This window comes from Erigeron canadensis, chromosome 3, assembly GCF_010389155.1.
Source record: "Erigeron canadensis isolate Cc75 chromosome 3, C_canadensis_v1, whole genome shotgun sequence".
Lineage (NCBI taxonomy): Eukaryota > Viridiplantae > Streptophyta > Magnoliopsida > Asterales > Asteraceae > Erigeron > Erigeron canadensis.
In genome coordinates, this window is record NC_057763.1 from 12,347,306 (window position 1) to 12,491,484 (window position 144,179).

Genomic DNA, 144,179 nt, shown 5'->3' on the forward strand with positions numbered 1-144,179 from the left:
TTACGTGAGGACAAGCAAAGCTTAAGTGTGGGGAGATTTGATATGTCATATTTTATAACAATTTCCCACAATGTATTTAGTTGCTTTTGTATGAAATTTGAGTCGTTATCGTATACATTTGGTGCGTTTATGGTATGTGTAAGTGATTTCAGGTTATAGCACGCGAGACAGATAATAATGGACAAAAAACGACTTAAAGAAGGATCAAGTGGAGTTCATGGATGAACCGGGTGAAAGATATAGTAAAAAAGGATGTTAAAATGAAGAAATTGTGATGAAATGAGCTTAACACCCATTACATGATTTAACTGCCATTACGGGCTTGCCATGGCCATGATTGTGTTACCCACTGTAACGGCCATTAGAGAAGTTAACGGCCATTAAGACCTAAAGGACTGATGGTGTCATGATAGAAGCTGACGGGCGTTAGTTACTTAACAGGCATTAGACGGGATGCAACTTCTTCACGCTGGATGATGTTCCCTCCTTCGTGACCCCAACATCATGTTGGTTGCCAACACTGCCTATAGCAGAGTTGTTAAAACTTAAAAATGGGTCAGTTCCGGTTATGTATAATCAATAACGTACCAAACCGGTCAAAATAATTAGAAAGTTGGCTAAAAATGGAACATGTCAAATGGATCCAACGTGTTCCGCGTAGAGTGCAAGTGCAAATGTTATCTTAAAACTGAAATTATATAGTTTTTGTCAGACATACTAATTATTTATCAAGTAAAAAATAATAACTATTTCATGTCAACCATGGACATGTATTAACCTATACCAAAAAACCCACTTTGACTCATTATCCAATCCACCTAACCCGTCAATTTGCCACCTCTAGTCATTATAAAAAACACCCGATGTGCATGTTAAGTGTAACAACCGCTTTACGAATATTCTAATTAAGTTCCTAGATCGAACTTTCGCCATCTGAACGGCTAGACAGTCCAAACTATTTAAGTTCTTGACGTACTTTAGACTTAAAATATGTGCTTATTTGGAGGTCAATTTGATCTTAAATCTTGATTTACGTGACGGATTATGAATTAATTCTATAAAATATGAAGGTTCGGTTCATAAATATTCATGTTCATAATTGTTCTAGTGCAAAATGTTCACAAATAGTCCCTTGGAAATACCTAGTGCATTCATTTGGAAAAGGTATAAATAGAATGTTGTAGTGTGAGAAAATTCACTATTCATTCATCACCTCCATTTCTCACTCTCTCTCTAAAAACACATAGTCAGGAACATCTCCACCACCATTTTTCACACACTAAAATCACCACTTTGATTTTGGGTTGTTTGAGTGAAATCATTTGTACTTTTAGGTTCCTTGTGACGATCAAAACACGTTTCCAACAACAAATCACAGGTAATAACAACCTCTTTTGAGAATTTGATCAAAACAAAAGTGTACTTTTTATGTTCTTGTTCTTGATGATTTGGTCCGATTTTTGTTAAGAAGTCGTGTTAATAAGTAATGGGTTTGTGTCTAGATATGTTCAACAACATTTTGGTGAACAAATTTGAGTCATAACATGATTAAATTACAAAACCCATTTTTCAAAAATGAACATAACTTGTTTTTGAAGTTCAAAGTGTTCATGTGCTTGAACTGCCACTTTTGTTACTCGATGTTGTTTTATGTATGGTGGGGTCTGATGTTGATTCACAGTCTGGGTAACTAATCATATGATCGGTTTCGCTCAAATGTTGAATTGAATCAGTCGAATGGGTGATAGTGTTTGGAGTGTAAAGAAACGATCTCTTCTGCTTTATCATGAAACGATCTAAATGATCAGATCATGAAGAACGACCTCTTTAATGAAACTAAAACGACCTCTTTTGAAGAAGAAGTCTAAAACGATCTAAACAGAATGAAGCGTAAAACGATCTGTTGGCCAAGAACTTGTAGAACGATCTAAAAAGGCTGTCTAATGAAACGATCTAAACTAACCTAAGGCTAAGACGATCTAAATGATGAAGCAGTGAAACAATCTAAATGAACCTAAACCCAGAACGATCTCTTCCTGCTTATAAATTATAAAACGATCCTTTCCATTTAAAAGTTGGAACGATCTCTTTTGAAGCATTAGGACGATCTCTTGCTACGGACTTTGAAACGATCTTGACTGATTCATTGTCTAAAACGATCTGAATTCATAAACCCATGAAACGATCCAATTTCTGAATCATGAAACGATCTTATTTAAACTTGCTTAGTACTAAACAATCTAAACATGGCAGGACTAGAACGATCCTTTTTTTTGATGAGTACCAAAACGACCTAAATAGAAGATTATAAAACGGTTCTTCATCCATAATTACAAAACTATCTGTTTGGAAATATAAATTGATCTCCTTGCTTATCCTGGGAAACAATCTATTCTTACTCGAGTATGGAAGTGACCCGTTTGAATTGGATATCAAGACGATTACCTGAGTATCTTCAAGACGACCTAATCTGCTTAAGAGTCAAGATGATCTAAATAACCGAAACCCACCTATCCTTTTATTTGATCAGATAATCGACCTAGCTTTGTACATAACTCATGAACAGACCCTTGCTTGCAAGATTCTTTGATTAAGAACAATCAAGACTACTCATAGACTTCAGAACTAATTCTTAAAATGGTCCAAGACAATGTTCATTTTACAAAACCCTAATCAAGTTCACTAATAAAGGATGTACAGTTAATTAATGATATAATTAGGTTGTGTGTGTTCAAAGATGTACAAGTTGAGTTCAGTTCGAGTACTTGAGTACATTTAAAGTCCATTTTGTGTCAAAACATTCTAAGTTCGTTAAGGGCCAAATCATCGGATCATTAAGAACATTTCTGTGATTAATTAATCACCAAGTCTAATATAAGTACCTATTATGTGACCTACAATATGTACTTAGGCTTCTGTCAAGGCATGCTTGAATTTGATAGATAAAACCTATCTATCTCGGTGCTTGTTCTATGTGCTCAATAACTGTGCGCGTACTAGATCACTGTGAGTTCACTTATCCCCTTTTCGTACATGTTGTTCAAAGTTCTTTATCGGGGACTGAAAAGCATGAAAACTATTTTTATACTTATATATATATACGTTCTTGAACCGTTCTACGTACTATTTTACGATCGTATAAATTACTTATGAAATGATTATGAATTATCTTCTAAAGTTTATTTAGATCTTGAATGAGCAGGGTCTTGAATACATTTATAATGCTATACATACTCTCTGTTGTGTATTTAGGTCTTGAATGGGCAGGACCTGAATATACTCATATTACTATATATGTTCACTATTATGTACTTATTGTTCTATGTATGAGTTCTATGTTTATGCTATCAATTCAATTCCCACAGTTCAGGGAATGAACCGTAGGTAATTATGGACAGCGCTATTAGGGTAGGCCCACCCTCATTCTCTACAGTTCAGGAGGATGCATATTATCTGTACTTGTGCTGATCTAGATCATACATATAGCTTACTTGATTATGTGAACTCACTGGTTCATTATAGTTCATCTATGGCCAATCGGGTTAGCAGTAATTATATGCTTACATACTAAGTACATTTACTTGTTCTTAAACTGTTCTTCTATTACAAAGTACTTTTGATACACGTACTAAACTTATGATCTGTTCTTACCATACATACTAGTACTATGTACAACTATTAAGTACTAGATGTGAATCTCACCAACTACTTTCGTAGTTGACTCTTTTGAACTTACATGCTTTTCAGGCTAGACTATTAGATCCTTTAGCATAGGAGTCTTCCTTCTCTCAGCTCATTCCTTTGGTGATTATTCGTACGTTCAAGATTCGTAGCTGTGAAGACTTCCTGTTGCTTGTCCATGTTCAGAGTTCAAGATCATTTAAGACAATTGTTCTATCTTTTGAATATTATCTTATTCATGGTGTAACAACCGCCTTACGAATATTCTAATTAAGTTCTTAGATCATACTTTCGCCATTGGAACAGCTAGACAGTCCAATCTACTTAAGTTCTTGACGTACTTTAGACTCAAAATATGTGCTTATTTGAAGGTCAATTAGATCTTAAATCCTGATTTATGTGACGGATTATGAACTAATTCGATAAAATATGAAGGTTCGGTTCATAAATGTTCGTGTCCATAAGTGTTCTAGTGCAAACTGTTCACAAATAGAATGTTGTAGTGTGAGAAAATTCACTATTCATTCATCACCTCCATTTCTCACTCTCTCTCTAGAAACACATAGTTCAGACACCTTCCACCTCCATTTTCACACACTAAAATTAACCCTTTTTATTTTGGGTTGATTTTGAGAAATCGTTTGTACTTCCGGGTTTCTCGTGACGATCAAAACACGTTTCCATAATCGAATCACAGGTAACAACAACGATTCTTGTGAAATTGAGCAATTTAAATTTGTACTTTTTCATGTTCATGTTCTTGATGATTTGGTCCGATTTTTGTTAAGAAATCATGTTAATAATCAATGGGTTTGTGTCTAGATGTGTTTAACATCATTCTGGTGAACAAAATTGAGTCATAACATGATTAAATTACAAAATCTATTTTGAAAGTGAAGGTAGCTTGACTTGGAAGAAACAAACTGTTCTTGTGCTTTGATGATTCTAAAATCTGTTTTTACATAATAGAATGATGTTATTGACCTTATATATACTGTAACTATGTCCACTAATCCTAGAAGTCATACAAATCGACATGGAAATTAGGAAGAAAGAGCTACTTGATTCGTGTTTGGCTCGTTGGTGTTCATGAGCTAACGTAACTTGTTTTGAATTGTACATACTCTGTTCTAGCTAATCGTGGTGGTTTGTGTTGATTTGATATGGATTCGTTCATGGGTAACTGATCAAGTGATCGGTTTAGCTCAAATGGAATCCTGATTCGAATCATGGCATGAGTCTGATGTGTTAATCGATCAGAACCTAGTTGCTGACTATGTGGTTTTGAAACGATCTTAATCAGATCGTTTTACTTCCCTCGAGTTCCTAAAACTATCTGTTTTGAATAAACCAGTGAAACGATCTAAAGCTCAGAACCTTAGAACGACCTTGAGCGACCATGAATGTGAAACGATCTAAATAATGAACCAGAGGGACGATCTAAATGATGTGACACTAGAATGATTAGTTTGAATAATTAACTCTTGGACGATTTGTTTTGGTCACACATTAATCAGGGACGATCTTGAGCCTATATGTATAACTTGAACGATTGGAATCTAATACTCTAAAACGATCTAAACAGGAGAGGATAGAACAATCTGTTTTGCTAGAGGCTTGAAACGATCTAATTGACTAGAACTCTGAAACGATCTACTTGGCTAGAACCTTGAGACGACCTATTTTGACTAAAACTCTGGGACGATCTGCCTTGCCAAATAAGACGATCTGTGCAATAAACTCCAAGACGACCTGTGCATTTAACTAGCTAGAACGACCTCGCCTTGGTGTATCTAACACGACTTTATTTCAGGATGTAACTAATACAACTTAATTACCCTAAAACGAACTAACTTGCTTTATTCCTTGTAGCCTTGAAACGACCTATTCGATAAAACCCTAAACGATCTTGTATTGCCTTGTGACACTCATAATTAGTAACATGACGAGATCGTGTGCATGATCATCTAATGTGCTTCTAGTCTCCTTACATCATTATGACACACCAGAGATTATATAAACTTGCCGAGACTAGTTCCAACTTGAGTTCTAGTTGAACCGTTACCCGTTGACCAAGTATAATAATTTTGTGACTTACCAGGATATTTTAAGTGCGAGTCCTATGAACCATCAGACAAGAGTTTAAGACTAGAGTTCACTAATAAAGTCGTGTGCAACTAATTAATGGTATAAATATGTTGTGTGTGTTCAAAAACGTTCAGTTCGAGTCCAGTTCATGTACTTAAGGTTCATTCAAAATTGTTTTAAGAGTCAAAACGTTCTAAGTTCATCGAGGACCAAATCATCGGATCATCAAGAACATTTTCGTGATTAATTAATCACCGAGTCTAATATATGTACATATCATGTGTACAACAATGTGTACTTAGGCTTCTGTCAAGTCGCGCTTGGATTTCTATAGATATAACATTATCTATCTCTGGGCTTGTTCTCTGTGCTCAATAACCGTACTGTACCAGATCACTGTGAGTTCACTTATCCCCTTTTCGTACATTTTGTTCAAAGTTCTTTATCGGGGACTGAAAAGCATGAAAACTATTTTGTACTTATATATATATATGTAAATATATATGCATATGTTCTTGAACTGTTCTACTATGATCGTATGAAACACTTATAAAATGAATCTGAATTATCTTCTGATGTGTATTTAGATCTTGAATGGGCAGGATCTTGAATACATGAATACTGTTATACATACTCTCTGATGTGTATTTAGATCTTGAATGGGCAGGATCTTGAATACATGAATACCGTTATACATACTTTCTGATGTATATTTTGGTCTTGAATGGGCAGGACCTGAATATACTTATATTGATATATTGTTCTCTATTATGTACTTACCGTTCTATATATGAGTTCTATCTTTACTGCTATCAATTCATATCCCACAGTTCAGGGAATGAACCGTAGGTAATTATGGACAGCGTTGTTAGGGTAGGCCCACCCTCATTCTCTATAGTTCAGGAGGATGCATATTATCTGTACTTGTTCTGATCTAGATCATATATATATAGATTACTTGATTATGTGAGCTTACTGGTTCGTTATTGTTCATCTTTGGCCAACCGGGTTAGCAGTACTTATATACATATATATTAAGTGCATACTTGTTCTTAAAACTGTTCTTATTTTTACAAAGTACTTTTAATGAACGTACTTATCTTATGACTTGTTCTTATTATACATATTATTATTATGTATAACTAATAAGTACTTTATGTGAATCTCACCAACTACTTTCGTAGTTGACCCCTTTGAACTTACTTGCTTTTCAGGCTAGGCTAGTAGATCCTTGCATAGGAGTCTTCATCCTTTGAGCTCATTCCTTTGGCGATTGTTCGTGCGTGCAAGATCAGTAGCTGTGAAGACTTCCTTTTGCTCAATTCAGTTCAAGACTTGTTTCTGTAAAGACAATTAATCTGTCTTTCTTGATTTTAACTATTCTGGGTATATCCCATGTTCTGTAATAACTTAGGAACTTCTTCTCTTTTAATGTTATTGGCTGTGTTCGAACTTGTACTGTGCGTGCTTGTGCTTATCTGTGCATCCCGTGTATTCCGCTTTAGCGGGTTGTTACAGTTGGTATCAGAGCCCATGGTTATAGTGAACACCGAGCTTTTTCCTAAGGAAAACTCGAGCAATAACTTGAATCCACTCTGAGGTGATTCTTTGATGACCGGTTTGAGTAGTAGGTACTCTTATCATAATTAGATGTAACCTGATCAACTACATATAATTACGATAAAAGCACCTAGGACCTCAAGGTGTGTCATTGAAGTGTCATCTATTTCTTAGAGCTCAATTAGGTACTTCGTGCGATCTCGTTCGTGATCATATCAGCTCTAGTTCATGTTTTAGCCTGTTTGTTCTCTTGTAGTTCCTTCATTCTTGAAAGACATACGTGATGGTGCTTCGACTATAGGTCTTAGAGCTTATATGACTTTAGGTCCTTATCGTACGACCGACGACTGTTCTTGCTCATGTACTGTGCTAAAGACGATCTTTTATTAACGTACTACGTGCTTGGAGCTATAGACTTGTTCAAAACGTAATCGAGTTCATATTTTCGTCTTATCAGGAGTTATAAGGAAGGATGCCTGCTACACGGGGAAGAAAGCCTAGAGTTGCACCTACGGGTGAACCTGTTGTTGAACCCGCGGAACCTGAGCCTAATACTACTGTCAATTTCACCCTAGAAGATGTAGCGAATCTTATCACTGACCGCATGAATGAGATGGTACCAAACATCGCTACACAAGTTGCTCAGATGCTGGAAATTCCATTAACTGAAGGTACTAAGACTACTCGAGCGACTCAGAACAAGAGAACTCAAGGAGAACTTGAAGAGAATCATGACGTGAACAGTGACTCGGACGGAGCTAGTCAGATCAACACTCGGGCTACTGCTGAAGGCAGAATTAGCCAAGGCAGAGGGTGTTCATTTAGGACCTTTACTCAGTGCAAACCCCCAGTCTACACAGGGGAGAAGGGAGCGGCAGAGTTGTTGATGTGGTTTGAGAACATGGAGGAGGTCCTATACCATACTGAGACTGCTAAAGAGAAGATGGTAGAGCACGCGACTAGCCAATTTGACGGAGCTGCTAGATCATGGTGGACTGGCATCGTCACTACTGATGGCAGAAAGTCTGCCTATGCTCACACCTGGGAGGAACTCCAGAAAATGATGAGAGCAGAGTTCTGTACCAAAGATGCCTTACAAGATTTGGAACAAGAGTTTTGGGACTTGAAGATGAAGGGAGTGGAGATTGAGAAGTATATTTTGAGGTTTAATGAGCTTGTCAGGCTTGTACCACACTTGGCTTCGACTGAAGAAAAGAAGATCGACCGTTTTATATGGGGCTTGATCTCGGAAGTCCGCCGTGCTCTTACTAGCAAAGGCCCTAAGACTATGTCAAGAGCCACTGTACTGGCTGACTAAAGATATTATCAGATCAGGAGGATTGACCGAGAATGTTGAGAAAGGGAAAAGGAAGGCTGAGGAAGTGGCGGAAAGGAGAGTAGAGCCCCCAAGTAAGAAGGGGAAGATCTTGAAGAACTATGCGGTGACCGCAGTGCCTGAACCTACTAGATATTCTGGAGCTTACCCAAAGTGCACCCGCTGTAATCTTCATCACACTGGTGATTTCCCTGTTTGCTTTAAGTGCCAAGGAATTGGGCACATGGCCAAGTACTGTAGTGCTACTCTAATGAATCCGCCCAGGAATAACCCACCACCAGTCAACAGAAATCCTCCAGCCAGGAACACTCGACTTCCACTACCACCAGCTGCTCCAGTTCAAAGGAACCAGAACCAGAACGCCTAAGTTCAGCGTGTGGCTTATCCACGCGGGCCCAGAAACCAGAACCAGCAGAACAACCAGCAGCAGCAAAACTAACAAGGCCAAGCGAACGCTCGTGTTTTTGCTGTGAAAGCTGAGGAAGCTCATCAGAACCCTCGGGTTGTGACAGGTACTTTTCTTCTGAACGATCATTATGCATCTGTGCTATTTGACTCCGGTGCTAAGCTTAGCTTTGTTGCGTTAGACTTTAAAGCTAGAACTAAAATGATAACTGATAGACTAGAAGATAAATACGTGGTAGAATATGCTAATGGCCAGCAGTACGGTACCAACGAAATTGCTCTAGAATGTCCTATGACTTTAGTAGACAAGAACTTTACTATCGACCTAATCCCGGTTGAGATTAGTAATTTCGACATTATCGTGGGAATGGATTGGCTATCCAAACACCACGCGACTATTTGCTGCCATGAGAAATCAGTTCATATACCGCTTCCGAACGGGGAGATCTTAATTGTACAAGGCGACAAATCTATGAACGAACTCAAGATCGTCACAGCTATGAAATTTCGTAAATACTTGGACAAGAAAGATCATTTAGTGTACTTAGCTCACGTCATCGATAAAAGTGCTAAAGAGAAGAAAGTGCAAGACATCCCCATTGTTCGGGACTTTCCTGATGTCTTTCCTGACGACTTACCAGGCATTCCATCTGCTAGACAAGTCGAGTTCAATATTGATCTAATTCCCGGTGCAGCACCTGTCGCTAAAGCACCGTATCGTTTAGCTCCTCCCGAAATGCAAGAACTGTCCAATCAATTACAAGAACTTTTGAGCAAAGGCTTTATCCGTCCTAGTTCATCCCCTTGGGGAGCACCTATTCTATTTGTCAAAAAGAAAGACGGTTCCATGAGAATGTGCATAGACTACCGTGAATTGAACAAACTAACCATTAAGAACCGGTATCCCCTACCTCGCATAGACGATCTATTCGATCAATTGCAAGGTACTTCATACTTTTCTAAGATCGATCTACGTTCGGGTTATCACCAGATTCGTGTTCAAGATGGTGACGTCCCAAAGACAGCTTGATGAACCGTGTCTGTCGTCCGTTCTTAGACAAGTTCGTTATAGTGTTCATAGACGACATACTTGTGTACTCCCGGAACAAGACTGATCATGAACAACATCTCCGATCTATTCTTCAACTCCTTCGCGACGAACAGATGTACGCTAAATTCTCTAAGTGCGAGTTCTGGCTTCGCCAAGTACAGTTCCTCGGCCACGTCGTGAACGAACAAGGCATCCATGTAGATCCGGCCAAAATCGAAGCAATCAAAAAGTGGGAGGCTCCGAAAGCTCCTACTGAAGTTCGTAGTTTTCTTGGGCTGACAGGCTATTATCGCCATTTTATCGAGAACTTCTCCAAAATTGCACTGCCGTTGACTCAATTGACTCAGAAAACCAAAGACTTCATTTGGGTGAACAACAAGAGCAAGCGTTTCAGACCTTAAAGGACAGGTTGTGTGAAGCACCTGTTCTGACCTTGCCTGAAGGCACTGAAGACTTCGTTGTGTACTGTGATGCATCCCATCAAGGACTAGGCTGTATACTGATGCAAAGAGGCAAACTGATCGCCTACGCATCCCGATAACTCAAAGTACATGAAAAGAACTACACTACTCACGATCTAGAACTTGGAGCTGTCGTTTTTGCCTTAAAGATCTGGAGACATTACTTGTACGGAACTAAGTATACCATCTTCACTGATCATAAAAGCTTGCAACATGTGTACAATCAGAAAGAGCTGAACATGAGACAAAGGCGTTGGGTAGAGTTGCTGAGTGATTACGATTGTGACATCAAGTAGCATCCTGGAAAGGCGAATGTGGTAGCCGAAGCGCTGAGTAGGAAAGAACGAATCAAGATCCTATCGATCAAGGAAGCAGATCGTATAGATTTAAGACAGCGCGTGATCGCGGGTCAATAAATCGGATTGGAGTAAGAAGAACACCGGAAAGCAGAACGGTTAGGCCCAATTGCTCAAGAACTCGAAGTTGACGATAAAGGAGTCAGAAAGTTCAAGAACCGAGTTTGGATCCCTGCAGCTAATGGTGTTAGAGAAATCATCATGCAGGAAGCTCATAGTTCAAAGTACTGAGTCCATCCCAGTGCAGACAAGATGTACAAGAACTTGAAACTAGACTATTGGTGGCCTGGAATGAAAAGAGAAATCTACGAGTACGTCAGCAGATGCCTGACATGCTCAAAAGTTAAGATCGAACATCAGAAACCTTCAGGATTGTTGAAGCAATTAGAAGTCCCGGTGTGGAAGTGGGAAGCTATTACCATGGATTTTATCATGAAATTACCTCGTACAAAGAACAACCATAACTCCATCTGGGTGATAGTAGACCGGCTGACGAAATCAGCTCGTTTCCTTCCAATTCGTGATGACTATCCATTGGAGAGGCTTGCAGAAATCTACATAGAAGACATTGTGACCAAGTACGGTGTCCCTTTGTCAATCGTATCAGATCGAGACCCTCGCTTCACTTCTAACATTTGGCAGTCACTTCAAGAAGCATTAGGTACTAGACTAAACTTGAGCACCGCCTATCACCCACAGACGGATGGACAGAGCGAACGTACCATTAAGATGTTGGAGGACATGCTTCGTGCCTGTGCATTAGAGTTCAGAGGGAGTTGGGACAAACACCTCCCGTTGATCGAGTTCTCGTACAACAACAGCTATCATGCGAGCATTCAGTGCGCGCCATTTGAGGCTTTATATGGACGCAAGTGCAGATCACCACTTTGTTGGCTTGACGCCGGTGAGAGAAGTTGGTTAGAACTTCCGGTCGTACAGTACACTACTGACAAGATCGCTATTATCAAAGAGAAGCTTAAAGCTGCTCAAGACAGACAGAAATCATACACTGATAAACGCCGCAAACCCTTAGAGTTCCAGGTGGGCAATAAAGTTCTGTTGAAAATTTCGCCTTGGAAAGGTACTGCCCATTTTGGCAAGAAAGGCAAACTGGCGCCTCGGTACATTAGACCTTATAAAATCATCAAACGTGTCGGGCCAGTTGCATATAAACTGGAACTACCGATAGAACTTCGCAATGTTCATGACACTTTTCACGTGTCCAACTTGAAGAAGTGCTTGGCTGACAACCCGACCGTCATCCCTGTTAAGAACGTTCACATCGATGAAGGGCTCGAGTTCACTGAAGAGCCCATTGAGATCATTGACAAAGATGCTAAACGAACTAGACAAAGTAGAGTACCGTTAGTACGTGTTCGATGGAGTGCTAGACAAAGTACAGTAAGGTTCGATTCATAAATGTTCGTGTCCATAAGTGTTCTAGTGCAAACTGTTCACAAATAGTCCCTTGGAAATACCTAGTGCATTCATTTGGAAAAGGTATAAATAGAATGTTGTAGTGTGAGAAAATTCACTATTCATTCATCACCTCTATTTCTCACTCTCTCACTAGAAACACATAGTTCAGACACCTTCCACCTCCATTTTCACACACTAAAATTAACCCTTTTTATTTTGGGTTGATTTTAAGAAATCGTTTGTACTTCTAGGTTTCTCGTAACGATCGAAACACGTTTCTATAATCGAATCATAGGTAACAACAACGATTCTTGTGAAATTGAGCAATTTAAATTTGTACTTTTTCATGTTCATGTTCTTGATGATTTGGTCCGATTTTTGTTAAGAAATCATGTTAATAATCAATAGGTTTGTGTCTAGATGTGTTTAACATCATTCTGGTGAACAAAATTGAGTCAAACATGATTAAATTACAAAATCTATTTTGAAAGTGAAGGTAGCTTGACTTGGAAGAAACAAACTGTTCTTGTGCTTTGATGATTCTAAAATCTGTTTTTACATAATAGAATGATGTTATTGACCTTATATATACTGTAACTATGTCCACTAATCCTAGAAGTCATACAAATCGACATGGAAATTAGGAAGAAAGAGCTACTTGATTCGTGTTTGGCTCGTTGGTGTTCATGAGCTAACGTAACTTGTTTTGAATTGTACATACTCTGTTCTAGCTAATCGTGGTGGTTTGTGTTGATTTGATATGGATTCGCTCATGGGTAACTGATCAAGTGATCGGTTTAGCTCAAATGGAATCCTGATTCGAATCATGGCATGAGTCTAATGTGTTAATCGATCAGAACCTAGTTGCTGACTATGTGGTTTTGAAATGATCTTAATTAGATCGTTTTACTTCCCTCGAGTTCCTAAAACGATCTGTTTTGAATAAACCAGTGAAACAATCAAAAGCTCAGAACCTTAGAACGACCTTGAGCGACCATGAATGTGAAACGATCTAAATAATGAACCAGAGGGACGATCTAAATGATGTGACACTAGAACGATTAGTTTGAATAATTAAATCTTGGACGATTTGTTTTGGTCACACATTAATCAGGGACGATCTTGAGCCTATATGTATAACTTGAACGATTGGAATCTAATACTCTAAAGCGATCTAAACAGGAGCGGATAGAACGATCTGTTTTGCTAGAGGCTTGAAACTATCTAATTGACTAGAACTCTAAAACGATCTACTCGGCTAGAACCTTGAGACGACCTATTTTGACTAAAACTCTGGGACAATCTGCCTTGCCAAATAAGACGATCTGTGCAATAAACTCCAAGACGACCTGTGCATTTAACTAGCTAGAACGACCTCGCCTTGGTGTATCTAACACGACTTTATTTCAGGATGTAACTAATACAACTTAATTACCCTAAAACGAACTAACTTGCTTTATTCCTTGTAGCCTTGAAACGACCTATTCGATAAAATCCTAAACGATCTTGTATTGCCTTGTGACACTCATAATTAGTAACATGACGAGATCTTGTGCATGATCATCTAATGTGCTTCTAGTCTCCTTACATCATTATGACACACCAGAGATTATATAAACTTGCCGAGACTAGTTCCAACTTGAGTTCTAGTTGAACCGTTACCCGTTGACCAAGTATAATAATTTTGTGACTTACCAGGATATTTTAAGTGCGAGTCCTATGAACCATCAGACAAGAGTTTAAGACTAGAGTTCACTAATAAAGTCGTGTGCAACTAATTAATGGTATAATTATGTTGTGTATGTTCAAAAACGCTCAGTTCGAGTCCAGTTCATGTACTTAAGGTTCATTCAAAATTGTTTTAAGAGTCAAAACGTTCTAAGTTCATCGAGGACCAAATCATCGGATCATCAGGAACATTTTCGTGATTAATTAATCACCGAGTCTAATATATGTACATATCATGTGTACAACAATGTGTACTTAGGCTTCTGTCAAGTCGCGCTTGGATTTCTATAGATATAACATTATCTATCTCTGGGCTTGTTCTCTGTGCTCAATAACCGTACTGTACCAGATCACTGTGAGTTCACTTATCCCCTTTTCGTACATTTTGTTTAAAGTTCTTTATCGGGGACTGAAAAGCATCAAAACTATTTTGTACTTATATATATATATATGTAAATATATATGCATATGTTCTTGAACTGTTCTACTATGATCGTATGAAACACTTATAAAATGAATCTGAATTATCTTCTGATGTGTATTTAGATCTTGAATGGGCAGGATCTTGAATATATGAATACTGTTATACATACTCTCTGATGTGTATTTAGATCTTGAATGGACAGGATCTTGAATACATGAATACCGTTATACATACTCTCTGATGTATATTTAGGTCTTGAATGGGCAGGACCTGAATATACTTATATTGATATACTGTTCTCTATTATGTACTTACCGTTCTATATATGAGTTCTACCTTTACTGCTATCAATTCATATCCCACAGTTCAGGGAATGAACCGTAGGTAATTTTGGATAGCGCTGTTAGGGTAGGCCCACCCTCATTCTCTACAGTTCAGGAGGATGCATAATCTCTGTAATTGTTTTGATCTAGATCATATATATATAGCTTACTTGATTATGTGAGCTTACTGGTTCGTTATTGTTCATCTTTGGCCAACCGGGTTAGCAGTACTTATATACATATATATTTAGTGCATACTTGTTCCTAAAACTGTTCGTATTATTACAAAGTACTTTTAATAAACGTACTAATCTTATGACTTGTTCTTATTATACATATTATTATTATGTATAACTAATAAGTACTTTATGTGAATCTCACCAACTACTTTCGTAGTTGACCCCTTTGAACTTACATGCTTTTCAGGCTAGGCTAGTAGATCCTTTAGCATAGGAGTCTTCATCCTTTGAGCTCATTCCTTTGGCGATTGTTCGTGCGTGCAAGATCAGTAGCTGTGAAGACTTCCTTTTGCTCAATTTAGTTCAAGACTTGTTTCTGTAAAGACAATTAATCTGTCTTTCTTGATTTTGACTATTCTGGGTATATCTCATGTTCTGTAATAACTTAGGAACTTCTTCTCTGTTAATGTTATTGGCTGTGTTCGAACTTGTACTGTGCGTGCTTGTGCTTATCTGTGCATCCCGTGTATTCCGAGCTTTTTCCTAAGGAAAACTCGAGCAATAACTTGAATCCACTCTGAGGTGATTCTTTGATGACCGGTTTGAGTAGTAGGTACTCTTATCATAATGTTGTAAACAATTCCATGAAAAATCATTGAACTCAGTTTTGAATCAAAGAGTGCTTCATATTCAGCTATTAACTCTCCATGTAGTTCCTTTTGGTCTTTAGTAAACAATACCAAATACGTTCCTTTAGTAATGTATTCTGCTTCCTAAAAAGAAAGCTAAGAACCCATCGTACTATAATATCATACATACCAAATGCTCATTTCTTCGACCACTTATCGAATTAAGAACTGCATTCAGAACGGCATCAGGGTTGCTACTGATCTTAGCAATAGCTCGTACCCATCCTTGTATTGGGTGCTTGCAGCAGGGCTTGCATTAGAGGTTTACCTATAAACGGGCATGTAGTACTTGATCACATCGTACTTTGTTGCTTTTATCCAGGCCCTTTAAGAAAGAATTTCTTGGATTTATAACAACATATCATCTATTTGATATAAATTATCTTAAACACCACCATAGTTAGACGCTTGTTACACATAAACTTTTTGGTTTTGAGATATGTACTCTTACTCGGCTATATTGGACTAAAGGCGTTCTGATCTACCCTACCTGGTCCACCCGTTACCTAACTCACCTGCTCACCCATTTAAAACCATTTGGTATATATTAAACCCATGAAACCCAGTTAAAGAAACAAAAGGTTTCAAACCTTTTCCATATAGAACAGTTTTCTTTCATTTTCATGATTTAAAAGTCGTAAACCTAAGATGGATTGAGTGTATGCGGTTTTCCATGTTTCTTTACATCTAGTGACTAATTAACTCGACTACTGAGGCCAGCTTGTATTATAGCCAACCTATTTATTCTCATTACCCAACCCACCTGTTATGTCAACACAAACTATCCAAAAGGCCTAATTGTTCGTAAGTATACGTACCACAAAATGATATGATAAAATAAGTTAAAAAGACAAATTACCTTAGAAAGTTGCATAGTTGTGACTTTCAGCAAAGCAACGAAAAGGAAACGAACCTCGAAATAAATAAAATCCAAACATTAACTCCGAATTTAAGCTCCTTCTACAACTCTCATCCCTTTGAAAACCTAATGCAGGATCATATACACAAATAAAACTCAGAACCGTTTAGATGATAAATTCCGAGTTAACCAAAATAAAAACAAACACACAAATATCCACTTCATCTAACAATGTATAACAAAATGAACAAAACTTGAAATAATTATAAAAAGATCAAAGAAACTAATCGCGGATGATATAGCCGAAGTCACTCTTTTATTAGGTATATAGCATTATAGCCCCAACAATCAGAAAAATGGTTCTTAAGTTTTAGTTTTCATCCAAGTATAAAAAGGTACACAACCATTGTTTTGGAAATTAAAATAGGTGGAGTGAAAAATCCCATTAAAAAATGCAACTAACCTCTTAGATTAATATTGAACAGACACATAATAACATAGTAAATAAGCTGATAGCCAAAGAATTAACGAAAACTATACAATTAATAATAATTAATTTCAAACCTAACGCTTACTACCTTTTACTTAATAAAAAAAGGCTAGCGAGACGCTGATTAGATGAGAACACCATCTTAGTGTTGAATAATTGGATGAAACACCTTTTTTTAATGGTTTACTGCAAATTGTTTCACCAAAATTAGAAAATCATAACAATTTTGGTGAATAACAGACCTGGATTTTGCATAATATGATTCCGGAACTATAATCAATCAGACGAAATATTATAATATAAGCCCACGAAAAAGATCTCTATTGAATTATGAATCAAATCCATTTAAAATTTACCCACATTCAAACTACAAAAAGCTAAAAAGAAATCTCATCTTTAAGTAAAACCAACAAATTGATTACAATCTTAATTAAGATTGATTACCTTTACCTGAAGATTTGTGATTCTTGGAGACTAATTCAACCGATGCAAATGTTGTTCCCACCATGTATCTTTAAAGATAAAGAATGTTGGGTAAATTCTAAAATAATAGCTTGATTCTTTGTTAATCATGTATACCCTACTATTGAGTGAGAGAAAAAAATTCAAGGATATAAATAGATTCTGCAATAATCAAGGTAAAAATATAAATTCATCAAGAACTGGAATGAACCTGTGAACGAAGCTATGAATAATGATTCAATCGTCCACAAGAAAGAGGGGAGGGGAAGCTTTTCGGTTGGGTTGGTGCAATAAAATTAATAGGAAAAGAGTAGATAAAAGCTCTAACCTTTGCAATTCTCAGGAGACTCTTTATGGGGGCACAAATGAAGAGTTAATTAAATGCCCAAGCAAATGAAAAAATTACGGTTAATGCTAAATCAACCATGCATTAGTGCTAAATCAACATATTAATATTAATGCATATCTTATCATTTTCAATATAGATTAACACAAATGAGAGAATGCATTAAACATAACATCAAATACGTATTAATTATCCTAAAGAAAACTAATTAAAATTATTAAGTACACATTGATAAAGCGTCAAGAATGCGCTAATTTTTCCATCACCATCATAGAACTTTTAGATATATATAGATTATACTTCTATACGAAAAGTTAGACTAAAGTAAAAAAAAACTCAAAAGTTAAGTGTTAAATATAGAAAACTCTAATAGTATACAAACTTATATTTGTATACAAAAAGTTAGACTAAAGTTAAGAACTCAAAACTTAAGTGGTAAAAATAAGAAACTTTAAAAGTATACAATCCTAGAAAAAAAAAAGAAAAAAAATAAATTTTAATAAGACAAAAAAATGACATCAACGAAAAAAATAATAAAAAACTTAAAAGAATAAAAGAATCTGGCACACGAATTCGTACCTTTAGATTTCATATAGTATAATATTATAAAAATATTATAGAGTTAAAATATAGAGTTAAAACTTTATAGATTTAAAAATATCATTTACATGTCTATTAAAAGCCATAAAAATATCTATAAAAAATATTATAGAGTTAAAACACTCTAGAAAATTCTACAAATTAGTATAAATAGATGACTTGATCATTTTCAAAATGGTCCATAAAAAATATTTATAATGAACACTATAGAGTTAGAACACTCATAGAAAGTTAAAATACCACTAAAGATGCTACTTTATGAAAAGTTAAAAAAAAAATGAATATATTAAATAAATGCAACTAATAAACAAGAATTGTGTTAGACGAGTTCACATTGGACGTTTCCGTATAAGAAAAAATCTATAAAAAAATAACTTTTTTACTTAAATTCCTAATAAGGGGAACTTATTTACATCTCGTCTAATAAAAGGATTTCATTTTTCTAAAATTTTCCAAATAAATGTAATATCGTTAGCTTTTATCATCAATCACCCGTTAACTGCCAACGTGATATGCCACATCATTTTAAAACCCACATGGACATCTGATGTGGGATTGGATAAGGGTACATTGGTCCTTTCATATCTTATTCCCCAATCCATTTATAAAATTTAGGAAAATGATTTTAAAGTAATTTGGAAATTTTTTTTGAAAGACGAAAACCTTCCATTATTTCATCCAACTCTCAATTAAATCAAATTACCAAAAATATTAAATCATTTATATACATAATCAAGATAGTCAAAAAACATATGTCAAATTAGTACAGAAAAAAAATTATAAGAAACGACCACCGTCACTCCCATATGGTAACCCCATCTCTTTTGTTCCACTATTTTCACCCCATCACTGATCCGTGATCATTCATTTCACTATTAACAACAATCAATATAGGGGGAACAAAGATTCAAGATGGTGGTGGTTGTTGGAGATGACGATAGTCATCATTTTCCGAAAACTGATTCGATGCAGTATGTTGATTACGTTTGTTGTTGTATTTTTAAGGCTTGATTTCATGGCAGAGTGATGTTGGTGGTGGGATCTGATGGCAGATTTGAGAATGGCAGTGAGTGCAAAAGGTATGGTGGTGGTAATGGGACGCGGTAGTAATTGTGGTTAACCGTTGTGGTGGCATGTGAGATTTTTGTTGCTAGGCTAGCTGGTGGTTGTGGCTCGATTGATAAAGGTAATAGGCCGATTCCAAACGGTAAATAGGCTAGAAGGTACCACGTAATAATAAATAAATATAACATACCACGTAATTGTAATTAACACGATTTTCTCAACCGAATTCACATCAACAATGGCATTTGGTTAGTGTATGTGTTCTTGGTGTTTGTGTGTGTTTTTGAGAGATAATTGGGATCAAGAGTGTGATGTTCAGTTTTAATGGTATGCATAAAATGTGTTGTTAATGTGCCAAGTTATAATTCCTAAAGGAATTGAGGGCTATTTATAGTCCAAACTATCTAACTATGCTAATTAACACTATTATCCCCTCAACCTTAGAAATTATCAACTCATGACTTAACAACAAGTAAGTCCATAACTTAAATTACAATGTATCACTATTTTTGGATTTCTAACATTCTCCCCCTTAGTGATATATTGTAAGGTCTTGAAGTACGTGTTGATTTGTCTTGTAGGAATGAATTTGATGAGCCCGGTGATGAAGACAATTTGTGTGTGAAAACAAGTCTTCAAAGCTTTCTCATTGTCTTTGGAGAACTTGATTCAATCTTGGTCTTGGACTTCTTGAAGTTAGATCATATGTTGTTTTTCAATGTTCTTTGTGAACAGAGAATGATGAGTGTGTGTATTAAATCTTCTAATATTGTTGAATTATGAATCAGAGTTGTCTTTTGAGGTGCGGAAGGTATGAATTTGTCTTGAATTCTTCAATATTCGAATCTTGAAGTCATTTCTTTGAGATCTTGGAATGAATTTTCAGAAATATGTACTCTCCCCCTTGATGTGTGCAATGTAGCTTTAGATAAAGTGTTTGTTGTATGACGTGAAGATCTTTAATTTGACGAAGATTCTTTTTGAAGCTTTTCTTCTTTGTCTCGAATCTTTGATCTTTTTCACATCGTCTTGAACACATTTGAGAGTAAATATTTCAATAAGGTTTTGGAAAGTCTCTTATGAAGTAATCATTCTCCTCATTAATCCATGAGTAATCACAATCTCTTTGATTTTTGAAGCTGAATGATAGTATCTCTGAAAGTAAAACCAAACACAAACTTTTCTTCTTGTCCCTATCAATCATTCAATCATATTATTTTCTCCCCCTCATAATGACAAAATTGGAAACCAATGTCATTATGCAAACATTGATTGATTTGAATATTTAGAAGAAATAATCATGATTAAAATTTAGACATTATGCACATGAAGATTTATCAATAAACAAAACATCAATCTAATCACATAATCCAACCCAATTGTTCCTATGGATGACTAAAATGTAAGATTGAAGTTGTTTGGATAACCGTTGTATCATGGTGTTGGTGTTTTCTATGTTCGGGTGATGGGAAAAAAAAACTGGATAAGAATGATCCGTTTGCATTCAAAAATCGAAAGGATTAATGAAATGACCGAAGGAAATGTATTATCATTTATCGGATTTCCTATGTATCATTGAGACATGCTCAAAGCAAACCTCTAACATAGTTTGTTCTTTTGGCTTTGCAACCTCAAGATTGCTTCAAAGAATGTAAATCATGGTCAGTGTCACCTAAGCGTTCGATAACCATGTTCTACTATCCTTAAAGACTTTTAGGAAAAAAAATCCAAGGTCACAATAGACTTCTTGTTAACTCAATAAATACACAAATGCAATTATGAGACCTACGTTCAATGCTGAAAATGATGTTAGCAATGGTAGGATTTCCATTTGATCATCGTGAAATATCATCTAAGATATCACTACAAATGTTCCGGCTATATCACAAAGATAAGCATGTATATCACGAAGATATGACGCAAATGTGTCCTAAAGAATGAATAATGATCAAATTAATGATCAATGATAAGAGCTCTAGACACAAAGTGATCAAATGAAGTCTGGGACCGGAGCAGAATGTCGCCCTTATTCAATATCCACATCTTCCAAATGAAGAGTCAATAGAAATGTGAAAATCTCCGTGAGAAATGAAACAAGTATTTGTTAAGAAACACTTGAGTGGTTAGGTAAAGATGTGCATTGCTTCATTGGGTCCATGAAGTCTTTACCAAGATATCAACAAATGACATCCGATAGAAATGTGTTGTACCCGGCGATTTGAGAGTTTTAGGGAAGGGTATCATTTCTTTTAACCTTTTTCTCACAACATATCACCATAACCTCTCACTTTTCAACTTTACTCCCTCCATCCTATTTGCACGAAACCATCATCACTCAAAATACCCTCACTATCTAATGAAGGAAGTGAATACTCCGGGGTTAGAATTCTTCGGCAAAGATGAAATTCATGAAGTATATTTTTGAGAAAAACCTAGTCGCTCATTGTGCAAACTAAACACCGAACTTCCTTTGAAGCAAATGTTTTGAAAAAAAATCATCAAATGTGAAAGAAAATGTTAAAACACATTTGAAGTTTGAAAGAGATTTGAAATCACAAACTCCCCCTAAATCTATGCAAAGATAGATCCAAAAGATTTACATAGAAAAGGTGGAGCAAAAATGATTTGTGTGAAATCAAAACAGGTTTTATGAAAAAGTGAACTCAATCAATTGTTCAAGATAAGATAACTCAGGAGTACACAAAGGCGTTCAATCCTTTGCTTCTCATATCAACAATTCAGAGTCTTTGAAACAGGTGTAACAAAATTACAATCAACATCTTGTATTACACATATACATTCATATAAGACTACTTGGAAGTACACAAAGGCGTTCAATTCCGCGTTATCTTATATCAATTTATATGTATAACAACATGAAATAATTCCAACTTTGAAGCATAAAAAATTTCTTTTGAAGACCGGGTTGCAAACAAAGTATATGCAAGCCATTTTGAAATAAATAACACAAATAAGCTCGGGTTATACACTGAGTGTGCATAAGCCACGAAATAATAAATACATCTTTTAAGCACGGGTTACATACAGAGTATATGTAAACCATTTTGAAATAAATAATTTAAGAAAATCTTTTTGTTATTTTTCAAAATTTTATATTTTTGTATTTGATCTTTGGTTTTTTTTTTTTTTTAATTTTTGAAAAATGAATCAAGAATTCCTTCCATGTTAAAGTGAATCAAGGATCAAGATTTAGCATACCAAGTTTAGAGATTAAGAAATTAAACCTCTTTTCGACCAGTGGTTTAGTGAACAAATCAGCCAGTTGATTGTCAGTTCCCACGAAATAAAGTTCGATGTCACCTTTCTCAACATGATTTTTGTAAAAATGATATCTCACATCAATGTGCTTTGAACGTGAGTGGTTGACTGAGTTGACAGCAATTGCGATGGCACTTTGAGAATCACAATAGATAGGAACACAATCATATTTCAGACCATAATCGGTAAGTTGTGTTTTCATCCATAACACTTGAGCACAGCAACTAGCAGCAGCCACATATTCAGCCTCCGCTGTTGACAGTGATACACAATTTTGCTTCTTGGATGACCAACTTACAATCTTATCCCCTAAGAATTGTGAAGTACCAGATGTGCTCTTGCGATCAAGTTTACAACCTGCATGATCTACATCTGAATAGGCAGTTAAATTGAATCCAGTATCCCTTGGATACCAGAGACCAAGATTGGGTGTACCCTTCAGATAACGAAAAATTCGTTTCACAGCTTGGTAATGTAAATCAGTCGGAGCGGCTTGATACCTAGCACACATACATGTTGCAAACATTATATCTGGGCGAGATGCTGTAAGATACAACAACGAACCAATCATGCTTCTATACCTCTTTTGGTCAAATGGTTTCCCATTTTTATCAGCATTTATGTTTGTACGAGCAGCCATTGGGGTTGAAATTGAAGAACAGTTAGTCATTTCAAACTTTTTCAACATATCTTTTATGTACTTACCTTGTGATATAAAAATACCAGTTGGTAGTTGTTTGATTTGTAGACCCAAAAAGTAATTCATTTCCCCAATCATGCTCATTTCAAAATGATTGACCATTAGAGATGAAAAATTTCGGCAAAAAGTTTGACTGGTTGACTCAAAAATAATGTCATCAACATATATTTGGACAAGTAACACATGTTTACCTTGCTTACAAATAAACAGGGTAGGGTCAATTGTACCTTTGGTAAAGCCTCCTTTGAGTAGGAAAGTAGATAAGGAATCATACCATGCTCGAGGTGCCTGCTTCAAACCATAGAGAGCTTTGTCTAACCTGTAGACATGATTTGGCTTTTTAGGATCAACAAAACCTTCAGGTTGCTCCACGTAAACTTCTTCATTGAGTTCTCCATTCAAGAATGCTGTTTTGACATCCATTTGAAACACTGTGAAGTTTCTGAATGCAGCATAAGCTAAGAAGATACGAATGGCCTTCATTCTTGCAACAGGAGCAAAAGTTTCGTTGAAATCCACACCAGGTTGTTGGCAGTAACCCTTTGCAACCAATCTAGCTTTGTTCCTTACTACAACTCCATTTTCATCCTTCTTGTTCTTGAAAATCCACTTGGTGCGAATTGGTTCTTCTTTTCTTGGATTTGGAACCAATCTCCATACCTTCAGCCTCTCAAACTGAGCTAATTCATCTTGCATTGCTTTAACCCACTCTGGATCACTAAGCGCTTCAGAGACTGTTTTGGGTTCAATGTTACTCAGTGAAAGTGCAACAAGACACTCATTGACTGTAGTACGGGTAGAAACACCAGCTTGTGGATCTCCGATGATTTGTTCTGTAGGATGATCTTTGCATATACGTGACCACTTGTTGTCATGAGGAAGAGGATCTTGTTGATGAAGGTCAACATTATCATCATTAAATCCAGAGTTCTGTTGAGCAATGGAATCATAGCTTGGAAGAACTCTTTCCTCAAAATTTGGATGATCAAAATCCAGTGGTACATACACATTTGGAGTATTTGATGGATTTGTTGTTTGGGTGATTTCAGAAGGTTGTTCTTGATCATTCTTTTGAGAATAAATATCAGTTGAAGATGATTCTTCTTGCTCTGTAGAATTTGAAGATGATTCATGATTGTTGTCTGAAACTGATTCATTTGTTTGAATGGGGTTATTGTCTGGAATTGGTTCATTGATGACTTGAGATTCCTTTTCTTGAATCGGTTTTGAGTTGTAGAATTCTTCGAAAAGAATATCTAGCTCTTCACTTGTTGGAGTTGGATATTTCTTGAATTTTGAAGCTAAGGTAGACGTCCTTGAGGAAGCACTTAAAGTACTTGGATCACTAGTTGTTGGTCGCAAACTTTCTTGTTCAAATATCATACCAGGCATCTCGTCAAACCAAACATTCATGGTTTCATGAATCGTATTTGTTCGACGATTAAAGATGCGATATGCAATTGATGTCTTTGAGTAACCAACAAAGTAACCTTCGTCACCTTTCCTTTCAAACTTTCCAACATTTTCCCGATCATTCAAGGTATAACAAACACACCCAAAAATATGGAAGTAATTGATGTTGGGTTTGCGTTTGTTAATAACCTCATAAGGAGTCTTCTCATGACGCTGATTGATGATGGACCGATTTTGAGTATGACAAGCTGTGTCAACAGCTTCAGCCCACATGTTTGATGGTAACTTGGAATAAGCAAGCATTGTTCTTGCTGCTTCCACCAGCGTACGGTTTCTCCTTTCAACAACACCATTTTGTTGCGGGGTACGAACAGCAGAGAATTGGTGAGTAATGCCTTTTGATTTGCAAAAGTCATTGAAGATGGCATTTTTAAACTCAGTACCATTATCTGAACGGATATAACGGACTGGAAGTTGAAGATTCACTTGAGTGGAAGTGATGAAATCGATCAGAATTTGAGTTGTTTCATCTTTTGAAGCAAGAAACTTGACCCAAGTGTATCTAGAATAATCATCAGTGATAACCAGAATATATCTCTTCCCGTTTCTGCTTTGTACTTTCATAGGCCCACAAAGATCCATGTGAAGCAAATGAAGAGGTGCCAAAGTGTGTGGAGTTTTCTTTGGTTTATGAGAAGTTCTCTTGATCTTCCCAACTGCACAAGAAGGACAGACATGCTCACTTTCATATTTGTAGTCAGGCAAACCTTCAACAAGTTGCTTGTTGACTAAAGCATTGATGGTTTGATAATTCAAGTGAGAAAGCCTTCTGTGCCACAACCAAGAATTTTTCGAAGTAGCTTTTGAAACAAGACATATATTATCAGTTGGTTGGTTATCATCAAGATTAACTGTGAAAAGATTGTCTTCACGATCTCCGCATAGGATATCAACTCCATCTAGAGTTTGGACTTTGCACAGAGATTGTCGAAAAAGTACTTGAAGATTGTTGTCACAGAACTGTCCAACACTGAACAAGTTATGACTCAGGCCTTCAACATAATGAACCTTTTTGATGACAATTCCGTTTCTTTCAATCTCTCCATAACCTAGAATTGGAGCAAAATTGTTGTTTCCGAAACGAACAGTTCCCATGAATCTTTCAACAAAATTCTTGAGCAATGATTTATTGCCAGTCATGTGTTTTGAACACCCTGAATTGAGTATCCATACACAGATGGTTATTACCTGCAAACAAAAATTTAACCAACTTTAGGTACCCACTTAAAGACGGGTCCTTTGTGGTTAGTTAAAACAGGCAGGGAGTATAACTTAGGAGATGCATACAAACATGCTTTTATGTCAATATACTTGTTGACAAGCACATTATCAATAAGCACATTTGGATTGAACAATCGAATATTAACGCATGAATCAAAAGTGACATGTTTACCAACATTCAAACCATGTATATGAGAACAAGAATTATCATTGTTTACAACATCACAAGGCCTAGCCTTGGCACCATTAACATTGTTTAACTCAGAGGAATTAAAAGATAAATTGTTTGACTCAACAAAAACATGCTTCTTCTTTCTACCATCTTTTCTTCTTCGCCTTTTCTTCTTTTTATCAACATTAGTGATCTTAGGTACTAATGACTTAGCTACCCATTTAGACTCACTAATCAAGCTCTTTCCACCTGTTGGATTGACATTAAGAAGATTAGAATGAGAGTTTTGAAGCACTTTTATCTTTTCAGACTCTTTTGGAGGTGCGGAAACTTCTTGTTTGTTAGATTTATCATGAGAAAACCAGCCATATCTATCCCTATACCTAGTTGCACCATTTGAAGCATCCCTAGTTAGCAAAACTGAGCTAGACTTAGACACTTTAGAATTTGAACTAGAATGAGAGCTAGACGAAGAAACATTTGAATTGATTTTCAGAAGTTTCACTTTGTTGTATTTGATTTTGGGATTGGTCTCATCTTGTTTGGTTTTAACATGCTTTTCTGGGGTAGAACACTTTGTATTTAACTTATTGATTCTTGGTTTGGTGACAGTCTTTGGTTCAGTCTTGATGGGTTTGGAAGTAACCTGTTTCTTTGAATAATATGAAGTTGGAGCTTTGAAAAATGATTTTGGAGATTCCTCTTTTGATTCAACTTTGATTTTGGTATATTCAATCTTTTTCTCAGTTTCAGAATCAAAAACATATTCTCCCTCCATGAATTTATGAAAATCAGATTTGTGGAATGGTGAAACCGGAGAGAATTTTGAAAAATCAGGAGTTTTGTTTTCCTACTTCACACTATTGGTTGTCTCAGAAATAAAATTAACTTGAACTGACACTTCTTTGGTTTCACTAGAAAATTGAGTAGAAGTATCAACACCTATACTAACACAAGGCTTAGGGTGAACAACTAACTCTTCAGGAAACTCACAAGTGAAAAACCTAACGTAGTACCATATCAAAACTAAACTATGCGCAAGTTTGTCATTGATCGATAAATCAGATTGCACATAATCATCAGCTATGCCAGTAGCAGTATTTCGACATGAATACTCAAAAGAATCAGTCAAGGTTTGGGTGGAGGTAGGATTAGATGAAACATAAGTAGTCTGAGTTGAATGATCTACTGAGAGACTGAAATCTGTTTGTGTAGAAACATTCACACTGACTTTCTTGATATCAACAACAATTGATTCATTCTTTGAATTCGGACTTTGAGACTTTAGATCATTGATAAAGTTTTGTTGAGATTCCACCTTTTGTTGTAAACCTTCTATTTGTTTTTCCAAAATTGTGGATGGAACATACACTTTAGTTGGTTTAGGTGGGAAAACGACAGATTCTTGGTTTTGAAAATTAGACGCAATCTCTTCTAATTCAAAAATTGAAGACTTTTTCATTTCGTAAGAAGTGTTGATGGCATCATAATTAACCAAAAATTTATTGTTTTGAATTTTCTCAACTTCATCAGTCTCAAATTCGTCATCCAATGGACGTATGAATTGTTGAACCATACCAAGTCTTAAAAACTTTTCATCATACAAGGGTTTGATTTTTTCTTTGGCTTTTTGCAATGGAGTGATATTCTCAAATCCCAACCCAAGAAGAAGTTCTGATCTATCAATCTTTGACTTATTGAAATAGGCAGTGAAATCCAAAAGAGGGTTTTGTTCAACTTTGTACAAATTTTCTTGATAGAAAAGTATATTCTTTTTATGTTCCTCAATTTGGCTTCCAAGATTTTCAATCTCAATGCCTTTTAAAAAACAGTTATGATTTAAATCAGAAACTTTTCTTTCAAGTTCAATTGTTTTTGGTGTAGCCTCTTGAAGCTTTTTATTCAGAATATCAACATCCATTTGTCTCGCATTGGCACGAAGCCATTCATTGGTCTTTTGAATTTCAAGATCTTGATTGGCCTTTTCAAGATCAAGAATGGTCTTTTCAAAATTATGACACTTTTCCAATAACTTAGAGTCAGGGGACGCATTCATTTCACATTCTTTGACCAACATTTTTTCTTTCTAGTTTTGAAATTCTTGTTTCATAGCATCATATTCAAAAAGAAGTTTAGAATTTTCTTCAAGAAGTTTTGTGTATTCCCTTTTTGAAAATATAATGCTATTTTTCAATTTCTTGTTTTTGTTGGCTAAAGAAGTGTAATGATTTGTCAGATTTGATAAGACAATTCTACAAGACTCTTTATCCTTAATTGAAGAAAAAGTAGAGTCGAGATTTACCTCATCATCGAGATATTCCTCGTCAGTGTTGTCAGCCTCCAGCATCTTATCTTTGCTCAACCTTGCCATGAAACATACATTGGCAGACAGATCTTCATCTTCATCATCAGTAAGCAAGAGCCACTTGTCATCTTCAGCAATCAAGGCTTGACCGGCTTCAACTTGCTTTGCCAGGAGCATCTTCTGCTTGTAGTATGCATAATCCTTTTTGCGAGGCTGTTTGCAATCCACAGCAAAATGACCAGGAAATCCACAGTTGTAACACTTTTTGTCAGATGTCTTTTCTTTCTCCATGATTTGTTTCTCATTTTCTGCTTTCTTGTCTCTTTGCTTGGAGACAGTTGTTTCACCTTGTTCAAAACTCTTGTGATGATATTGTTCCTTCTTTGGAAATGCACTTGTTGATGAAGTTCGAAGATTGTTGTTAGTTGGCCTCGCTTTGAAATATTTCTTCTTGAAATGCTTGGTAACAACGGCAAGAGCTTGGTAGAATTCATCAGGAACACCATCTCTTGGAGCCAAGTAATCTTCTCCTTCTTCATCAGACGAACAAACAATAGTCATTTGTCTTTTAAGAGCCTCAGAAACCTTTCGTTCAACAACCAATGCCAAAGGATCAGTAGATACAACTTCTGGCACTTTGTTGAATGAATTTTTGCTTAGAACTTTGCTCTCATTCAACTTGAAAGATTCATAAAGAGTATGAATGGTGAATTTGGTCAGATCTTGATGTTGTTTGATTTGGGTTCCATATTCTTCCCAATCGGAACCAAGTGCTTTGATAAACTTGATGTTCAACTCAGTCTCATCTTTCTTGACCTTGTTCTTTCTCAGTTCATTGATCACATTGCAGAATCGGTAGTAGACGGACTCAAGAGATTCATTTGGAGATTTCTGAAAATTGTCAAATTCGGTTAAGACATTAGTTAGTCGAATTGTTGAAGTTACATCAGAACCTTCCATTTGTCTAGCAACTTCATCCCAAATCTCCTTTGCTGTGTCGTAAGAATCAACTGAGCCATAGATCTCATCAGGAAGTGCTTGGTACAAACATGACCTAGCTCTGTTGTCAGCAGCAGTACGATCTCTTTGTTCAGCGTTTAAAAGATCAGGAGTCAAAATGGTATGGGTAGTAGGATGACGATGCATAGCAAGTCCATTGATGATTGAGTCCTTAAGCATGTAACCATTTGTCTGACGTTCAATGTAATCCATGAACCTTTTCTTCCAAAGTCCATAATTACCACGATAAAGAACTGGTGGTCTTGTATCAGTATCCAGAGACAATGCTCCACGAGTAGTCATTTGAAATTGATTTGAATTGAGAATTGAATTGAAAATGAGGAAAATATGCAACGATCTAATTTGTAATGAAACTGAAACGATCTGAATTTGATGTGAAAATGAAACGATCTAAAATGAAGAATGAAACAATTTGTTTTGGAGTATGAATGAGACGATCTGAATTGGAGTGAAAATGAAACGATCTGAACTGGGATTTAAAGTGAAACGATCTAAATTGTATGAAGAATGAAACGATTTAATTTGGAGTAAGAATGAAACGATCTAATTTTGGGATTAAAAATGAAACGATCTGTTTATGAATTAAAATTGAAACAATCTAAATTGAATGATTTTCTGAAGAATGAAAATTCTAAGTGTTCTGAAATGATTTGAGCAGAGTTTTGGTATGAATTGTAATGAAATGAATTGAGCAAAACCAATCACAAAGATCAGTTACCCAAATGTAGCATGATTTCCAATCACAACTCTGCAGAAATTACTCAAACCAGAAAAAATTCAAGTGAAACTTGAAACGATCTAAAAGAGATCGTTCTCGTTTCTAAGAGAACTGAAACGATCTAAAATAGATCGTTTTGGTTCCTCTTCAGAATTTCTCAATAACTTGTATAATTTTCAATAACTGAATTGACCAAAACCAATCCAAATGATCAGTTAGCCACAATCAGTTATTCACAACACAACACTTGTCAAAACGATCAAAATTTGAATCGTTTGACAAACCACAACACTGATATGAAAATATGAAGGAAAGAAAACTGAAACGATCTAAATTAAGATCGTTTTACCAGTCGTCTTCAACCTCTGAACATGAACAACTCCATTGACGAAATTTAAAACTTCAATATCTTTTGATTTTCTGAGAATTGGAACATGACACCACTTGCAAACAGTTTGTTTTCACCTCAGCAATGATCCGATTAACAAAACTTAGCTTATAACACAACAGAATCAAATCCCAAATTTTAGCGCCAAAAACTCAAAATCTGAACTTTTGATCCAGATTGAATTAGAACATGAAACTTGAGAGGATTATGTTATTAACTATGAGGAATCGAACGGTGAACAAACATTTGTGATTTTATGTGATTTGAGAGGTTAATTTTTTTGATTTTCAGAACGAACAAAAATGACGAACAGAAGCAGAAATAAAACAGAATTAAAGGTGATTTATGATGAGAAGTGATTAAATTCAGTTATGGATCGAGATCAGAACGATGTTTGCTCTGATACCAAATTCACATCAACAATGGCGTTTGGTTAGTGTGTGTGTTCTTGGTGTTTGTGTGTGTTTTTGAGAGATAATTGGGATCAAGAGTGTGATGTTCAGGTTTAATGGTATGAATAAAATGTGTTGTTAATGTGCCAAGTTATAATTTCTAAAGGAATTGAGGGCTATTTATAGTCCAAACTATCTAACTATGCTAATTAACACTATTAGCCCCTCAACCTTAGAAATTATCAACTCATGACTTAACAACAAGTAAGTCCATAACTTAAATTACAATGTATCACTATTTTTGGATTTCTAACAGTAATAATAAATAAATAAAATTAAATAAATTAAATAGAAAAATGTTAGAGTAAGATTTTTGGTTTTTATATAGATAGAGTAAATAATTCGAGCAATTTAACTACGCCCTTGGTACAAAATTTTAATATGTGGAATGTGTTTTTACTGATTAAGATGGCAATCCCTTATGGATTAATAACATTGCTATCATGCTTATAGCACCAAAACACCCAAATTGTGAGATATTATTGATTCATTGCTAGATATGATAGGTGTTACGGTTTTGGAACTATTAGCCTTGTAAATTTGTCCCTCTCTTAGGCTTTTGGATTTATCCGGAAGTAAGGGTCTCTTTTTGAGCTCTGAACTATGATGTGCGAGTTTGAGGTTGATTTTCCATTTCCGAGTTATTTCATTTGCTATGAGTATGCCGGTGATAGCGTTGATTCTAGAACTTGTCCTGGTGATCGTTCCGTGGTTTTCTAGATGAAGAAGAGGCAAATTTAGGATAAAACCTTTGTACTTTGTATGTTCACCCTTGTTTCATAAAAATATGTTATGTGTATGTTTTGTAATGTGCTTAGTAGCTAACTACACTGGTTAGTGAACCACCCGTTTAAAACCCTTATGTTGCACTCACTTTTAGTGCAAGAAACATTAGAAAACATGTTGTTATTAGCCTGTTCTTTGTTAAATCCACCTATATATAAACCTTTCCTCGCCATACCGATAGTCGAAATCCTGGTGGGTCATTGGTTGCCTATGCTAGTAGATGGTTTGGGTTTGGTTTTGTTATGTCGGGTTTGGATATTCTCATTTAATGGGGGTAGTTTGATTTCGTCATGATCTTGGATCGAGTCTGAATTGTTCATCTTAGCATTTTTATCAAAAGATTTGTCACTGTTTCAATATATTAAGAGAATACCAATTAGTCAGAGTAAAAGTAGCTCACAAAAAAAATGAATAAAAAGAATAATAGATTTGAAAGGAAAAAAATAATATAAAAAATCGAAAAAAGAAGCTTGGGCTGTCAGTTGGTATTTCTCATTTTTGGTCAAATCATTTTTGTAAGTTGGTTAATCATTTACACCAACAAAACCTTCATGGTATCTACATTTTATTGAGTTGAGTTGGTACATCTTTATAACCAACAAAAGGATTGTGTAATGTTATATTCTTTGGTATCATTATGAGGTTGGCAAGTTTGTTTAAGTCAACGTTGGTTAGATTTGGTTGATAAGTTGTTTGATTGTCATACACCACAATGGTGTCGGTTTGTTATCGTTCTATTGGGGTTATGGTCAGGAGAACTTCTTGGGGTGTGAACAGTTGGCAACTAATGACATGGGTTTGTTTGGACTAGACTATATGTAAAAACTTTGTTCAATGTTGTGTTAGTTCTTTGTTAACACTAATTGTTTACCCAAATTTCCATACCCTTGTTTAAATGCCTTGTTTGGCCTTATGTTACAACCCTTAAAGTCCTCTTCTGATAGACGTTACAGGGTGTTGCACCTTGGCGATGTAGGAACAAACCTAGTACAAGCCTATGGTTAAAAGAGTATGCATCACGACTTGGCTATTGAGTGATTATTCAAATATTCAACCCCAAGAGTAAGTTAGTTGGAGTAGGATAGGCGAGATATCACTTATTCGTTTCATTTGTGCTTAGTCGTGTTATTAAGGCTTCTGTATCAGTCAAATATTGTCAAACATTCCGGTTTTCATTTAAGATTAAAACTGCCTAACCATTCGTTCTCATTTCTTGATTATATATGGTTGAGCTTCTTTTTGATTACTGAAATGTGGTTCCATAATGTGCCAAGGTATTTTAAGATTTTCAGCTTGGAATTGCTTGAGGACAAGCAAAGCTTAAGTGTGGGAGGATTTGATGTGACTAAATATATACATATTTCCCACATGGTTTTTAGGTCGTTTTATGCACGTTTGTTAGTTATTTGTATGTATATTCGATGCTTTATGGTATGTGCGAGTGCTTTCAGGTTTATGACGTGTAAAACGGATGAAAATGGCCAAAAGCGACTTTAGAAACGATGAAATGATGTTCGTGGAAAATGAGTGAAGGAAGTGTGGAAAAAGGGTGTTAAAATGAAGAATGGATGAGTTTCAGATCTTAACTCCCGATACACAAACCTTAACTGCCGTTAAAAGGGATTTGGAAATACATGTGCTCACTAACTGGCGTTAGAACAAACCTTAACTGCCGTTAGTAACTGAAGAACTGATGGTGTAACAAAATCCTAACGGGAGTTACAAACATCCTAACGGGCATTAGAAAAAAGGACCAAAAGTGCACAGATCTGCTGTTAGCCCGTGTAACAGCCGTTACACTTCACTAACGGTCGTTAGTCGCTGATTTCATATATATATCATCTATGATTGCTTATGGACGGGAAGGATTCACTTTTTAGCACTTAAAAACCCTAAAAACGCAAGGAACGAATAGGAGGCTCTAGTAGGTCGATTTCCTATCATCTATTTGTTCAAGAATATCAATTTTTATTCAAGGATTCATTATTGCTTGTCGAATTCATCAAGATTATCGGTACAATATGATTTCTTTTAATATTATTTTTGTTTCCTTGGTTATTATAAGTGGCTAAATCTTATTAGCACCCTCTTGGGTAGTGAACATGTCATAGGGTCGTTGTGAATGTTACTTGCAAACGTTGAACAAGGTTTTTACGTTTAATCGAAGATCCATATTTATTTGAGTTTAAATATTGTTTTTATCTTTTATATTTATTAATTGATAATTGTAATTAGAAGTTCGGAAGAAATCTATGTCATTGTCAATTGGTTTATGAAAAGGTTGATCGGTCTATAATTAACCTAGAGTCGGTGGAGTTCGGAAGAAACCAACGATAAAGATTTTAAACAATTAAATTCACTTTGAATGTGTAAACACTTATGATAGAGGAATCTGATTAGGTTAATAAGCAGTTCGGAAGAAAGCTTTATAGGTTGAATCGTGAAAATCAACTCAGGATCTTAATGCTTAATTGTTTTGGATAGAAATTAAACGCGGAAGCGATAACTATATTTGGAGCAATTAAAGTGTCAAGTATAACAGAAGTTCGTCTTGTCTATCTTTTGAGTCGTTCAACAAATGCAAGTAATGTTTAGACCCGATGATTGGCATGTGAGCTGATCCAAGTAGGTGTCCTTTTAAATTATTGTTCGAAATTCAACAACAAATATTCTCTTGCGATTAATCCTACGGGATTACTGACTTTTCTTACTAACTCTTGCAAAGTGGCAATTCGGCCACAAACCCCCTTTTAATCTGAATCACTTTCTTGTAACAATTGCTTAATAAGTCCTTGTGTTCGACCTCGTACTTACCAAGTCACTATATTGCATACGAACGGGTTCACTGCCCGTAAGTGTGTAGTAGTCAATAGCTAGGTATTTCGTGTTTATAATTTTAAGACTAGAAAATACACATCAGAGCTTAATTTGGATGTTATTGTTCAGGGGGAGAATTACAATCTGAGTATTGGATTTGTTAATTGTCATTAGGATACAGAGATTTTGCAGTTTGAAGATCAGTGTGCAGCGCATAAAGATCAAGTCTTACCAAAAGAAGACATAATATTATTAGTTAACGAAAATTTGTTGATTGCAGATTTTTTAACTAATGATTGTCATTAGTGATAGCAATAGTCAAGGAGTGCTTGATTGGGCATTTCTGTTACTATTTCCATGCATTACAAGTGAAGACTTTGAAGATCGATGAAAACTTCTAAATGCTGATGTCAAGGGGGAGTCTGTTGGTGCATTTCCGGGTGACAACATCATTATAGAAGTTTATCTTGAGTCTATTCAATATGTACTTGTAATAAACGTTAAGTTTCCGCGTATAATAAAGTCAACCTCGAATTAGTCAACACGTTGACTTGGTCGAGCTCGACCTGGTGAAGCTCGAATTGGTCAACACGTTGACTTGGTCGAGCTCGACCTAGTCAAGGTCAAGTTGGGATCGGTCCATGAAATTCAAGGTCCGTCAAGTCCATTAAGTTTTAGTATAAATAGAGATTAAACCTTATGTTTAAGGTTAATCTTCCAGTCGTTTTGTTTTTCATATTTTCGTATTCCGAACCTGGTGTGTTACTTGTAATTGCAATTACCGAAGTAATATACGGTTCCAGTTTAATCATATTCGTGTTCGTGTTGTTGATTGCTTTTGTATAAGATTTTCTGCACTTATTTAGTTACTTAATCTCGTGTGATCCGGTGGCAAAAGGACTTTCAAGAAGAAAATGAAAAATGTAGTTCTAGATTAAATCGTTACTATTATCTATTATGGTAATGAAATAATAAGGAATAACATTATCATTTTTATCTCTTTGTTTGTATTTTTGAGCTTGGTTGTGCAGGTTTTAGCACAAAGAAGCTTAATATTTTGAAAATATAGAGACAATTTTTTTTTTTTTGAAACAAGATTATCCATGTTCCTGAAGTTTGAGCTTCAAATCTTAAAGTTTCTAGTTTTCATGATAGTCAACTAGTACAGGATTGATTGTTGAAAATTCAACTCTTCTATCACATGCCGGTTATGTAAGGCGAGCGGGGACTCGAGATATGCTTAATACAGAGAGATTTATCGTTGAGGGGGAGGACTACAACAAGCTTTGGTGGATTAGTTGATTGTTATGACGATACAGAGAGTTTGAAGTTTGTTATTTAAATTTGGAGTTTCAGGATATCAAGTTTCGGGTATGGCAATTAATTTGTTGTCTCGAAATGTTTTTTGTTCAATCTATTTGCAGAAAATTCAATCCACAGGAAGGAGTTTTGAGCACAAGACTAAAGATTTAAAACAAGGCTAAGATCATCATGTTATTAAAAGTATTATGCTATGATACAGTTTTTAACAAGATGATTATAGGAATGTTTAATATGTATATTAGTTGAAGATCTTAGATATAGAAATTTTAATTTGAATATAAAAGATTATCAACATAATTCTTATAGAAATTCTTAGACATAGACGTAGTATGAATGCGGTAGGTTAAGGAAAACCTTAGCATCGATACTAAGTAAATATGAAATGATTTATATTGTTAAATGCTATCCTTAGATATAGACAGTTTATGAATGTAGAAGATTATTTAAAATCTTAGACATAGACATACTGTGAATATAAAAGGTTATCTTAAAATCCTTAGACATCGACATAATGTAAATGTAGAAGGTTAGGTAAACCTTTGAAATAGACATAATGTGAATGTAGAGGTTATGTAAAGCCTAGATATAGACTTAATGTCAATGTCATAAAAACATTAAGTGAATATGAAAGGAATTACATGATTATAAATAGCCTTAGACATAGAAACATAATGTTTAAATGTGATTGGCTGAATATTTTATTCATACCTTAGACATAGATATATCATTTGAACTTAAAAGGTTTTTAAGTATGCAGACCTTAGAAATAAAAATGAATATATGAATGTGAAAGGTTAAATGCTTTAGACATAAGAATTATCTTTAATTATGAAAAGTTTTATGTGTCTTTAAAACTTTAGATATCGAAATATAATTGTATATGTTAAAAGTGTAAAATATTGATTATTCAGGTCATATAGTTATGAAATTATTTTCATAAGAATATGAAGTTATAATCAATATGATAAAATGTATGAAATTTATATAATATAAAGAGATTTTATATTATAAGAATTTCTACATAATTGTGAAATGTGTTATATATTGTCATATTTCATAATAAAGTGTTTTACTTTGCTAATATGAAACGAGACAGTAGGTAATCAATACTGTTTGAAATTTATATAATATAAAGAGATTTTATATTATAAGAATTTTCGTTTTATAAATGTATATTGTTCTGATAATTAATCATAGATATGTATTGAGGGGGAGTACATAAGAATGATTAATTATTCTTATATAACATCAAAGTTATGTATCTCAGTCATGAATTGAGGAGGAGTACATAAGAATGATGGTAGTTATATTGATTGATCATAGTTATACTCCTAGTCATGAAATTGAGGGGGAGTGTAAGAATGAAGAATCAATTTTATAACTATATTTGTATATTGTGAAATTGTATGAATACGTTTGCAAGTAGATTATTCACAAGTGGTACAGATTAAGTTCACAAGTGGTACAGAATGGGAAAGCTCGTTTCGAGATTGTTTAAGAAAGATTGATCGTGGAAAAGTTAAAGAATTTTTGTGTAAGTTTATTAACTTTTCAGGTTTAAGACGAAGATCAGGGAAAAGATGAATATTCGATGGCTACAGGTTTGGTCATTTTAATTTTTCATATTTCCAGGAAGTTCGTAGTAAACGTTGATCAATTATTCAAAAACTTTGACGAAAATTGAAGTTTAAAGTGTGCAGGAGGTGAGATTACGACCTTGTAAATGAAGAAGGCAGAATACGACCTCGCAATTGGTCGATTGGGCCTTGCATCAATACGACCTCGTAATTGGTGGGCCGGGTTGACCCAGACTCATTCGGGTCAAGTGGGTATATAAACCAAATAACCCTAATGACGACCTCACATATTAAAATCAATTTCAAAGCAAATACGACCCCGAAAAACCACTTTGCTACCCCGTTTGAGATTTGATAAATACAATTAGATCGAGTGTTTTTGAGTGATATATTCGTTATCCTCGTGAAATACTGAATCTAGGTATATAATCTAATCGTCCAATATTTAACCATGCAACAAGAAAATCAAGAAAATAGGGTTCGAAATTTTCGAACAAGTTTTTCCTAAGTTCTCCGATTTTGATGTTTTCTGGGTAAAACTAAGGGTTGGGGTATGTTTATCACTGGAATATGAACGTATAGATACAATTTTACAAGTTTTGGTTGGGGAAATCACAATTTCGTGTTATGGAAGATGAACAGTGCGACGACCTCGTATTTAGGGGTTTGCTAGCCCGGAAATACGACCTCGCATTTGTCAATTTATTTTGACTAGTTTGGCTTTCGGAGTACAATGTTGATTTACGACCTGGACAAATACGTGGCCAAATTGGAAAATACGACCTCGTATTTTAGAGTTTGGTTGACCATATTTTGACCATGAAATACGACCTCGTACAAAGCTACGACCTCGTATTTGACTTAACAGATTTTCAAAATTTTATTTTTATAAAATATTTGAAAATGGGTTATTTATCATTTTAATTTAATTACATGGATAATTTAAGTTAAATTTAACAAATTTTCAAAAGATTATCGTAATAAAGATTTGAAAATGAGTTAAATTTGGTATAAATAAATTAACAGGATAATTTATTTATGTGTTGATTATAAATTACCGAGATAATTTATGGTTGTTTAATTACATAGATAATTAAAGTTAATGATGTTAACTAAATTACAGAGATAATTTATGTTAATTGTTTATTGATATAAATTATAGGGATAATTTATATGTTTGACTAGATTACAGAGATAATGCTAGTTGTATATTATGCGTGTGAATTTTTATGTCGATTTAGGTAATTAATCATTTGTTATTGATTACAGAAATGGCAAGAAATTCCATCGGTGCGCATAATTACGTGATGAACTTTGATGATAATCAGGAAGGCACAGAGTACTATCACGAGATATTTGCTTTCTTCTGAAGATCAAGAGTTCATCATGCTTTAACTCATTCGCCCATCACTTATCTCGATTATTTGAGAGATTTCTGGGCAAATGCTAATGTTGTTCGTGCTGGAGATGAACATATCATTCATACCACTGTTGTCGGGTAGCTGATATAGTTCACAGTTGTTGATCTCTTTGGTATACTTCGATTGGGCACAGTTGAACCAGAAGGTGGTGCGACTGGTCTCACCAAGTTCTGACACGAAGTTATTCAAGGTGTTTTCCAAAGGTTGGGGTTTGCAGGTGATTTAGCCAGTAGAACTCTGTTCAAGAAGGGTTATGGCAGGTAGAGGTATCCAACTCATGTGCTGAATGTTGGTTTAAACAACAAGAAGTCTGGTTTCAATACATTGAACCAAGAAGCACAAGCACAGATGCTGGGCTTGGTATTTAACAAGCCATATAGTTTCTCGAAGTTCTTCTACAATGAGATGAGAAAACAGATCACAGCTGTGGGTAAGAGGAGGTTTTTGTTGTTTCCTCGACTTGTGATGATGATAATCAATGCTAGACTTCCGAATCTACCTGCTGGAAGGGAAGTGAAGCAAGTGAGTATGATCATCAGACGTGGTTATGATGAGTTTTTGTCTGGATATCCTAATGATCCAAATGCACAAGATGTTGCATTGTTCGGTGCTATTATCAATGCCAACTACATTGCACCAGCTGATGAGGTCATATCAGCATATGAAGGGCCTCAGCCAGAAGATGGTGAAGCTGTTAAGGATGTTGAGCTTCCAGAGCAGTTGCATGATGTTGTTGTTGAAGGTGATGTGTCAAATGAGCCTGAAGTGGTTTTACAAGCTACAAATGATGTGATTGACCAAGCTGGAGCCAATCCTGAGATTGTAGATGATTTATTGGAACAATTGGCCGATCTAGAGGGAGACATTACTCAAGTGCAGAGGTATAATCCCAATGATGATGATCTAGTGGATGTGGACCTGAACCAAGATATAGATGATTATGTAGCTGGAACTGCAGTTAGTTCTGAAGCAGCTGGAGCTAGTGGGTCAGGTGCTGGTGAAGCTAGTGGGTCAGGCATTGGTCAGGCTAGTGGGTCAGGTGGTGATACTGGAGATAGAAGAAAGACTGATGTTGATGTTGAAGCAGATAGAGAGCCTTTGGTGCATTCTGATGATGAGTCCAGCAGTAACGGTGATGATGATCCTTACAGATCTCATGCATTTGTTAGAGTTGGATCCAGAATAGTTCCTAAATCTCCAGTGGCCACTCAAGGAAGAAGAAGAAGAATAAGAGAAGATGATGAAGATTGGGAGCTGGAGCAGCCACAACTTAAGAGAATAAGACTTGTCAGGGAACAAGAAACTTTTCTGCTGGTGTCTCACAAACCGTACCTGTTGTTGTACAAGAGACAAGACAACCACAGACATCGGAAGAAGCTACTCAAGATGTTGTTAGTCTGCAGAGACAACCGTCTGAGCAGAAAGAGCAGTATGACAGAGACATGTCAGAAATGAGAAGCTTGATCCATGGATTGTCCAAGAACTTCAAGAATGAAGCTGCCAAGAATGTAGAGCTTGTTGATAAGCTGAACAAGGCAGAGGTTGTAGTGTCTAATATGTACGAGAAGTATTTGGCTCTAGATAAGAAGGTTGTTAGGATGGCAGATGCATTGAAGAAGGGAGTGAAGATCTCCGAAGAAAAACTACATGATCTCATCAACAACTATCTCAAGGTTAGAGCTGAGAGAGATAGTTTAGAATGCAAAGGTGATGAGCTAGCTAAGGCAAGGCATGATGATGATCAAAATGAAGATCCCGATGCTGCTAGAGCTACTCAAGAGCTATGAGGGAGTTCTATCTTCAGAACAAGGACTCATGGAGAGTCTAGCCAGGCTGGTGTTGCTGGCAAGGCTACCTCAGAACCTCCACAGACTCAAGAACTGGTTGTCACAGAGCTGAATATGTTAGTTGAGTCTGAGGTACCTCAAACAAAATTCCTTACAGAAGATATTGACACTGATAGATTGGGTAAGGGTTTGGTAGGGCAATCTGAAGCTGGTAGATGATGCAATTGCTAGTGCTCAGGATAATGAGTCGACCAAGACCGATTCTACTACCAATGCTTCTACAAAGTCAGATTTGCACCCAGTGATCGTGCATAGACTAGAGAAGAGATTGGGTTATGATCTACAGGCTCATATAAGAGCTAGAGTAGAGATCGCGGATTATTATTATGATCCAGGATCTATGTGGGATCAAGAGAAGGAAAGGTTAGGGTTAACTTATACTAAGGTCAGGGTCAGATTCAGATTTTGAGAATGAGACTAAGACTAAGGGGGAGCATAGCAAGAGCAAGAAGAAGTAGAAGAAGTAGATTGATGACAAATACAAAACGAAGACTTTTATTTTAACGTCTAGAAGCTATTGTCAAGGGGAGTCTGTAAGTGCACGTCTATGTCAATAGCAGTCTAGATTGTTTGGGCTTATATTGTAATATGTCTTTATCATGTGATTGTCATTAATGAACTTTGTATTATACATAGAATACTAGATTAAGTTGAAGTATTGAATGTGTAATAGTATTCTGCTAAGCGAAATACGACCTCGTAATTGCAGGGTCAATTACGAGGCAACATATAGGGAATACGACCTCGTATTTGCAGGGTCAAATACGAGGCAAAGACACAATTACGACCTCGTAAAGGTGTCGAGTTGGGTCTGAAATACGAATTCGACATAAATACGACCTCGCTGAAGCCCATGTCGAGTTTCCTATAAATACCAGAACCCTAACAGAGATTAGGGTTGAACATTTGTCGAATTATCAAGCATATTTGTGCAGGTTAATAGGTAAAAGGTTGTTCCTTTAGCCCGAAGAAGATCTGCGAGGCAGCAGGTGATCTAGGGGCTTTCGTTGTGAATCACCACGTTATAGAGATGGATTCCGCACCTCTGGATAACGGGATCAAACTATTAATGATCTCCTTCAAGGGGACTTACACGAATAAAATTAACAGTATGATTCGAGCAACCATCAATATCACCGATATCACAACTTAATCAATACGAAAGCTAAAGAAGAAACATATAAAAATTAACTCCATATAAATATTGATTACAATTTACCCTTTTTCTTTCAACTTTAGTTAAATAAGAAGTTTGCAAATTTTTTATATCTAAACTTACTACAAACACAAAAAACAATTTTATACTAAACAAATTAGAGGTTCAACAAGAAGATAAACAAAAAAAATGTAAAGTATATAATTTGAAAAATACATACCAATTCATCAACAGAGACCATCTCAAACGTTTTGATTTTCTTCGGGTTGTTTCACTCCGAAACAGTCCATACATGCACAACACGGAGTCGCAGATGATGGTTAACATGTGTTGGCTTAAGATCTTCAAGATGAACTAATGTGTTCTATTTTTTGTTGTTGAAGAAGAAGTCATAATGAACCTATAATGGACAACGAAATAAACTAAAAGATATAATAATAACAATAACATAAGTATTCAATGTTAAATAATAATAATAATAATAATAATATGATTAAATATGAAGAAAGTATATATAAATAAAAAAACCCTGTTGGTAGTTGAGCGTATTTTTTTTTTTGCCGTATTGTTTTTTTATTTTTTTGGTTTATAATATGTGAGGGTTTTTTCTAGGTTTTATATATATAGATAATAAAATAATAATAATTTTTAATAGTTTTTTTTTTTGTTAATAATAATGGAAAGACCTGCCTTAATAAATATAACTATTAAATAAATATTAAGAAAATGGATGATTAATAAGCAGAAAGAATTAGACTCAAAGAGCAGGATTAGGGGTATCAAGTGTACTCAACCTTCTCTTTTAGTTATAGTATATAAATATTTCATGTTACTTATAACATTTATTGCATTTTTCTAAAAAGTGTTACCATCACTCGATAGAAAATCAACAATAATAATTTTAATTAAAAAAAAAATTACATGTTTGGATATAATGAGATGTTCCTAGACATGATGTAGAATTTGTCAAAGGAGAACAAATTCTGCCACCACAGTCATCCCAAACATGGGTTTTGATTATTTGAAAACTAAATTTTTCGTGAAAATTAGAAATTGCCAAAACACATTGTGTTCTGAATTTAACACAATGTATTTTTAATATGTTTTTCAAAAACACATTGTGTTAAGTTTTTATCACAGTGTGTTTGAACAAATTTCTGATTTACAACGCTATCAAAAACACACCGTGATTTAAAACTTAACACAACGTATTTTAGATCAAAACAATAATACACATTGTGTTTTATAAAAACACAATTAAAACACATTGTATTAAATTTAGATCACAATATATTTTTATAATTTTCTAATTTTTATAAAAAATTTAATTTTCAAATGAGTATTTCCCTCCCAAAACATATTCCTTTTCGCTTCCCCGGGCCATTTTTTAGTAATTTTACAGCGAGGAGAGGAATTTGAAAACACGCGTGCACTTTATTTACACCAACATTGTGGACTTACCCAATGAGCCAATGATGAATATCTTAAAAAAGACTAATTACTATCTCATGAGAATTACCCAAAAACTGTCCCATTTCTCAGCCCAATTTTAATATATAGTGAAATGTTTATTTAAAAATTAAAATTTTTGTGAAAAAAAACTATGCAAAACACATTATGATCTGAACTTAACATAATGTGTTTTTATTGTGTTTTCTAACAACACATTGTGTTATGTTTTAAATCACAGTGTCTTTTCGATTGCGCGTGAAATCAGAAAATTATTTAAACACATTGTGATATGAAATTAATACAATGTGTTTAATAAAAACACATTAAAAACACATTGTGTTAAATTTAGATCACAATGTGTTTTATAAAAACACATTAAAAACACATTGTATTAAATTCAGATCACAGTGTGTTTTGACAGTTTTCTAAATTTTACAAAAATCGTAGTTTTCAGATAATTACAACCCTTAATATAAAGATCGATATAGAAAAAGATGTTCAGTTCACAAATATGCACTTCACAACTACAAACATTCTATCAACTAGCTTTTTCTAACCTTTCAAAAAAAAAAAAAAAATTAATTTTATAAATTTGATGTTCAGTTCACAAATATACACTTCACAATCTACAAACATTCTATCAACTAGTTTAAAGATATTTACTAGAATCCGTAGCGTATTGATTTGAACTATATTTTTCGTTTTTAAATTCGATTTTCATATTGTAAACCATTCATCATTTTCCTTTCCTATTCCAATTCCATCATTCTTAAGTCCCTTGTCAAAGCACACCCCAAAAGTTATGTAAATAAAATGGATCCACATGATTTCATTTTCTTGTTTGTCACCTTTAAAGTTATTAGCATAACAAAAAAAAGAGTTTAACTTAATCCATGAGTTTGTGAGGAGGGATGATTTAATATTTACACATGTGATATTTATGGGGAAGGGGGAAGTTTGTGAGAGGAAACATAAAAGATCCATGCTTCTAGCATCATATTAGTTTTTTAAAAAAAATATATGATAATTAGGATTCCTTTAAAATCACCCAAAAATTGTCCCATTTTACAGCCTCCTTTTGGTAATTAGAGAGAGAAAGGAATCCTCTACTCAAAAAGGTGGTGGGCAAAAAAGTTGTTTTTGTACACAATGTCTATGGTGGTGGTGGTGATGATGACCATGATTGATGCTTCTTTACAACAATTTTTTACTCAACCAACACCAACAACAAAAATAGAATCCTTTCTCCCTCTCTCTCTTTCATATCCAACAACTTAAACTAAAAGGAATCCCACCATTTGTGAATTTTATTCGACATTTCTTTGAATGAAAAACACCCACATGAAGAAACACCAATTTTAAGAAAATCTATCTTTTTGTTCACATCCATTCAAGATTTCTTGAATTATAAACATCAGCATGCATGAAATAACATTAAAGGGAGACTTTCTTAACATATCTTTCTTTTTGTACATATCATGTCAACATTTCTTGAATTGTACACTGCAAAGGAAGACTTTATAATCAAGTAAATATTTCTTTTATTCATTCAATATATTGCTTGCTTGAATTATAAACTAGCACTTGAAAGAAGATCACAGGTTATTAGCTAACCAAATCATTGTTTTTGTTCTTATAAAGATTTCTTGAATCATGAACACCCACATGAAAGAACATTAAAAGTAGCATATATTATTTTTAGTAAGAAAAAAAGAAGTCCTTTTTCTAAAGAATATATTAAAGGGTTATGGAAAAGAAGTGTGGGTGTTGGTCAGTTTTAAGAAGAAGTTTGAGCACTGGTTCTTGTAAGCCTTCTGTTGAATCAAGAAGAAACTCAGCCACTTCTTTCCCAAGAACCAGCCTTGTTTATGATGCAGGTAATTTCCATTTTTTTTAGTTTTAATTTCAGCAAAAGGTTTAGATCGACGATGAAAGCTAAACTCGAGTTTTAGTTATTTTTTCAGATTTAATGTTACCGAGCTGTTTTTCTGTTGTTGATTTACTTGTCTTTGTCCTTGTTGTTCTGCCTAAGCCGTTTTTCACTATATGTAATCTTTCTGGATCTCGTCTTTAACGAAATTGGGTATTGTTGTTTGTTGTCCTTGTTCTGTCTCTCTCTGTTTTGTGTGTAATTTTAGTCCGAAAAGTTGATTGATATGTAGAATGTAACGATAGATGGACTTAAATACCCTTTATGAATTGACAAACAAGGTGTTTAGTACATCAAAATAGTAATATCACTTGTCATTGTTAATAACAGGACAATGAACAAACAAATAATTTGTGTATAAAGATGAAAGAATGCATTAAGTGGGACGTCTAGAAGCAAAAGTATTACTCGCATGATTTTTATGATTTAGACAGCTAATTACTTTATGGTAATATAATATGAAATGACGATAACACCCTTGAGTGTCGGGCAATGATGAAAAGTTCAACCAAAATCGCCTATCTCAATGCCGTGATCATGCAGATACAAGAAATTTTGGCCTGAGTTTCAGGTTGCGGACGTGCTAAAAGAACTCGTTCTAAGTCTCAAAATTAGATAGATATTAGTCTCGTCTTTTCGATGTGTTTGGTTGTTTTTTTAAGATAAAGACTAATTGTTAGACTTAACTTGATATCATTGGAACAAATGACTATTGAATGATCATGTAGAACTGTTAAAGTATAATATGGTCTGATTTTCTTAAAAGCCAATATTTATATGATATGATGTTAGCTAAATGCTTAAATTTGTTTAATTAGCAACGGAGACCCGTTACTTGAATGCTAGCAACAGAGAGATGTGTGCTCCCAACGAAGCACAAAATTCTTCGGATTTAAATCTGAATCCAAGTCATGAGTTTTATCAGTCGGATAAGAAGCCATGTCAACTTCTTCAGTTCAGTTTTCATGAGTTGAAGTCAGCTACCGGAAATTTCAGACCAGATAGCATATTGGGTGAAGGGGGATTTGGGTTTGTGTTCAAAGGATGGATTGAAGAAAATGGCACAGCTGCTGCTAAACCCGGGTCTGGTATCACGGTTGCAGTCAAGAGCTTGAAGCCTGATGGTCTTCAAGGCCATAGAGAATGGGTGGTTAGTATATTTTTTTGGTATATTAGGAATTAGATCTACCGATACGGATTGCCCATTTCAATTGTTGTGCTTTCTTAAATTGCATATCATAATGCATTTATACCGATATTCCATAAGCCAAAATGAAAAAAATTTGGGTTAAATATCTGGAAGTGTAAGTAACTTTTACATTTTTCCTATTGTGTGAATGTAACTTTCATCTGGTTCATTGTATGTAACTAACCTGCTAAATTTGAACGATTAATGTAAAATTTTTACGTTGACCAATCAAAAACTTCTACGTGGCAGCTCATATGGTATGCCACGTATACACTTTTACATTAATCGTTCAATTTAGCGAGTTAGTTAGATACAATGAACAAAATGAAAGTTACATTCACACAATAGAAAAAGTGTAAAAATTACTTATACCCCCAGATACTAAACCCAAAAATTTAAGCTGGACTCATCTTTAGCTTTACCAATATTTTTGGATTGTGGGGGGTTCTTGCAGGCAGAGGTTGATTTTCTTGGTCAACTTCATCATCCCAACCTTGTTAAGCTCATCGGATATTGTATTGAAGATGATCAACGACTACTCGTTTACGAGTTCATGACTCGTGGAAGCCTCGAAAATCATCTCTTTAGAAGTAAGTCTACTATGATATGCAAATCACGGTTTTCTTTATTCTAAGCCATTTTGTGTTTTTTAAGCTAAAAAACCATATTTATACTCTGTATCTATCTACAAAACTTAAAACGAACGTTACTAGATAACATATCCTCCTTTTGAAGGAACCATACCTCTTCCATGGTCTAACCGGATCAAAATAGCAACGGGTGCAGCAAAAGGGCTTGCGTTTCTTCATGGTGGAACCGAGCCCATTATATATAGGGATTTCAAGACGTCAAATATCTTGCTTGACACCGTAAGCAGATTTAATATACTGTGTTTTGCTAACAGAAACTTCAATTTATATGATCGTAACGAAGATTTTTGGTACTTTTCCCCCTTTTGAATGTGCTAGGAATATAACTCGAAGCTTTCGGATTTTGGTCTAGCAAAGGCAGGGCCTCAAGGAGATAAAACTCATGTATCTACGAGGGTCGTTGGAACTTATGGCTATGCCGCCCCGGAATATGTCATGACGGGTACTTTATTCATGCTTGGTGTAAATGATTTGAAGTAACTTCCCAGTTTCTCATTGATTACAATGTGTCAATAAAAAATAACTACTGTTTGGTTTGTTTTTTCTTAGGACACCTGACATCAAAGAGTGATGTTTATAGCTTTGGGGTTGTACTTTTGGAGATCTTGACAGGTCGGAGATCAATGGACAAGAAACGCCCTAGCGGAGAGCAAAACCTTGTTATGTGGGCCCGCCCATATTTAGCCGACAAGAGAAAAGTTTATCAGTTAGTTGATCCTCGGTTGGAACTAAACTACTCGGTGAAAGGAGTCCAAAAGGTCGCTCAAATAGCATACAATTGTCTAAGCCGGGATTCAAAGGCACGCCCCTCTATGGACGAAGTTGTTAAGGCCTTGATACCGTTACAGGACCTGAACGACATCGCCATTCTTTCTTACCATGCCCGTATGTCGCAACAAGGTAGGCGCAAAAAGAAACAACCCGAAGGGACTCAAAATGTTACACGTAATCAAACCAAGTGGTTTAACGAGTCTCCAAAGAGCTCGGGTAAACAACAATGTAAATAGAAAATGTTGGTTTCGTTTTAATTTGACGAGCATACCTGTTCGAACATAAGAACTTTGTGGTGTAATTTTTGGGGTGCCAAATATATAGCAAAGCTAATGATGGATTAGTGACTTACATTTTGTATTTAGGTTTCTACATTATCATTTAATACTATCTTATAAAGCATTTTTTATTTTATTTTTTAAAAAAAAAAGATAATTTAAACTACTTATTCCTTATCCACTAATTTAAAATCTCTACCTAATATAGCTATAATAATCTTGAATCTCAACCACTCAATTTTTTTTTATCTTTTCTCAAATCTCAACCACTCAATTTTTTCTCTCTTTCATAAATCATTTTATTCCTCTAATTCATTTAAAATCTTTTATTTTAAAAACCGTATATCGATAAATTATAAAAATTGGATGGGTACTCTTAAAATTTCGTGCTCTTTCATTAGAGATCTCATTCGATATACTTCGACGAATTTTTAAATCCAAAGGCAGAGCCCGTATGGCTAAAGGATTTGTCTATCACACTCTATTACTTATCACCTCCTATGACCTATCACTCCACCATCTCACTGCCACAACACGCGGGCACTATCTCTATTCAAACAATAGTTTTTTCTAAAGCTGAAATAACACATGTTAATTAGAATTAACATGAATCATAAATGGTCAGGACGCATGTGTTGTTAATCAAGCATTCAAGCATGAGTAATCAAATAGAGAATTTAAAAGTTCAAAAAAAATTTCTCATTAAGTAAAACAAAATTGAATGGGTAGTGAATGAAAGAAACATCCTAATTATATTGGTTTTAAAATTCTGATTTGAAATTGTTTCTTGACTAAACCAAAATTGTCTTGTCAATCATGCAAAGTTGTCTTGCCATGAACCTGTTTCAAACAAAAACAACATTAATTAGACCATAGACTCATTGTGATTCTATACTATAGATCACCAAACCAAATATGTACCAAATACTGCAAGTTTACCTTCTGCCGAAAACTAGCATTGTGGTTACATATTACAACCCTCTGATTTTGCAGAAGGCGTAGATACATGATCCAAGAAACCCAAGAGATTGTCCCACCACGTTTAACTAATAAAAATCGGCAAACTAAACATGAGATAGAGTATAGTAATATATATCTATCAAAAGTGAGCTCGTTGGTCTCATGCATTCAATGTTGTTACATGTTGAAACTCGAAATAGGGTATAGTAATATATATGTGTACCAGATCAAATGGAAGACCTCCAAAGATAATCCATCCAAGTCCGATCGTGAAAAGGTCCTACATTAATCAATATTATAGATAGATGTTAGATAGCTTTACATGGAATAAGTTACTAACTGTGACCTGTCTCGAAAAGTGTGGAAGTTGGAAATGATAACGAATCACGGTTGTATGAAGCCAGGCAGACTTTCTTACTGCACAAATATAGGTATAAAATTTGACCATCCAAAGTTTAAATTTTGACTTCAAGAAGTCAAACCATAAAGCTGATACTTTGGGGGAGGTAACAGGCTGTGTTAGATACTGTAGGAGGTAACAACGGAGAAATCATAACCCCGTGGTCCTCTGAACCCAAATTGCCCTCGACAAGAGCTAGGCCAGCCAATGTTTAGGTGTCTTTGGGTACCACCATGTGAAATGGGAACGGATTCAGACTCGTGATGATATATTTTCCGTAGTAACCCCACACATCATTTACATTGGAAGAATGTGATCCTACTAGTGCTGAAGCCCTATGGTATCATTGTAGACAATATTTGAAATTTCATCACGAACTCAATTAAGTTAGAACTTTTGTGCACCTTTAAGTTCCCGCAAATGGTTTGTGTAAGAGCCGAGTTTAGAGTAGTGTTCAAGAAAACTGCATAGTTTAATAAGAAAGCCAAGATACATGACAGAAGCATCACAGCCTGCATAAAAAATGTCAATAAGATTATCTTAGCAAACCGAAAATTCATATGTACTCAAAACGTTCTTATGGTTTTACCTAAACAGTGGATTTACTTATACAAATTCAAACCTGGAATCCAAGTGATGATAAGTAAGAGAAGTTTGCCGTGACTTCAAGATCACCGCTGATCCATGTCCAGAGTAACAAAATTGGAGTACATATTAAACCTATGAAATGATCAAACATAGAGTTCGCATAGAGAAAATCATGTTTCTAGCTCAAAATATTTAGATAGAAGAAGAATAAGCTAGCTGTGGATACTAAAGAGTAAATTTTCACTTTTGAAATATAACAACCCAAATGAACTAAACTCTTACATTTCATGAAACAATTTTTGTGATGTTTGATAACCAAATCAAGCTACATATAACAATGTACATAAAGAAAACAAATAGAACAATGTTTGTGGTAACCATGAATAACTCAAAAGATATATGTTACTCGTATTTCTTTAGAGAGGGGGGTTCTTACCATTGCACCACATAAGGCCAAAGCTATTCAAGCCGCTAGATTTTCCTGAAAAAAAAAAAACAAATACTTGAATATCATTGAAGTACCCCACGAACGAGAGGGTAGATAATGAAAATGTAGCAATACCTATTCGAGAAATTGAAGCAAGATATATCGCGGTACAGATGTTTGCTGAGAAAACTATAGTGTATGCATATGAATCAAATGATAGATCTCGAGCTCCAGCTATAAATGCACCAAATATAACTATCCCTACACTGAAATCAAGTTGTTTCATAAGCAACCTAGAAAGTTTCGGTTGTCTGGTTTGTACATTCTTGGGGCCTCAACATTAGAAAATATGTGACAAGAAAAAGAAGAGTTACGAGGCCCAAAGAGACATATGTTGCGTGATCCCCAAGGATGAATGGTAAATTGTAGAGTACAGAGGAAATTGTTCTGTTTGTTCTAAGGATGTGTCTGTGCCTGCCATGTGAAACACATAATTTACCTGCCAATGACGTAAAATGAATATCTTTGGCGGGCCAAAACATACTCCACAAGCATTGTAAATGCCACAGTCGTCCGTCTTAGTGTTGTGTACATGGGCACACTCACCCCACGAACAGATTCCATTGAAACCAACTTTTACAAACATATTAAGCAAAAGACGTCAGATAACCTAACAGCAAGAATTAAAGGTAGAAAGGATTCAAATTTTCTGATAAATATATGGAGTACCATGTAAAGCAAGTAGGAGATGGCTAGAGGAAGAGTCGTGATTAATGTATTTAATGGTATGAAAATCCCAGGGAAGTTTTTGCTACTCTGATGGTTTTCACTATTTGCTCTAAAAGAGATGATTTTTCGGCATTTCAATGTATAAAGAAGGACCGATGAACACACCATCTACAAAAGCAAAAACCATAAATATACACTTGATTTCGAAAACCTCATGGAGCTTATCTATATATACACCACCAGTTTTTGACGATACACCATCAAATATGTTTTATTGATTTATAGAGTACAACACTATAAAACACAGTTAATGGTATATTGTCAAAAAAATAGTGGTGTATAGATCGCTTCCATTTTTTTTATTTCAAAATTCAGAATGATTAATGGGTGAAACCTGGAAAAGCGTAATGACGTTGGCACATGGAAATTTGTATGAAGAAAGAGCAGCTTTGTTGAACAATATCAACAGGACTGCAAATTTAACATAAAAACAATATGGATGATATTAGTCCATCATATGTCAGGTTTCATGGTTTAATAGTTAAATGTACTAGCATTTTCTTCATCACATTTCATTTGACATGACATAATGTGTAAACATATTCCAACATAAGTTTATTAAGAGGGTGTTTAGATTGCGTTGTAAGTTGATTATCTGATTTTTACGTTTGCATAACGCAAATATAAAAAAAAATGTTTGACAAAAAAAATTGATTATCAACATTTTGATAGAGACAAAATGCAGTTTTGAAAAAGTCGGTTGAGACATGATTTTTTTCAAGCAGTTTTTAAAAACAATATTTTACAAATGCAAACCCAAACACCGCTTCAAACATGAAACTTGTCAAAAAGTGATATCACTATGTCCACCTTGTATTAACATATACAGTTCCCTATATCCACCAATTTATAGGCTAGTTTAGTTTAAATACACAATAACGAGTCGAGATTAACTCGAACTCAACTAGATGCTATTAAGTATATCTTGAACCAAATTTGATAGCTCAACTAGATGCTATAATTCCTTTAAATTATAATGATGTTTTTCATGTTGAGATATGCTTTTTTTCAAGCAGTTTTTAAAAGCAATATTTTACAAATGCAATCCTAAAGAGCGATTCAAACATGAAACTTGTCAAAAAGTGATATCACTATGTCCATCTTGTATTAACATATACATCTCCCCATATCCACCAATTTATAGGCTAGTTTAGTTTAAATACACAATAAACGAGTAGAAATTAACTCGAGCTCAATTACATGCTATTAAGTATGTCTTGAACCAAAATTGATAGCACAACTAGATGCTATAATTCCTTTAAATTATAATGATGTTTTTTTATGTTGATACATGACCAACATCATCTGTTATTGTCATTTGTCAAGCTATCACTACAGTTGAACAAAATTTGAGACATTATCACGCAAATTAAAAATAATTATTTGCAAATTGTCATGTATTTTATTTGGTTCAAATGCATCCGTTTCTACGTAGGGTAGAGATCTCCTCAAGTTAAGGGTAACTTGAGGGGTAAAGTTAGAGGATTATTGACCTTTGGATCAAATTAATGGTCAAGATCTAACTTGAGAGAATCCTCACTGATATGTATCAAAGTATCTCAATAGATAATACTTAAAATTCGAGAAGTAAGCAGTCTCCTTTCCTATGATTAGAGACACAAGGATCTCCAATAAGCATAAGCCTCACTTTAATTCAATTCAATCATACTAAACGTTACCGCCTATTGTCTATATGAATACTAATCCTATCGTCGGATTAACAAGCTAACTAAATAATATAAATGATATTATAAGATATCTATAGTAAATACAATACTTTCCTATTCATAATAATAAAAAAAACTAATATTATATTATTAAATAATAATAATATAAACTTTCAGCAGATCTATATCATTACTCCCGCCCCAAAACGCACCTTGTTCTCAAGGTGTGACTTCTAAAATTACTCCAGGGATTCCCGGATCCCATGGGTAGTCATCATCATAATTAAGTTCGCTTCCAACTTCTTTTCTGTAACCAAATTTCTTCTCTACTGACTCTTTTTTCCTATTCTCAAAAACAACACCTATTCTCAAAAACAACCGTCATCCACAAAGGAGTAGTCATCTACTGACTCTATTGCAACATGATTCTGAAAAAAAGCACTTTTGTTGTTATTGTTCCAGGTGAACAGCCCCAAAGCAATATAACAGAAGACTATAGTACATAATTATATTTGTTTTGCTTTAAAACATGACTGCCACGAACATCTCCATAGTTCTCATGGATATTTTTCACCACCGTTGATTGAGAAACCAATGTTTTTACTTCCTTGACCTCCTTGCTTCTTTTCTCATGGTGTGATTGTGCTGATTTTGTACCAGTGTCTTCCGCTATGTTGATTTTTTGATCGGTTTGCTAGGTGGAATGTTGTTCACTTAAAACACTTGTCTTCAAAATCACTTTGGTTTCACAACCATTAGCAGATTGAGTACTTTCAACACCAGCCGATGACGGCAAGATCGCAACCCCTCGAAATCATAAGCTCCCTTATCATGTCATCATCTCATTGTATTGCCTTGCACACTATTCCATGTATTCCTCGTTTTTCCTACTAAATTTCTCCGTCTTTACCCTGAATTCCTCCATCTTTACCCAAAATTCCTCCATTTTTTCAACTTAAGAATCAAAAAGACAAAACTACAGGGTGCAAGATCTATAGCTCTCGTACCAATTGATATGTATCAAAGTATCTAAATAGATAATACTTAAAATTCGAGAAGTAATCAATCTCCAATTATGTGATTAGAAATACAGGGATCTCTAAGAAGCATAAGCATCACTTTAAATCAATTCATCCATAATAAACGTTACACCCTATTGTTTATATAAATACTAATCCTATAGCTTGATTACCCAGCTAAGTAAATAATAAAAAAGATATCATAAGATATATATAGTAAATACAATAATTTCCTAATCATAGTAATAATAAAACTAATATTATATTACTAAATAATGATAATATAAACTTACAGCAGATCCAAATCACTAACCCTTCTACATACTGAGTTGTTGCTAAGTTATATATGCGCGCTAATTTCAGTCCATATAACGCACGACAAAAGAGACCTAACATATCTATATCTATAATAATGATACATAATAGGGCAACAACCTCTTTTTTAAAATCTCAATTAAGGAATTGAAGTTCCTAATATATTTGTGAAGTCCCTCACTCGATGGTTTAATCCACAAGTGTAGAATAACAAGTCAAGTAATCACTAGAGATGACTAGTACGAAAACGTCAAGTAAGCACTAGATTGGACTAGTATTACGATAAATATAAATGCAAGAACGTAATACGTACTTAAGCAATATAAAGATACGCAAATAAGTAAATGGTGAGACACAATGTAATTTTCAAGTGTATTTTATTTATTGACGTTTAATAAAATACAAGGTTGTTGCGGAACAAGATATTACAAAGTAAGTATCTAAACAACTTATGAATTACAAGTGATCTAATATTTGCTAAATAAACTCTTTGATCGAAATACTTAAAGTTGTGAAGTATGACTGTTTAGATCGATAGTATTTGAGCAAGGGCACCAAATTGCAAAAAGTATGTAATTTGGACGAGGAAGTGACTTGGTATTTATAGGCAAAAAGAATAAATATAATATTCTTTTTGCCGTACAAATATGGTTACATGCATTTAAGGAAATTACATTAATTCCTTAAAAGCATTGATTAAAGTACAAGAATAAAGTCACATGATAGTGACTTGTCTTCTAATTAACCAACCACCTATACATGCGTGTAAGGCTTTTAACAAAAGACAAATGGATTGTCCGGTTAAAGGCATGTAAAGGCATAAAGTCAATTCCTCGTAATCAGTGTTCAGACTTGTAAGGTCTAGAACACTGACAAGGACTCCAGTCAGGAGATCTGGTAAGTTTTTTAGTGAGCTCCGCTATTTGTCAGACTTCTTTCTTCAGACTTCAGTCTTCGACTTCAGTGAGAATGTTCTTCAGTGGAAAGATCTTGACTGGAGTGAAGTCCAGTGAACAAATCTGATGGAATACAGATTTCTATACAAGTAAGTTGTTCACTGGTCTTCACATAATTTCTGGATAAATCTTCAGAGGGCTCCAGTAGTTACGTCTAGAGCGAGTCCAGTAAATCTGGACCTAACAAATTCCCCCTATTTGTTTAGAAATTATGCAAGGATTTTCAAGCTTTTATCTATACAAGTTTGTGCTTGAAGAATCCTTGAAAAATTTGACTAAGTCTAATTTAAATTTCTGGAGAGCCACTTTATAGATCATTAGTGTTCCCAGTTTGTACATTTTAATTTCTAGACTTGATCTGGATAAGTACTTGTAAAAACATAAAGCATGCAACTTATATTTACAGACATCAACTGGTGACAAGTTACAACTTTATAAAGTTAATACAATTACAATTAAATGATAAAAGAGTCAGGCCATTTTCTTTTCAATGTGTCCAGATGCTTCTTCAATGGCCTTTCTCTTGGGTTGTGGTGGTGAACTTTGTTCTGTAGCCAATCCCAGTTCAGCTTCCATCTGCTACTTTTTGAGAAATTTGTTCTTGATTCTTTTCATGAAAGCTAACTCTGCCCTGGAAAATGACGTTTTTCCTTTGAAGCACTCACCAATCTCTTTTAACTCAGTCATTCCAAAAGCATGAATTGTAAATGCTGGCCTTTCATCAGTGAAATTTTCTTCCCTGAACAACTTCACTGAAAACGTTTCAAACTTGGGATCATTAGGAATGCCTTCAATTTCTACACTTATTATTTTCTGACATCAGCTCTGCCGTGTACAAAGGCTTCATATCTTTCCCTTGTTTGAGCTTGATTGACCGGAAACTGGTCATCATCAGAACCAATGCCTTGTTCAGATGTTTCCATTGGTCTGCTTTCAATAGGAGTCTCACCAGTATTTCTTGTTACAACCTTGGTAAGAGACTTTGAAGTGTCCATAGGAATGAATGTATTTAGATCAGCATCCTTGAGGCCTTAGATATTCTCCCACCCTTTCTTTTCTTAGAGTACTCCTTTTCCAGAGCTTCCACATTCTTTTTGACTTGGTTCTTCAGACGAACCAGTTCTTCTTTCCTTCTTTTATTCAGCTCTTGAATAGGAATATCGTGAGTAAATGAATCCAGCTCCTGTTCTTCCTTCAAATATGCACTTCTTAATTTGATATCATCCAGAACATCAAGACATTTAATAATTCTGGGATCTTTCTTCATTTGTAAGTACATATCTAACTTCAGATTTAAGGCACCAGCATTAGCATTGTCAAGTGTACCCATCTGTTCCATTTCTTCATGATGTTTGACCAGTGCCTTTTTGGCATTTTCTTTATGAATATTAATGAGGAGTTCAGTTTGATGAATTCTTTTCGATTCTTCCTCAGTAACATTCGGCCATTCAGGAGACTGAACTTCTTCATTTGCACCAGATGTGCCCTTTAGATTTTTCTTGAGCTGGGCAACATCTTCAAACTCTTCAAACTGTGGCTCATTGGCATCAGTACCAATATTATGACCTTCCTCCATACGAGCAAATTCCATCTTTTGTTCCTTCAACTTTTCAGCAGCAAATGCAACTAGAGCACTTGGATTTTCCCCCTTGGAATAACCTCCAGCATTGAGGTGATTCCAGACCTGCTCTAGCATTTGCCTATCAGTGGAGCCAAAACTACGACCAGCGACTGGCTTCATTGCTGACATATCCTTCTTGAGTTCCTGGACTTGTGTTTTCAGAGTTTTTACCTTAGTCAACAAGTCCTTGGGAATTTCCTGAACAATCACATCTATAACCTTTGGCAACATAACTTCTTGCAATTTGATCATAACAGAGTCAGTCACATCAGTAGAGAGCTGCTTGAGTACCAGATTCTTGAGTTTCAAAGCAGTCTGGTCACTTACATTGTTGATGACTGAACTCTGATCCAGTGTTGGCCTACAATCCAACCTATCCACCACACGATGCAAGTTCTGGACCTGGGTCTTCAGTTCTCCTAGAGAGGTGTCAACTGCTTCTTTAACAGCAGTTTGGACATTAGAAACTGAGACAGAGGATCAAATACCAGTTGTTCATTCCCAGAGAAGGTGTTCAACTCTGACCGAAAGGAATTAGTCATGGCAGATTTGAAATTAGAGAGAACCTGAGAGGATGACATGGGGGATTTCTCCAAGTCCGCCACTTTGTGTAAAAGGCCTTGGACTTCGGTGGAAGATGAAGAAGAGAATCCACTGGTATAGAAGAAGGTCCAGATTCACTTCTTTGAACAACAGATATGAGTGTCTCGACTTTGTCATGTATAGGAAATTCGATTTGAGCAGCAGTAGAGTCTGGAGCACTTGAGACTGGAATATTTAAAACTGGAGGTCTCTCAGTTGACTGTGGAGGATTTTGAGTTGATTGAGGTGAAGGAATTAAAATAGAAGGAAGAGGATTTATGTATGGTGTGGCTGAAGAAATTGAAGGCGGTGGAGGAGGTGGCATCACAGTTTGTTCAGATTGGAGTAAAGTAAGAGTTGGAGTTTCTAAAGGAATGATATCAATGGAGAGATCAATTGAAGTTGAGACAGAATTCTGGAGATCTGCCTCCACAGACTGAGCTTTTTCACCAAATAAATCTTGAACTTGACCAGAGTTAGATAAGTCCAAGGATGATTCATCTCTATCCCAGAAGATGGTTTGATCTGCAGCCTGATCAGTTACAATTCTGTTTAAGTCTATCTGGGAGGAATCTGGAATAACCACATTTTCTTGTTCAGATTCTTGATTTTCTACTTCTTCCATTGTGGTATCCATGATCAAAGTGCTATCTTCATTCATGATGTCACCTTCTATGTTGCTTGATACTGGGATTACAAGAGGTGAAGCACCAGTAACATTTTCTGTTCGAGCAGTAGGTTGAGCAGTCACTTGTTCTTCTTCAGTTTCTTGTATATGAGGAATGACCAGAGCTCCTCCTCTCCTTAGTCGTCTGGAGGTATTTCTTGGTCTAGTGATGATGTTTGAAGGAAAAATAAGAGTTTGGTGTTGACCAGAAATCACCTCATTTTTTGGTGACTGCTCTTCAGTAGTGAAATCCCCAGGAGCGTCTATATTGAATTGAGGAACACCCTGGGTTTCTTCTGAATCCACTGGAGGTGATGCATCAGTAGTTTCCCTCCGAAAGCTTTCAGTCATAACAACTGGGATCTCAACTTCATCACTTTTGGACTCTAAGTTGTTGAGATCCCTCAAGTGCTCAGCCATAGAAAAATGACTGGTGTCAAAATCATACTCATTTCCAAGTGCACGCTTAAAAGTCAAAGACAGGAAATGAATGAAGGGAACATGGGATTTTCTTTTATGAACCTTTATTCTTTCAGCCAAATCATTCCAAAGAATTTGGGCAAAATCAACCCTGAGCCCATGCCATAGGCAATATGCAATCATAAGTTGGGTCTGGTTAATTTGATCTAGCCCTCCAGATCCACTTCCCAAACATTCTACCAAATGAGTAAAAAAGAATCTCCAAGAATCAGTGAGTTTACTCATATAGATAGTACCTTTTCTTTTTAACACACCCTGCTCATCAAGAATGTCAGTGTGACCCATCTGCCTACACACTTCCCTAAGATTGATGCCAGTAGGAAGTTGTAATGGTAATTCATTTTCAAAAAAATAGTTCAGACGAAGGGCATCTCGTAAAGAATCGACAGTTATTGTACGAGGACAAGATCGCTTTTTCAAGGTGTAATGAATGGTATGATCATCACCTGCCCGAAAGTGAGCAGGATACCAGAATTCACACAAATAACCATGGTACATTTTCCTTGGATTCATAGTAAGAGCCCCATATAATGGACAACTAAGAAAGAAAGAATTTAGTCGTCCAATGATAGATTGAGGATCATGGGTTCCGGCAAGCTTTGCCATCCAGTTATGCATGTTGATCCTGATTTTGTCAGAATCGATGATGATGTCATGAGCTTTAGTGACGTTTGCAGGAGGAGTATAGTTGTTGGTGAGAAGATTTTTGTCAGAATTTGTTGTTCTAGGAGCCATTTGAAATATGAAATTGAAAGAATTTAGGGTTTTGCAAATAAAATTAAGAAGAGAGATAGTGATGATTGGAATTGAATGAAAGAAATAAATGAAAGAAATTGAAGATTTGGGAGTAAATGATTTTCGAGATAAATCTGAAAGTGAAGGTAAATGCGAGTACCTATAAAGGAAAGAGAAAATGGAATTCAAAACTGTAAGTTTGAAAAAGTTCAAAACAGTTTTGATCGGTTTTCGCATTTAATGTTTCCCATCACACATAAATGTATGACGGTTGACAGCCCACAAAAATTACCAACTTGCACTTTTTGTCTTCCCAAGGTAACAAAACCATCATTTAAATTTAAAAAGTCATGCCACGTAAGGTAAACAGTAACTGTCCAGATGAAACATTTGTAAGGTTGGCATGCACTATCCTTAAATATTAAAAGAAATGAGTTGACAGATACAGACTCATTTTAATGCATCTGGAGGTTGACTGGACGCTCCAGTTTCACTGGTGGATTAGGCCAGTAGAACATGCATTAATGGTACACTGGAGGGACACTCCAGTAAGTACCCAGATTGACCATTCTGGTAATCCTCAAACACGCACATCAACTAATATAAACAAATGAGAGGGACACATTTACAAAGCAACAAAAGTTGATTCAAACATGCACATCAACTTATCCAGTATTAATGAGAGGGACACATTTACAAGGTACTAGAAACATTTTTCAAAAAATTTGTCCAGTGAGAAAATAAATTAATAAATTCCCCTGAAACTTAGATATATATATAAACAAAATGTGGTCTGAGTCTTTCCCCCTGGAATGGTGATCCATAAATCTATCAGTGCAAAGATAGTATCACAAAGGTGTTCGATAGCTTTACTGGTATAGATTTATAAATCTGGAATCAAAGAACCCTGCCAATGTCACAAAGGCGTTCATAACAAGGTTCCAGATTAAGGGTTCAACATTCCCAACTCACTGACAAGATTTTGAAATGTTTTCTCATCCAAAGGTTTTGTAAAAATGTCAGCAAGTTGTTTATCAGTGGGAATAAAATGGATTTCAACATCATTCTTCATTACATGATCGCGAATAAAATGATACCTAACATCAATGTGTTTCGTCTTGGAATGCCTGACTGGATTGTTTGAGATAGCAATGGCACTGGTATTGTCGCAAAAGATAGGAGTCTTTGAGTACTAAATACCATAATCAAGCAACTGGTGCTTCATCCAGAGTATCTGAGCACAACAACTGGCTGCAGGCACATATTATGCTTCAGCAGTGGATAAGGAAACTGAGGTTTGCTTCTTACTGGTCCAGCTCACCAGTTTGCCACCAAGGAAATGACATCCACCAGTAGTGGATTTCCTGTCTATCTTACAACCTGCATGATCTGAATCTGAATAACACATTAGATCTAAGCCTGAGCCTTTGGGATACCAATGACCTAAACTGGGAGTACCCTTAAGGTACTTCAAAATGCGCTTTACAGCTGCCAGATGAAATTCTTTTGGGTTAGACTGATATCTGGCACAAAGACATGTTGCAAACATTATATTTGGTCTACTGGCAGTTAAATACATTAGTGAACCAATCATGCCTCTATAGACAGTGGTGTTCACTGGCTTCCCATTAAGGTTTGAATCTATTGTTAAAGGTGCAGAAATAGGAGTTGATTTTGAGGGTGAAGAATTCATATCGAATTTTCTTAAAATATCTCTAACATATTTTTCTTGATTAATAAAAATACCATCACTGGTTTGTTTAATCTGGAGTCCAAGAAAAAATGTTAATTCACCCATTAAACTCATTTCAAATTTTGAAGACATGATTTTTGAAAATTTCTTGCACAAAGATTCATCAGTAGAACCAAAAATAATATCATCAACATAAACTTGTACCAATAGAAGATTACCTCTTTCACAAAGAATAAATAAGGTATTGTCAATTGCACCTCTTTTGAAACCATTTTCTGATAAGTGTTTGGTCAAAGTATCATACCACGCTCGAGGGGCTTGTCTGAGGCCATACAGTGCCTTGTCCAGACGATATACCCAATGTGGATGCTTTTCATCAATGAAGCCTGGAGGTTTCTTGACAAAAACTTCTTCTTCTAATTCTCCATTCAAAAATGCACTTTTTACGTCCATCTGGTAGACCTTGAACTTATGATGGGCAACAAAGGCTAAAAACATTCTGATGGCTTCTAACCTTGCTACTGGTGCGAATGATTCTTCAAAGTTAAGGTCTGTCTGGACATAACTTTGTGCCACCAATCTGGCCTTATTTCTGATCACATGACCATCTTCGTAACTTTATTCCTGAAGACCCGTCTGGTTCCAATTGGTTCTTTCTTGCCAACTGGAGGAGGAACCAGATTCCACACTTTATTTCGTTTGGACTGGTGAAGCTCTTCTTGCATAGCTATCACCCAGTTTGGGTCATTCATTGCCTCGTCGATCTTCTCCGGTTCCATCAGTGATAAGAAGCTGACATATAAACATTGTTCACTGGAGGCACTTCTGGTCTGAACCCATCTACTAGAGTTACCGATAATCTGGTTGATTGGTTGAGCTTTTGTCCACTTAGAGTATTGACCAGGATTGTTTCTTACAACAATATCAGTGCAAGAATTCAATTGATTTTCTGGAGTAGGATCTTGCCAGACAACTTCAGCATCTTCATCAGAATCTGTAGATCACGATTTGCATCATGAAATTCTTCATTTATCGGCATTTCTTGGATTACTGGCTCAAAATCAATTGAATCTGATATTGGAGGAGTAGTATGAACATCTGATCCAATAACAAGTTCTGAGGGTAGTTTGAAACTTATTGAAGGATAGAATGAAGTATTACTGGAAGGTTTTTCAAATTGCACTGGTTCCAAGTCAGGATGACTGGAAGCATCTTCAGATGAATCTTTATTGAAGTTGATAGGATCAGATTCACCAAAGATAATTGGACTTTCTGAGAGAGAATTAAGGGTTGGCCTTTTATTGATTGCTTCATTTGACTCATCAAATGTGACATGTATTGATTCCTGAACCTTTTCTAGTCTCTTGTTGTAGACTCTGAAGGCTTTGCGAATGGCTGAATATCCTAAGAAATATCCTTCATCAGCTTTAGCATCAAATTTGCCTAACTGACTGGAGTCGTTCAGGATGTATACTGGACATCCAAAAACGTAAAAATAACCAATATTTGGTTTTCTATTTCTCAATATTTCATAGGATGTCTTCTTGTGTCTCTTCACATATACTGAGCGATTTTGAATGTGACAAGCAGTTGCAATTACTTCAGCCCAGTACATTTTAGGAAGACCAGATTCAGCAAGCATACTCCTGACAGCTTCTATCAGCGTTTGGTTCTTTCTTTCTACAACTCCATTCTGCTCTGGAGTGTGTGCTGATGAGAAATTCTGGGAGATGCCAGTGTCAGTGCAGAATTTCTCCAGAGTTGCATTCTGGAATTCTGTTCCATTATCACTTCTTTACTGACACACTTTTCGCTTGTATTTGAGTTCAATTTGCTTGATAAGAGTGATGATTTCAGCAGCAGTTTCATTCTTTGATCTAAGAAATATTACCCAACAATATCTGGAGTATTCATCAACAACTACCAGGGTATATTTCTTACCAGCACGAGTCTGAACATTCACTGGACCAAAGAGGTCCATATGAAGCATATGAAGAGGTTCAGATATGCTAAAATTTTGATTTGTCTTGAAACTGGTACGTTTCTACTTCCCCATCTCACATCCTGGACATGGCCTTTCCTTTTTGAAGGAGACAGAAGGTATCCCATCTGCGAGTTATTTTCTGGACAACTTGTTGATATTTTTGAAATTTAAATGGGACAACTTTTTATGCCATAGCCAGTTTGTGTCTTCATCAGCCTTGGTATAGAAACACTGCTCTAAAGGAGAGCTTTCCATATTCATTATGTACACATTCCCTTTTCTGGGAGCAATCAATACTACCTTCCAATCCTTATTAAATACGATGCCTTGAGAAATGTTGAATAACACCTGGTAGCCATCATTACACAACTGGCTCACACTTATGAGATTATACTTCAACCCATTTACATAAGCCACTCGTCTGAATTTGACTTGACCATTGTTCAGAACACCATATCCCTCAGTCTTTCCAGAACCATCATTTCCAAAAGTAATGGAGGGTCCGTCTGAAACTTCGACCTCCTCCAGCAAGGTCTTACATCCGGTCATTGTCCTGCCAGCAGCGCTGCCAAGATACCAAATATATTTCTTTCGATCGCCCTGCATATCCACCAGATTATTAGTTTAAAGGTTTGCGAACCCATCGACTGATGGGTTCTCTGAATCCACAAGGATGGATCCCAGCAGGTATCTGGTTGATTTCACTTTCAAAAATAGTGGGTTTCTCAGTAAACACCACTGGAGCTGACAGTTTTGAAACCTTTTTCTTTTGCTTAACAATAGGTGTGCTCGATTTTTCTTTCTTGGAAAAAGGTTTTGTATTTTGTTTAGGGCCAGATGAAGTACCCTCAAAATTGTTAATTCTTGCATTACAACTTTGAACTTGACGAGCCAGTAGTTGAAACTGACTCTCCAACCTTAACAAAATATTTTCTTCAGATGACACCATAGCCTTTCCAGTTGACTGTACTTTTGGCTTAGGTGGAGGAACAACATTCTTCTTTTTCTCAACCTATGGTTCTTTAGAAGATGATTGAGACAAAGGTTTATTCTGCTTAACCTTCTTGACTAGAGCATTCATCTGTGGAGCTCCAGTCTTAACCTCAGACAATTGAACAGGATAGTGCTGGGTTTTAACACTTCAGGTAGTCGGTGGAGGAATAATACAAGTTTTGGGTCTTGTTGGTTCATCATAGATAGTGCTAGGTTTTAACACTTCAGGCAGTCGGTCAACAATAGGTATTAATGCAGCAGCATTAACATCACCCCCTAGATATGCACGTTTTTGGGAGGGGTACTGGTTACGTGCAGCATCATATGGTTTCTTGGTCTCAAGCCATGACTGGATAACAAGTTTTTCTTTTGATAAAAGATTTTCCAGTTCTTCCTTTTCTTGGACCAGTTGTTCAATAACCAAAACTTGTGCTTTGAAAGTTAGTTCAATATCATTAAATCAGAGTTTAAAGCTTCAGCAATGTCCAATTTTAACTTAGGATCAGTTTCTTTGTCATAATCTATTACCTTTTTAATGACAATGTCCACCCATCTTCCAGATGTGACATCTTCTTTCACCAGATGCTCTTCATCAGCTAGAGCCATATAACAACAATCTCTTTCCTCTTCATCATCGACTGATGAGTCATCAGAGGGAACCCATTCTTCTTTTGCCACCATGCATTTATTATTATCCTTTTCTGCAGACATGAGAGCAATTTGAGCCTTAAGCTTTTTGTATTTTAATCTGTAGCTATCATCAGGCTTGTTATAAGAAGTTGATGGACCAGATTGTGAAACAAACTGATTAGACTTGCACTCTTTCATGAAATGACCTTTTCTAGCCACACTTAAAGCATGTCAAATTGGTCTTATCAGTGGAAGAACTGGGTGCATTGTGTCCAGTGGGTCTACTGGCTCTGGCTTTGAAACGGTTAAACGTTTTAGCCATCATAGCCATTAGATTATCACTATCAGTTTCATCATAATCTGGAGAGATATTATTCATGACTCCAGAATCCATTAATTCAGACATCATCTTCTTCATAGAAAATACATTCTCGGAAGACATTAATGCTGCACATGGTGGTTCAGTATGACTAACCACAGGGGAACTACTGGAAGCATGATTAATAGCATCTTTTTCTGCCTCAATTCTCTGGGCTTGATTCTCTTCAGTGAATCTGAAGGCTCCATACAAAGATGACAGAGTATGGGAATGCAAGGTTTTACCTTGTCTCAAAACCATAATCATATGAGACCATTTTGAAGGAAGAATATCACAAAAATTTTCAAGAAGTATGTCCTTGTCCTTCTCTACCCCAAGCCCTCTTAACTGGTTTATGATAGACATAAATCTGGTGTAGGTACCAGTTAATGATTCATTGGGTAGGGCAAAAAATGACTCGTACTTCTTATTTGAAGCCACTTTCCTGGTAACAATAGTATCATCACCACCTTCATACTGGTTCACTAGTTCATCCCACATGCTTTTGGCACTGGGATAAAGCACTACTGTAGGAATTAGAGCTTCGGGAACGGCCATGAGGATCATGACTTTTAAAGTAGTGTCAATATTGACAAGTCTCCTTTCCTCTTCAGACCAATGTTCCTCTCTCTTTTCCCTCCCAGATCTTGCTCCAGTTAGATCAAGAAGTGGATTGAGAGGACTTCCAGGAATATAGGGTCCTTCATTTAAAATTTTAAGCATATTTCTCTCAATACCAGTAACATGTAATAACATCCTAGCCTTCCACGTGCCAAATTCATCACCATTCCCACTGAATTTGGGAACAGGAGTATTCGAGTAGTGCACATGCACGTGTGGAGAAGCAGGAATAGGAGGTGGTGGTGGTGGATTATTGTTAGCATGGTCATTGGTTTGTTCAAATTCATTTATCGGTGGAGGTCCAGTATTTAAAGGATTTCCTTGTGTATTCTCTAGGTTGGCCATCGAGAGAATGCAGATCTAGGCAAGTATGTTAGCCTTCTGCTCTGATACCAATTGTGAAGTCCCTCACTCGATGGTTTAATCCACAAGTGTAGAATAACAAGTCAAGTAATCACTAGATATGACTAATATGAAAACGTCAAGTAAGCATTAAATTGGACTAGTATTACAATAAATATAAATGCAAGAATATATATAACGTAATACGTACTTAAGCAATATAAAGATACGCAAATAAGTAAATGGTGAGACACAATGTATTTTTCAAGTGTATTTTATTTATTAATGTTAAATAAAATACAAGGTTGTTGCGGAACAAGATATTACAAAGTAAGTATATAAACAACCTATGAATTACAAGTGATCTAATCTTTGCTAAATAAACTCTTTGATCGAAATACTTAAAGTTGTGAAGTATGACTGTTTAGATCGAGAGTATTTGAGTAAAGGCACCAAATTGCAAAAAGTATGTAATTTGGACGAGGAAGTGACTTGGTATTTATAGGCAAAAAGAATAAATATAATATTCTTTTTGACGTACAAATATGGTTACATGCATTTAAGAAAATTACATTAATTCCTTAAAAGCATTGATTAAAGTACAAGAATAAAGTCACATGATAGTGACTTGTCTTCTAATTAACCAACCACCTTTACATGCGTGTAAGGCTTTTAACAAAAGACAAATGGATTTTCCGGTTAAAGGCATGTAAAGGCATAAAGTCAATTCCTCGTAATCAGCGTTCAGACTTGTAAGGTCTAGAACACTGACAAGGACTCCAGTCAGGAGATCTGGTAAGTCTTCCAGTGAGCTCCGCTATTTGTCAGACTTCTTTCTTCAGACTTCAGTCTTCGACTTCAGTGAGAATGTTCTTCAGTGGAAAGATCTTGACTGGAGTGAAGTCCAGTGAACAAATCTGGTGGAATCCATATTTCTATACAAGTAAGTTGTTCACTGGTCTTCACATAATTTCTGGACAAATCTTCAGAGGGCTCCAGTAGTTACGTCTGGAGCGAGTCTAGTAAATCTGGACCTAACAATATCTCTCTCTTTGATTGATTAGTTTAAATATGTCTACCTAATATATCTATAATATCTTAATGAAATAATTTACAACATAAATCCCTAAAACATTAGATAACTATATTACCTCCTTTAACATCAATTACTTTTACATTTACTACCATTACCGTCCCCAACTAACTGTCGCCACCGCTGCCGCCATCCGTCGCCGCAATCACTCGTCGTCGCCGTCCATACCCCGTGCCACTAATCGTCGCGTTATACCGACATATGACTCGTTATATATAAGAGATCACAATAATTTTGTTCCACAAATATTTATAAGGAAATTAGTAGGAACGAGATTTTAGACCCGTGTCCAACATTGGACACGAGCTTATGATATTATCAATATTAGTTCTTTATACATTTAAGTCATAAAAGATTATAATTTTGAAGATATATTTTGCATGTAATAGTACAATAATCACAGGTTGGTCACTGTCATTATTAGTTGAAACATATTGTTAGAATTGTTTGCCGTAGTCATTCTGTATTATATAATTTTTTTAAAGCAGTTGCACCAATAATGTAATATTATTATGAAAGATAATTAAGAATTAAAATATAAACATAGAAGTGTATTTCAATCACTTGTCCTATAATAACTTGGATAATTAGATAACAATTAGGATTGTTTTCCTCTTTTTTGATAACAATTAGGACTCTTGATTTGAGTGACAATAATAACTTTAAACATTAATACACAAAAACTAATATATAAAAAAAGAAAATTTTGTACCTTTTTAATTGAGAGATAGAATGAATTTTTAATGGAGTTCATATTAATTTGGATTTAGCATTCAACTAACCCCTGTTGTAAATCGTGTTTTGTTCTGTGATTGTCTCATGTTCTGTGATTCCTATTATAAGGAAATTAGTAGGAATACTAGAGTATTGTTTTAATTTAACATAATATAAAAAATAACTTTATTGATGAATAATGTCATATGAACATAAATACCATGGAAGAAAAGAAAAGACCATTTATATAAAACAAACCACAGTACCCATACAATGTGATGGTGGTCTTGACGATCAGTTTGGTGGTGGGGTGATGGTTGCTAGTTGAGGCTGCGTCGAGTGATATAAATAATTGATATAAAGATAATTTATTTATAGGGTTAATAGAGATCTTTTAAAAGATAAAGGATTAATGTAATTTAATCATTAATTTTAAATAGATGGTAAATGTGAAAATATTTTAAATGATGTTAGGTACACATATTACATATTTTTTAACCATTTCAAAAATAAAATATTGTTTTTTTATAAACTAGTATTGATAAAAGCGTGGTTTTACTTTACTGTTAAATCTGGCATGAAAAGATAAGAATATTTCCATGCATCATAAAGGCAAAAACTTACCACTCTATTTAATTATAATACTACCATTCAAATATTCAATCCATTAATGCAATATACTAAGCCCGCATGAGAAATAAATATAATGCATTGAAACAGAGCATATAAAATATTTGATTATTATTATCATTATTGTTATTTAGAACTTAATTAAAAAAACTTATTTTTATTAACACTAATATTTATTGCATAATATCATGTCAGTTTACAAATTTTCTTTTGAATAATCATGTAGTTTAATATTTTTTGGAAAATATCATTAAAAAAAAATCTTTTTAATAACTCCTGTAATATGTGAACATTACATTTAATAAAATCAAAAAGTAAAATTAATAATAAAAAAAAAGAAAATTTTAATGAATTTTACTTATGGAATCAAGACATTAATAGGTTCTTTAAAAGAAAATATTACGAGTAAAAGAATTATTCATTGCGTGTTCTATCCCATAATTATGTCGTTACTTTTATGAAAATATTTAAAGCAATTATCTAATCATACATTATCTTATTAATATTGTTCAGATAATGTCGCACTATGAATGATTCGTGGGACTTCATTACCAAAATTAAACTGACACGAGCTTTTCTGGGTATCAATCATGGAAGCAGATTCCTTCAAGCTGAAATAACTTTATAGGTTAAGTTAGAAGAATTATGGGGTCAAGATTCAATGATAAGATTCAATGATATCATTGAATCTTGGCCCTTGATTTTAATCCAAACGCCATGATTTTTCTAACTTGACTCAAGTTAATATTATAACTTGAGGGAATCCTCATCCATCAATCATGTGTTACATATATTTACTCACTTGGTTTATATCTGTGGACATTTGAACGAAATAGTAACCACTAACGATGGAGGTAATAACAAGCGTGGGTAGGATTTGTGGTTTAAAGTTTTGCATCGAAAAAACAGGGACGGATTTAGGATTTAGATTTTGAGGCTGCGGAACAGTTTTTATAATACTAACAAATGTAAAGTTAAACTACAAAATTCACTTATGTCTGGGTTTGAATTACCTTAGAACTAAATAGATAGATAAAAATAGAATTAAAGATATATAATCTTATAAAAATTGTCGGGTTGTCATCTCCACATTTGCCAACAAATAGCTTCTCCACCGGAGGTAATATAGGTATTTTAAAAATGGGATTAACTAGTATGCTTCTAACAACATGCTTCCACCATGATTTTCAAGGAAAAAAGATTTTATATTTAAAAATGTGATTATTATAGTGGGATGAGGGGTGGGAGGATTTATAAGGGGGAAGCATGTTTTTTCCATGCTTCTCAGCATATTGGTTTTTATTTAAAAATTAGAGATAATTATGTTACATTAATAGATGTATTTTAGACTTTGAAATTTTAGGAGAAAATCAAGATGCTTTATAAAGTATATTTTATTTAATTTAACAGCTATATACTTTATAACTGAAAATTTGACAAGTTGCCGAAGCAAGAAGCAACTTCTATAGTTCTATCTTCTATGTACATCATATATTAATAACAATTATTCCTAATTCAAATAAATATTCATAATCTAAAGGTTTTTTCTAATAACAAAAAATACTTAAAGATAGTAAATCTAAACTGTGCATTTAGGGCCTGTTTGTTTTATATCCATTAAGTGTTGTGTAGATTAAGTGTCTGTCTAAATTTAGTGTGTCTGAAACGAGTAAGACAGTAAATAAATAATTGTTGTTTGTTTTGTGTGCTGAATTAACCGACTGAATAATTAAGATTACTATAACGCCCTTGATAGGAATTAGGGAGTGGATAGTGAGTTAGTTATCAAGGATAATTATGTAAAATATATTTTAGTTGTACTTTTTAATTAAGTGATGACTTATTAAATAAGTCTTAAACAAACATAATTTCCAACTTAGGCAATTAAGATTAAGTCATGACTCATGGATTAAGTGGTTATCAACCACCACCTTAGTTACAAGAATTTAAATAATTGATCTTATTTCCGTGTTATTGAAAAAGGAAAAGTGTCTTTGAACATAAAGAAAGTCCTCGAAAATGTTAAAGTGTACTTATATGTTTTCATTTTCAAATATGGAAAAAGACAATGGATTTTCCATTTTAGGCAAGAAATATATTTTAAACTACAGGAAATCATTTTAATAATAGAAATGTTAAATTTATAACTATTTTTACATATAAAAACTTACAACCATATGTGCCTAAGTTATATGGTCTAATCAACAAAGAAAGAAAAAGAAAAAGGAGAGAAAAAATAATACAACATAATTTAATAAGTAGAAGGTGTATTTCTCTACTCCTTTATAAAGCAAAAGATCCCTTTTTATTTTTAGTAATATCTGTATTTGAATTACGAGAATTGCTCTTGATATTTATTTTAGTAATTAACACTTTAGCTCTTATCTTTATAAATATTACACTATTACCTTTACATCTACATACGCCATTTAAGACTTCACACCGTCACCACCAGAAATAATACTGTCACCGACACTACTAAACCACCTTGTCCACTACCGCTGTCGCATTGTGCGAGTACCATGCTCGTAATTTATACAAATAAAAGCAGATTTTCTCTCATACTGTATGAAATTATTATTACCTAAAATTCCAACTATACAAATTATCTTCTATCTTCCATACAAAATGTATTGATAATTTAATAATTTTATGATTTATGATATACGCATGAGCTTTTTTTGGTTCTTTTTTTAAAAATCAGCTATAACATTTAAACAATCCTTTGCAAGATTAGTCAAAAGTATATATATAATATATGATATGATATAAATTTCATAAAATTTTCCAAAAAAAAAGTCAAAAACAGATTAGCGGTTACTATTACTAGTTATCACTATTTGCAAATTTTATGACAACCACACAAGTATTTCAGTAGCAAAACACATATAAGACACAATTCTGGTAGACATAGAAACATAACTCTCTAAATATTTGCCTACCTTAAAATCACGGATAAAAGGTATATCATAAACCGTCTCATATATTATATATTACGAAACCATGTAGTTAAATTTGATCTAGAGAAAAAGAAAAACCTGCACAAGCCATGTAAGAGATTGCGGCATAGATGCCTTTTCGAGTCATCGGAGACGAGACATGTCGATTTTCATCCTCGTTGTCGTTCCCAGATTTCAAAACGGGCAACATTCTTTTCTTTGATTCTGATCCGATGATTTATAGAATTGCAATGTTTAAGGAATCTGTTTTCTCTCTCGAAAGAGAATATGGGAGGGATGGAAACCGGAAAGAGAAAGGTTTTTAAAAAGTGAGAGTCCGTAAAGATTTTATAATTCACTAATTGATTTTTTTGGGTATATATATAGTAAACTAGATTATTGTCTCGTAATACACAAGTGAATATATATAATTATTATAATAATGTTGTATATAAAAGAAACATTCACTAACCTATGATATTATGATTATGACAAATTTTGTGTTGATTATGTAGACTACCACAAAATATACATTATTTTTTTTATATAAAAATAGTCTAAAATGTCATTAACACTACCAAAGTCTCACAATTCATTTGTTTTATAATGTTCTCAATTTTTAAGTTTATTTCATTTTCGACATTAGGCTGTTTTGTACACAAAAAATGAAAAACAAACGAAAGCGTACCACTCACTTTATTTCATTGTAATCATCGAGTTGATTGAACTAAACTTGCATTAGTGCGACTCAAATCAGTGTGTTAAATACTCATCCAAATTTCAATGTTAAAACTTTACATGATTTGACATAGTTTATCATCATGTTTAAGGTATGTAATTAACTTTTAAATTTTTTATTATTTTATGTATCTCACAGATTACAAACTCACAACATATTTTAGAAAATCATACTAGACGTTCCAGATGCATATTGTATGACAAATGATAACAATCATAGTATAAAATTCTTAACACGGGGGCTTAGAATGAGCTTTATTCGAACTTAAATTTAATATGAAATATATATTGTTATAATGTTTTGTGGCTACCAATGTATATAAAAAAAAATCTACTTTAACTTCTTATTAACTAATAAAAAAAATTCTTTTTTACCAAGTAGTTTTTATCTTAGACACAATATTTATTATGATTTGTAAAAGTTAAGAACGATTTTTACATAATCCTATTATATATTTAGTTTTTATATTTTGAGTTTTAACTATTTTTCTAGCAAATTGACACATTGATTTAAATAAGAAATAAAGGTATAATGCTTATGTAATTTTTATAAACTATATTAATCAAATGTTGATTTGTAGTTACAACATCAAGTTATAAGAACGGACAAATATTGTCTAAAAAAAAGTATTATAAAAGATTAAAAACAATACAGGCGTTCAATGTTATAAAACTATATTATTTTAAGTTGATTAACTTATATTTTTATATTTAAATTTACAAATTTACAAATTTATCTTACTTTAAAAATGTCATAAACAACATGTGTATTTGACACGAGTAAAAATCTAATATATACTAAAAAAAACTAACAAAATCCCAGTTAATCTATTATAGTTATCTATTGAATTAAATTATAAAACATGTGACTAAATTATGTTATTTAATAAAATAAATATAATCAAAGAACTGTAGTTATTAACTATATTAATAATTATAAAAAATGTCTTATTAATTTACATTTTTTTTACTTTTTTTATTAATTTACACTTTTCATCATTAATATTGAATTAAAAAAATATCCAATACTTTAATGAAAAATTATACAAAACACAATAATAAATTCATCATATTCTATTTTTTATTCATATAAAATAATGTTATTATAAAAATCATATGTTTAAGACCATATAGTATATATGTATATATTTTTAGTAATAATTAAAAAAATAATCTTTAATATATATTAAAACAAAACTCTAAATTCAAATATGAAAAAATATGAGTCATTGACCCAAAAGTTGTAAGAGCACGTCTACGTCAATAGCAGTCTAGATTGTTTGGACTTATATTGTAATATGTATTTGTCATTGTAATTGTCATTAATGAACTTCGTATTATGCATAGAATACTAGATTAAGTTTAAGTATTGAATGTATAATTAATCTGCTTGAGAGGGATTACGACCTCGTAATTGCAGGGACAATTACGAGGTGGCATATAGGAAATACGACCCCGTATTTGCAGGGTCAAATACGAGGCAAAGATACAATTACGACCTTGTAAAGGTGTCGGGCTGGGTCTGAAATACGAGCTCGACTCGCTGAAGCCCATGTCGAGTTTCGTATATATACCAGAACCCTAACAGGGATTAGGGTCAAACATTTGTCGAATTATCAAGCATATTTGTGCAGGTTAATAGGCCAAAGGTCGTTCCGCTAGCCCGAAGAAGACCTGCGAGGCAGCAGGTGATCTAGGGGCTTTTGTTGTGAATCACCAAGTTATAGAGAGGGATTCCGCACCTCTGGATAACGGGATTAAACTATTAACGATCCGCGTCAAGGGGACTTACAAGTGGTATCAGAGCCTCTTGGTTTCGTACCGGAAGGTTATAGTTTGTTGGTGATAGACATCATTGATTTAGGGTCGTTTAGACGTGATTCTGTCACGAGTTTACGACCGAAAATCTTGTTCGTGGTATATCTTGGTGTTTGCAGCCGTCGAAAGTATGTTTTTTTGGCTTTTAGGGTTTCGAATTCAAGAGAATCATCGGACCAGCATCGTTTATGACCTCGCGGGCTCGTATTACATCATCCAACTCGTATTGCAACTTGGGTAGCTAATTACGACCTCGTATATTGTTTGCAACCTCGTGAGCTCAATTACGACTTCACAGTTCAATTATGACCTCGAGCTCTAATTACGACCTCGTATTCTTGGACCTTGTGAACTTTACGACCTCGTTTATTTTTAAGCAGTTCGTGAACTTTACTAGCTTTAAGAAAATGACGTCATAGTTACCCGCAAATTATCATGAAACCGCAAATTATCTTCAATTGGAAGGGCAGATTCGAGTCATATTGTAGACTGATGGATGTGAGGATGTGGATATGCATTACAAACCGTTATACTCCTCCAAAAGTAACAGGTGATACATCAAGTTCGAGTAGTGCTAGGCTGTAACAACCCTACTAAGGCGGAAACACGAAGTGCCACAGAACGACATGGTACAAAAGATTTAAAGATAAAACATCAACATTAAGTTTCAAATATCATTCGAAAACAAAAGACAATAAGTTCAAGATAACGTTTTAGAATCCATTACATAACCATAATCCATAGATGAAAAACAAATTGTTCGCATTACAAGTCCACCGAATAACAAGCAAGTACAATCCATGAGGCGGTCCAAGCTACGAACCTAATGCTCTAAACCTGAAAAGCATGAAGAAAAAGTGTCAACTACAAGAGTTGAGTGAGTTCATAGGTTTTTAACTAACAACATATGATTATTTCAATATAATTAGAGATAATGAGTCGTAAAACTTCCAAGTATTCTTCCAAAATATTCATTCCCAAAACGTATGTTCAATTCATAATATCCAACATAATAACATTGATTTCGTTTAGCCACTAGGGCATATTTCAAGTGAATCTTGATGAATAAATGCTTGAGCCACTACTATTACCATTTTCATGTCCAAATAATATATTATTTCGTTTTGTAGCACAAGCTGTCAATCAAGTGCTTTATTTATAAGTAGGGTCGCGCCATGGAGACAACCATTTAATTTAAGGTAGCTAGAACACCGCTCCAGTCGGACTGGAAGGGAGGGTCGTCACAAAGGCCTCCACCGTTACGCTCCAGGTGGGTGGACGAAACCTAGTTGCGCAACTATCTAACTATAGGCCTCCACTATCGGAGTAAATAGTAGTGTACCGAAGGAAAACGGGTTGACAGAACTCAAGCTCATCATAAAACATTTATCACATTGAACATATAAGACAATTCCATTTCATATTCATATTATCAAGAATCGTTTCATATATATATATATAAGCAATTTCATGTATATATCATGCTTTTCACCTCGGTAGTTAAACACATAAAATAGTTTGAAAGGGGGCTATGATGCACTTGTTTCGAGAGGGATATAGAGCTGTTCAAATGCGTGAAGAGTGCCTAGTGGTGTCGCCCCTTAAGGAAGCCTAAACCATGGTATTCAAATATACACAAGTAAGTGTGTTGCATGAACTAGTAAACTAGATCATGAGATGTACGCTAGTACTTGAACCTGGAGTTTCAATGTGAGTGCTGGGAATATGAATAGATATTTCCCCCTTGGCAGCATCTAGTCCTTTTCTAATTACTTCAAAATCTGAAGGACTAGAGGGTAAGCGATCTAGAGGCTACCATGACCCCATGTTTTTGTTAGAATATGAGCACATAAACATATAACAATTGACGAGTACGCAGCGGAAAAGAAATGTATATGCAATCAAATTAATTAACAAAGAGAAAATCGAAACGTGTACCTTTGCGCAAAGCTTCCAATAATATTATTAATAATAAGATTATTATTAGTTTAGGGTTTAAAGCAAAACCCCTCTACCATCGCACACTAGACACCCCTATACCGTATGCTAGTACCCCGATCACGAACAACAAACCCGTTGTGAAACTTCTTTCATTCGAAACCCATATGTACCCAAATTGTTTGTTGTTAAACAAACAAACCATATAATAATTAATGCAAAGCACTAATTATATATAAAAGTCATATGCGAATTGGTAGGCACAAAAGAACCAAAATTCACAAAACCCAAAACCCTTTGAGATGTGATGATTCGGCCGTAGCCAAGAATGAAGAGAAAGAGGAGGAATTTTCTTATGTGAATGAATGAGAAAACCCTTGAATTAAGCCCTCTATTTATAGGGTTTAATTAGGGTTTAATTTACTTGGTGAACAAGCTAGATTAAGGCTTACAAAGCCTTATCAAAACCGCCCCCCCCCATATGGATTTAGAGCCCAACTCTAATTTCCATATTTCAAATTTTAATCCTCCATTTAATTAATTAAATATAATTCACCCCTTAATATATTTAAATTAATCATTTCGTGATCTAATTAATTTATATATTACTTTAATATACTAATTAATAATATAGAGTTACTGTGTAATTTCGTGTGACCTCGTAGGCTTAAATTATTTCCGGACATGCGATTTATTAAAACATGATCGTATTCCAACAGCTCCCACTTGAGCATGTTATTTATAAAAGCAATAACATTGGTTGGCATCTAGCAACACTCCAATGCTCCCGGAAATATTTAAGAATAGATTCTTAAATTGCCAAGTTGAAATGATTTATTCTTTAATATCCCTTTGTTCAGATACCCTTATTAATTATGAATATGGATCAGTGTCATTTCATAATTTAACGATTATGTTTCTCATTTCTACAATTAGTTAAGATTACCAAATTAGTCAAGACCATCTCTTGAGTTCATTTGGGTGTGGCCACACAAACATCTTCAATTAATTAATGAGGGCGCCAAATGGTATCATACTTCAGTTGCAAATTGAAGGAACAAATCCTGTATTGACTACAAGTGTCTGACCATGTCGTTTCTTAACATTTATGAAAATAGCCCTTTATTACTGCCTTGTTTAGGACAGTTAGGAACTATATCAAGAAATGCAATCCACACATGCATAACTCACTTGTATCTCAAGTCAAAGGATAAATAAAGTAATCATTTCACGAATTTCATTTAATGACACCGATCCATAAAATGATAATTCGTTCTATGGGGTAAGTCTAATATTCACTTTTTGAATATCATGTGAGTTTGGTACGATCCACCATCTTCAAAAAATTCTCTTAAATATTTTCACCAATCTCTCACAATTGTCTTACTTTAATTATATTCCCATATAATTAATCAACAATAGACATTTAGAATATTCAACTAATATTCATGGATTTAAACATGCAAATATAGGACACAATTATTATAAAAATGAAACCACTTATACCGCGTATAAAAATTCATTTATGAAAATAACAATTGTTTAACATCCCATTATCCAAATACATGATATAACTTAGCAATAACCGATGCCCACGGCATACTTATTAACCTTTTCCTTTTGACAATACTTTTGTAAAAGGATCCGCTGAGTTATAATCTGTGTGAACTTTTAGTAATTTGATTTCACGCAATTCGTTTTGCTTACGAACGCAGTGATATCTTCTTAGGTAATGTCTGGCACCTTTCTGAACCCGAGGTTCATTGGCAATGATAATTGCTCCCGAATTATCACAGTACAGTTCCATAGGTGTGTTATTTGAGGATTATCATGTTAAAATCCAAAATTAAACTTTCTAATCCAGACAACCTTCATGTCGTCTTCTCTAAGACGGCAATATATTTAGATTCTGCTACGTACATAGCAACTGTGGTTTGCTATTAGCTCATAGCATTCCACCGTGTCTTCATTTAAAATGAAGACGTATCCCGACTGATATTCTTGATTCATCTTCATCAGTCATGAAATCCAACATCACAAATTCTATTACCATTTGAATTTTGATCAGGATTTCAACCATACACCAAGAATAATTCGTTAGTAGCCCGCATGTACTTAAGAATACTTTTCACAGCAGTTCACTGATCCACTCCGGGATTTTGCTGATATCGACTAATAATATTTTGAGCGAAACACAACTTCAGGTCTAGTGCATCTTTCTGCGTACATGATAGATCCCACAGCCGAAGCATAAGGAACTCTTTGCACACGCTCCACCTTTTCAGGTGTAGAAGCACCATTCTTGCTAGATAAATTAAGTCCTTCTTGCATAGGCAAAATTCCCGCGCTTAGAATTTTCCATCTTGAATCTCTTCAAGATCTTATCTATATACGCACTTTGACTTAATCCGATCAACCGTTTACTTCTATCTCTATAGATTTTGATTCCAAGTATGAATGCTGCTTCACCTAAGTCTTTCATAGCGAAACACTTTCCAAGATAAGATTTAGCGTCTTTCAACATTGGAATGTGATTTCCTATTATCAATATGTCATCAACATACAAGACAAGGAAAGTAACATTACTCCCACTAGCTTTGCGATATACACATGGTTCATCAGGATTCTGAACAAAATCAAACTTTTGATCTCTTCATCAAACCTTTTATTCCAACTCCTTGATGCTTGCTTTAGTCCATAAATGGACCTTTGAAGCTTGCATACTTTGTTGGGATGTTTTGGATCGACAAAACCTTCAGGTTGGTCCATATAGACTTCCTTGTCTAGAAAACCATTCAAGAAAGCGGTTTTGACATCCATTTGCCATATCTCACAGTCATAGTACGCTGTTATGGCTAAGATGATCCTAATAGCTCTAATGTCCGCAACGGGAGAAAAGGTTTCCTCATAATCAACTCCAAAGAGTTGAGTATAACCTTTCGCTACAAGACGAGCTTTATAGGTGTGTACATTTCCATCCATGTCGGTCTTCTTCTTGAAGATCCACTTACACCCAACGGTTCTACCATTTGGTGGAAGATTAACCAAGCTCTAGACTTGATTATCTTTCATGGATTTCATTTCCACATTCGCAGCTTCAAGCCATTTGTCAGATTCTGGATCTGATAATGCAGCATTGAAATTAGGAGGTTCATTCAAATCTCCTACTACGTGTTCTTCAGACTCAATCATAAGATTTAACCTTTCACGAGCACGTATTGTCCTTGAGGACCTACGAACTGGAATCGCTTTATCTTCAACTTGTAGTTCACCTAGAGATTCATCTCTTTGAATATTTCCCCCCCAAGTTGAAGATTGCTAGTATCTTTAGAAGTTGACACATCTTCTTGATGCTCATCAAGTTCAACAATCCTCCCACTGTCCTCTTGAGATATGGGTCTCCTTTCAAGGAACTCAGCAAATCAAAAAGTCTTTGGCAATGTTTCCGGTAGGAAAGTAGAAGTAGTAACCCATCGTTTCCTTTGGGTGTCCTACAAAGATGCACTTAACACCACATTCATGCTGTGTTTTGTCAACCTTCTTGGTTAGAACCATATTGAGAATGCATGCAACAATCTCTAGAGCATAATCCCAAAATGAAATGGGAGAGTCTTAAGGTTCATCGTTTATCTTACCATGTTCAACAAGGTTCGATTTCTCCTTTCACATATACCCTTATATAAGAGTAAGCTCTTGGATAAATCCACAAGCTTTTAGATGATCCTTAAACTTTTGTCTTAAGTATTCTTCATCTCGATCTGAACGAAGGATCTTGATGGTTCTCCTGAGTTGATTTCCTACTTCATTTTTAAATACTTTGAATGTTTCGAAGACTTCATGTTTATGTTTAAGCAATTAAACACAACCATAATGACTGAAATCATTCATAAAAATCATGAAGTAGCTAGCCTTTCCTTGACACATGCTTAAATGGGCTACATACATCCGAATGTATTAGTCCAAGTAATTCCTTAACCCTCTCCGGTTTTATGCGGAAAAGGTATTCTTGTCATCTTGCCGAAACCACAAGGCATGCATTTGTCAAATGATTCATCATTTGATTTTAAGGTCCCTTCAATTTGAAGTTTGCATTTCTTGCTAACGACAACACATTTATCAAATGATTTGTGAGTCCCTCGATAGCTACAGATCACTCTCGAGATCGTCTATTGTTATGTCGTGAGTGCGGAATCCTCACGAGATAACTAGTTTGATTAGTTATCGTGTATATCGCTAATTATCAAGTAAATATTCAGCCGTATGATGCTATATTCGTTTCTATAAGCTATAGAACGAACTTAGTCACCTGGTGTATGTGTATGTCGAATGTGATACCTCAATTTAGGGTATTCATTTGTATATATATGTTTCAGATCGAAACTGGGCTTGCTCGGCTTTGTTCTTACGAACTTAGCAGCCCAGCCCATGTAACGAAGTTAACCTTCGTTTGTACCAAACGAAGTTTATCTTCGTTTGCCTCTAACGAAGATATTCCTTATCTTCGTTAGATGTAAGACTTGGTTATATTCCTAAATGTTTCATCAACAAGGAATCCTAACACATATTATGTTTGTACTTGTATAACAAACAACAAACATCATACATAACATATATATAACACCAAAACATGTAATCGATCATTACCAAAACATAAAGTCCATAATCTATCAATTACATATATATAGATACGACATAAAGTAACATAATGTTTTAATCTAAAAGACAGATCAAATCTAAGTTGCTGTTGTCACATCAACGTGCATCAACAAACTCCCCCTTGACAGCAGCACCTTCGATTTCTTCAGTTTTCAAAATCTGGTCATCCATCAAATAACAATCTTCTGCTATTTGCATGGATATCTTCATGTAAGCAAAGTTGAAGAATCTTACGATAACGGCTTTCTTCATGCTTCCAAAACGGCAAGAATGAACATTCTGTATCGTATAACTTCCTTAGATCATTTCTTGAGAAGTTCACCAACTGCATCGGATCATATGCTTTTCTCAACAAAATCTTCTTCTTCGAGTCTGCATACATCTTCACTTCACCAGAGTTTCGATCAATTTCCCAATTATCCATCTTGTCCAAGACGTCTTGTGCCCATTTCTTGGCAGGGACTTTGATCATACACTTGACGTCATGTTGAACATACTCAACAGTTTTATCTGGCTTGACCACTCTTTTCTTCGGTCTTGGTTCAATCTTAAACTGTGGTTTGTCTGAATCTTTCATGTTCTTTCTCAACCAGAAATCATTACGAAGATTCTTACCGAAAACATTAGCTAAACCATCATCACTTGGATTGATAATCCAATTATTTCCATGTTCATGTAAGTCTTCTTCACATAAACTCCAGAAATGTCTCTTACACCAAGCTAAGTACTGACAACCTTCTGGTCTTTTAAGAACAAACAGCTTCAGTTCATCATCATAGAACCAACTCCAGATGATTGTCTTGTACTTTGCAGCATCTTTGTCTGAGATATGAGTCCAATACAAATTTGGTTTCCAAGTTTCCCTATCGACTATCCATTCATTAATTCTTCTCTCGGGCACATGTCGATCAACCACATGTAATGGATCATCATCTCTGAGAGGAACTGGAAAATCATTTGGACTGAATGGTCTTGTCAAGTTAATCTCATAATCAGAAGGAATCAATGCATCACCATTCTTAGCATATACAACAAAGTGTAAAACTTTAGTTTGGCTACTGAATGGAACTTGAAGCATTCTTTCCCGAACATCTGATCTCTTCAGATTTAACACCCTACTTTCTTCAATCGATGGATCTTCAGGAATTGAGTCCCAAACTTCATCAAACCCATAAGGCTTCTTGAATAGGTTTAGGTTTGGTTCAGGAACAAATTCACCTTTCTCGAGCTCATCACCATCAAAGAATAAATCTGTATAATCTGGATCATCTATTAAGATTTACACAAAATGAACACCAGAATACAAAAAATAATCATGATAATTATAATAAAGATGAAATGTAATTGTATTGAAATAAGATAGATTACATTTACATGTCATAACTTATTACATACAATCGAATATACATTCTATCTAAATAATCTTTATCATAATCAAAATCAGAAACCTGAATCACGAGGAGCACCAGAAGGACCAGCATGAGAAGTATCACCTCCTGTCTCCCCCTCAATCTCTACACCCTTTCCTTTGTCTTCAACTGGGCGAGAATCATTCCTATCACCAGCATTATCAGCATCATCATCGTCATTCTGACGTCTTGGTTGAACCGCTGACAATCTACAAATCTCTTCAGGAACTTCTCCCCTTTGATTCTTGACCCAGTTGATCAAAAATGTCAAGGCTGCTCGGGTATCGGTGAGATCAGACTCCAAAGTACGAACCTGAGTCTCCAGAAGATCAACACGACGAACAAGCGAAGAATCTGAAGGAAGTCTGTAGGATAAGGAAGGAGCCACCATTGGACGCAATACTTGTGCTTGAGAAACAGCAGGAATAACAGCAGCAGTTGGTCTTGGAGGATCAGGAATCGCTACTGAAGTAGCTTCAACAACACGTCTACGCTTAGTTCTGGTATACTTAAGATCAGCACCCCCTGTCCGTTTCACCGGACTAACCGAACTGGCTCGGTTCACGGGATCATCCATATCGTCAAAAATTCCACGCAGTTCAGAATCATTCTGAGCAGCAACATCAGGATCAATCTGAGCAGCATGGTCAGGAATATGGCTATGTGCATCATGAACGAAGTGAGCTGAATCAGAAACAGCAGGAACAGCATGACATGCCTTACTCCGACGCTCTCTATGTAAAGCAACACCTTCTTGAACAAAAGACTGATGTGAATGATCACTTTCGGAAGCAGCAGAAACATCATGAACCAACTTAGTTCGACGCTCATTAGCAGATTCATCTGTGTCTGTCTCGGTTGTAGCAGCAGAACCGTCTGAACTATCGGCTACACCTTCATCATTCCCATCATCAGAACTATCAGAATCATCACTTGAATCATCATCAGAATCATTAGCAGAAGCATTCTCAGAACTTTCTGAGTCATCAGAATCAGAATCTTCATCATTATCATCCTCAAACATATCATTCTCAAGACGAGATCGATAGTTTGGATTAATCAAGTGACCAAAAAGTGGTGGATCATTAAGACCAGCCACATTACGTGTATTTGCTTCAAGATCAGCAAAAAGACGCGAAGGCCAAGCATGAAGAACGTAGCGAGGACCTTGGTCATACACTAAGTTAGGACAGAAATGTCTAACTATGGCCATAACAAACCGAGGATATAAGAGAAATCTCTTCCTCCCCCTGGCATTAATCTGATCAAGAAACTCCAGATAAAAGTATCTCGAGAAAGGATAAGGTCGATTATACACTAATGTAACCATCTGCGACGCAGTCTAAGCAGACAGTTGATCAAAACCAGCCTTGCGATTGCTCAAACACACGAGCAATGCATACGCAAGATATCTCCATCTTCCCTGAAGACCACTCTTATCAAAAGGAAGTTTGACCGCGCCGACAAACCCCATTCTCTGAAAACATCTAAGAAGAAGTTCAAACTCATACGTCAACTCTACTACTTCCTCTGCTTCTACCTCTGGTTCTGCACCTAAATGCAAAACAGTACGAAGCGTTGTAGCGTTGAAGTCAAATGTAATCCCTCCAACAGTAGCACGTACAAAACTATGTCCTTCAACCATAACTTCATGAGCAGTTGACCAAAAGGAATCTATGTACTGCCTAACAAGTCTAGGCGAATCACAGAAAGCAAAAAATAATCTCGATCGAGCGATGTAATCAAACATCTCATGAAAATGTTCGCTATTATGCTGATCCGGATCAAGATTAAGTGCGAGATTATGTTTCTTCACAAACTGACGCGGAGCGAGAGCCATTTCTGCAAAACAAATCACAATATCGAAACAAATATAAATAAGCACGGTAAATGAATTGCAGACTTGAAAGACCTAATCAATAATTTCGTAAAGTAAAACTGCACAAAATTATTCGTTAAGTTGAGTTCATAAATTATAAACTGTACGAAAATAGTCACTAAATTCGTTAAGTATACAGGAACGAAGATGTAATCTAAGTTCGTAAGCTATAAAGGAACGAAGATAAATCCTAAATTCGTAAGAACTAAACTGAAGTTTTCACCTAACGAAGTCTAAATTCGTAAGGTCTAAACTGGACATGCATGTTTGTAAGTTATAACTTATATTCTAAGTTCGTAACTTATAAACGAAATCTAAGTTCGTTTGGACAGAAACTAACTTCGTAAGCATTGCTAAGAAACTAAGTTCGTTAAGCCTTGCTAAGTTCGTTCCTTATCAACTAAATTCTAAGTTCGTAAGGCATAATCGAAAGCTAACTTCGTTTCTACCAAATCTAACTTCGTTCGAACTAAAATCTAAGTTCGTTTTCACAAATCTAAATTCGTTTGGGTAAACCAGTTTAATGATCACAAGAATATATATATAATCAAAACGAATCAAATCGAAGATATATATAAAACCTAGATCGTTTTTGTGGACCAAAAACTTACTTAGATCACGATTTGCAAAACAAATCAAGGAAACGAAGTAAATAGAGAGAAAAGAAAAGATTTAGGGTTTTGGTCGTGTGAAAATAAGAGTAATTTTCGTTTGTGAAAAAGAAACGAAGAAAAACCCCTTTATATAGTGAAATAAAAATGGGTTAACTATGGGTCGGGCTAAAATCCATTCACGAAGTTATCCAAACGAAGATAGCCTTCGTTTGGACAAATTAATTTCTAACTATAAGAACGAAGATAACAGTTATCTTCGTAAGAACAAATCAAAGTTAGAAAATATTCCAGATTTCAGCTAAGTTCCTGAAAATTTTTCGGATTTTCATCAAAGCGATCTTCCAAAACACGGCCCTTCATCGCAATCTGTACATAGCAAAAACTCGTTAGAAAGCAACCTGTTCATGCCTTGTACTAAAAGTGCTATCATCCAAATTCATCATCATAATGTAAGTATATAACCGAACATTATAATCTTGAATAAAAACCCATGGTTTAAACACTAACCATCAACAAACCTGAAAATAATCAATTTATATATGAACCTCATTACCAATGACGATTATGACACCAAGAACTTCCTTTGATCATGGATATGCGTGACGGCAAACCATCTTGAAACACTTAAGTCCCATACTAGATGCCGTCTACAAAACTAACAAACAATGAACAATCCAACAAAAATTCACTGAAGAACTTAGTAAAGTTTTCAAAAGTATGTCATAAATCACAGCATGAAATTCAAAGGAAACTAATATCAAATTTGATTATTTTCATTAAATACATGAATCATAAAGTAAATAACTACTCCAAAAGCAAGTTCATGTATTCATCCTTCACATGCTCAAATCCGCATCACAAATATTATCACTACACACCAAGGATCTTATCGTGATGATATCATCCGTATAAATAACAATGTATTAACAGAAATCAGCACTCCAACTTTATCTTCTTAACCTGAACACTGCACACTTACTACAGAACTCATTAACGCATTGAGAACAAAACAGTATAATGCAGAAAATTCAAGCTACAAACACACTCAATCAGGGTTAACAAATATGAAATAACTAAAAATCTAACAAAAGATCAAGGGAGGTCATTTCTTGTCAAACCCTAAAATGTCACCAAGTTATTAATCAAATTCTTAACTTGTTACAAATTAAAATTGTGAGATTTCAAATAACTTTGACATTTCACATAACACTTGAAAGATCATTTTCTAAACTTAAACAAATTAATGTCCATATTAGAAAATCTTCTTTGTAAACAAACCACACAACCTCATTAAAAATTCACATGAAGGAATTCAGCAAAACATATACTCAGAATTTGAATAGGATCTCTCGTGCAATAAGAACTTATAAAAATACTATTTTGACTCAATAAAAAGAAAAATAACTCAGAATAAAAATTGCAGAATAATAAACTAATCTAAATTCTAATTAACTTGACTTTATACATTATTCACATTATGCTTGATTACTGCTGATTAGATCAGGTTAGCATGTTACATAAGCCTGCGGGTGAGAAATAATTCTCTTATTATAAGTTCTGAACAGTGACCCAACAGCGATTACCGGTATGTTTGTCCTCTTAAACACTCGGTACTTCCAGTTTCCTTTGAATATGACACTTTCGTATTACTGAGCCAAGGACAGTCACCATGTAACCTAGTAAGTTACTCATGCCATACATTTAGTTTGCGAACTTATGTGACCCACAATCAGGTATACTCCCATAATCGACACAAGCATTAAAATAACAAGTATTCAATATATATTTGGAAACTTCCTTGAACAAACCATGAAACACTTTTTACATTTCATCACTGAATCACTTTAGTATTTTGCGATTTACATTTATTTTGTAACACTTTCGGTCATACCATGGTCAAGGGCAGTCACCTTGCAACCTAAGTAGCTTAATATGTCATTTAATCACATTTACTTTCATTTGCATTAATTTTGTAACACTTTCGGTCGTACCATGGTTAAGGGCAGTCACCTTGTAACCTAAGTAGTCTAATATGTCACTTAATCACATTTAACTTAATTTACTTTCATGTTCAGGACTTGTAGAAGTTTCCAAATACAGACTGAATAAATTTTATAATAAAGCTAGATCTTTCACATAATTTAAGGACCAGATCTTAACATTTCTGAAAAGCAAGCATTCTCAGCCATATATCTGAATATGTTTCCCACAAGAACATTGTATAGTTTAAGTTCAGATTGAAGGAAACCTTGGTACTTTATACCTACCGATATATCCCAAATTGTAATCACTAAACTAAGAAGTTATATTATGATTAAGCAGACTTAAAAGCTAAAGTATCGTCACTTCTAATCATTTAGCGCAGTAACCTTACTTTATTCATATTTTTTGGATTTTCGATTTTTCAATGTTTTTGTATTTTTCTGACACTAGATATATACAAACTTATACTAAGACAACTCTTTTTGTATTTTTATGACACTATCTATGTACGACTTAAACTAAGACAACTCTTTTTGTATTTTTATGACTCTATCTATGTACGACTTACACTACAAAGACACGAAAAATACATTTAAGTTCTTTGAGAGAAACTACTCGGCATTCTTCATACCATTGAGTTGATATAACAACTCAAGACGAGGTCCATCAAAAGCTTTAGTGTATAGATTAGCAAGATTATCATCAGTAATAACCTTTTCTAAATGAATAAGCTTTTTCTCAAAACAGTCACGTATGAAATGATACTTTATATCTATGTGCTTGGTGACTTTAAAGTTTTTCGGATTCTTGGTAATATCTATGGCAGACTTATTATCAACACAAATAGGAGTATTAGAGATATTCATACCATAGTCGCGCAATTGTTGCTGTATCCATAGCACCTGAGAACAGCAATATCCAGCAGCAATGTACTCTGCTTCATAGGAAGACTGTGCAACAGATGTCTGCTTTTTGCACTGCCACGATATAATTCTCCCCCCTAAAAGCTGACATCCACCTGACGTTCATTTCCTATCCGAATTGTCACCACCATAATCCGAATCAGTATAAGCTACGAAGTCAAAGGAACCATACATGGGATACCAAAGACCTAGACGAGGCTTGGCTTTCACATAACAAAAGAATCCTTTTCACAGCTTTCAAGTGTGACTCTTTCGGATTAGCCTGATATCTAGCACACATAGAAACAGCAAAGGTAATATCTGGACGTGAGGCTGTCAGATACATCAAGGATCCAATGATAGCCCGATATTGAGTGGCATCGACGTATGGATCATTAGGCTTATTAGGACACAACCCATGATTAGTCTTAATGGGAGTAACAACATCCTTAGCATCAGTCATTCGAAACCTACTAAGAAGATCTTTGACATACTTGGTCTGATGTATAAAGAACCCATCCTTCAGTTGATCCACCTGTAGTCCAAGGAAGAAGGTTAATTCCCCCATAGCACTCATCTTAAACTTAGCCTTCATGCTCTGTTCAAATTCCTTGCACATATTGTCATCAGATGAACCAAAAATGATGTCATCGACGTAAACCTGTACAAGCAAGTAGTCGTTCCCTTTCCATTTAATAAACAACGTGCTGTCTATAGAACCTCTGGTAAAACCACTTTCCTTCAAATGAGTTGAAAATTTTTCATACCACGATCGAGGAGCCTGATGTAAACCATATAAAGCCTTATCGAGACGATATACTCTATTAGGAAAGTCTGGATCCTCAAACCCGGTAGGTTGTTCTACATACACTTCTTCTTTAATTTCTCCACACAAAAAGGCACTCTTTACATCAAGCTGATACACCTTAATACCTTTATAACTAGCATATGCCAGAAATAATCGAATAGCTTCAAGTCTAGCTACAGGTGCAAATGTCTCATCGTAATCAAAGCCTTTTTGTTGCTCAAATCCTCTAACCACCAATCGAGCCTTATTGCGAGTGACTACACCTCTGTCATCTCTTTTACAACGAAAAACCCAACGCGTTGTTAAAGGAGATTCACCCGGAGGTAAGTCAACTAACGTCCATACTTTAAGCTTTCGAAGCTGAGCCAATTCTTCTTGCATCGCCTCAACCCATGACGGTTCCTTAAGAGCCATTCCAACATTTTTAGGCTCAACCTGAGAGATAAAGCAATAATACAAGTACAAGTAATTGCCCCAGTATCCTTAACTTCAGCAAACATACACGACAGTTTCTTAGATTGATTCCTCGTGCGAATAGAGGCAGAAGCATCACCAATGATTTGCTCGACTGGATGATCCTTGTTGACCCTAGTTTGAGGAACCTTATAGACTGAAAGATCATCTCCCAAGTTTGTCTGCACATGTTGCTCTGGAGTTTTATAATCTAGAGTTTTAGGCTCCTCCTGATTTTCACCTTCCGTGTCATCAGTATCATAGAAAGGAGAATCAGGTAGAGGTATATGCAAGGGATCAGTAGGATCTATAGGAGCAGGCTCTAAGGTAGAATCTGCTACTTTTGTCCCACTAGATTCTCCAGATTCAGAAGTAGGCTCAACTATTGGTGAGGAAACAGAAGAAGAACCAGAAACCGGTCCTCCATCAAGAGGATCATGGAGAGTAACTACATCCTCCACAGTCGGAACACCTGCAAAAGAAACAGGACCACAAAAAGAAGTGAAGACACCATCATAATCAAAATTATTAGTAGGACCAATGTGTACAGCAGGTTTATGACTGACAATTACGACATTTGTACCAAGATCTACTTTGCCAGTCTTCTGATTGTACACACGCCTAATCGGTGTACTTGGTACATAACCTAGAAAGAAACCCTCCTCAGATTTAAGTTCAAATTTCCCTTGAGGAAGAGTTTTAAGAAAAGTGCAAGGAACACCGAAAGGCTCAACATTCTGCAAATTGGGCTTTTTGTTGTGCAAAAGTTCATAACTAGTTTTCTTAAACCGTTTAATTGTCAAAACCCGATTCAGAATGTGACAAGCTGTATTCACTGCCTCTCCCCAGAAAGTAATAGGAAGCCCTGAATCAGCAAGCATCGTCCTGGCTGTCTCAATCAATGTCCTGTTCTTTCTTTCAGCCACGCCATTCTGTTGTGGCTCATATGGTGCATTGTACTGATGTTGAATTCCTTTGGTTAAGCAAAATACAGTAATAGTATTATTCTTGAACTTAGTACCATTGTCACTCCTGATTCTCTTAACTTTGACTCCATGGACATTTTCAACTTGTTTAATAAAATCCATAAATTGTTCTGCGGTCTCATCCTTGGTCTTCAGAAAGAATACCCATGAGTACCTCGAGTAATCATCAGTGATCACCAAACAGTAAGACATCCCTCCAATGCTTCTTATGTTCACAGGACCAAAGAGATCCATATGAAGTAATTCGAATGGTTTGGATATAGTGTTGAGTACTTTTGATTTATGCGGATTCTTATGTTGCTTTCCTTTCAAACACGGTACACACTTATCTTCCATCCCAAACTTCTTAACTGGCACACCGTCAACTAACCTAAGACTAATAAGTTCATTCATCTTCCGAAAGTTGATATGTCCCATTCTACGATGCCATAGGAGAGATTCAGACTCATTTGCCTTGCTCAACAAACAAAGGGGCTCCTTTGGATTATCAACACCTAAAAGTAAGCCATAGATGTCTCTCTTCCTAGGAGCTTTCAGCATTATCCATTCTTCTGGAATAACGAAACCCGACTTCAAGATGTATGCCTCCTTTTCTGTGAAATGAACATTGTTGCCCTTATCATAGATCTGTGAGACACTCATTAGATTGTGAGTAAGTTGTTCCACATAGTTAACTCTTTCTAGAGTAAGTTGTCCATTGACGACATCTCCTTGACGGTGATGTTGCCGCCCTTGGATCCAACAAAACTAACATATGACCCATTTATACCAGTATAATTGGACAAGAGCTTCTTATCCCCTGTCATGTGCCTGGAGCATCCACTGTCAAGGTGCCACAAATGAATTGGTTTCCTAGGAACTCCCTGCACATAAAATGAGAAAAATTAGTTTTCATTGGGGACCCAAACCTTCACAGGTTTGGGTCGTCCCTTCACATCCTTGAGAATCAGTTCAGTCCAATATCCATTGCTAGAAGCCGTGGGTGGGACTTGATTCTCGACTTGTCTTCTCATTGGAGAAGACTTCTGACCTCTCGTCGGAGAAGTTCTTGGGGAATGAGGGCCAAAAGAAGGTCTAACACTTGAGTGAATTCTGTCATAAAATGAATTACGACTAGGAGGTGTTTGTGACCGACTAGAACTCCCACTGGGGGTTGTGAATCTTGGTTCCTTAGGGGATGAACCTTTTGGTGGAGATTCACGTCGGTGAGGTATAGTAAACGGTTTTGTAGAAGATTGAACTTTAGTCTCATGAACATGTTTATCATTACCCAACCCCCTTTTTCCTTCCGAGGTGGAAACCTTTGAAGAAGAACCCGATCTCCGAGGTCGATTTGAACATACACTGTAAACTTACTTGGGGACTTCTTACGTGCAGGCATTAGTATATGCTTCAAAACCTTAGTTGCTTCTACATTAACAACTAATTCATCTTCAGATTTGCTATTCCTAGACTGCGTAGGTAAAGGAGTTTGACGCAACTGACTTAATTTCTTCATATCCTTAATATCAACATCCCAGACTTTATCAATCCTCTTAGGGTCAATAGATGCTAATGGAAATTCTAACTTAGTATAAACCCTACTACTCTTTCGAAGTGTAAAGTGAGTAATACTGTCTTTCTGACCGTAAGAAGTGGACGGATCTAGGACAACACCTTTCAATTTCTCTTCTTTGGTAGGTTGAGAAGAAACTCCTTTAGACTCTATTGTTTCCTCAGTCAAATTTGGCTTAGGAGTTGAGTCTTTCGATTTACCATCATCAACACTAGGTTGAAGTAGGACTTCAGGAATATTGGGTTCTACAGGAGTATAGTTATTGTTGAAAGGAGGAGGAATGCTATTATAAGAAACCTTAGCAGTGTCAGAACTCTTAGATGGAGAATCCTCAAACTTTTTCATATGCATTAAAAGCTCAGCATGTCTAGCAGAATCAACCTTAGCATTTAATTCCACTATTTCTACCCTAGCATCAGCAAGTTCTTTCTCAATTGTAGCACACTTTTTAGCTAACAATGCATAAGCTTCACCACCTACTCTTTCTACAGCCACAAGATGTTTAACTTTGTCTTTCATAGCACTAATGTCAGACTCTAAAGATCTAATCCTATCCTTTAAGAATTTTTCTCTATCAGTGACAGTTAGATCCTTTTTAATCAACTTATCTCTTTCCTCATGAGCAGCATTGACAACAGATTCTAATTGCTTAATTTTTTCATTCTTTTGTTCAATTTCATCAAACATTCGATTAACAATTTTGCAAACATGAACAATAGTATGTAGAGAGTAAGATACCTGTTGATCTGCTTCTTTGCAGTCTGCCATGTAAGCAACAAAGTCATCCACACTCATGCCTGCTGGAATTTCATACTCTTTCATCTGCTCTTCAATTGTCTTTTCAACTTTTTCTGTAGCAGAATCCTCTTTGATCTCAGCAGCTTTCACCTCTCCAGAATCTTTCATATCATCAACCTCAACCTCTTCATCAGACTCAGAATCAGTATCATATACCTCAACAGAAGATTCCATGTTCGAGCTTTGAACATTTTCATACAAATGCTCATTCATTGTGGTAAACTGTGGTGTCTAAGAAATCATCAACAGAATCCACTATCTAAGCCATATCATCAACTATTTCAGCCAAATAAGCATTATTGGTCTCATCCTGTGGAAGATTCCAAACATAAGAACCATCAGGTTGAGCAGCTACGATAGCCTTATCATTGCCATTTCCAGTAGTATCATCAGTCAACAAGAGAGCTCTACTTGCATTCTGATTAAATGGACGATTACCACCTTTATCTTGACGTGTAGGGGTAATATTGACATCTCTCTTTGATCGTTGACATTCTTTGGCAAAATGTCCAAAGCCATCGCAGTTATAACACTTAACCTTTGACTTGTCGAAGCCCTGAGTACCCCCAATAAGCTTTCTACCTGTTCTCTGCATAACCCTTTGCACTCTCCTGGTGATCATCGCCAAATTCCATTTCAGATCCATTTCTTCAACATCATCTGGATCTATTTGGTCATAATCTTCATCAATGAGGGCTGGATCTGTGATCCTTCCTGCAACAAAAGCTTCATGTGCAACACTCATTGCGGCAAATACATTCATCCTTCCCTCAGCTGATTTCATATCCATGGGAATGGACGTGTAACCAGCAGAAGTAGATGAAATGTTACCAAACTTCATATTTCCAGGCTTTGCACTTTCATTAGCCAATCTAGCCTTGTAACCAGCATCAGAAGCCATGAAACTAGCAGAATCATCTCCATCCATAACACAATCAGAACTCTCTTTCGTGCCAGAAGTACCAACCCCAGAAAAGAATGCATTAACGTCAGCTGTTGGATTTTTCATAGTGGCATGATAAAGAGATGGATCTTGTGTGAAGTTGTCTTGGAGATCCTTTGCCTTATCCTTCATTTCTCTGTTTCTTAAAGTGGATATAACACCATCTATACGAAGAGTTGCATAATCTGCTCTTTCTTGCAATCCATGACGAAACTCTTCATAAGCTTTCGGCAAACCATCCAAGAATTTATCCACTATCTCAGTAGGAGTGTACTTAAGATCGAAATAAGCTAACTCAGCAAGAAGATGTTCAAATCTCAATATAAGATCCTCAACTTGTTCGTTCTTGGTAGCATTAAAGCAATCAAATTGTTTCTTAAGCATCTTAATTCTATTTTGCTTCAACAATGGATCACCTTCACAGTGAGCTTCAAAAGCATCGAACAATTGTTTTGAAGTCTTGTACTCCTGTTTAGGAAACAGGTGCACTAATTCTTGAGGAATCCACATCCGAAGAGTAGAAAGAGCCTTAACTTCAATAGCATACAAAGATTTTTCTTCTCCTTTTAATTCTCCTACCTTGTAATTAGTTGTAACACCGTTTACAGTAAGAGTTGGCCATTCATATCCTTCGGTGATCATTATCCACATGTTCAAATCTTCTCGTTGAATATAATCTTCAAATCGGCCTCTCCACGCCCAGAAGTCAGCCAATGAAACTAACTTCGGTGGAGAATTAGTACGTCCAACGAGATGATCATGATAGACAAGAGAATTCAGGTATTGTGCAACAGCAGTGTTGGTTGAAGAGGAAGCCATTGTTTAACGAAAATGGATGTGAGAAACGAAAATAGTTTTAAATTCGTAAGAGGAGTTGAAACGAAGATAGTTGCTAAGTTCGTTAGTTGAAACTTAACGAAAATAGATTTAAATTCGTTTGAAGGAATGGAACGAAGATAGGTCTAACTTCGTTTGAAGGAAATGAACGAAAATAAGGCTAAATTCGTGAGGTGAAGGTGAACGAAGATAACTTTAAATTCGTTAGAAGGAACTGAACGAAAATAAAGCTAAATACGTTTGAAGAGATTGTAAACGAAGATGAGGTTAAGTTCGTTTGCTAAATTCGTTTGAGAAAACGAACTTAGCGACTGTTAGTTTTTGAGAGAAAATAATCAAACACACGATCTCGAACCTTCGATAAGATATCGATTGGCTCTGATACCACTTGTGAGTCCCTCGATAGCTACAGATCGCTCTCGAGATCGTCTATTGTTATGTCGTGAGTGCGGAATCCTCACGAGATAACTAGTTTGATTAGTTATCGTGTATATCGCTAATTATTAAGTAAATAATCAGCCGTATGATGCTATATTCGTTTCTATAAGCTATAGAACGAACTTAGTCACCTGGTGTATGTGTATGTCGAATGTGATACCTCAATTTAGGGTATTCATTCATATATATATGTTTCAGATCGAAATTGGGCTTGCTGGGCTTTGTTCTTACGAACTTAGCAGCCCAGCCCATGTAACGAAGTTAACCTTCGTTTGTACGAAATGTAGTTTATCTTCGTTTGCCTCTAACGAAGATATTCCTTATCTTCGTTAGATGTAAGACTTGGTTATATTCCTAAATGTTTCATCAAGGATTCCTAACACATATTATGTTTGTACTTGTATAACACACAACAAACATCATACATAACATATATATAACACCAAAACATGTAATCGATCATTACCAAAACATAAAGTCCATAATCTATCAATTACATATATATAGATACGACATAAAGTAACATAATGTCTTAATCTAAAAGACAGATCAAATCTAAGTTGCTGTTGTCACATCAACGTTCATCAACATGATTCATCATTTGATTTCAAGATCCCTTCATTATGAAGATTTCAAATGTGTTTCTTGCTAACGACAATCCCAAAAAACACGCAATTTATCAAATGATTCATCATTTGATTGCAAGATCTCTTCATAACGAAGATTTCCAATGCGTTTCTTGCTAATGAAAATGTCAAATGGGCATTTATCAAATGATTCATCATTTGATTGTAAGACACAGTCCTTTTGAAGTCTTTAAATGCCTTTCTTGACAAAATTTAAACAAGATGACTATGTCAAAGATAATTAGAGTCCAAGTTAAACTTGACTATTTGCTATTGAATTATTATTTGTATAACAACGCACATAATTCAATTTGAAGATACTTGAAGCACTGGCCGAACCAGCTTGCTTCTTCTTCGCATCGAACTCAGCTAGATACTTTAGCCGTATGCTCCTTTTGCCAAAAGGGTCTTTTAAGGTTTTGAGACAAACACAACTTGTTTTCTCTTACCAAAAATCTTGCCCTTAGCTTACGATTGTTTTGCTTTCTAGACCTTTCCCCCCCTGATCATAAGAACTCGGGATGTAGCAGATTTTCTTGGAAGCTCTTTCTCATACTCAATTAACATGACATGAAGTTTAGTTGTTGTTTTACTAATGCTATGCATATTACAATTGCGCACGAACTCCAAAAAAAAAAAAATTCCGCCTTTTAGGTTCATGCCAATAGTAATATGCAGATGATAAGCATAGTTTAACCTTTCCAATTGCCCATGAGTACCTCTTCAACTAGAGTACTTGAGGACTAACCGATGTTCCATGCTCGTGTCGCAAGTCATGAATTTGATCAACTCCACTCCGGTTTGCTTTTAGTACAAAGACTTGAGTTCAGTGAGCATATCACATGGAAATGAATGCTCAAATTGCCTTTGAAGGTCGGCATTCACGCTTTCCAACATCGAACAAGCAACCTCGTTATGTCTATCGTACCGAGCATTGTATGCAGGCAACTTTCAAGTTGAAGCATCCGCTCCCGGAACAACGATGTCTGCTCATCAATGACTTGAACCTTGTCATTGAAGTTTGGCTCCAGAAAGTCTTTTCCTTTCTAGCATCGACCAGAAAGCCGATTGGTGTATGTTTTGAGAAGGATTTGTTGTTGCCATCTTCAAAACAGACAAAAGTTCAATTATCGGTATTTTTGATAATTAATCCTTAAGAAATGTAATTTACCCTTGTTAAATTCATCTAACAAATTACTTTCACTAAGGCTAGGATCCAAGTTGACATACAATCATTTCATCAGTTGATCTGCTAGAAATGACGGTATTCAAAAGGTAATCGATAATTGCATTCATGCAACTCCTAGAATTATGGGACTTACAACAACACTATAAAGGGGTATTAAGTGTTTTGTCAACATGTTTTGTCCCATCTTATGCCACGGGTTAAGGTCTCACCTCTTAACTCGTTTTAAGTCGCCCAATTAAGAACATGTAGATAGTCCACCGCTGTCTCACAACGAGTGGTAATCTACCTTGAAGAGATACAATTCACCTACGTCTCACGTAGAGCAAAAAGCACTGGCAAGTGTTCTTAGCAAAGTGGGTGGCATTGACTTAACTTTAAATGGGTAATGCATTTGATGTGAATCAAAAGTTTATGTTTGAAGACTCATGCATAATCTTTGAAACATAATATTTAATAAAATCATTTGTATAATCTTAACAACACAAGAGAGCTTGGTAGCTCCATTTGAACGCACAAAGAAGCGCAAGGGCAAAGGTATGCGATGAACGCGATTTAAAAACCCGCCCTTTTAGAAGGCTAGCGCACTCCGACTTATACCTCTCTTAGAGTTTGTTCAAATGGGTGAGCCGGTGTATCTCAGGGTTGCAAGACTCCAATTTTATTAATGAAATCTCTATTTTGATAGTTTTTAGTCAAGTTTATTTTCAAAACCAATTTTTGCATCACCTTTATACAACTTATAAACAAATACAAAAATTAATAAACTTACTAATTACCGAACTATTTAATCAAGTAACAAGTTAAGGTGGGCCACCTAAACATGGTCACTATGGTTCATGCAAATGTTCAATCCCGGCTCCCCCTTCCGAAGAAGAGGACCACATGCATCAAGTTACCTTGATTGCGTAAGCCTTTAAACAATTTAACTTAACAAGTTGCATATAAACACATAAACATGCTGACTGGAAATTTCCAGTAGCTTGACGACCAGTTTAAGCCTGTTTTTGGTCCGATTCAGCTTTCGACCAAAACTACAAAGTTGTAGCCCTATGTGTTGGGCTTCTACAGTCCAAAGCACGACTTCTAACTCATTACAGATTGATTAATATTATTTTTCTAGTAAACTGTCGCACATGAGAAAATTTACACGCAAAAATCATATTGTCACATAATTATCTAATAGTTAACCCTAATTATTGGATTAACATGCTTTGCATAATATAACTCTTTATATATCCAGTAAAATCACAATAAATTTTGCATGAATTTCTTGTGATTTTACTATTTATTTAACAACTTTAAATAAAACGATACACATAATCATGCAATTCATCACATAATTTATATCAATTCACAATTCAAAACTTGCTCGAGGGTTTCAATCTCCATTGAACAAGGTTAAAACTTTAATTAAACAAAAAGCTAATTTTTATTTAATCAAGATCCGATTTAATTAATTAAAAAAAATAAGAAAAACAACCTTTTGATTATTTAACAATTAATTAAAATCAACCAACCCTTAAACCCCCTTCAAGTTTTGATCTTTGTAATTAATAGATCGCATATGTGGCTCGTGATACCACTGTTAGAATATGAGCACATAAACATATAACAATTCACGAGTATGCAGCGGAAAAGAAACGTATATGCAATCAAATTAATTAACAAAGAGAGAATCGAAATGTGTACCTTTGCGCAAAGCTTCCAATAATATTATTAATAATAAGGTTATTATTAGTTTAGGGTTTAAAGCAAAACCCCTCAACCATCGCACACTAGACACCCTTATACCGTATGCTAGTACCCCGATCACGAACAACAAACCCGTTGTGAAACTTCTTTCATTCGAAACCCATATGTACCGAAATTGTTTGTTGTTAAACAAACAAACCATATAATAAGTAATGCAAAGCACTAATTATATATAAAAGTCATATGCGAATTGGTAGGCACAAAAGAACCAAAATTCACAAAACCCAAAACCCTTTGAGATGTGATGATTCGGCCGTAGCCAAGAAAGAAGAGAAAGAGGAGGAATTTTCTTATGTGAATGAATGAGAAAACCCTTGAATTAAGCCCTCTATTTTTAGGGTTTAATTAGGGTTTAATTTACTTGGTGAACAAACTAGATTAATGCTTACAAAGCCTTATCAAAACTGCCCCCCCATATGGATTTAGAGCCCAACTCTAATTTCCATATTTCACATTTTAATCCTCCATTTAATTAATTAAATATAATTAACCCCTTGATATATTTAAATTAATCATTTCGTGATCTAATTAATTAATATATTACTTTAATATACTAATTAATAATATAGAGTTACCGTGTCATTTCCTGTGACCCCGTAGGCTTAAATTATTTTCGGACATGCGATTTATTAAAACATGATCACATTCCAACAGTTTTTGCACTCCTTGAAGACTCCACAAATCATGCAAACTGTCCTCAAAAGATGATTGACTTCTTGTGACTGGACCAAAACATTGCCATTTGTTTTAGTTTGCCCAGCCTGAATTGCTTTAAGTATTGTCTACTCATCTGGGAGAGCCCAGTTGCACCAACATCCTTCACAACTTCCTTATCCTTTGCTTTGCCAACTTCAGTTGTCAGATTATGTATAGCAGTGGAGTGTTCAGATACCTTGCTGGCCAGAGTATCTAAACTACACCTCAACTGATTGATCTCAGATGTAATGGGAGTGAGATCAACCTGGGGCACTGCAGTCTTGGTGATCTAAGATATCACCTTTTCCAGAAATTGTTGTTCTCTAGCAGCCAAGGTTTCTTCTATCTTTTGACCAACTGGTTGCCAAGCTCGATCACATCCAGACCAGGTCTTTCAATAAGCAACTTAACTTGTCTTTCAAGTTCCTTCAAATCAACCTCTGAAGATCGGACAATTGTGTTCAGCAGGTTGGTAATTGAGGATGTGACCCCAGTTTGAGTAAGTGCAAAAGCCTCCCGTAAAGATGTTGCCAGTAGATTGGAGGAATTGACCAACTCATTGAGCTTGTGAAATACCAAGTCCTCATTTGCAGAGAACTTATTGATCCCCAGGTCAACCACTTTGACATTGGTAATGTGTTCCTTTTGGTACCTGGAGAGGGACTTGGTATTTTTATCAAGTACTTTTTGAATATCCTCCACCCTTGTAAGAAGGTTTTGGATATCTGATTGAAAAAATACAAACTAGCTATCCAGTGACGGAAGGGAAGGTGTCACTGGACCAGTTCAAAAAGCTACAGGTACAACTGGAGGAGGTGTTACAAGTGTTGGTTCTCTAGATCTAGTAGCACCAGTTGAGACAATAGGAGTTATTAAAGAAAGAAGGGGAAGAGATTTAAGTTGACGTACAGGCTGAGAATGCTCAGGTATGTACGCCGGCGACGGTGGTGTTAGAATGTGTCTATTTCTAGGCACATTCATGGAATAGAGTAGTTGTCTGGAGGCGAATTGTGGAATTCCATGAAGTATGGAGAACTCAGGAGGTGAAACTGAAACTGGTTCATCTAGGGGTTGATTAGAAAAGGAAGGAAGCTGATCATGTGTAGATGCATCACCCATTTCCTAATCAGAATGTGTCTCATCTGAATCCGAGGATTCAAGCTGAAACTCACCCACACTCATGCCTAGATCCATGAAAGATAGGAGTGGCTGAACAAGCTGTTCAGACTCCTGATGACCAGTTCCAGTTGCCTGGATGGTTTCATCAGTTTGGGGTTCCATTGCCGAAGCATCTTCTCCCTGGAAAGAGGTCACTGGTGCCTCAACCACAACTGCTCGATCCTCAGCTGTAGTATCATGGGCCGTAGAGTTTGGAACCTCGATATCTAGCTGTGACTGACTAGAAACTTCGTTAGTTCATGCTTCAAGAGTGTTAGAAGTATGGCTTTGCAAGTTAAGTGCTGACACGGACTCTAAGTTAGGCTGGGCTGACCCAATAACATCTTCACCACTTCCTCCTACAGCAACTTCGGAAGTGAATGTGCGTACTTTTTATACGAATGTGCTTATTGATGGTGTGCTTGTTAATGCTCATATTGATTCTAAAGCATGTTTGTATGCATATCCTAAGTTATACCCCTGCCTGTGTTAACTAACCACAAAGGACCCGTCTTTAAGTGGGTACCTAAAGTCGGTTAAAATTTTTGATTGCAGGAAATAACCATCTGTGTATGGATACTCGATTCCGGGTGTTCAAAACACATGACTGGCAATAAATCATTGCTCAAGAATTTTGTTGAAAGATTCATGGGAACTCTTCGTTTCGGAAACAACAATTTCGCTCCAATTCTAGGTTATGGAGATATTGAAAGAAACGGAATTGTCATTAAGAAAGTCCATTATGTTGAAGGTCTGAGTCATAACTTGTTCAGTGTTGGACAGTTCTGTGACAACAACCTTCTAGTTCTTTTTCGACAATCTCTATGCAAAGTCCAAACTCTAGATGAAATTGATATCCTATGCGGAGATCGTGAAGACAATCTTTTCACAATTAATCTTGATGATAACCAACCAACTGATAATATCTGTCTTGTTTCAAAAGCTACTTCGAAAAATTCTTGGTTGTGGCATAGAAGGCTTTCTCACTTGAATTATCGAACCATTAATGCTTTAGTCAAGAAGCAACTTGTTGTAGGCTTGCCTGACTACAAGTATGAGAGTAAGCATGTATGTCCTTCTTGTGCAGTTGGGAAGATCATGAGAACTTCTCATAAACCAAAGAAAATTCCACATACTTTGGCACCTCTTCATTTGCTTCACATGGATCTTTGTGGGCCTATGAAAGTACAAAGTAGATACGGGAAGAGATATATTCTGGTTATCGTTGATGATTATTGAAGATACACTTGGGTCAAGTTCCTTGCTTCAAAAGATGAAACAACTCAAATTTTGATCGATTTCATCACTTCCACTCAAGTGAATCTTCAACTTCCAGTCCGTTATATCCGTTCAGATAATGGTACTGAGTTCAAAAATGCCATATTCGATGAATTTTGCAAATCAAAAGGCATTACTCACCAATTCTCTGCTGTTCGTACCCCGCAACAAAATGGTGTTGTTGAAAGGAGAAACCGTATGCTGGTGGAAGCAGCAAGGACAATGCTTGCTTATTCCAAGTTACCATCAAATATGTGGGCTGAAGCTGTTGACACTGCCTGTCACACTCAAAATCGGTCCATCATTAATCAGCGTCATGAGAAGACTCCTTATGAGGTTATTAACAAACGCAAATCGAACATCAATTACTTCCATATTTTTGGGTGTGTCTGTTATACCTTGAATGATCGGGAAAATGTTGGAAAGTTTGAAAGGAAAGGTGACGAAGGTTACTTTGTTGGTTACTCAAAGACATCAATTGCATATCGCATCTTTAATCGTCGAACAAACACGATTCAAGAAACCATGAATGTTTGGTTTGACGAGATGTCTGGCATGATATTTGAACAAGAAAGTTTGCTACCAACAATTAGTGATCCAAGTACTTCAAGTGCTTCCTCAAAGACGTCTACCTTAGCTTCAAAGTTCAAGAAATATTCAACTCCAACAAGTGAAGAGCTAGATATTCTTTTCGAAGAATTCTACAACTCAAAACCGATTCAAGAAAAGGAACCTCAAGTCATCGATGAACCAATTCCGAATAATGATCCTATTCAAACAAATGAACCAGTCCCTGACAACAATCATGAATCATCTTTAAATTCCGCAGAGCAAGAAGAATCATCTTCAAGTGATATTTATTCTCAAAAGAATGTTCAAGAACAACCTTCTCAAATCACCCAAACAACAAATCCATCAAATACTCCAAATGTGTATGTACCACTGGATTTTGATCATCCAAATTTTGAGGAAAGAGTTCTTCCAAGCTATGATTCCATTTCTCAACAGAACTCTGGATTTAATGATGATAATGTTGACATTCATCAACAAGATCCTCTTCCTCATGACAACAAGTGGTCACGTATGCGCAAAGATCATCTTACAGAACAGATCATCGGAGATCCACAAACTGGTGTTTCTACCCGTACCACAGTTAATGAGTGTCTTGTTACACTTTCACTGAGTAACATTGAACCCAAAACCGTCTCTAAAGATCTTTGTGATCCAGAGTGGGTTAAAGCAATGCAAGATGAATTAGCTCAGTTTGAGAGACTAAAAGTATGGAGATTGATTCCAAATCCAAGGAAAGAAGAACCAATTCGCACCAAGTGGATTTTCAAGAACTAGAAGGATGAAAATGGAGTTGTAGTAAGGAACAAAGCTAGATTGGTTGCAAAGGGTTACTGCCAACAACCTGGTGTGGATTTCGACGGAACTTTCGCTCCTGTTGCAAGAATGGAGGCTATTCGTATATTCTTAGCTTATGCCGCATTCAGAAACTTCACTGTGTTTCAAATGGATGTGAAGACAGCATTCTTGAATGGAGAACTCAAAGAAGAAGTTTACGTGGAGCAACCTGAAGGTTTTGTTGATCCTAAGAAGCCAAACCATGTCTACAGGTTAGACAAGGCTCTGTATGGTTTAAAACAGGCACCCCGAGCATGGTATGATTCCTTATCTACTTTCTTACTCAAAGGAGGCTTTACCAAAGGCACTATTGACCCTACCCTGTTTATTCGTAAGCAAGGTAAGCATGTTTTACTTGTCCAAATATATGTTGATGACATTATTTTTGGGTCAACCAGTCAAACTTTTTGCCGAAACTTTTCATCTCTAATGGTCAATCATTTTGAAATGAGCATGATTGGGGAAATGAATTACTTTTTGGGTTTACAAATCAAACAATTACCAACTGATATTTTTATATCACAAGGTAAGTACATAAATGATATGTTGAAAAAGTTTGATATGACTACATGTTCTTCAATTTCAACCCCAATGGCTGCTCGTACAAACATTAATGCTGATAAAAATGGAAAACCATTTGACCAAAAGAGGTATAGAAGCATGATTGGTTCGTTGTTATATCTTACAGCATCTCGCCCAGATATAATGTTTGCAACATGTATGTGTGCTAGGTATCAAGCCGTTCCGACTAATTTACATTACCAAGCTGTGAAACGAATTTTTCGTTATCTGAAGGGTACACCCAATCTTGGTCTCTGGTATCCAAGGGATACTGGATTCAATTTAACTGCCTATTCAGATGCAAATCATGCAGGTTGTAAGCTTGATCGCAAGAGCACATCTGGTACTTTACAATTCTTACGGGATAAGATTGTAAGTTGGTCATCCAAGAAGCAAAATTGTGTATCACTATCAACAGCAGAAGCTGAATATATGGCTGCTGCTAGTTGCTGTGCTCAAGTGTTATGGATGAAAATACAACTTACCGATTCTGGTCTGAAATATGATCGTGTCCCTATCTATTGTGATTCACAAAGTGCCATTGCAATTGTTGTCAACTCAGTCAACCACTCACGCTCAAAGCACATTGATGTGAGATATCATTTTCTCAAAGATCATGTTGAGAAAGGTGACATCGAACTCTACTTTGTGGTAACTGACTACCAACTCGCTGATTTGTTCACAAAACCACTGGACGAAAAGAGGTTTAATTTCTTAATCTCTAAACTTGGTATGCTAAATCTTGATCCTTGATTCACTTTACCATGGAAGGAATTCTTGATTCATTTTTCAAAAATTATAAAAAGTTGAAAAACAAAAATCAAATACAAAAATAAAAATTTTTGAAAAATAACAAAAAGATTTTCTTAATTTTCTTTTATTTTATTTCAAACTGGCTTGCATATATTCTGTATGCAACCCGTTCTTCATTGAACTATTTATTCTAAAATAGCTTACATATGCTATGTATGTAACTCGTGCTTAAATGATGTATTTATTACTTCGTGGCTTATGCACACTCATTGTATAACTCGTGCCTATTTGTGTTATTTATTTCAAAATGGCTTGCATATACTCTGTATGCAACCCGATTTTAAAAAGAAAAATTATTTAAGTTTCAAAATTGGAATTAATTCATGTTGTTATACATATAAATTGATATAAGAGAACTCGGAATTGAACGCTTTTGTGTACTTCCAAGTGGTCTTATATGAATGTATATGTGTAGTACAAGATGTTGATTGCAATTTTGTTACACCTGTTTCAAAAAACTCTCAATTATTGATATGAGAAGCAAAGGATTGAACGCCTTTGTGTACTCCTGAGTTGTCTCATATTGAACAATTGATTGAGTTCACTTTTCATAAACTTGTTTTGATCTCACACAAATCATTTTTGCTCCACCTTTTCTATGAAAATCTTTTTGATCTATCTTTGCATAGATTAAGGGGGAGTTTGTGATTTCAAATCTCTTTTAAACTTCAAATGTGTTGATTAAAATTTTATTTTCACATTTGATGATTTTTTCAAAACATTTACTTCAAAGGAAGTTCGGTGTTTAGTTTGCACATGAGCGACTAGGTTTTTCTCAAAATTCTACTCCATGAATTTCATCATCGCCGATGAGTTCTAACCCCGGAATATTCACTTCTTTTATTAGAAAGTGAGGGTATTTTTGAGTGATGATGAATTTGTGCAACTAAGTTGGAGGGAGTACAGTTGAAAAGTGAGAGGTTATGGTCATAATGTTGTGAGAAAAGGGTTAAAAGAATTGATACCCTTCCCTAAAATTCTCAAATCGCCGGGTAAAACACATTTCTATTGGATGTCATTTGTTGATATCTCGGTATTGAAGACGCCTTCATGGACCCAATGAAGCGATGCACATCTTTACCTAACCACTCAAGTGTTTCTTAACAAATGCTTGTTTTACTTCTCACGGAGATTTTCTCATTTCTATTGACTCTTCATTTGGAAGACGTTAATATTGAAAAAGGGTGACACTCTGCTCCTGTCCCCGACTTCATTTGATCACTTTGTGTCTAGAGCTCTCGTGATTGATCATTAATTTGATCGTTTTTCATTCTTTAGGACACATTTGCGTCATATCTTTGTGATATACATGATTATCTTTGTGATATAGCCGGAACATTTGTAGTGATATCTTAATTGATATTTCACGATGATCAAATGGAAATCCTACCATTGCTAACATCATTTCCAGCTTTGAACGTAGGTCTCATAATTGCATTTTTGTAATTATTGAGTTAACAAGAAGTCTATTGTGACCTTGGATTTTTCCTAAAAGTCTTTAAGGATAGTAGAACATGGTTATCGAACACTTAGATGACACTGACCATGGTTTACATTCTTTGAAGCAATCTTGAGGTTGGAAAGCCAAAAGACCAAACTATGTTAGCGGTTTGCTTTGTGCATTTCTCAATGATACATAGGAAATCCGATAAATGATATACATTTCTTTCGGTCATTTCATTAATCCTTTCGATTTTTTGAATGCAAACGGATCATTCTTATCCGGTATCTTTTCTCATCACCCCAACACAGAAAACACCAACACCATAATAAATTGCTTATAACAACAACTTCAACCTTACATTTTAGTCACCCATAGGGTTATTTGGGTTGGATTAATGGTTTGGGTTAACGAGTTGTTCGTTCATATATCTTTGTGTAAACACCATTGAGCAATGATTCTTTTGATTTCTTTTGACATTTTTCTTTTCAATCAATGTTTGCATAATGACATTGGTTTTTGTCATTATGAGGGGGAGTAAATAGTATGATTAATTTTTGATTGAGAAAGAAATTAGAATGATTTTAAGGATAAGAAGATCAAGATCAATAATGAAAGGATGCTCACTCAAGATGTTACAACAAGTTCAAAAATGCTCCAATCAAAGACTGTGTTACAAGGAGCATGATTACTTTCATAAAAGAATTTCCAAAACCTTATTGAAATGTTTACTCTCAAAAGTGTTCAAGAAGATGTGATAAAGATCAAAGCTTCAAAGGACAAAAGGCTGACGATTCAAGACAAAAGAAGAAATGCTTCAAAAAGAGTCTTCATCAAATTAAAGATCTTCAAGTCACACAACAACACTTTACCAAAAGCTACATTGCACACATCAAGGGGGAGTGTACATATCTCTGAAAATTCATTCCAAGACTTCAAAGAAAAGACTTCAAGATTCGAAGATTGAAGAATTCAAGACAAATTCATATCTTCCGCATTTCAAAAGACAACTCTGATCTGTGATTCAACAATCCTCGAAGATTTAATACAGACACACACTCATCATTCTCTGTTCAAAAAGAACATTGAGAATCAACAAATGATTTAACTTCAAGAAGTCCAAGACAAATATTGAATCAAGTTCTCCAAAGACAATGAGAAAGCTTTGAAGACTTGTTTCAACTCACCAATTGTCTTCATCACCGGGCTCATCAAATTCATTCCTACAAGACAAAACAACATGTATTTCAGAACTTACAATATATCACTAAGGGGGAGAATGTTAGAAATCCAAAAGTAGTGATACATTGTAATTTAAGTTATGGACTTACATGCTGTTAAGTCATGAGTTGATGATTTCTAAGGTTGAAGGGCTAATTGTGATAATTTGCATAGTTGGTTAGTTTAGACTATAAATAGCCCTCAATCCCTTAGAAATCAACAACACTTGGCATAACTCTTGACACATTTTTCATACCATTACATCTGAATAACACACACTTGATCCCAATTCTCTCTCAACACACAAACAAACATTAAGAACACACACACTAACCAAACGCCATTGTTGATGTGAATTCGAGTGATAAAATCGTGCAGTGTACCAGAATTCACACAAGTAGTAATGGTACAACTTGTGTGGATTAAGAGAAAAAGTCACACCAATGGGAGAATCTAGAAGGAAATGTTGGATTCTTCCGATGAGAGAATCAACGGCTTGAACCCCTTTCAAACTAGCCACGGGGTTATTAGGGTTTAATTTAATCAATTTTGCCTCAGGGGCACCATGTGCACGATTGATTTGTGAAGATCGATTATATGAAACTGTGAGCAGATTTATATCTCTACTGCGAGAAGATTTGGGAGCCATTTGATTAAAGATAGAGAAAGAAATTGAAAATTTGGTAATTAGGGTTATTGAGAATAAGTAAAGAGAAGAGAGTAATTGTTGATGATTGGAATTAAATGAAGGAATGTAAAACGAAAGTAAATAAGTGAAAGTAAATACAAGGTATTTATAAGCTGGATTCACAATCCCAAAGAATAAACAGAAATATTTTATTATCAAAAATCAAAACTTTTAGATATTTTGTTGAAAATGAGTTTGAATTTTGAGCCAAAATATTTAATTCTTAGTGTCAGCATTAAATGCTACGACGGCTTATATACCGACCCGCCCACTAACTTTTCACAATCCTAGTAAAAGTGCATCTTTTTACAATATGGTAATGACACGTCATATGACAGTTGTAAGTGGGTTAAAACACTCGAGTATTATTACGTGTCACACAATTGACCAAGTATTCTTACCGTTATGAAAATCTGGTTAACCTCCAGTTTGAAGACGAGACCAAACATTTGCACTGGAGGAACAGTCCAGTGCCAGTTTCAACTGGAGAACTCTCCAGTTGCAAAAGCAATTTTTTTATTAGAGAAATGTTTTGAGTCTTTTCCCCCTAAACATGAGATCCATTTGATCAAGGACTGGTTTTTGAGTACATCAAGGCGTTCAATCTCCAACCAATCAAGGATCACCTGGACCATCCTCAACTGGAGGGCCTCACTAGTTTAATAAGGATTTAACATGCCCAGTTCGCTGATGAGATGTTTAAAAGTTTTCTCATCAAGAGGTTTTGTAAAAACATCAGCTAACTGTTTGTCAGTGGGAATGAAATGAATTTCAATATCTTCTTTCATAACATGGTCACGAATGAAATGATACCTGATGTCAATGTGTTTTGTTCTGGAGTGCTCACTGGGTTGTGAGATATAGCAATTGCACTGGTATTGTCACAAAAGATTGGGATTCTTGTGTATTTCATACCATAATCAAGTAACTGGTTTTTGATCCAAAGAATCTAGGCACAACAGCTGGCCGCAGAAATGTACTCTGCCTCAGCAGTTGACATTGAGACCGAAGTTTGCTTCTTACTGGTCCAACTCACCAGTTTTCCCCTTAGGAAGTGACAACCACCGGTTGTTGACTTTCTATCAATCTTACACCCTGCATGATCTGAATCTGAATAACCCATTAGATTTAACCCTGAGCCTTTGGGATACCAAAGACCAAGGCTAGGGTACCCTTTCAGGTACCTGAAAATGCGCTTAAAAACATGCAAATGTGATTCTTTTGGGTTAGCCTAAAAATCTGGCACATTAACATGTTGCAAATATTATATCGGGTCGACTTGCAGTTAGATACATCAGTGAACCAACCATTCCACGATATTCCTTTTGGTCCACTGGTTTTCCATTTGGGTCAGAATCCAAATTTAAAGGAGCTGCAATAGGTGCGATTCTTGGTTAATAAAGATACCATCCATGGTTTGTTTAATTTGTCGACCTAAGAAAAACGTTAATTCTCCCATTAAACTCATTTCATATTCAGTAGACATGATTTTTGAAAATTTTTTACACATTGCATCATCAGTGGACCCAAATATAATGTCATCAACATAAATTTGTACCAGTAAGATATTACCTTTTTCTTTCAAGATAAACAAGGTATTATCTATTGCACCTCTTAGAAAACCATGTTTAAGATGATGTTTGGTTAAAGTGTCATACCAGGCTCTGGGGGCTTGTTTAAGACCATACAATGCTTTGTTTAGTCTATATACCTAGTGAGGATGCTTCTCATCAATGAAGCTTGGAGTCTGTTTAACATACACTTCTTCTTCCAATGTTCCATTTAGAAACGCACTTTTGACATCCATCTGGTAGACTTTGAATTGCAAATGGGCTGCATAAGCCATGAAAATTCGTTTGGCTTCAAGTCTAGCAACTGGAGCAAAAGTCTCATCAAAATCAACACCTTCTGCCTGACAATAACCCTTGGCAACCAATCTGGATTTGTTTCTAAGAACATTGCCATCTTCATCCATCTTGTTTCGGTAAACCCATCTAGTTCCAATAAGCTATGGTGGACAAGGAACAAGTTCCCACACATTGTTCCTCTCAAACTGAATAAGCTCTTCTTGCATTGCTTCTACCAATGGTGATAAGAAGGTGATGTTCCAAAGCCTCGTCAATCTTCTTTGGTTCAATTGGTGATAAGAAGGTGATGTTCAGGCATTGTTCACTTGTGGCTCTTCTAGTCTGAACCCCACTACTTGGATCTCCAATTAGTCTGAACAAGTGGAGAAATTTGAGTCTGAACTGGTTCTGATACTGGAGTGGCACGAACATCAGATCAAATCACCAGTTTTTGTGGTAAATTAAAATTTGATGGAGGGATAGAATGAGGTATCACTGGAGCTTTTCTTCTGTGCAACTGGTTCCAAGTCTTGATGACTAGAAACATCTTCTGGTGTAGAAACTAATTGATGAACATGATCAGATACACCAAAATCAGCTGGAATAACTGTAGATAAATCAAGGCTTGGTCGTTTATTGATTGTTTCATTTGATTCATCGAATGTGACATGAATTGTCTCATGTACCTTTTGGAGTCTATAATTATAAACTCTATAGGCCTTTCTGATATCTGAATAACCCACAAAAACTCCTTCATCAGCCTTTGCATCAAACTTTCCCAATTGACTAGAATCGTTAAGAATATAAACTGGACACCAAATAAATGGTAATAACCAATATTTGGTTTACGATTCCTGAGGACTTCATAGGTAGCCTTCCTATGTCTCTTGACATAAATTGACCGAATTTCGAACAACTTCATCACTGAGGGTGCTGATAACAGAATTTTTCTCCAGGGTTGCCCTGCTCTCCAAAGAGCTTATTCTGGTGGTCAAATTCTGAACCTCACCAGTCAGACTTGCCAGAAGTTGAGCAACTTCAGCTTTAATGGCAGTCTGAACAGTTGTCACCATATCCTCCTTGATTCCCTGGACTGCAACTTGTAAAGATTCAGAGTTTTTATTTGTTGCCACGACAAGTTCATCCAGCTTCTCAAAGACTACCTTCTCATTTCCAGCATATATGTTCATTTCTGACTTAAGATTATTAGGAATTAGAGATTTGAAGTCAGAAATAACTTGAGAAGAAGCCTGAAGTGATCTCTCCAGGTCCGCCACCTTATCAAAAAGGCCTTAGACCTCGGTTAAAGAAGAAGAGGAGAGACCACTGGAGGGATTGGTGATTCTGGTGATGGATGATACTGGCAACACCCTTGTGATATTTTCAGTTGGTTGGGTGACTGCCAGTGGTTCAGAAGATTGAGATGGTTGAATTTCTGGTGCAATTGGTGATTCAAAAGTTGTTGGATTTGTTGTTTGTTCTGGAAGAGGTGTTGGTGTAGTTTCTAGGGGTGGAGGAGGCATATCAAAAAGAATTGACTGGGAGACAGAATGAATGGTGCGATCAACTTCTTCTTCTCCTAGAAAACTCATATTTACATCAAAATCATTGTCTTCAAACAGTGAAGAATCAACCATATCCCAATCTGGGCCGGTTCCACCTGCCTGGTCCTCTACTTGTACATTCTCCATCCCTACATTCAAATCAATCTGAGCCACTTGCTCCAGATTCTCTCCTTCAGTCTGCCTAGCTTGTTCCCCCTCAACCTCTTCAACTATTAAGGACCCATCAGCAGCCATGATGTCCCCACTTCCAGCAGTAGAGACTGGTATAACAAGAGGTGGGCCAGACCCTCTTTCTTCTTCACCACTTCCTTCTACTAGTACTGAGGAAGTGGTTGCTGGGGCAATCTCCTGAACAAGATCTCCAGAATCCAGATGAGAGGAATCTGGAAGAGATGATACCAAAACTCCGTCTCTCCTAAGACGACAAGTTCTGTTCCTTGGCCTGGTGGGATTAGGTGGAATTTCAACAACATTCAGCAGTCTGCTGAGGATCTTGGGCTATCTGGGAAATAGGTTGCACCCTTTCAGCTGTAACAACTTCAGAATTTTCTTCATTGGTTTGACGCTCACCAACAACCTCTTCATCTGGTGATGATGCATTTGCCTCTTCTTGATTTCTGAATTGATATAGCATCACCGATGGAATGTCGACCTCAGTAGGAGATGAGGTCAACTGGTTAAGGTCCCTCAGATATTCACATAAAGAAAAATGAGTTGTATTTACAGAGTACTCATTTTTCAAGGCCCTTTTGAATATAATGGACAGAAATCGAATGAAGGGAATGAAGGCTTTCCTACTCTTGACCTTCAATCTGTCCACCAGATCATTGAAGAAAATTTGGGCAAAGTCCACCCTATACCCATGCCATAAACAGTAGGCAATCTGGAGCTGTGTCTGGTTTATCTGATCTAAACCTCCAGAACTACCACCCAAGCACTCAACAAGATGAATGAAGAAGTATCTCCTTGAATTTGTCAGCCTGCTCATATATACAGTACCCTTCCTGAGCAGCTGACCATTCTCATCCACAATCTCAGTGTGCCCCATCAACCTGCACACTTCCTTAGTATTGATGCCACAGGGAATTTCAATGGGCATCTCATTCTCATCAAAATAATTCATCCTCAGGGCATCTCTGAGGGAATCAACAGTAATTGTAAAGCTTTTGGTGCCTTGTTTTAGTGTGTAGTGGATGGATTCATCACTTTCCACATACACTGCAGTATACCAAAACTCACAAAGATAATCATGATACATTTTGCCTGGAACTAAGGTTAGGGCACCATATAGTGGACTGCTCAAGAAGAAGGTATTCAACCTTCCAATAATGGATGTTGTAGAGTGATTGGTTGAGAGTTTGGCCATCCAATTGTTCATATTTATTCTGATGGCATTGGCAGAAAGAGAGATATGATTTGCCTTTTTAACATTGTCAGCAGGAGTATAATTAGCAGCTAGAAGATTTTTAGGAGAAGATTTGGGAGCCATTTGAGATATATGAATATGAAACTGAAGGAATTAACGATTGATAAAAGAAATTTAAGAAGAGAGATGATGATGATTGGAGAGTAAATGAAGAAGAAAATAAATGAAGGAATTTAAAGATTTGGGAGTAAATGATTTTCGAGATAAAACTGAAAGTGAAAGTAAATATGGGTAAGTGAAAGAGAAAATGGAATTCACAACAGTAAGTTTGAAAATTTTCAAAACAGTTTTGATCGGTTTTGACATCTGCATTTAATGTTTCCCATCACACATAAATGTATGACAGTTGACAGCCCACAAAAATTATCAACTTGCACTTTTGGTCTTCCCAAGGTAACAAAACCATCATTTAAGTTGAAAATTTTATGCCACGTCAGTTGAACAGTAACTATCCAGATGAAAAATTATAAGGTTGGCAAGCACTAGCATCAAGTGTTAAAAAAAATAATGATTTGACACACAAAGACTCATTTTAATGCATCTGGGGGTTGACTGGACACTCCAGTTTCACTGGTGGATTAGGCCAGTAGAATATGCATTAATGGTACACTGGAGGGACACTTCAGTAAGTACCCAGATTAGACCATTCTGGTAATCCTCAAACACGCACATCAGCTAATATACACAAATGAGAGGGACACATTTACAAAGCGACTGTAGTCACTTCAAACATGCACATCAATTTATCCAGTATTAGTGAGAGGGACACATTTACAAGGTTCTAGAAACATTTTTCCAGAAAAATTCCAATGAGAAAATAAATTAATAAATTCCCCCTGAAACTTAGATATATATAAAAAAATGTAGTCTGAGTCTTTCCCCCTGGAATGGTGATTCATAAATCTATCAATGTAAAGATAGTATCACAAAGGTGTTCGATAGCTTTACTGGTATAGATTTATAAATTTGGAATCAAAGAACCCTGCCAGTGTCACAAAGGCGTTCATAACAAGGTTCCAGATTAAGGGTTCAACATTCCCAACTCACTGACAAGATTTTGAAAATTTTTCTCATCCAAAGGTTTCGTAAATATGTCAGCAAGTTGTTTATCAATGGGGATGAAGTGGATTTCAATATCATTTTTCATTACATGATCACGAATAAAATGATACCTGACATCAATGTGTTTCGCCTTAGAGTGCATGACTGGATTGTTTGAGATAGCAATGGCACTGGTATTGTCACAAAAGATAGGGGTCTTTGAATACTTAATACCATAATCAAGCAACTGGTGCTTCATCCAGAGTATTTGAGCACAACAATTGGCTGCAGACACATACTCTGCTTCAGAAGTGGATAAAGAGACTGAAGTTTGCTTCTTACCGGTCCAGCTCACCAGTTTGCCACCAAGGAAATGACATCCACCAGTAGTGGATTTTCTGTCTATCTTACAACCTGCATGATCTGAATCTTAATAACCTGTTAGATCTAAGCCTGAGCCTTTGGGATACCAAAGACCCAAACTGAGAGTACGCTTAAGGTACTTCAAAATGCGCTTTACAGCCGCCAGATGAGATTATTTTGGGTTAGATTGATATCTGGCATAAAGACATGTTGCAAACATTATATCTGGTCTACTAGCAGTTAAGTACATTAATTAACCAATCATGCCTCTATGGGCAGTGATGTCACTGGCTTACCATCAGGATCTGAATCTATTGTTAAAGCTGCAGAAATTGGAGTTGATTTTGAAGGTGAAGAATTCATATCGAATTTTCTTAAAATATCTCTAACATATTTTTCTTGATTAATAAAAATACCATCACTGGTTTGTTTAATCTCGAGTCCAAGAAAAAATGTTAATTCACCCATCAAACTCATTTCAAATTTTGATGACATGATTTTCAAAAATTTCTTGCACAAAAATAATATCATCAACATAAACTTGTACCAACAGAAGATTACCTCTTTCACGAAGAATAAATAAGGTATTGTCAATTGCACCTCTTTTGAAACCGTTTTCTGATAAGTGTTTGGTCAGAGTATCATACCAGGCTCGAGGGGCTTGTTTGATACCATACAGTTCCTTGTCCAGACGATATACCCAATGTGGATGCTTTCATCAATGAAGCCTGGAGGTTGCTTGACATAAACTTCTTCTTCTAATTCTCCATTCAAAAATGCACTTTTTACATCCATTTGGTAGACCGTGAACTTATGATGAGTAGCAAAGGCTAAAAACATTCTGATGGCTTATAACCTTGCTACTGGTGCAAATGATTCTTCAAAGTCAAGGTCTATCTGGACGTACCCTTGTGCCACCAATCTGGCCTTATTTCTGATCACATGACCATCTTCATCAACTTTATTTCAGAAGACCCATCTGGTTCAAATTGGTTCTTTCTTGCCAACTGGAGGAGAAACCAGATTCCAAACTTTATTTCGTTCGAACTAGTGAAGCTCTTTTTACATAGCTAGCACCCAACTTGGGTCATTCATTGCCTCGTCAATCTTCTTCGGTTCAATCAGTGATAAGAAGCTGACATATAAACATTGTTCACTGGAGGCACTTCTGGTCTGAACCCCTCTACTGGAGTCACCGATAATCTGGTTGATTGGGTGAGCTTTTGTCCACTTAGAGTAATGACCAGTGCAAGAATTCAATTGATTTTCTGGAATGGGATCTTGCCAGACAACTTCAGCATCTTCATCAGAATCTGTAAGATCACGATTTGCATCATGAAATTCCTCATTTAAAAGCATTTCTAGAATTACTGGCTCAAAATCAATTGAATCTGATACTGGTGGTGTAGTACGAACATTTGATCCAATAACAAGTTCAGAGGGTAGTTTGAAACTTATTGAAGGATAAAATGAAGTATGTAATCAACACGATTTTCTCAACCGAATTCACATCAACAATGGCGTTTGGTGTTTGTGTGTGTTCTTGAGAGATAATTGGGATCAAGAGTGTGATGTTCAGGTTTAATGGTATGAATAAAATGTGTTGTTAATGTGCCAAGTTATAATTTCTAAAGGAATTGAGGGCTATTTATAGTCCAAACTATCTAACTATGCTAATTAACACTATTAGCCCCTCAACCTTAGAAATTATCAACTCATGACTTAACAACAAGTAAATCCATAACTTAAATTACAATGTATCACTATTTTTGGATTTCTAACATTCTCCCCCTTAGTGATATATTGTAAGGTCTTGAAGTACGTGTTGATTTGTCTTGTAGGAATGAATTTGATGAGCCTGGTAATGAAGACAATTTGTGTGTGAAAACAAGTCTTCAAAGCTTTCTCATTGTCTTTGGAGAGCTTGATTCAATCTTGGTCTTGGACTTCTTGAAGTTAGATCATCTGTTGTTTCTCAATGTTCTTTGTGAACAGAGAATGATGAGTGTGTGTATTAAATCTTCTAATATTGTTGAATTATGAATCAGAGTTGTCTTTTGAGGTGCGGAAGGTATGAATTTGTCTTGAATTCTTCAATCTTCGAATCTTGAAGTCATTTCTTTGAGATCTTGGAATGAATTTTCAGAAATATGTACTCTCCTCCTTGATGTGTGCAATGTAGCTTTAGATAAAGTGTTTGTTGTATGACGTGAAGATCTTTAATTTGACGAAGATTCTTTTTGAAGCTTTTCTTCTTTGTCTCGAATCTTTGATCTTTGTCACATCGTCTTGAACACTTTTGAGAGTAAATATTTCAATAAGGTTTTGGAAAGTCTCTTATGAAGTAATCATTCTCCTCATTAATCCATGAGTAATCACAATCTCTTTGATTTTTGAAGCTGAATGATAGTATCTCTGAAAGTAAAACCAAACACAAACTTTTCTTCTTGTCCTTATCAATCATTCAATCATATTATTTTCTCCCCCTCATAATGACAAAATTGGAAACCAATGTCATTATGCAAACATTGATTGATTTGAATATTTAGAAGAAATAATCATGATTAAAATTTAGACATTATGCACATGAAGATTTATCAATAAACAAAACATCAATCTAATCACATAATCCAACCCAATTGTTCCTATGGATGACTAAAATGTAAGATTGAAGTTGTTTGGATAACCGTTGTATCATGGTGTTGGTGTTTTCTATGTTCGGGTGATGGGAAAAAAAAACCGGATAAGAATGATCCGTTTGCATTCAAAAATCGAAAGGATTAATGAAATGACCGAAGGAAATGTATTATCATTTATCGGATTTCCTATGTATCATTGAGACATGCTCAAAGCAAACCTCTAACATAGTTTGTTCTTTTGGCTTTGCAACCTCAAGATTGCTTCAAAGAATGTAAATCATGGTCAGTGTCACCTAAGCGTTCGATAACCATGTTCTACTATCCTTAAAGACTTTTAGGAAAAAAAATCCAAGGTCACAATAGACTTCTTGTTAACTCAATAAATACACAAATGCAATTATGAGACCTACGTTCAATGCTGAAAATGATGTTAGCAATGGTAGGATTTCCATTTGATCATCGTGAAATATCATCTAAGATATCACTACAAATGTTCCGGCTATATCACAAAGATAAGCATATATATCACGAAGATATGACGCAAATGTGTCCTAAAGAATGAATAATGATCAAATTAATGATCAATGATAAGAGCTCTAGACACAAAGTGATCAAATGAAGTCGGGGACCGGAGCAGAATGTCGCCCTTATTCAATATCCACATCTTCCAAATGAAGAGTCAATAGAAATGTGAAAATCTCCGTGAGAAATGAAATAAATATTTGTTAAGAAACACTTGAGTGGTTAGGTAAAGATGTGCATTGCTTCATTGGGTCCATGAAGTCTTTACCAAGATATCAACAAATGACATCCGATAGAAATGTGTTGTACCCGGCAATTTGAGAGTTTTAGGGAAGGGTATCATTTCTTTTAACCCTTTTCTCACAACATATCACCATAACCTCTCACTTTTCAACTTTACTCCCTCCATCCTATTTGCACGAAACCATCATCACTCAAAATACCCTCACTATCTAATGAAGGAAGTGAATACTCTGGGGTTAGAATTCTTCGGCAAAGATGAAATTCATGAAGTATATTTTTGAGAAAAACCTAGTCGCTCATTGTGCAAACTAAACACCGAACTTCCTTTGAAGCAAATGTTTTGAAAAAAAATCATCAAATGTGAAAGAAAATGTTAAAACACATTTGAAGTTTGAAAGAGATTTGAAATCACAAACTCCCCCTAAATCTATGCAAAGATAGATCCAAAAGATTTACATAGAAAAGGTGGAGCAAAAATGATTTGTGTGAAATCAAAACAGGTTTTATGAAAAAGTGAACTCAATCAATTGTTCAAGATAAGATAACTCAGGAGTACACAAAGGCGTTCAATCCTTTGCTTCTCATATCAACAATTCAGAGTCTTTGAAACAGGTGTAACAAAATTACAATCAACATCTTGTATTACACATATACATTCATATAAGACTACTTGGAAGTACACAAAGGCATTCAATTCCGCGTTATCTTATATCAATTTATATGTATAAGAACATGAATTAATTCCAACTTTGAAGTATAAAAAATTTCTTTTGAAGACCGGGTTGCATACAGAGTATATGCAAGCCATTTTGAAATAAATAACACAAATAAGCTCGGGTTATACACTAAGTGTGCATAAGCCACGAAATAATAAATACATCTTCTAAGCACGGGTTACATACAGAGTATATGTAAACCATTTTGAAATAAATAATTTAAGAAAATCTTTTTGTTATTTTTCAAAATTTTATATTTTTGTATTTGATTTTTGGTTTTTTTTTTTTTTTTTTTTTTAAATTTTTGAAAAATGAATCAAGAATTCCTTCCATGTTAAAGTGAATCAAGGATCAAGATTTAGCATACCAAGTTTAGAGATTAAGAAATTAAACCTCTTTTCGACCAGTGGTTTAGTGAACAAATCAGCCAGTTGATTGTCAGTTCCCACGAAATAAAGTTCGATGTCACCTTTCTCAACATGATTTTTAAGAAAATGATATCTCACATCAATGTGCTTTGAACGTGAGTGGTTAACTGAGTTGACAGCAATTGCGATGGCACTTTGAGAATCACAATAGATAGGAACACGATCATATTTCAGACCATAATCGGTAAGTTGTGTTTTCATCCATAACACTTGAGCACAGCAACTAGCAGCAGCCACATATTCTGCCTCCGCTGTTGAAAGTGATACACAATTTTGCTTCTTGGATGACCAACTTACAATCTTATCCCCTAAGAATTGTAAAGTACCAGATGTGCTCTTGCGATCAAGTTTACAACCTGCATGATCTGCATCTGAATAGGCAGTTAAATTCAATCCAGTATCCCTTGGATACCAGAGACCAAGATTGGGTGTACCCTTCAGATAACGAAAAATTCGTTTCACAGCTTGGTAATGTAAATCAGTCGGAGCGGCTTGATACCTAGCACACATACATGTTGCAAACATTATATCTGGGCGAGATGCTGTAAGATACAACAACGAACCAATCATGCTTCTATACCTCTTTTGGTCAAATGGTTTCCCATTTTTATGAGCATTTATGTTTGTACGAGCAGCCATTGGGGTTGAAATTGAAGAACAGTTAGTCATTTCAAACTTTTTCAACATATCTTTTATGTACTTACCTTGTGATATAAAAATACCAGTTGGTAGTTGTTTGATTTGTAGACCCAAAAAGTAATTCATTTCCCCAATCATGCTCATTTCAAAATGATTGACCATTAGAGATGAAAAATTTCGGCAAAAAGTTTGACTGGTTGACCCAAAAATAATGTCATCAACATATATTTGGACAAGTAACACATGTTTACCTTGCTTACGAATAAACAGGGTAGGGTCAATTGTACCTTTGGTAAAGCCTCCTTGGAGTAGGAAAGTAGATAAGAAATCATACCATGCTCGAGGTGCCTGCTTCAAACCATAGAGAGCTTTGTCTAACCTGTAGACATGGTTTGGCTTTTTAGGATCAACAAAACCTTCAGGTTGCTCCACGTAATCTTCTTCTTTGAGTTCTCCATTCAAGAATGTTGTTTTGAAACACTGTGAAGTTTCTGAATGCAGCATAAGCTAAGAAGATACGAATGGCCTCCATTCTTGCAACAGGAGCGAAAGTTTCGTCGAAATCCACACCAGGTTGTTGGCAGTAACCCTTTGCAACCAATCTAGCTTTGTTCCTTACTACAACTCCATTTTCATCCTTCTTGTTCTTGAAAATCCACTTGGTGCGAATTGGTTCTTCTTTTCTTGGATTTGGAACCAATCTCCATACCTTCAGCCTCTCAAACTGAGCTAATTCATCTTGCATTGCTTTAACCCACTCTGGATCACTAAGAGCTTCAAAGACTGTTTTGGGTTCAATGTTACTCAGTGAAAGTGCAACAAGACACTCATTGACTGTAGTACGGGTAGAAACACCAGCTTGTGGATCTCCAATGATTTGTTCTGTAGGATGATCTTTGCGTATACGTGACCACTTGTTGTCATGAGGAAGAGGATCTTGTTGATGAAGGTCAACATTATCATCATTAAATCCAGAGTTCTGTTGAGCAATGGAATCATAGCTTGGAAGAACTCTTTCCTCAAAATTTGGATGATCAAAATCCAGTGGTACATACACATTTGGAGTATTTGATGGATTTGTTGTTTGGGTGATTTCAGAAGGTTGTTCTTGATCATTCTTTTGAGAATAAATATCAGTTGAAGATGATTCTTCTTGCTCTGTAGAATTTGAAGATGATTCATGATTGTTGTCTGAAACTGATTCATTTGTTTGAATGGGGTTATTGTCTGGAATTGGTTCATTGATGACTTGAGATTCCTTTTCTTGAATCGGTTTTGAGTTGTAGAATTCTTCGAAAAGAATATCTAGCTCTTCACTTGTTGGAGTTGGATATTTCTTGAATTTTGAAGCTAAGGTAGACGTCCTTGAGGAAGCACTTAAAGTACTAGGATCACTAGTTGTTGGTAGCAAACTTTCTTGTTCAAATATCATACCAGACATCTCGTCAAACCAAACATTCATGGTTTCTTGAATCGTGTTTGTTCGACGATTAAAGATGCGATATGCAATTGATGTCTTTGAGTAACCAACAAAGTAACCTTCGTCACCTTTCCTTTCAAACTTTCCAACATTTTCCCGATCGTTCAAGGAATAACAAACACACCCAAAAATATGGAAGTAACTGATGTTGGGTTTGCGTTTGTTAATAACCTCATAAGGAGTCTTCTCATGACGCTGATTGATGATGGACCGATTTTGAGTATGACAAGCTGTGTCAACAGCTTCAGCCCACATGTTTGATGGTAACTTGGAATAAGCAAGCATTGTTCTTGCTGCTTCCACCAGCGTACGGTTTATCCTTTCAACAACACCATTTTGTTGCGGGGTACGAACAACAGAGAATTGGTGAGTAATGCCTTTTGATTTGCAAAAGTCATTGAAGATGGCATTTTTAAACTCAGTACCATTATCTGAACGGATATAACGGACTGGAAGTTGAAGATTCACTTGAGTGGAAGTGATGAAATCGATCAGAATTTGAGTTGTTTCATCTTTTGAAGCAAGAAACTTGACCCAAGTGTATCTAGAATAATCATCAATGATAACCAGAATATATCTCTTCCCGTTTCTGCTTTGTACTTTCATAGGCCCACAAAGATCTATGTGAAGCAAATGAAGAGGTGCCAAAGTGTGTGGAGTTTTCTTTGGTTTATGAGAAGTTCTTTTGATCTTCCTAACTGCACAAGAAGGACAGACATGCTCACTTTCATATTTGTAGTCAGGCAAACCTTCAACAAGTTGCTTGTTGACTAAAGCATTGATGGTTTGATAATTCAAGTGAGAAAGCCTTCTGTGCCACCACCAAGAATTTTTCGAAGTAGCTTTTGAAACAAGACAGATATTATCAGTTGGTTGGTTATCATCAAGATTAACTGTGAAAAGATTGTCTTCACGATCTCCGCATAGGATATCAACTCCATCCAGAGTTTGGACTTTGCACAAAGATTGTCGAAAAAGTACTTGAAGATTGTTGTCACAGAACTGTCCAACACTGAACAAGTTATGACTCAGGCCTTCAACATAATGAACCTTTTTGATGACAATTCCTTTTCTTTCAATCTCTCCATAACCTAGAATTGGAGCAAAATTGTTGTTTCCGAAACGAACAGTTCCCATGAATCTTTCAACAAAATTCTTCAGCAATGATTTATTGCCAGTCATGTGTTTTGAACACCCTGAATCGAGTATCCATACACAGATGGTTATTACCTGCAAACAAAAAGTTAACCAACTTTAGGTACCCACTTAAAGACGGGTCCTTTGTGGTTAGTTAAAACAGGCAGGGAGTATAACTTAGGAGATGCATACAAACATGCTTTTATGTCAATATACTTGTTAACAAGCACATTATCAATAAGCACATTTGGATTGAATAATCGAATATTAACGCATGAATCAAAAGTGACATATTTACCAACATTCAAACCATGTATATGAGAACAAGAATTATCATTGTTTACAACATCACAAGGCCTAGCCTTGGCACCATTAACATTGTTTAACTCAGAGGACTTAAAAGATAAATTGTTTGACTCAACAAAAACATGCTTCTTCTTTCTACCATCTTTTCTTCTTCGCCTTTTCTTCTTTTTATCAACATTAGTGATCTTAGGTACTAATGACTTAGCTACCCATTTAGACTCACTAATCAAGCTCTTTCCACCTGTTGGATTGACATTAAGAAGATTAGAATGAGAGTTTTGAAGCACTTTTATCTTTTCAGACTCTTTTGGAGGTGCGGAAACTTCTTGTTTCTTAGATTTATCATGAGAAAACCAGCCATATCTATCCCTATACCTAGTTGCACCATTTGAAGCATCCCTAGTTAGCAAAACTGAGCTAGACTTAGACACTTTAGAATTTGAACTAGAATGAGAGCTAGACGAAGAAACATTTGAATTGATTTTCAGAAGTTTCACTTTGTTGTATTTGATTTTGGGATTGGTCTCATCTTGTTTGGTTTTAACATGCTTTTCCAGGGTAGGACACTTTGTGTTTAACTTATTGATTCTTGGTTTGGTGACAGTCTTTGGTTCAGTCTTGATGAGTTTGGAAATAACCCGTTTCTTTGAATAATATGAAGTTGGAGCTTTGAAAAACGATTTTGGAGATTCCTCTTTTGATTCAACTTTGATTTTGGTAGATTCAATCTTTTTCTCAGTTTCAGAATCAAAAACATATTCTCCCTCCATGAATTTATCAAAATCAGATTTGTGGAATGGTGAAACCGGAGAGAATTTTGAAAAATCAGGAGTTTTGTTTTCGAACTTCACACTATTGGTTGTCTCAGAAATAAAATTAACTTGAACTGACACTTCTTTGGTTTCACAAGAAAATTCAGTAGAAGTATCAACACCTATACTAACACAAGGCTTAGGGTGAACAACTAACTCTTCAGGAAACTCACAAGTGAAAAACCTAACGTAGTACCATATCAAAACTAAACTATGCGCAAGTTCGTCATTCGATAAATCAGATTGCACATAATCATCAGCTATGCCAGTAGCAGTATTTCGACATGAATACTCAAAAGAATCAGTCAAGGTTTGGGTGGAGGTAGGATTAGATGAAACATAAGTAGTCTGAGTTGAATGATCTACTGAGAGACTGAAATCTGTTTGTGTAGAAACATTCACACTGACTTTCTTGATATCAACAACAATTGATTCATTCTTTGAATTCGGACTTTGAGACTTTAGATCATTGATAAAGTTTTGTTGAGATTCCACCTTTTGTTGTAAACCTTTTATTTGTTTTTCCAAAATTGTGGATGGAACATACACTTTAGTTGGTTTAGGTGGGAAAACGACAGATTCTTGGTTTTGAAAATTAGACGCAATCTCTTCTAATTCAAAAATTGAAGACTTTTTCATTTCGTAAGAAGTGTTGATGGCATCATAATTAACCAAAAATTTATTGTTTTGAATTTTCTCAACTTCATCAGTCTCAAATTCGTCATCCAATGGACGTATGAATTGTTGAACCATACCAAGTCTTAAAAACTTTTCATCATACAAGGGTTCGATTTTTTCTTTGGCTTTTTGCAATGGAGTGATATTCTCAAATCCCAACCCAAGAAGAAGTTCTGATCTATCAATCTTTGACTTATTGAAATAGGCAGTGAAATCCAAAAGAGGGTTTTGTTCAACTTTGTACAACTTTTCTTGATAGAAAAGTATATTCTTTTTATGTTCCTCAATTTGGCTTCCAAGATTTTCAATCTCAATGCCTTTTAAAAAACAGTTATGATTTAAATCAGAAACTTTTCTTTCAAGTTCAATTGTTTTTGGTGTAGCCTCTTGAAGCTTTTTATTCAGAATATCAACATCCATTTGTCTCGCATTGGCACGAAGCCATTCATTGGTCTTTTGAATTTCAAGATCTTGATTGGCCTTTTCAAGATCAAGAATGGTCTTTTCTAAATTATGACACTTTTCCAATAACTTAGAGCCAGGGGACGCATTCATTTCACATTCTTTGACCAACATTTTTTCTTTATAGTTTTGAAATTCTTGTTTCATAGCATCATATTCAAAAAGAAGTTTAGAATTTTCTTCAAGAAGTTTTGTGTATTCCCTTTTTGAAAATATAATGCTATTTTTCAATTTCTTGTTTTTGTTGGCTAAAGAAGTGTAATGATTTGTCAGATTTGATAAGACAATTCTACAAGACTCTTTATCCTTAATTGAAGAAAAAGTAGAGTTGAGATTTACCTCATCATCGGGATATTCCTCGTCAGTGTTGTCAGCCTCCAGCATCTTATCTTTGCTCAACCTTGCCATGAAACATACATTGGCAGACAGATCTTCATCTTCATCATCAGTAAGCAAGAGCCACTTGTCATCTTCAGCAATCAAGGCTTGACCGACTTCAACTTGCTTTGCCAGGAGCATCTTCTGCTTGTAGTATGCATAATCCTTTTTGCGAGGCTGTTTGCAATCCACAGCAAAATGACCAGGAAATCCACAGTTGTAACACTTTTTGTCAGATGTCTTTTCTTTCTCCATGATTTGTTTCTCATTTTCTGCTTTCTTGTCTCTTTGCTTGGAGACAGTTGTTTCACCTTGTTCAAAACTCTTGTGATGATATTGTTCCTTCTTTGGAAATGCACTTGTTGATGAAGTTCGAAGATTATTGTTAGTTGGCCTCGCTTTGAAATATTTCTTCTTGAAATGCTTGGTAACAGCGGCAAGAGCTTGGTAGAATTCATCAGGAACACCATCTCTTGGAGCCAAGTAATCTTCTCCTTCCTCATCAGACGAAGAAACAATAGTCATTTGTCTTTTAAGAGCCTCAGAAACCTTTCGTTCAACAACCAATGCCAAAGGATCAGTAGATACAACTTCTGGCACTTTGTTGAATGAATTTTTGCTTAGAACTTTGCTCTCATTCAACTTGAAAGATTCATAAAGAGTATGAATGGTGAATTTGGTCAGATCTTGATGTTGTTTGATTTGGGTTCCATATTCTTCCCATTCGGAACCAAGTGCTTTGATAAACTTGATGTTCAACTCAGTCTCATCTTTCTTGACCTTGTTCTTTCTCAGTTCACTGATCACATTGCAGAATCGGTAGTAGACAGACTCAAGAGATTCATTTGGAGATTTCTGAAAATTGTCAAATTCGGTTAAGACATTAGTCAATCGTATTGTTGAAGTTACATCAGAACCTTCCATTTGTCTAGCAACTTCATCCCAAATCTCCTTTGCTGTGTCGTAAGAATCAACTGAGCCATAGATCTCATCAGGAAGTGCTTGGTACAAACATGACCTAGCTCTGTTGTCAGCAGCAGTACGATCTCTTTGTTCAGCGTTTAAAAGATCAGGAGTCAAAATGGTATGGGTAGTAGGATGACGATGCATAGCAAGTCCATTGATGATTGAGTCCTTAAGCATGTGACCATTTGTCTGACGTTCAATGTAATCCATGAAACTTTTCTTCCAAAGTCCATAATTACCACGATAAAGAACTGGTGGTCTTGTATCAGTACCAAGAGACAATGCTTCACGAGTAGTCATTTGAAATTGATTTGAATTGAGAATTGAATTGAAAATGAGGAAAATATGAAACGATCTAATTTGTAATGAAACTGAAACGATCTGAATTTGATGTGAAAATGAAACGATCTAAAATGAAGAATGAAACGATTTGTTTTGGAGTATGAATGAGACGATCTGAATTGGAGTGAAAATGAAACGATCTGAACTGGGATTTAAAGTGAAACGATCTAAATTGTATGAAGAATGAAACGATTTAATTTGGAGTAAGAATGAAACGATCTAATTCTGGGATTAAAAATGAAACGATCTATTTTTGAATTAAAATTGAAACAATCTAAATTGAATGATTTTCTGAAGAATGAAAATTCTAAGTGTTCTGAAATGATTTGAGCAGAGTTTTGGTATGAATTGTAATGAAATGAATTGAGCAAAACCAATCACAAAGATCAGTTACCCAAATGTAGCATGATTTCCAATCACAACTCTGCAGAAATTACTCAAACCAGAAAAAATTCAAGTGAAACTTGAAACGATCTAAAAGGGATCGTTCTCGTTTCTAAGAGAACTGAAACGATCTAAAATAGATCGTTTTGGTTCCTCTTCAGAATTTCTCAATAACTTGTATAATTTTCAATAACTGAATTGACCAAAACCAATCCAAATGATCAGTTAGCCACAATCAGTTATTCACAACACTACACTTGTCAAAACGATCAAATTTGAATCGTTTGACAAACCACAACACTGATATGAAAATATGAAGGAAAGAAAACTGAGACGATCTAAATTAAGATCGTTTTACCAGTCGTCTTCAACCTCTGAACATGAACAACTCCATTGACGAAATTTAAAACTTCAATATCTTTTGATTTTCTGAGAATTGGAACATGACACCACTTGCAAACAGTTTGTTTTCACCTCAGCAATGATCCGATTAACAAAACTTAGCTTATAACACAACAGAATCAAATCCCAAATTTTAGCGCCAAAAACTCAAAATCTGAACTTTTGATCCAGATTGAATTAGAACATGAAACTTGAGAGGATTATGTTATTAAATATGAGGAATCGAACGGTGAACAAACATTTGTGATTTTATGTGATTTGAGAGGTTAATTTTTTTTTATTTTCAGAACAAACAAAAATGACGAACAGAAGCAGAAATAAAACAGAATTAAAGGTGATTTGTGATGAGAAGTGATTGAATTCAGTTATGGATCGAGATCAGAACGATGTTTGCTCTGATACCAAATGTAATTAACACGATTTTCTCAACCGAATTCACATCAACAATGGTGTTTGGTTAGTGTGTGTGTTCTTAGTGTTTATGTGTGTTTTTGAGAGATAATTGGGATCAAGAGTGTGATGTTCAGGTTTAATGGTATGAATAAAATGTGTTGTTAATGTGCCAAGTTATAATTTCTAAAGGAATTGAGGGCTATTTATAGTCCAAACTATCTAACTATGCTAATTAACACTATTAGCCCCTCAACCTTAGAAATTATCAACTCATGACTTAACAACAAGTAAGTCCATAACTTAAATTACAATGTATCACTATTTTTGGATTTCTAACAAAGTATTACTAGGAGGTTTTTCGATTTGCACTGGTTTCAAGTCAGGATGACTGGAAACATCTTCAGATGAATCTTTATTGTAGTTGATAGGATCAGATTCACCAAAGATAATTGGACTTTCTGGGGGAGAATTAAGGGTTGGCTTTTTATTGATTGCTTCATTTGACTCATCAAATGTGACAAGAATTGACTCCTGGACCTTTTCCAGTCTCTTGTTGTAGACTCTGAAGGCTTTGCGAATGGCTGAATATCCTAAGAAATATCCTTCATCAGCTTTGGCATCAAATTTTCCTAACTGACTGGAGTCGTTTAGGATGTATACTGGACATCCAAAAACGTGAAAATAACCAATATTTGGTTTTCTATTTCTTAATATTTCATAGGATGTCTTTTTATGTCTCTTCACATACACTGAGCGATTCTGAGTGTGGCAAGCAGTTGCAATTGCTTCAGCCCAGTACATTTTAGGAAGACCAGATTCAGCAAGCATACTCCTGGCAGCTTCTATCAGCATTTTGTTCTTTCTTTCTACAACTCCATTCTGCTCTGGAGTGTGTGCTGATGAGAAATTCTGGGAGTATTACAAGCAATTCTGGGGTTCATTTTGCTATTGATTGCAACGAACCTCGGAAGCGGAACTATGAGTATTACAAGCAGAAGATGTTGTTAGCCAAACAAGTGGAAGCCGGTCATGCATTGCTTGCTGAAGATGACAAATGGCTATTACTCTCCGATGATGAAGATGAAGATCTCTCTGCTAATGTTTGCTTTATGGCGAGGTTGGCCAAGGACAAGGTTTTTGAAGCAGAAAGCACTGATGATGAGTACCCGGATGATGAGGTAAATCTCGACTCTACTTTTTCATCAATTAAGGATAAAGAGTAATGTAGATTAGCTTTATCAAACTTGACAACTCATATTAAGTCTTTAGCCAACAAAAACAAAAAGTTACAAAATAGTATTTCATTGTCTAAAAGTGAATTTTCAAAACTTCTTGAAGAACATTCAAAATTACTTTTTGAACATGATGCTATTAAACAAGACTTTCAATCATATAAAGACCAAGTGTTGGTTAAGGAATGTGAGTTGAATGCCTCTCCTGATTCTAAGTTATTGAACAAATGTCATAATCTTGAAAAGACCATTCATGATCTTGAAAAAGCCAATCAAGATCTTGAAATTCAAAAGACCAATGAATGGCTTCGAGCAAATGCAAGACAAATGGATATTGGTATTCTTAAGAAAGATTTCTGACTTAAATCACACTTGTTTTCTAAAAGGCGTTGAGATTGAAAATCTTGCAAAACAAGTTGAGGAATTTAAAAAGAATATACTTTTCTATCAAGAGAAGTTATATAAAGTTGAACAAAACCCTCTCTTGGATTTCACTGCCTATTTTAAAAACTCAAAAATTGACAATGGATCTTCTTCTCGGGTTGGGATTTGAGAATATCACTCCATTACAAAAAGCCAAAGAGGAAATTGAACCGTTGTATGATGAAAAATTTCTTCAACTTGGTATAGTACAACAATTTATTCGTCCATTGGATAACGAATTTGAAACTGATGAAGTTGAGAAAATACCTAAAGATGAATTTTTCATTAATTATGATGCTTTAAATGCTTCGTACAAATCTAAAGAATCTTCAATTTTTAAATTGGAAGAAATAACATCAAATTTTCAAAATCAAGAGTCTGTCGGTAATTCACCTAAACCAACTAAAGTGTATGTTCCAACCACAATTTTGGAAAAACAAATAGAAGGTTTGCAACAAAAGGTGGAATCTCAACAAAATGTAATTAATCACCTAAAGTCTCAAAGTCCGAATTCAGAGGATGAATTTATTGTTATTGATACTAAGAAAGTTTGTGTGAATGTTTCTACTCAAACTGACCTAAGTTCTTTAGTTGACGATTCTACCCAGACTACTTGTGTTTCATCTACCGATATCTCCAGTCAGACCTTGACTGATTCTCTTGAGTGTACTTGATATGGTACTTCTATAGGTTTTTCACATGCAATACTCTTGAAGAGTTAGTTGTTCACCCTAAGCTTAGTGCTAGTATAGGTGTTGATACTTCTACTCAATTTTCTAGTGAGACCAAAGATGTGTCAATTCAAGTTGACCTAAATTCCGAGACTACCCGTAATGTGAAGTTGGACACCAAGATCTCTAATTGTTCAAAACTTTTGAAAAAATCTAAAACAATTCACTCTCTAGTGCAATTTAAGTTTCCAAATGATTTCACTAAAGATGATTTTTATAAATTCATCGAGGGAGAACATGTTTTTGATTCAGAAACAGATAAAAAGATTGAATCTACCAAAATCAAAGTTGAAACAAAAGAGAAATCCAAACCTCAAAATCCAATTTCCAAAGCTCCAACTTCATATTATTCAAAGAAACGAGTTAATTCCAAACTCATCAAGATTGAACCAAAGATCATCACAAAGATCATTAAGACTGAACCAAAGTGTCCTACCCCGGATAAGCATGTCAAAACCAAACAAGCTGAGACCACTCCCAGAACAAAGTACACCAAAGTGAAACTTCCGAAAGACAATCCTAATGTTTCTTCATCCAACTCTCAATCTAGCTCATTTGCAAGACCCCGCTAAAGCGGAATATACGGGATGCACAGATAAGCACAATTGCACACAGTACAAGTTCCAACACAGCCATTACTATATTTAAAGAACAGAAGTACGATTGTTATTACATAACATAAATGAACTTAGAATAGTCCATATCTGGAAGACAGAACAATTGTCTTTTAAGAACATAACTTGAACTGATGTAGCAAGGAAGATCTTCATAGCTCCTGAACTTGTACGCTCGAACAATCGCCAAAAGTATGAGCTTAGAAAGGAAGACTCCTATGCTAAAGAACTATGAACCTAGCCTGAAAAGCATGTAAGTTCAAAAGGTCAACTACAAACGTAGTTGGTGACATTCACATAATGTACTTTTAGTTTACATATACGTATATATGTATAACAAGAACAAGATCATAAGTTTTGTACGTCGAACCAATGTACTTTGTAATAATAAGGACTAGATCAAGATCTGCAAGTTGAACATATGTACTTTATGATAGTAAGAACTAGGTCAAGAACATATAATAAACTTTAGTTATAAGTTGTCACTGCTAAACCGATTGGCCAGAACTGACTTCGATGTAATAATATGCTCATATAGCTCAAGTACTTCAAATAGGTCTATGTCCGAACAATGACATGAACAAGAACAAGTAATATGCATCCTCCTGAACTGTGGAGATTAAAGGTGGGCCTACCCTAAACAGCACTGTCCATAATTACGTACGGTTCATTCCCTGAACTGTGGGAGATGAATTGATAGCAGTGAACAAGAACTTAACAAGTACATGTACGAACTAGAACATGGTAAAGATCAAGTACAGTAGTATAGATGTATTTAAGATCCTGCCCATTCAAGACTTAAATACTCTTTTAATCAGTGTAAGAATCATATCATAAGTAGTCCAAGATCAAGATCATAATATAGTACGTAAAATAGTTCAAGAACGTATGTACTAGTACGAAAATAGTTTTCATGTTTTTCAGTCCCCGATAAAGAAGTTTGAACAAAATGTACGAAAAGGGGATTAGTGAACTCATAGTGATATGGTACAAGCATAGTAGTATAAGCACAGAGAACAAGCACAAAGGTAGATATATTATATCTATCAAATTCCAAGCACGTCTTGATGAAAGCCTAAGTACATATTATTGATCACACACAAGTACGTATATTAGTTCAAGTGATATTTAATCACTGAAATGTCCTTGATGAACTGATGATTTGGTCCTATGAAGATCTTTGAACGTTTTGACTCAAAAAAGTTTTAAATGAACTTTAAGTACATGAACTGGACTCAAACTAAACGTCTTTGGACTCACACATAAGTACTTATCGTGTTAATGAGTTGAACATGTCTTTAATAATGAACTTTAGCCTTAAGAACTCGATTTAGTTGTTCGTAGAACTCGTACTTTGATAAGCAAGATAGGACACATCTTAAATGTACTTAATTAGGGTTTGCACTTTGTACGTCGTCTTAGATCGAACCATGATCTAGCTTAGATGTTAATGATCAGCCTTTGATGTGATTAATCAAGTAATGATGTTGTTATGAACTGATTAGATGATTAAGGATCGAGTGTGGTATGTTATAGAACAAGTACGTGTTGTCTTAAGAATGCATAAAGTCGTCTTAGGGTTTTGTTGTCAAGATCGTCCCATTGGACATGTTTAGGGTCGTCCTAAGGTTTTTGTTCTTTAAGATCATTCTGGCTGACCCAAGACCGTCTGATGTGCGAAATCTAGCTTTAAATTTATAAACACGATTTACCAAAAATACTGATTACTACACACTCACAGGCAGTGTACCTGATCGCATGCAGTATAGTTACAAACTGGTAAGCCGAGATCGTTCGCAAGGACTTAAACAAGCATTTGTAAAACGTTAAATGATTCAAGTAAAAATGGGGGTTTTGTGGCCGAGTTGCCACGTTGCGAGCAGTTAGTTCGAAAAGTTAGTAATCCCAAAGGATTAATCGAAGAGGAGTTCGTTGTTGAAAACAATAATTTAAAGGTCACCCATCTTGATTTCGCTCAACAGAATGTTAGGATTGCACTTTTGATGAAGTTCAAATTCAATTTAGTGATTAAATGACCGAGACTCAAATTAATCGTCAACCCCGTACCCGTCAAGTTAACAACTTATTCGACTCTCTTGCATAACTAGTTTCATTATTAAGACCGGTACCCCGAGACGCCATTTTATAACTTCCCTAGTTAAACAATTGTTTTGGTCATTTCAGATAACAATTTCGCCTATCGATTGTACCCAACCGTCAACCCGTTAATTCTTTTCAAATACTGATTACCCTCTACCGTACCCGTCATAGAACCAATTGCTTATAACTAAGCAATCAAAATAACTTATACCCAAATCCTAGTCGTCACTAAGCAATGAGCACAAATTATCCACAATCAATAATTGAATAACAAAGAATTAATAGATTAAGTTCACGACAAAACGTTAAATCAAATCACTTGAATTAATAAATATTGTGCAATCCCTACATAATGTCTCACTCCATCAAGATGGATGAAAAGGCGATTAGCCACTTATATTAGATATGAAATAACAAATCAAAACGAAAGAATTCATCGTTACCGAATACAAAGAATTGAACGGCTTAACGAGAATAATCCAATCGTAATATCGACCTTCAAGGATGATAAATCTGATCAAAAGTCTCCTAAAAGTGTCTTCAAAACGGCTGGAAAGTGTAAGATAGGGTTTTGGAATGAAAAAACAAGCTATTTATATGTTTCCCAAAAAGCTTGTGCAGAATCGTCCTTAAGCTGCGTGGCAGCTTACAAGCTGCGGTGCAGCTCCCCTTGACCACAGTTGACTATTTGACTTTAATTGACTTTGCTGGAACACCACTAGATGAGCTGCTGCGCAGCTTGGATCTTCTGTTTCTTAGCTGCGGCGCAGCTCTTAAGCTGCTGCTCAGCTTGACTTGATTCAAGTTTGACTTTTGTTGACTTTCACCAAACTTCATCCAAACGACCCGGAAATCATCCGTAAGCACTTATTTCACTCCAAGAATGTCGTTTTCTTCATAAATACGCTCAAGTATCTGCTACTAACCTGAAACACTAACAAATACCATAAACGCAACAAATGTATACGAAACGACTCATTAAACATGCTAACTTAACTATATAAACCGTGGGAAATGGGTATAAAATACGACATATCAAATCCCCCCACACTTAAGCTTTGTTTGTCCTCAAGCAAATCCAAACCTTAAAATGAAACATTCCTTGACAATCACACTATCAAACAAGTGACAAGTATCAAAAAGCAGCAACACCAAGCATGTCAAATGATAAAAGGCGGGTGAAACAGTTTTAATCTTAAATGAAAACTCGAAATGTTTGACAATACCTGAACAATCCGTAAGCCACGATAATCAACTAAGCATAAATGAAAGAAACAATCCTACCAGTATCATTCTACTCCAATAACTTACTTTCGGGGTTGAATATATGAAGAATCACTCTTAGCTCAGTTGTGATGTATACTTTTTGACCATAGGCTTGAGCTAGGATCGTCACTCCACCATTAAGGCGCAAGGATCAAGTACATTGTCAAAATAGGCATAAAGGATGGTTGTATATTTAAACTAAGGCTATGTATTTATGGGTATTTACAAGGGAAAATGGGAAGTTATAGGTTACAAGTGAAAGATCATAATCAAAAGTATAAGGTATATGTGAGAAATGTACAAAACAGTCTAACCAATCCCATACCATTGATTGCCAACACACCACCAACCTATAAGATGCTCTCCCGCGAACACACCTTCAAGTATCAAGCAAAACCCAACACCATTGTGGTGTATCAACCTCAAACAACTTATTTTCAACCAAATCTTCCATAAATAATGATACAACAACTTTCTAGACATTTGAAAATGAGAAATACTTACTAGTAGCCCAAGTTCTTCTTCTTTTTTTTTTATATTTTCTGTTTTTCATGTTCCTTATTCTTTTGAACCATTTTTACTCTACTAGTAAATACTCTCTTACAATGATGAACATGTCTATGACTCTTCACATTCTTTGTTTGAACAATCCAAGATAATCTTCAATAACTTAATCCGTTTACGTATTCTCATAGACAAAAATATTCCACAAATCAACCCACTAAAAATCTCCAAAACCATTCAAACAACCATGACAATCAATGGCCCCCGAATTAGACTAACGGTATAGTTAAGTATAATTAGGTGAAGTTTACATGAAAGGTGGATTTATACAAGGGTGAAAAGCTAAATTACAAGGGATGTATATGTGTATAAGGTTGTATAGGTGATTATAGATGTACAAAAGAAAAAGAAACGAAAGAAAGAAAAAGTATGGTCAAACCTAAATGCCAATTCATCATCCAATGTACTCGTCACGATCACCAGGCCAAGTTCTAGAATCAACACATCACCAGCACACTCTTATCGAGAAAAGAACCCGGAAATGGCTTAGAAATACCTCAAACACGCACATCCTAGTGCAAGGCATCAAAAATGAATGCCTTTACTCCTGAATAAATCCAAGAGCCTAAGAGAGGGACGTATTTACGAGGCAAACAAACCAAAACCGTCACCTGAACAACTATATGTGACAGGATGAAATCTCACAATTTGGTGTTTTGGATATATATAAGCATGCAAGTAATGTTATCAATCCCGAGGACTAGCCAAATAACCGTTCAGGACACACTTCCCCAATTAAAATTTTTGTCAAGGAAAAATTTGGTAGTAAAATTGCTTAATAAATAATGAATTAAGTGTCAAAAGCAATTTACTACAAGGACAAGTTCACTCAAGTTTTAAAAAAAAAATCATATCAACTTCTATTGTCCCGCCAAATTGATAGCACAAGTTTCAAACATGCACATCACAGTTAAGAGTTCAAAATAGAAACTCATACCCCTAGATAAAATCCAAAGGCCTACGGGACATATCAACAAAACCGATAAAAATCGCAATGACAAAACAACAAAAGTGATAAACCCGGTAGCTTAAACCTATTTGCCACCCCCCCCCACACACACACACACTTAAGATGGACAATGCCCTCAATGTCCATATCGGTCAAACAAAAGTAAATAGGGGTAAGCGACATAGAAAAATAAGAGCACATACCGGAATAAGGACACATTTCATTTTGAAACAAGTTATCTACCCCGTGTCACAAATGGCACTTCCAAAATAGGAAGGACACTTTGGTTTGCGGGATAAACAACTTGTACCAAAACGGAAGGTGCGAGAGTTAATCAAACATACCAATCAACAAATATGGCGCTGAACTTACTGCCAGCATATGCATATGACAACCTTGCTGTCACACATGAACACACAACAAAAGCAACATAATAATCATAATAACGTTAAGCATGCCATCATCCTACCCTAATTATTCAATGGAAATGGAAATAAAATACGATGTCCATCACCCCGCAGGGTGGATACAAACCAACCAAGAAAATAAAATAAAGTACGGAAAATGGAAATGTTCACACAAGTGATACAAGCCATCTAATAAACCGACTGACGGCTGCAATCGTCATCCCAAAAGCAGATCACTGAGGTGGATGAGGTGGGTAAGGACGGTAACCAGGAATGTTACCAACATCAAACAAGGATCCTACAACTTGCTCAGCAAAAGTAGGTTCCGCAGCGCCTGTCTCTCCAGCATCCGTCCCTGCATAGGTACCTGCATAATTACCAAAACGGACCGGCATATCCGGCCCTAATGCACCAGGATCGTGGCGAGGAGGCACCTCGAACTGGCGCTCTGGTGGAAAATAGAAACCACCACCAACCCTCTGCTGAGGAATAAAAATACTCGGTGGATCATATGCTGGAATGACTGTGGGTGGATGATACTCCTGGCCGGTAAACTGTGCCCCTAGCATAGGCTGATAACGTCGAGAGTCATAAACCACTCTCCCCAAACTAGAACCAATATAGGTCAAATCATCGCCCACCTGATGTCGAAAATCATCCATCCTCGTCTAAAATCCAGCCATATCATTCTGGAACTGCTGTTGGGATGTCAACATCTGATTAACTAAACCTTGTAAAGGAGAAAGATCGAATGAGCCTTCAGGAACTGTGAAGGAAGAAGATGCTCCTGCGGTAGAAGTCGTAGCACGACGCTTAGGGCGTCGTGCCAGCTCGGGCTGCTGCTCAGGTGCATCAGCCATCTCCTCATCATCATCACTGGCCTCTTGATCATCCCCTTCATCTTCTCCCTGGTCACCTTCATCATAAGCAATCAATTGGTAACTATCATTCCTGCTCTTTCTCGGGCGAAGCAAACCAAAACGAGTCAGTTCTGTAAAAGTAAAGGCTTTCATAATTTTCCAATTCAAATTAAAGCCCACATTTGCCCTATCATCTTCCAGCTGAAAATGTTGAACATATTTTGTGACAAAGTGGCCACAAACCAACCCCGAGTCCTTCACCCCCTTTGTTCCCATGTGCTTAGCAAGCACATACGGAGGACAAGCTGTCAAAACATGATTTCCCTCATGCAAAATCCTCATTAGCCACAAATCTCCAACATACAATTTGTCCGGGTGCTTAGTCCGCTGGACAAAGAAGTGAACAAGCATCTTATGGAGCAATCTCAAAAGGGACGACTTAATTGTGTTCGCCCCACAAACCGCCTTCCAAGTCTTACCACCAGAGATGCGAGTATAATAGTCTCGCGCATCACCTGAACCCTGAGGAAACCCTGTAGTGGTCCTAGCAGCATGCTTCAAAAGGTTACAGAAAAATGGATCATCTAGCATTTCCCTAGTATACATTCCCGTGCAAACCCCAAATTATGCAATGGTCATATGCCTGTTCAAACCCCCACATCTAAAATGAATCACCTCTCCCTCAAACACACTCTTCACTGAATCAATATCATCAACAGAGATGGTAGAGTAAAACTCCAAACACCATTCCTTAAACACTTTCTCCCTATTACTAAAGATATCAAACCACATACTAAAGTTCCGATCGATTCGATTCCCATCAGGATCGGTTCCCCCATGCTTAAGATTAAAGAAATCACTAACCTCAGTCCGCACACCTAAACTTCTCAGCATACTGCTTTCCATGAACTTCGGCTTAGTAATGTCCTTATTGTATAAAGTAGCCAAACGATTGGTACATTTATTCTTGTTCTCTGGAGTTAGATGTGGAAAACGAAGCCACGGATGGGTTGGAACGCCCATAGCAACAGCCTCGGGAGTTAGGTCAACAGTAGGTGCAGCAGGAGATGCATTGGCGGACGAGGCCCGAGAACCACCTCGCCCCGAACGGCTAGAAGTAGCAGCGTCCTACACATACAAGAAAAACATCAAAACATTCAAACCCGAACTAACATCCACACATAAACGAAAACAAACTGAAGGCAAGAACTGAAACAGGCCAACTGCGGCGCAGCTAACCAAGCTGCGGCGCAGCTTAACTTCTCTGTTTCAGAGCTGCGGCGCAGTTGCGTGTCGATTGGGCTGAGAACAGACAACGGCTAAGTAGACCAGACAGACCCCCCTCCAACTGTAAATCATAATTTTACTTCTAGGGTTTATCTTTAATCAAGCATAATGACAATGTTTTAATGAAACCCTAACTAGATTATCTTAAAAAGAAAGGCTCATCATCGAATTACACACGAATCCACCTTGTTCTTACCCTTCCTAACCATAATTTCGAATTGAGAAACACACATAAAGCCAATAAACAAATAAATTCGAATTTACCCATGAACATTATAGATTTAATTACTAAGAAGTGAAAAGTCAGAGAGACCCAAAACATACCTTTCCCGTTCTTGTCATGATGATAATTAAAGAGAAAAAATTAAAAAGATTAAGAAAAAAAACTTTTAAAAAAAAATTATTGAGAAGGGGGGAAGAGTGGATCGGATTGGGAAAAAGGATAAAGAAAAGGGAAAGTAAAAAGTGAATAAGTGTATGTGGGTGAAAACCAAACTCACGATCCACTCTTTATTTTATTTCAGCTGTTTGACTAATTTTTGACCGAGGTGCGGCGCAGGTAGACTAGCTGCGGCGCAGGTTTAAAGCAGAACAGAATAGCTGCGGCGCAGCCCCCTTTTTGTCGTTTTTTTTTTCGATTTTCTGGTTTTCTCAAAACGACACGAGTTGCATGGCAACGACATACCTGCAGAACAACTCAAAAACAGGAAAGAATAGCTTCTGGACAGCAAACCCCCCCTCCCCCCACACTTACCTTCGTGTACTCCTGAAACGACTTACCAGAACGCATGTGAGCGGTTTCTACCTGTAATTTCTTATTAAAAACACAATACCAAAGACAAATAAACAAAATAATCACAAATAGGAAAACGAGAAACACGGGTTGCCTCTCGTAAAGTGCTTAATTTATTTACGAGTCTCCAGCTAGACTCGAAGCTCTTCATCATTGCTTCATGTCGAAAAAGGGGAGCTCGTCAATGACGACTCCCACACTTTCTTCCTCCACATGGTAAAGCTTTAACCTGTGACCATTAAGAATAAAAGAAGTACCATCTGACTTAAACAATTCCACATAACCAGACGGATAAACATGTTTGATCACAAAGGGGCCGGTCCACCTAAATGTCAACTTGGGTTGCTTAAACTTGTACTTGGAAAGGAAAAGCAAGACTTTATCTCCGACTTTAAAATCCTTCTTTCTAAGCCTACGGTCATGCCACACTTTAGTTCGTTCCTTATACAACAAAGAGTTATCATAAGCATACAACCTAAGTTCATCTAGTTCATTCAATTGCATAGACCTTAACTCACCGGCTTCAACTAGGTCCATGTTACAATTCTTGAGCGCCTAAAAGGCTTTATGCTCAATTTCAATAGGAAGATGACAAGTCTTGCCATAAAGCAACCGAAATGGGGTAGTCCCAATTGGTGTTTTGTAGGTGGTCCTAAATGCCCATAGAGCATCATCAAGCTTGGTGGACCAAGACTTCGGGTTATCTCCTACGGTCTTCTCAAGAATTCTCTTTAGTGCCCGATTCGTGTTTTCAACTTGGCCACTCGTTTGCGGGTGATATGAGGTTGAAAAACGGTGGTTGACACCGTACCTCTTTAGCACCTTAGCGAGTTGGTGATTCGCAAAATGGCTTTCGCGCTCACTGATTAAGGCCTTGGGCACTCCGAACCTACAGAAAAGCTTTTTCAAGAAATGAATGACAACACGTGCATCATTCGTTGGCAAGGCTTTCGCCTCGGCCCACTTTGAAACATAATCAACAGCAACAAGGATATACAAATTCCTATTCGATGGGAGAAAAGGTCCCATAAAGTCTATGCCCTAAACATCAAAAACTTCACATACCTGAATAAAGTTTTGAGGCATTTCATCACGTTTGGAAATATTACCTTGTTGCTGACACACATCACACACCTCTACCAAAGTTTGTGCTTCCTTGAATACGGTTGGCCAAAAGAAACCAGCATCATAAACTTTCTTACCGGTGACCGATGCTCCATAATGTCCACCAGTTGGCCCATGGTGACAAGCATCAAGAATCTGGCGTGTCTCATCATCTGCTACACATCTCCTTATCATCCTATCTACACAAATTTTAAACAAAAATGGATTTTCCCAAAAGTAATGTTTGGCCTCGATATAAAGTTTCCTCCATTCTTGCTTTGACATATCTTCCGGAATTGCACCTGAACTAAGATAGTTAGCAATATCGGCGAACCAAGGTCCTGTTTCAATCTTCATCAAAAACTCATCAGGAAAATCATCATTAATATCATGCTCTTGTAACTCCTCACGGTGAGGATTTTCGAGCCTACTAAAATGGTCAGCTGCCACATTCTCAGCCCCCTTTTTGTCTTTAATTTCAATGTCGAATTCTTGCAAAAGCAAGACCCAACGAATTAGATGGGGCTTGGCATCTTGTTTCGAGAACAAGTACCTCAAGGCAGAATGATCAGTATAGACAATGGTCTTGTTAAGGACCAAGTAGGGACGAAACTTATCAAAAGCATATACAACCGCCAACAACTCTTTTTCGGTGACCGTATAGTTCTGTTGGGCAGGGTTTAAGGTCTTGCTAGCATACGAGATAGGGCGGAAATGTTTATCCTCCCTTTGGCCTAAAACGGCCCCTAAGGCATAATCACTAGCATCACACATCAACTCGAATGGTAACGACCAATTGGGTGGAGTCATAATGGGAGCATTGGTCAATCTTTAAGCAAGTTGAAAGCATCAAGACACTCTTTATCAAAAACAAACGGGACATCTTTCTCTAACAACTTGGTCATAGGCCGGGTGATTTTAGAAAAATCTTTTATGAACCTACGGTAAAACCCCGCATGACCAAGGAAGCTCCTAACAGATTTAACATTTGTGGGTGGAGGTAACTTACTTATCACATCAATTTTAGCTTTATCAACCTCTAACCCTTCTTTAGAAACTTTATGTCCCAAAACTATACCCTCCTTGACCATAAAGTGACATTTTTCCCAATTCAAAACCAAATGTGCCCGTTCACACCTTTCCAACATCTTGTCAAGACTTTTTAAACAAGTTTCAAATGAACTACCAAAAACTGAAAAATCATCCATGAACACTTCCCTGGAGGTTTCTATCATATCCTGAAAAATGGCATTCATGCAACGTTGGAAAGTCCTAGGTGCATTACAAAGACCAAATGGCATCCTCCTATAGGCATAAGTGCCATAGGGGCAAGTGAAGGTGGTCTTCTCTTGATCTTTCGGGTCTATGGGTATTTGGAAGTACCCGGAGAACCCGTACAGAAAACAAAAATAGTCATTCCCGGCGAGCCGTTCGAGCATTTGATCGATAAAGGGCAATGGGAAATGATCCTTGCGGGTCGCATCATTTAGTTTCCGATAGTCAATACATACCCTCCACCCCGTGACAGTTCTTGTGGGAATTAATTCATTTTTGTCATTTAAAACAACAGTCATCCCACCCTTCTTCGGTACACAGTGTACCGGACTTACCCATGAACTATCCGAGATGGGGAATATGATTCCCGCATCCAATAATTTCAAAACTTCTTTTTTAACAACATCCTTCATGTTCGGATTCAATCTCCGTTGTCTTTGCACAACAGGTTTAACATTATCAACAAAATTAATTGTGTGCTTACAGAATTCTGGACTTATACCCGGAATATCAGAGTTCTTCCAAGCAAAGGCCTTTTTATGGGCCTTCAACACGGTAATAAGCCTAGATTTTTCATCCTCCATCAAGGAAGATGAAATGACAACGGGGAGAAAAGATGTACCTTCTAAATATGCATACTCCAAATGATCCGGAAGTGGCTTGAGTTCCAAATCGGTGGGACGACTCTCAACCGATGTAGGCACTCGGATGCTTCTATCATTTTTGATTTCTTCAAAAGATTCATCCTCCGGTGGAGTTTCATCAACATTAAGAGCCATGATTTCATGCATCATTTCTTCAACCAACTCATGCTCTTCTTCACTACAAGCTAACACAGCTTGTCCATCTTCCATATCCAAGTAGTCCATAAGCTCCTTTTCCAAAGCATCTTCCTCCTCGATCACATCGATCCTGAAACAAGATTCATCACATGAGTATGGATGCTTAAGAGCTTTATCTACATTAAAAACAACCCGGTCATCACCAACACCTAGCGAGATTTCCTTGGCCTTGACCCGGATGATAGCATCCGCGGTCATGAGGAATGGTCGGCCTAAAATTAGAGGCACATTAATGTCCGCCTCCATTTCTAGAATAACAAAATCAACCGGGAAAATCAAATGACCCACTTTAATCTGTAAATTTTCCGCTATCCCCATGGGATATTGGAATGATCTATCCACAAGCCTAATGCTCATGTGGGTCGGGGTCAATGCACCAAGAGATAACTTCTTATAAACAGAGTAAGGCATTAAATTAATGCTGGCCCCAAGATCGGCCAATGCCTTATACAACTCAACACCAAAAGAACAAGAAATAAGAAAACTCCCTGGATCATCATGCTTAGGGGGTATCTCGTTCTTTATTATCGCAGAAACCTCGGCACTCATAACTGCCGTCTTGTCTTCTTGTAGCTTCTTCCTATCCGAAATTAGATCCTTGAGAAACTTCGCGTAGTTGGGCATACCTGCAAGGAGATCAACTAACGGAACAGAAATGTTAACATTTTGAATCAACTCAACGAATTTCTTAAAGTTCTCCTTGATCTTTCCTCGTCTCAACCATTGAGGAAACGGCACCTTCGGTTGGTAGGGCTTCACCGGAGGTGTCTCAACAGGAGGTTTCTCAACATTCTTGGATGGAACGGCCAGAATCTTCACGGCTGGGTTCGGCTCCATCTCGATTTCTTCATCAACAGTGCCTTCAGATTCAACCTGCACAAGAGGAGTAACAACATTAGGTAAAGCATTTGCAGAGTTATAAGTGTTACCTGCTCTTGTTGTGATAGCGTTGACTTGCTCATTTCTAGCATTTGGATGGTTATACTTGGTTCCAGATCCTTGATTATTCTGTTGAGGCTTTGGATTCTGCTGGGTATTGCTTGGTAAAGTACCGGGCTGCCTGTTCGATGCTCTTAGCCTTTCAATCTTTGCCTCAATATCCTGAAACGTTGCTTGAGTACTCTTCGAACTGTGCTCAAGCTTATTTGCCAATCCATCCAACCTAGTAGTCATAGCATCCCATTGAGAGGCCATCTTCTCACTGGTAGCTTTCTGAGCACCTACCAAATCCTTCATGATATCTCTCAATTCCGCATTCGCATTTTGCTGACTGTTGAACCTACTAAACCTGCTTCCACTAAAACCAGAATTATTAGCATTAAAATTAGATGAAGGAAAAGAAGTACCTGATGACCGATTTTGAAGACCGGTATTCTGATTGAAGTTCCCTTGCTGATTCTGGACATAGTTAACTTCTTGTGCCGGCTTATCCGGGCAATCCTCCGAGTAATGCATGTCCCCACAGTAGTCACACCCATCAGCAATCACCTTAACATCCCTTTCAATGCTTTTGAATCTCACATCTTGGTTGTCAAACCTCTCGTTCATCTGCTTTGTTAGGGCTTTGACTTCAACAACCAAGCTTGATTCTTCACTACTCTCCAACTTCGCCACAGTCTTACCACTAGTTCTCTTGCTTACAACCTCATCGCGATCAGAGAACTCCTTGGCCATATCATCCAAGATTTTGTATCCTTCAGCTGGGGTGACATTGTTTAAACTACCTCCAAATGCCCCGGCTAATTCCCTTCAAGTTCTCTTTAGCAACCCATCATAGAAGATCTCAACCAGTACTTCTGTGTTCAGATTGTTTCCTGGACAATTCCTGATCATCTCCTTATATCGTTTCCAAGCATCTACTACATCTTCCCCTGGATCTTGAGTGAATGACCGGATCTTGTTTTCCAATTGTCTTTGAGTCCTTATGGAATAGAACTCATCAATAAACCCAACATGAAGCTCATCCCAAGTCATATACAGATCATCTGGTTGCTCCTTTAACCATGCCCTAGCTCCTCCACATAAGGTGAGTGGAAAAAGCTCAAGCTTCACATTATCATCTTGGTTCGCGCCATAGTGATAAAACCTACAAATCTTCTCAAACCTCTCTAAATGCCCATATGGATCATTATTAGTCACCCCATCGAAATTCTCTTCCTCCACACTTTTCAAATGACTTCCTTTAATAGAAAAGTTTACTCCGGTGCTTGGAAGGCGAATAGGAGTGCCCCTATTAGTAGGGACATTTCTCCTACGGTCACCGTAAAGACGGTTATTGGGGTTCTTCGAGTTTACTCCAGCTTTTTCCCAACAAGATGCTGGAGATAGTCAAAGGGATGAACAACAGGTAACCACTTCCGAACTTGCAGTGGGAGGAAGTGGTGAAGATGTTATTGGGTCAGCCCAACCCAACTTAGAGTCCATGTCAGCACTTAACTGGCAGAGCCATACTTCTGATACTCTTGAAGCACGAACTGACGAAGTTTCTGGTCAGTCACAACCAGAGATCAAAGTTCCAGACTCTACGGCCCATGATACTACAGCTGAGGATCGAGCAGTTGTGGTTGAGGCACCAGTGACCTCTTTCCAGGGAGAAGATGCTTTGGCAATGGATCCCCAAACTGGTGAAACTATCTAGGCAACTGGAACTGGTCACCAGGAGTCTGAACAACCTGTTCAGCCACCCCTATCATTCATGGATCTAGGCATGAGTGTGGGTGAGTTTTAGCTTGAATCCTCGGATTCAGATGAGACACATTCTGATCAGGAAATGGCTGATGCATCTACACATGATCAGCTTCCTTCCTTTTCTGGTCAACCCCTAGATCAACCAGTTTCAGTTTCACCTCCTGACTTCTCCACACTACATGAAATTCCTCAATTCGCCTCTAGACAACTCTTTTCTTCTATGAATGTACCTAGAAATAGACACATTCTAACACCACCGTCGCCGGCGTACATACCTGAGCATTCTCAGCCTGTACGTCAACTTGAATCTCTTCCCCTTCCTTCTTCAACAACTCCTTTTGTCTCAACTAGTGCTACTACATCTGGAGAACCAACACTTGTTACACCTCCTCCAATTGTACCTGTAGCTTTTTGAACTGGTCCAGTGACACCTTCCCTTCCGTCACTGGATAGCCAGTTTGTATCCTTTCAATCAGATATCCAAAACCTTCTTACTAAGGTGGAGGATATTCAAAAGGTACTTGATAAGAATACCAAGTCCCTCTCCAGGTACCAGAAAGAACACATTACAAACGTCAAAGTGGTTGACCTGGGGATCAATAAGTTCTCTGCAAATGAGGACTTGGTATTTAACAAGCTC

General features: G+C 35.9%; 3 protein-coding genes across 3 annotated transcripts; 1 reads left to right on the top strand and 2 right to left on the bottom strand.

The window, feature by feature from the left end:
- The first annotated feature begins 45,115 nt into the window (after positions 1–45,115).
- LOC122590934 (serine/threonine-protein kinase PBL35-like) lies at positions 45,116–48,529 on the top strand. The gene is made up of 6 exons (XM_043763109.1): positions 45,116–45,506; positions 46,378–46,709; positions 47,203–47,338; positions 47,484–47,617; positions 47,717–47,840; positions 47,948–48,529. Exons 1-6 carry the CDS (start codon positions 45,377–45,379, stop codon positions 48,403–48,405), a joined length of 1,314 nt encoding a protein of 437 aa, XP_043619044.1. The 5' UTR covers positions 45,116–45,376; the 3' UTR covers positions 48,406–48,529.
- A 594-nt stretch (positions 48,530–49,123) lies between these two features.
- Positions 49,124–71,977, bottom strand: LOC122590936 (UDP-N-acetylglucosamine transporter UGNT1-like). Its single transcript, XM_043763110.1, has 11 exons — positions 71,750–71,977; positions 51,946–52,022; positions 51,552–51,719; positions 51,322–51,455; positions 50,958–51,088; positions 50,832–50,876; positions 50,430–50,527; positions 50,212–50,319; positions 49,631–49,687; positions 49,387–49,493; positions 49,124–49,287 (listed from the first exon to the last, which is right to left on the bottom strand). The coding sequence occupies exons 1-10, from the start codon at positions 71,859–71,861 to the stop codon at positions 49,419–49,421; spliced, it is 1,005 nt and encodes a 334-aa protein (XP_043619045.1). The 5' UTR covers positions 71,862–71,977; the 3' UTR covers positions 49,124–49,287; positions 49,387–49,418.
- Positions 71,978–75,037: 3,060 nt separating this feature from the next.
- LOC122591510 (putative surface protein SACOL0050) lies at positions 75,038–111,281 on the bottom strand. The gene is made up of 5 exons (XM_043763777.1): positions 111,119–111,281; positions 110,893–111,030; positions 83,695–83,763; positions 82,523–83,208; positions 75,038–75,043 (listed from the first exon to the last, which is right to left on the bottom strand). The coding sequence occupies exons 1-5, from the start codon at positions 111,279–111,281 to the stop codon at positions 75,038–75,040; spliced, it is 1,062 nt and encodes a 353-aa protein (XP_043619712.1).
- Between the last annotated feature and the right edge of the window lie 32,898 nt (positions 111,282–144,179).

Coding starts and splice junctions, on each gene's coding strand:
- LOC122590934 (XM_043763109.1), top strand. CDS start 45,377: ATGGAAAAGAAGTGTGGGTGTTGGTCAGTTTTAAGAAGAAGTTTGAGC. Junction 46,710..47,202: donor AAGGCCATAGAGAATGGGTG/GTTAGTATATTT, acceptor GGGTTCTTGCAG/GCAGAGGTTGATTTTCTTGG. Junction 47,339..47,483: donor CGAAAATCATCTCTTTAGAA/GTAAGTCTACTA, acceptor CTCCTTTTGAAG/GAACCATACCTCTTCCATGG.
- LOC122590936 (XM_043763110.1), bottom strand. CDS start 71,861: ATGTTGCCCGTTTTGAAATCTGGGAACGACAACGAGGATGAAAATCGA. Junction 51,456..51,551: donor TCTCCTACTTGCTTTACATG/GTACTCCATATA, acceptor TGTTTGTAAAAG/TTGGTTTCAATGGAATCTGT. Junction 50,528..50,831: donor TGGCCTTATGTGGTGCAATG/GTAAGAACCCCC, acceptor ATCATTTCATAG/GTTTAATATGTACTCCAATT.
- LOC122591510 (XM_043763777.1), bottom strand. CDS start 111,281: ATGCTATATCAATTCAGAAATCAAGAAGAGGCAAATGCATCATCACCA. Junction 83,764..110,892: donor ACCAGTCTCTACTGCTGGAA/GTGGGGACATCA, acceptor TTTTGCATTTAG/GTGCAGAACCAGAGGTAGAA. Junction 83,209..83,694: donor GTTTGAACTTCTTCTTAGAT/GTTTTCAGAGAA, acceptor ATAATGATGAAG/ATTCTGATTCTGATGACTCA.